The 121,896-nt window shown below is 42.3% G+C and overlaps 4 protein-coding genes and 1 long non-coding RNA gene across 5 annotated transcripts; 3 read left to right on the plus strand and 2 right to left on the minus strand.

Annotated features, from left to right (window-relative positions):
• Positions 1 to 28,299: 28,299 nt before the first annotated feature.
• LOC140659506 (solute carrier family 2, facilitated glucose transporter member 11-like) lies at positions 28,300 to 44,663 on the minus strand. Its single transcript, XM_072879248.1, is given in 14 exon segments — positions 28,300 to 29,048; positions 29,376 to 29,397; positions 30,935 to 31,031; positions 31,961 to 32,036; positions 33,150 to 33,251; positions 33,328 to 33,352; positions 33,354 to 33,424; positions 34,475 to 34,662; positions 35,273 to 35,423; positions 35,569 to 35,699; positions 40,331 to 40,455; positions 41,057 to 41,223; positions 43,025 to 43,120; positions 44,640 to 44,663. Coding segments are annotated over 14 exon segments (1,482 nt in total). The 3' UTR covers positions 28,300 to 28,841.
• Positions 44,664 to 44,892: 229 nt separating this feature from the next.
• Positions 44,893 to 54,594, minus strand: LOC140659508 (uncharacterized). The gene is made up of 4 exons (XR_012045150.1): positions 54,127 to 54,594; positions 51,222 to 51,373; positions 48,017 to 48,128; positions 44,893 to 44,921 (listed from the first exon to the last, which is right to left on the minus strand). It is a non-coding gene; the product is annotated as an uncharacterized lncRNA (long non-coding RNA).
• Positions 54,595 to 66,535: 11,941 nt separating this feature from the next.
• Positions 66,536 to 80,770, plus strand: LOC140659505 (protein-glutamine gamma-glutamyltransferase E-like). The gene is made up of 13 exons (XM_072879247.1): positions 66,536 to 66,606; positions 68,518 to 68,685; positions 68,992 to 69,234; positions 69,804 to 69,922; positions 70,429 to 70,557; positions 72,004 to 72,181; positions 72,348 to 72,483; positions 73,378 to 73,481; positions 74,262 to 74,507; positions 75,988 to 76,293; positions 78,051 to 78,208; positions 78,420 to 78,553; positions 80,498 to 80,770. The coding sequence occupies exons 1-13, from the start codon at positions 66,597 to 66,599 to the stop codon at positions 80,643 to 80,645; spliced, it is 2,079 nt and encodes a 692-aa protein (XP_072735348.1). The 5' UTR covers positions 66,536 to 66,596; the 3' UTR covers positions 80,646 to 80,770.
• Positions 80,771 to 86,238: 5,468 nt separating this feature from the next.
• On the plus strand, positions 86,239 to 100,025 carry LOC140659632 (protein-glutamine gamma-glutamyltransferase 6-like; the record flags this gene model as incomplete). The annotated part of the gene is made up of 12 exons (XM_072879499.1): positions 86,239 to 86,419; positions 86,621 to 86,860; positions 91,259 to 91,377; positions 92,166 to 92,294; positions 92,455 to 92,635; positions 92,881 to 93,016; positions 94,611 to 94,714; positions 94,812 to 95,054; positions 96,493 to 96,810; positions 97,777 to 97,940; positions 98,707 to 98,831; positions 99,875 to 100,025. Coding segments are annotated over 12 exons (2,091 nt in total), but the record flags the coding sequence as incomplete, so codon positions are not given.
• A 5,437-nt stretch (positions 100,026 to 105,462) lies between these two features.
• On the plus strand, positions 105,463 to 120,531 carry LOC140659633 (protein-glutamine gamma-glutamyltransferase 6-like). Its single transcript, XM_072879500.1, has 12 exons — positions 105,463 to 105,691; positions 106,537 to 106,776; positions 107,295 to 107,413; positions 108,615 to 108,743; positions 109,994 to 110,171; positions 111,005 to 111,140; positions 112,197 to 112,300; positions 114,857 to 115,099; positions 115,775 to 116,119; positions 117,129 to 117,286; positions 119,004 to 119,137; positions 120,378 to 120,531. Exons 1-12 carry the CDS (start codon positions 105,463 to 105,465, stop codon positions 120,529 to 120,531), a joined length of 2,169 nt encoding a protein of 722 aa, XP_072735601.1.
• Positions 120,532 to 121,896: the final 1,365 nt, after the last annotated feature.

Genomic DNA, 121,896 nt, shown 5'->3' on the forward strand with positions numbered 1-121,896 from the left:
TCACCCAGATGCAAAGTCCTATCTTAACAATTCCAGAGGCCTTCTTCCTATTTAGGAATACCATCTGCAGTCCAACTACAGTCAGCCATTAGAGGAAATAAATCAAACATTAAGCCCTACACATACAAGCCTAAACACCTTTAAGACTCCTTCTGCTCAACTGGCACTTTAGCTGCCTCTCCCAGGCACCTCCAGCTCATCCCCTTGGCACCTGCAAAACACTACAGAAGTCACGGTCCTCACCTGCTGCTCCATCCCCAATGGCTGTACAACCTTTGCTTCAACAGGCTAGACATATCAACAGATTAGCCAGAGCGATTCTTATTGCTATTCCACCTAGCCCAGTCCTGACTCTATACCCCCGAGCAGGGCAGCTCCAAGCCAAACACACACATGCAGACCAACACTACACAGAACACTACAAACAAGGTGCCTCAAACATGAGAGAACACTCTCAGCAAGAAAAATGACACCCAGACGGAAGATGCTGTTGGGCAAGACAGCCTGCGGGGCTCTGACGGTGATGTGAGGAGGCTCTATGGCACCCCCAGAAAAAGAAAAAAAGAGTAGAACATCATGGCCCGTGACAAGATGTTACTCTCAAAACTGAGAGGATGTCTGCGCAAGAAGCTTGGATTCGAGACCTAAGAAGCGAGGATGTGGGGAAGAAATCCCAGTCCCCTAAAATAGATGCCTAGAGCAGACCTTCTCATGCAGCCAGGAATGCCGCTGTGGAAGAGGACCATCCAGAAACTTCTGATATGTGAGACAGAAGCACCCAATTAATGCTATGCCGATGAATACAGGCATTGGAGACCATAGGTATTGCACTACAGGCACACGCCGTCCTCCTTGAGCGCAAAAGAGGGTATTGTGACCTGAGGAATGTCCAAGACACACAAGACAGACCACACAACAACAGGCACAGGCTGGAACTGCCCTGCCCGGAGCATGCTAGCATCATGCTGAAGAGTAACCTGCTCCCTTTACCTGCCCAAAGGGGACTCTTCCTGGACAGCCCTCTCCCCTACACTATCTTTACCACCCCTTCATGCAACTGCCAACCTTGTCCCCTCCCTAGCACCGGTGCCTCAACTTAGCTTTCAGAGGTTCAACTTAGCTTTCAGAGGGCCGGGAGTCTGAATCCATCCTTGACAAAAAAAAGCCATATTGGCTAGCAGATATTTTCCTGCAGTTGCCAGGCATCATGCACGGCACCTAAAAAAACAGAGGTACAAAGTGACTGCTGGGCCTTGAAGCGGTCGCCCGCTCACAGACCTACCCCTCAAAAATAACCGCCGCTATGGTTTGGTGTTCATCGCTCGCCTTGCCTGACAAGCTGAGGTGCTGACATCCTGCTCTGCATGTTGTTTTGTGGGTCGCTTTACGCCTTCCAAACAGAGCATTAGCTAGTCACATAGGCACTAACAGTGGCGCATTCCTTCCATCATCGTGTGCCAACCTACCTTCTCCTTGCGCTCCGCTCGCCTCCTCTCTTCGGTGTTTGGCTCCCTACTGTGCGTCTGCAGCAAGACTAAAACAAAGTCAACCGGACGCTGGCAAATACCGTAACAAACAGCGAGCCTACCCCATTCTAGCCCCTTTGCTCCGCTAACCTTGTCGATCCGTGCTTTGTGCTCTGCTCTGGCATACTGAGTCAGCAACATCAGCAAGTTCAAGAAAAGACAAACAGTAACGCCCAGAAGTGGTATACACCCTTCCCTCTTCTTTCCCTTAGCTTAACAGTCGCATCCCAGACACATCCTTTCCCCCAGCAGTCTAACACAGCTCTGCTCACCTCCTGTGCTCTACCTCGGGGTCACTGGCCACAGCAGGAGCCCACTTGTATAGTCGGTCCATCTCCGATGACTCAGGAACCGTAATCTTCAATGCCTGGCTGGCCTAAGAAAAGCAATCGAGCGTGAAGCGACCGAGACTGCCTGACAGATGAAGCCACGAGGATGAGAGGTCCACCGTGAAAGCGGCTTGAGACCCTTGAGCCCAGTTACCTACAAAGCCCCTTAGGGAATTAGAGGCAGGCGGCCGACGGAAAAACCACCATGGTGTGACATGGTGACTCAAAGATCTAAAATGGACACCTTACAACTACAGAAACTGGGGCTAAAAACACAATAGCTGAACAGGAACAAGAGAACCTATCTGCCATGACCGATACTAGACCAGACCTCATTGGACACTTCAGGAAAAAGGCAAAAATGGAATTATAGGAAAAGCTTGTGTGCCCAGGACTGAGCTAAAAAAAACCAGTCCTGGCTGGAGATTCTTACAAGCACGAAGAATACACATCCTCTTCTCCAGGAAATTCCAGGGAAGACAATGATACAAGAAATCTGGAAGTAAGTGCCTAGTCAATGCCTCTAAATAATGACTGTGACATCCACATGGACGGTGAAGGGATGGATGGAAAAATTCAGTCAGGGAACGAAGTAAGGAAAAGGCACGGCGGAGCAGAGACCTCCAACTTCTGGAGGATGTATTTTAATGTACCTCATGCTTTCCGAGATGAGGTTCAGTCCTGCATGTTGTGATGCAGAGGCCTAGACAGTTTACGCTGCCTCTCTTGTGACTTTGGCATACCTCCCATCAGCTGTGGGGAGACTAAAATACAGACCTCATTGATACCCAAATCCAAGTGCAAAACCCATCTCAGAAAGGCTGATGAACCCACCTCCCTTTCCCAACCTTCCCCTGGTCCCAAAACTTTAGAAACCCCCTTTTCTTCTCCTGAACTATCAGAGAAAGATCCCACTCTTTCCCGACAGCTCCTGCACTGTATTCGCACCCCTGAAGCCCCTGTATCGGCCGCTCCTCGGGAGCTGCTCTTCCAAGCTGAGCCCTGTGAGCACCTCCCATCTTCTGTCTTCCCACAGGCTCCAGGCTCTGCTACAGGCCCACAAAATAAGTGAGGTCCTGATGTTTATAATCTATGAGGGGCCTGCCACAAGCCGCAAAAGTTCAAGAGACAACATGGTACTCTGTGGGCAATTGGGAAAGGCAGTGAGCCGGTCCATACCCTCAAACACACTATGCCTTATGTCCCCATTGCTTTCTTGAGAAATGCTAAAATATACAGATGCATACAAGATGCTTGCCTTAACACCTGCTAGATCATCTCACCATCAGTCCTATAAGGAGGTGATATCAACAACTTGCACAATATACAGCCAAACTGGGGAAAAAAACCAAGACTCCATCTTCAATAAAGTCAGGAATGCCAGAAAAATACAATGCTCTTAGAACAAGGGAAAAACGCCAAAACATACTCTTAAACTATCTTGACACCCCTGAACATGCAATATAAAATTACTCATCTGAAAAAAAAAACCTGCATATAAATGTACTTTCTGTTATACATGCTGATAAAACCTTGAGCAGACCTGAGGCCCTTAACTCAGACACCTCCACATCTCTCAATATCAAAACACAACTACCCAAATAGCTTAGCTCAAAAGCTGCCTCAAAACCAGCAATCAACTGAAGGAATAGCAGAGCACACACAACTAGGAAGCACAGGAACACAATGAGCTCCCTGATGAGAGGCTGTGGCTCATATACCCCAAGGCCCTGCCCACCACCCTTCCCGCCTCCCTGGGAACAGGGAGGGGCAAACCACCAGAAAGCATAAAGGCGGCCACAGGAGCTGCAGGGAGTTTTTTCATCTGCCTTAAGTTTACAGCATGCAAAATACTGGACAGAAAAAGCAACCCTTACTGGAGATGACGACGATCCCTGCTCCTTTACTACAACTGCATTTATTGTATTGATGACACAACAGGGTAAAAAAGTAAACTTAATTTTTCTGGGGTGTAGATAGAAAAAGATAGATGTCATGCTAAGCTACGTAGGAAAGTAGCTTGTTACATGCAATATCAATATTACTATCCAAAATTATATGCTTTAGTTCCCAATAGAAAATAACAAAATGCTATAGGGTTATGCTTCATTTCTAGCGAGACCGCACGTGCTTCCTAACTTCTACGAGAACTACGTTGTGGACAGGACTGAATGACAAAGCAGATCTAGATCCTGTAAGAATCCTTTCTCAAAAATATCTCTGGTTGCAAAGTAAACTATTTACTGTAAATCGCTAACAATTCAGAGGCACCTCGACGGTCTCTCCGACTGACTCCGTTAACAGAACTACGTGAGTCCCAAAGGACAGAAAACACGAAAAAAACATGGAAATACAAGAAATGTATGAGAGGCTGTATGAAGCAGCCTAATTAACACCTAAGTAGCTAGAAGAAAAATAAATTGCAAAGCACAACAGAAAGCACCACGGGAGATGCGTCCATCAAAACAGATGAAGGCTATCGCCTTCTCTGAAAAACTCGAGAGGAGATCTGTGCTGACAATAGACATCTTTGGGGTGCCAGATACCAAACAGAAGCTTACTATAAGGCAGAAAACAGACAGACCGCTGTGGAGCGCAAAGATGGCTTAGCCAAAGGTTCTGACAGAACGAGAGGCATCGTCACAAGGATTAGAGAGATCCCGAAGGGGCCGGAGAGACTGTGCTGGTTTTGGCTGGGATAGAGTTAATTTTCTTTATAGTAGCCAGTATGGGGCTACATTTTGGATATGTGCTGAACACAGTGTGAATACTAGAGAGATGTTTTAGTTGTTGCAAAGTAGCGCTTATGCTAAATCGACTACTTTTCAGCTTCCCATGCTCAGCCAGGTGCACAAGAAGTTGGCCGGGGCGGGGGGCACGATGGACAGAAACACGACACAGCTGGGACAGCTGACCCCAACTGACTAAAGGGCTATTCCATACCATATGATGTCATGCTCAGCATATAAAGGTGGGGGAAGAAGGAGGAAGGGGGGACGTGTTCCGAGTTATGGCATTTTGTCTTCCCAAGTAACCGTTACGCATAATGGAGCCCTGCTTTCCTGGAGATGGCTGAACACCTGCCTGTCGATGGGAACGAGTGAATGAATTCCTTGGTTTGCTTTGCTTGCGTGCGTGGTTCTTGCTTTACCTGTTAAACCGTCTTTATCCTGACCCATGAGTTTTCTCACTTTTACTCTTCCGATTCTCTCCCCCCTCCCACCAGGGGGGAGCGAGCATGTGGCTGAGTGGTGCTTAGTTGCTGGCTGGGGTTAAACCGTGATGGTCCTTTTCGGTGCCCAACGTGGGTCTCGAAGGGTTTGAAATAACAATAGGTTTGATTGCCATGTGCTAGATCAAAGTTATAGCTGTTATTGCTGTTTAGCGATTAATTGGCAGGCTTCTGTGCTTACCATGGGGTGTGCTTGCCTTACTGTATATGACAGTCTAGTGCTTGTTAGTGGCTGCTTTTTGCTTTCACAGCTTGTTGTACTGCTGATCATATGACTCTGCTGTGCCTGGGAACACTTGGATAACAGCAACGGCGGCGTGCCTGCGTTATCCCACGACTGTGAGGTCATTTACCCGGTGCCAATATACGCACAGGGCAGAGGTATTTTATTTCATGTCTGCGCAGAGATGGGTGCTAGGCGGTAGCTCCACAAAGCTAGCGCAAAGTTCGGTCACGCAGGTACGGTATTTACACGGTCTAGTTATACGTAGGCATAAATAATTACACAAAGCAGTTTTCTATTGGTCTACATTCCTCTTATTTCAACTTAAAGCTACAGTGCTACTTTAATATGCTGCGCACGCTCAGAGGTGAGGGGTCTCTGGCTTGAGGGGTGTGACTTTTAGTATTATAATGAGGATAGGTTTGCGTGAGGGTGCTTCTTATCACGCTTCTACTAGTAGGTTCAGATAGTTCCCAAAACATCTTAATTAGCTTTCATATTTCTCCAGGATGTGCTTTACTCCCAAGGACAGTAATGCTTGTTTAGACGTTCCCCTTTCCAGTCTGAATCCCCCTTACCGGCTTTACGTAAGCCCTGGCCTTCCACCGCCTCCTGTTAGACTACAATTCCCCCGTTTGTGACTATGAGACTTTTATTCATAGTCCCCCTATGTCTCATTAATAGTTCTCATTAATAGTATATTATTTCCTGTAGTAACTTGTACAATTAGTCGTGTAATACATTTTAAGGCACGCTGACAACAATACAGATGAATATCACGACGATTACAATTATAATCATTGTTTGAAGTAAACTTGCCAACCGTGCGGTTAGGGAGAACCCAAAACTTTGTAACATTTTGCTTAAAGGCCTGAATATCTCTACTTGATTTTGCGACTTATTTTTTTTATCTATTTCTTGAGCTAAATGTTCAGTTATATTGGGGATATGGATGCAACGATCTTTGTTTTTCAGTTTTAGGTACCGACATACCCTGTGTTCCTGTAGTAACATTAAATCTAAGGTTAGCCTATTCTGCAATGTCATTTTTGAAGTTTCCTGTCACGGAGTACTTTAAGTCTTGTAATCCTACTCTAGTTGCATTTGCTAACCACATTCTATTCTGAAAGGAGGTAATTTGGAGACCGAAGATAGCTTCGGTTTAAACCTAAAGCTAAAATTCCCCGCTCGAGGGGATCGGCTGTAGCTTTAGGTAGTGGTAAACAGGCCATTATACCGCTGATGTTACAGATTCTTCCAAAGAAATGGACAAGTTTTAAGACTAGATATCTGTTACAAAAAGTAAATGCTAGGTTAATCGATGTCAGAGATAAAATTTTTATGGGACCGTGCTCAATGAATAACACTTTCTGAGAGTGTCCTAGGAGTTATTTTAATAGTACTTTTCTAAAAGAAAAACCTTGATATGATTCATCGACAGTCCCTAGTTAGTCAGAGTTTCAGTTCTCCAGTTGGCATAGAGATCCACTTGTCCTGGTCTGGTGCCGCCTTTACTCTGTTGCCGTGAAAAGCTGAAATCGGGACTCGATAGTCAGGATGACTATTAAGCAGGTATTCTTTATTGCAGCGCTGGGGATCGCTCCGCCAGGTTAGCGCAACACCTCGGTTCATATACAGAAAGATCATACATAGTCATCAGATTTCCTGAAAAGGGCAGTTTTATGGTGATGAGTTCCCGGAGTTCATTTACATAGTCCGAGCATGCGCAGTAAAATTAGGGTTAGGGTCTCTTCACCCTCCCGGTGGTCTTCCGTAGTCTTCCCCACATTGTCCGCTAGTTGAACTTTGGGCTTCCTTTGTCCATAGATAGTCACTGAGTTAGCTCATCGGTCCTTCGGCCTCAGAATGTTACGAGGGGGTCGATTTAAACTAGTTCTTTGGTGCTTCTCTTCGGCACAAAGGTCCTGAGTTCCTGTTATCGGTGATTTAATTAGGAAGCCTAACGAGCTTGCTCAAGGACTGTTTAGACGTATCGGGTAAGAAGTTACAGGAAATGTCCTACCATCAACTCTGCTCAGCAGGTAACTAAAACTATCTTTGCAAAAGGGAAGAGAACAAAAGAGAACAAGGATGCGAGTGAAACTTAAAAAAAAAAAAAAAATGCGAGTCTAGGTATCACAGTACGGTCTTAGTCAGGGATTTAACCCTTTCAACTCTGGTATAATGAAGCCGGGAGTCAATCCCATTCACCTTTACTGCCGTGTATGTTTTCAATAGCACCGTATAAGGTTCTTTCCGCTTTTCTTTCAAGGGCTCGTCTTTCCAAGTTCGCACGTAGACCGTGTCTCCTGGTTGGAATGGGTGTATCGGAGTGTCCAAGGGAACGGGAGTCTCCTGGTTTAGGTACCTACGCAGGGAGGATAAATTCTGCGAGAGAGAAATCAAATATTCTTTAATTACAGCCTGTCCCTTGACATGCATATGGTCTCCTTTTGCGGTTAAATGATCGATGGGATACGGTTCCCATACGAGATCTCAAATGGACTAACAGTTTCCCTAACTCTGGGTGTAATTCCTACTCTCATTAATGCTATGGCTCGAATATCTACCCATTTCATTTGAGTTTCCTCAATGACACACTTTAGAAATCTGTCTTTTTAGAGTTCGATTCATTCTTTCTACTTTGCCACTGGACCGTGGCCTCCAAGGGGTATGCAAATCCCCTTTGATGTTTAGAAATCTAAAAACTCCCTGCGCTATTTCCGCAATAAAGCGGGGTCTGTTATAGGAGAATATACCTTCTGGAACGCTGAATCTGGGGATAGTTTCTCTCGATAAAATTTTAATCGCTTCCTTAGATTTGTTAGTACGACAGGGGAAACCTTCGGGCCAAACAGAAAAGGTGTCTACCGTTACCGATAAATATTTATACAGATTACACCTCGGCAATTCCGTAAAATCTATTTGCCGGTATTCCCCGGGAGTTAATCCTCGTTTTACCATTCCTCCCGTGATTTTCTTTGCAATTTTTGGGTTATTGGCACGACAGATGGCATGCTTTTTAACTATTATATCTGCTAGGCTTTGCATTCTTGGCCCAATGACGTGTCTTTTGGCAATGAGTACTAATGCATCTGCTCCTGAGTGTGTTTCTCGGTGCAGTTTCTCGAGTAGAATTTCCATCATCTTTTCAGAAATTAATAATTGCTTCAGTGGTGTCACCCACCAACCCTGATCGCTTTTGGAACAATCTAATTGCTCTGCCAATTGATTTTGCTTCTCGGTATATTGTGGGGGCGGATAATTCCAAAGGGGTACTGGAATTAAAGCCCCTTCAAATTTTGATTTCTGTAATGCTGCTTCTTTTGCTAACGGGTCTGCTTTTCAATTTCCCTTCGTGATTTCATTGTTTCCCTTCTGATGTGCTTTACGATGCATTATAGCAACCTCCTTCGGTTGAAGGACTGCCTGTAAGAGCTTCGTTATTTCTGTTCCATATTCGATCGGAGTCCCGTGTGAACTTAATAGTCCACTTTCTTTCCAAATTGTCCCACCTGGGTGCACTGCTCCGCATGCATACTTAGAATCTGTGTAAATATTGACTCGCTTTCCCTGACTAAGCTCCGAAGCTCGTGTTAGCGCAACCGATTCTGCCTTTTGAGCAGATGTATTACTAGGCAAAGATTTAGCTTCTAAGGCCCGAGAATGTGTTACCGCTGCATATCCAGCTTTCCGTCTTCCTTCCAACATAAAACCGCTTCCATCGGTAAATAACTCCGGTTCTGCATTTGGTAGGGGTTTGTCTCGCAGATCAGGCCTACTACAATACGCTTGTTTGATGGTTGTTAAGCAGTCACGATGCAATTCACCGGATTTGGAAATCGGGAGCAGAGCTGTAGGATTTAGAGCAGAGGTCGGGGAGATTACAACATCATCTTGTTCCAGCAGCGCAGCTTGATATTTAGCTAACCTGCGTGGGGAGATCCGCTAATGCCCTTTATTTTCAAGGAAAGAAGACACTGCGTGAGGTACAAATACAGTAATCGGTTGGCCTAACGTCAACTTCTGAGATTCTTCAACTAAGGTTGCGGTAGCTGCTACTGCCTTCAAACAAGCAGGCCAACCTTTACTGACTTCATCTAATTGCTTTGAAAAGTATCCCACCGGTCTTTTCCAGCTCCCCAACCTTTGTGTCAAAACTCCTAATGCCGCTCGCTGTCGTTCATGGACATATAATTGGAAGGGTTTCCTCAAATTTGGGAGTCCCAAAACAGAAGCCTCCGTGAGTTTCCCTTTAATTTCATCAAAACTCTTCCTACGTTCAGGTGTCCATTCGAGAACCCCCTCGGGTCCTTTCGCAGCAGCATACAGTGGTTTGGCAATTAGTCCAAAATCGGGAATCCGTAAGCGACGCCATCCGGCCATCCCCAGAAATCCTCTTAATTGCTTCTCTGATGTCGGTACAGCAATTCTACAAATGGCCTCTTTTCTCTCCGTACTTAATTCTCTCTGTCCTTTGGCGATTTCAAACCCCATATATTGCACCTTTTTGTTTCCCCCCAATCTGAGCCTTTTTTTTAGAAACCGGATACCCTGCAAAGCCCAGAAAGTTAAGCAAACTGGTGGTGGCTTCCAGACATGCCTTCTAACTGTCAGAACCAATTAGCAAATCATCAACATATTGCAACAATGTTACAGCATTGTGATCATTTTGCCATAGTTCCAATTCTGTGGCCGGTACCTTACCAAACGAGGTAGGGACGTTCTTGAATCCCTGGGGAAGGACAGTGCAGCAGAGTTGCGTCTTTCGTCCTGGAGTTGCATTCTCCCATTCAAAGGCGAAGATGGTCTGGCTCTGCTCATCCACAGGTATACAGAAGGCGGCATCCTTTAAATCTAACACTGCAAAATAAGTATTACTGTTAGGGATTGTAGTAAGAAGGGTATATGGATTTAGAACCGCAGGGTGGACGTCTACTGTCCTTGCGTTAATTTCTCCTTAAGTCCTGTACCGGTCTATATTGAGAAGAATGGGGCTTCTTTACAGGTAGGACAGGAGTATTAAATTCCGATTGACGCTCCCGTAACAATCCATGTTCTAAAAAGGAGCTTATTATAGGTTCAATCCTTTTCGGGCCTCCGGCTTAACGGGGTATTGTTTCTTTCTTATCAGTTGAGCTTCTGGTTTCAGTTCGGTCTTTACCAGGGTCACATTCTTTGCTCGTCCGGGTATCTCCGATGCCCACGCCAGGGGTATGACCGCATTCAGTATGTCCTCTGAAATATTCATTTTTTCATTAGGATCTTTCTCGATAAACAAACATATCTGGGCTTTCCAGGCAGTCTCTGAAGGAATATGCAACTGAACAGAGTCTTCAGGAAAAGTTAGCTGTGCATTCAGTTTACAAGTAAATCCCACCCAAGCAAAGGTAGGGGGCATTCTGGCATAGAAAGGAATTAATGAGTTAATTTAGTGTTTCCAATGGAACATTCCATAGGGTGTAAAAACAGCCTTAAAGTCTTTTTCCCTGTTGCACCAACAATGCTTATTTTAGCTCTACTTAACGGTCCCCTACAACTAGTTATTACAGCATGTGTGGCTCCACTATCAATTAAAAATAAAACATCTATTATTTAATTCCCCAGCTTGACTGGAACCAGAGGATCATCTGGGGAAACTTTAATAGATTCCTCCGGTCCCCTTCAGTCCAACCCAATCTCTGTCATGACTCCAACCCCTTCTTCTGTCTCTCTTTCCCGAGATTACTCAGACGGCGTGGACAATCTTTTTTCCAACGGCCCTCTTGCTTACGATTTGCACGCCGATTCATTCCCAGGGGAATGTCGTAACAATTTCTACTATTATGTCTACAGCCCCTTCCTCGCCCACAAAATTCACCTCGTGTATTTTCTCTCCCTTTTTCTTGTGTTTCTGTCAAGGCAGCCAACAAAGAAGCTTGCAGCTTTACTCGTCCCCGCTTCTCCTTCTCTTCTGTTTCCTCCCGATTATTACGTACCTTATATGTGATTGAGAAGAACCCTGAGACTGTCATGCTATCCTCGCCCTCTACCTTTTGTAATTTCCTTCTTTTATCTGCTGCCACTTGACCAATAAACAGTGTGTTAAATAACTGTAAATTGCTATCATCTTCCGGATCGAGATCTGTCCATTTTCGAGCTACTTCACACAATCTCTCGTAGAAGGTTGACAGGGTTTCCTTATCCCCCTGCCTTACTTCATATAGTTTAGATAAATTCTTAGGCTTTTGCACTCCATGTTGAATCCCATACAAAAGTAACTTTTGATATTCCTTTACCCTCTGTAATCCCTCACACTTGTGTTTGGATCCCACTCTGGATCCTCTTTTGGGAGGTACATATTGGTATTAGGCACCCCCACGCACACACATTGTTAGATCAGTCCCTCTCTAGCCTTCTCTAAAATCGTTCTCCTCTCCTCTCCTCAGTGGTAAATATTCTAGGAGAGCCTGTACATCTCCCCAGTTAGGATTATGAGTCATGATTAACAGTATTATACATTCCTTCTGGCTTGTTTCGATAGGATCCGACTGCCTGTTTCCAGTTTAATAAATCAGAAGCAGTAAAAGGTACGTGTACGTATACCGCTGTTCCTTCAGGCCCTACAGCCTGTCTGAGGGGAGCTTGAGCTACCGGTTTCTGTCCCCTTGTTCTTTTAGAGATAGCACTCACAACTCCATTATTGCTTGAGCTATCAGTTTCAGGCTGTTTTGGGGGAGCTACCAACAGCTGAATATCCTCTTCCAAATTTTCCGATTCAATACAACGAGGTTTTCCCTTTTTCTCTTTTAATGCATATATTCCAATCCAATGTTTAGCATCGACTAAACTACATTTCTTCCTAATAACCCAATTGCGTCTTAACAAAAAAATCACATATCCACATCAGGCATTTCATCCCATTTTTTAGTTCTCTGACAAAACAACATTAATTCCAATATAGTGTTATATTTCAAGGATCCACTCTCAGGCCATTTTTCACCATCTTCCAATCGATATTGTGGCCACTGCTGATTACAATATCATTTTAGCTGATTTTTAGTCATGGGATCTCCCCCAGATTTATTGCAATGCTTCAGGATGCACCCTAGAGGGGAGCAAAGGGGTGCCTCCTGGGAAGCAGCAGCACCCATATCGGTACCAAAAAACCCAGCATTTCTACACAAACCAGAACGAGAGATGTATCCCTTTGTTGAACAGGACAGCGTGTAGAAACAAACAGAACTATGCTACTGCCGTGTATCTTTCCTGGTTCATCTTATGCAGAGCCCAGAACAGAACAGATGGTGCCTGCTTCCCGACAGATCTTGCCCCTACCCCCCTTTTCTCCTATCCCCCAAAAATACCTCTTTTCAGTAACATTGCACCATTGTGTCACTTACCGCCCGATCGCAAGAGAGGAGCTGAAGGAGTCCCCGATCGACAGGTCGGTGCGTGCTGGAGTCCACTCAGGCCTCTTCTCCCTGTTGGATGTGGCAAGACAAACTGGGCGAGGCTGTCGGCTCGGTCCCATCTGGGGTGCCAAAACTGTTATCCCACAAGCGTGAGGTCATTTACCCGGTGTGCGGGATGCCAATATACCCACAGGGCAGAGGTATTTTATTTCATGTCTGCGCAGAGATGGGTGCTAGGTGGTAGCTCCACAAAGCTAGCACAAAGTTCAGTCATACAGATACAGTATTTATACAGTCTAGTTGTGCTTAGGCATAAGTAATTACACAAAGCAGTTTTCTATTGGTCTACATTTCTCTTATTTCAACTTAAAGCTACAGTGCTACTTTCATATTCTGCGCACGCTGAGCGGTGAGGGGTCTCTGCTTGGGCTGGGGTCTCCACCTCGAGGGGTGTGACTTTCAGTATTATAATGAGGAGAGTTTGCCTGGGGGTGCTTCTTATCACACTTCTACTAGTAGTTTCAGATGGCTCCCAAAACATCTTAATTAGCTTTAAATATTTCTCCAGGGTGTGCTTTACTCCCAAGGACAGTAATGCTTGTTTAGATGTTCCCCTTTCCAGCCTGAATCCCCCTTATCAGCTTTATGTAAGCCCTGGCCTTCCACCAGCTCCTGTTAGACTACACCTGGGCTGGCAGATGGCCAGGGCATGGCTGCTGTTTCTGTGCTGCTGTACTGGACAGGCTGGAACTCCAGTATGAACTCAAGTCAAAGGGGCTGTAACCTGTGGATGAGTCCACGTGGGAGCAGGACACCCCAAAGTGTCTGTGGCCACGGACAAGCTGATGCCAGAGCAGGTACCTCTTAACACATCTGTGGCTGTGGTTATGTCTGTGCTGCAGCAGGTACCTCTGAAGGGTTACTGGCCCAAGGATAAGTGCACACTGGAAAAAGGTACTCCTCAAAGAATCTATAGCTGTAGATAAGTCCATGCTGCAGCAGGTACACCTTGAAGCATCGGTGGCTGTGCATGAAGTCATGCTGGAGCACCTGAAAGCGTGTGGCCATGGATAGACCCATGACAGAGCAGGTACACCCCTGGAGGGACTGCAGTTGTGGGTAAGGGCATGCTGGAACAGGTTTACTTCTGAAGGGACTGTGGCTGTGGGCGAGGCCGTGCTGGAGCATGTATATATCTGAAGGCATGGTGGCCCATGGAGAAGGCCATGCTGGAACAGGGGCACCTCAAAGCAACTGTGGCTGTGCATAAGTCTATGCTGCAGCAGGTAGAGCCCTGGAGAGACTGGCTCATAGATGAGGCTCCACTTGGAGCAGGTACACCCCTAAGGGACCACAGTCTGTGGATAAGTCCAAGCCGGAGCAGGGGCAAGGGGAGGAGTTCATTGCAATGTTAAACCCAATGGTCTGGTCAAAAGGGACCAGGGGTGGAGAAAGTAACGGAAATACCTTTAAATTGTTGGAAGCCAGGATTAGAGTTGCATGTTATGGGAATGACTACAGCAGGAACAACCTTAACCAATGCTGGACAAGCCTTACAGGAAGCAGTGCAAGTGCAGCAGTGATCCAGCCTGAGCTGTCTTATGATGTATATGAGCTTGGAACACTGATCACGCAACTGACATGTGACTATGGGATGGCTTTTCCGAGACTCTTTTAGCAAGGAACAAAGAAAGCTGTGGGTACAAGGAGCCTCGCACATAGCTTTCCTATCGCATGTAATTTGACTATGAGCCAACCACTTTATCTATAAAAATGACAGCCTAAGGGAGCCTTCTTTGAGCTCTCCCTGCTAGGTAGCATAGCACCTGGGATGGTGATATGGGGTGATCCAGATGACTGTGAAAAAGAACATGCTAACCCACTACCCCTTCTGGACTCCTCTGAATATAAGACTAGGCCCATTACTAAAGCAGAATACTCTGAAGGACCTCAAGGAGGTGGTCAGTGATATAGTATGCAAAGCACTCCATGGGATGCATTACAACTGGCAAAATTACTAGAGAAATACAGCAGAAAGCCATGTGAAAGTGAGTATTTGTGGTGTGTCTGCCTCAGCAGTGGTGACCGAATAATGTTGAGTGGAGATGAAGCAAACTGTTATTGGGGTCCAGGAATTTTCTTAAACCTAGGACCAGACCCAACAGATGAAGCCCATTCTATCACCAGTAGGGTAGCCTGCTGGGCTGGGGGAATAGATGCCTTGGATTGAGGTGAACCTTCTGTAAGTCCCATCCATTCCATAAGTGAACTCTCCACTGCCATCACCAAAGCCACCTGCATATGCATAAATGTGGAGAGTCCAGTGATACCCTGATATCTGCTACTGTAGATTATAACAGGCTAAAGCCACTACTTAGGGGAGCCCCTAATTTTAGAATTAGGCAATTCTTAAACATTATTTAATTGCAAAATGGCATCAGGTTAGAAGAGACACAGGGCAAAATGAGGAACTTGATGGTGATGATCCCCACAGACAACTCCCTACAGGGGCAGAATGAATGCATGGTATTGTAAGTCATAGCCATGAAATGGGGTGGGATGATCTGTCGACCGAGAAATCGGACCCAAGATCCCAAACAGGAGACCATCAAGTGCAGCCAGTAAAACAAACACCCCCGCAGGGAACAGGAACTAAACCAAGGGAAAATACACCTAAAGACCCACGAGCAGAGTCTCAGGAGTAGATAAATGAACTGTGGAGGAGAGCATTGGCACTGGGCATTCCCAGAGCTGCAATTAAGGGACAGCCTACTAGCATTATCCTGAATCTAATTCAAGCATTTCAGAAACACAGTGATGGGGAAAGGACAGAATGTACTCCAAATGCTCCGGCACCATTGCCAGCTCCAAGAAAGAGCAACAACTCTTTCAGCCCCCTTAAAGAGGAATTACAAAGCTTGAGATCAAAAAACAAATAATGCCAGGAGAACAATTGGGCCGGTCTATCCGGCGAGTGGAAGCCTAGCCATGGCTAAATGAAGGAGGCCCTTATATTTTAATTCCAGTTGGCCCTCAGTGACAACTGGTAACATTTCTAATAGATAGAGGAGCAGAAATTTCAATACTAACACTACAGAATGCCAAGAAGCTGGGCGTGTGACCCAGACAGCAGAGTTATTCTAACTGGAGTGAACAGAGCGAGTGTTACTTGCCAAGCCGTGAAAGTTAATTTATGGCTCCCAGCCGAGAAGTGCATGTTGTCTACTTGCTTTGCAATCAAAGATCACAGTGAAAATGTTTTGTGTTTCAACGTTTTGAACAGCTGAACCTGGCACTTGCCTGACAGCAGTGTATGGTGCTTCAGTTCTGTCCTGGTTTCAGCTGAGATTGAGTTAATTTTCTTTAGAGTGGCTGGTAAATACCAACCCTAACCCTGATAGAAATCAGGATGGTGTTGTGTGCTCTGCACAGCCCGTGCACTCCCCGCTTCCAAGGTTACTAGTGTACTGCAATACCCGATTTCTGCTGCGGCACGAAACGGGATTTCTGAAGTAATAGCAGACTTGGGAAAATGGCAAATTATTTCCAGAACCCACTCCCCACACAGTTCACCAGTCTGGCCAGTCCAAAAGCCAAATGGGAGATAGCATCTGACAATTGATTATCTGCACCTAAATGCTAACACAGCTCCACTAGCGGCTGCAGTACCTAATATTGCAACTTTAACAGCCACGCTACAAGTGGCCGCACACCCATGGACAGCAGTGCTAGATGTGAAAGATAGGTTCTTTATGGTCCCCTTGCAGGAGGAGGATAAAGAGAAATCTGCTTTTACTTGGAAAGGCATACAAGACACTTTTAACAGACTCCTACAGGGATATAACCATTCACCCACAACTGCTCATGCTGCACTCGCTGAATTCTACAGACAGTCTCACTGCCTCAAGACATGAAACTGTACCAATATATATAATGATATCCTAATCAGAGGGATCTCCGCTGAAAAGGTGAGGGAAGCAGCAGCAGCAGCATGGCAAATGCTACATAAAGCAGAAGGTGAAATCCCACTAGAAAAATGTCAGGGACTGAGTAGAGAAGTAAACGTTTTAGGTACTTGATGGATTGTAGGTAGTGCAGCAATCCCACCAGACACTCTAAGTAAAATAGAACCGTTACAGGTGCCCCAATCTAGGAAACTTCTCCACCACAAGGAATTGCACAGAAACCCACCACCAGAAAAGGGTACGCCTACCTCATGGGAGCAGCAAATGAAATGCAATTGACTGAAGGACATACACAAATTTCCAAATTACAAATACCTGTGAACACTGACCCGCTAGCACTAAGAGCCATGTAAACCCTCACCAATTCTAAATGCGCCTCCCCTCACTGAGAAAACACCAACCAAAGGCACTTGGTTTACCCATGCCTCAGCAAAGAGGGTAAACGGCAAATGGCGGTACTAAAGCCGCAGCATTAGAAATTACCACTGGCAAACAAGTAATAGAAGGTGGTGAAGGTAGTGCACAAGTGGGAGAACTAAGGACAGTTGCTCTAGCAGCACAAAACAGAGCAAAAGTTATCTTATGTCGACTCCTATGCCATGTGGGCAGGTGCCACACAATGGCTTTGTCAATGGGAAGCCCTAAATTGGGAAGTAAATAGCTCCCCAGTTTGGAGAACTGAAGACTGGCAATTACTATTAGATATAGCCAAACAGGCACCCTTTAAACTAGGATGGGTGAAAGGCCACGTAAACAATGACCAACCAGCCACAAAACGGATCACCAACAAGTAGAAGTATTAGCCAGAATCAGGGGAACAAAAACAGGAGACACACGAGATCCCGAATGGTACCGACTGGGGGAATGGTTACATCAAAAGTTAGGCCCCACAGGCTGAGAAGCACTTTATTTTGCAGCCCAAAGCTGAGGTTGGCCTCTAAACTGGAAAACACGTGAAGCCATCCTTATAGAATGCCCCCAATGTAAATGGAAGTTGCAAGCAGATCACCCCGCTACAACACCACCCCTACACATTAATGAGGGAAAAACCCTCTGGTCAACATGGCAAATTGATTACATTACATCCTATTGTAGTTTTGTTAGTTTTAACCTTATTATGTTTATTGCTTAGAATCATTCTGTGTATCAAAGCTTGGCAGAAAATGAAACAAATCACATCAATCCAGGAGGTAAAACACATACAATCAATTGATTCTGTACATAAAAGAGTATTTAACTCACATTACTTAGGACACAAACTGAACAGCTTATCAAATAATTGGACTCTTACCACTGATCTGCAATACACCACATATTTATGATATAGAGGCAAGAGGTAACCCTGCTACCCCTCTATGAGTCGATAAAGCGGATTGACTGTAGTCACGGGGTGGAGTGTGATGAATGCGCTCGACCTCTTAACCAAACTAGCAATAGTTTGGTACAGGCTCCAAAGGAGGTAAAGGCCTGAGCTGTGGCCGGTTCCGATCTGTTCCCTGAGAACCCACAAAGAAGCCGAGTGGCACAGTGAGCATCGATACATGTGAGCTTGGAACACCGATCACGTGACTGACACGTGAATAGCAGATGGCTTTTCACAGACTCATTTATCAAGGAACAAAGAAAGTTGTGGGTACAAGGAGCCTCATGCATAGCTTTCCTATCGCATGCAAGTTGACTACGAGCCAACCACTTTATCTATAACAATGACAGCCTAAGGGAGCCTTCTATGAGCTCTCCTGGTCATAGACTGACCCGGGTAACAGATGCAGACTCAGGAAGGGTTCTGAGGGGAAGAGGGGTGCAAAGTGCCCTGCCAGTCTAAAACAGGGCTCTGGGGCATAGGAGATGTCTCACGAGACCTTGGTAAAGGGAGCAGAGGAGTCCCGAGGGGGGCCGAGACACCCAAGAAGCCTCAGAGATAACAATGAGGAACTCTGAAGGGGATTTCAACCAAGTACAGATGTCATCAGGAGGCCAAGCACTGAACGAAGGCATCCTAGATGGCAAAGGATAAGATAAGAGCGCTCTGAAGTGCACAAAACAAATAAACCAAAAAGTCAAAATGGAGCCAAAGTGCTACAAGAGTGTTGTGGAGTACAAGAAAGGACTCAAATGACATTATTACAGACAGTAGAGGAATGAGGAGGCAGCAGGGTAAGAAAAGAAGGCTTGGAGACCCAGTGAGGGCCTTGGAGTCTCAGGAGGGCATCTAGGCAAACTAGAGATGACTGAGCGAGAGAGGAACCGAACAGAGACACCCTCGATGGCAGACAGAAAGGTAAAGGAGTGCTGCGTGGCAAAGACAGACCAGCCTTGGGGCAAATCTCTGGATGATATTCTTAAATGATGGGTGAAATTCTGAATTATATGCTTAAATTGCTTACTTAGACAAAACCAAAACAATATTCCCAAGCAATAGCAATAGATGTAAGTTAACTACCCAAGGATGTTCAAGATACTGAAAAGTTACTGTAACAAAGGAGGAAACATTGTAGAAGGTAATGAAGGTGCCATTTTGTATTTCCTCCATAAAAAACCCTCTCAGAAGAAGTATAATTGCTAATTGTCTCCATGAGGTGGTACCCGACATACAGTAATGGTTTCAGTATGAAAATTAGATGCCAAAGTAAACTCAAGGTCACTGTTTTAATAAAAAACCTCCCAGGCAAAACATCACTAGTCACTGCAGAGCACAGGAAACTGCAAAAACCAACACAGATCTTTAACATGTACAGCAAAAAAATGAGCACAGTGCAGATCAGATAAACCAATATCGAGAACAGATGAATCCATATCGTGACCCGCAACTATTAACAGATCTAAATTCCTTAATACGCTCTGGTTAATCTGTTATTATCTCAAAACATTCGTGCCCCACATTGGGCGCCGAAAAGGACTGTTGTGGCTTAGCCCCAGTCGGCAGTTAAGTACCACACAGCCGCTCGCTCACCCTCCCGCCCCAGTGGGATCGGGGAGAGAATCGGAAGAGCAAAAATAAGAAAACTCATGGGTTGAGATAAGAACAGTTTAACAATTGGAACAAAATAATAATAATAAATTGTAAAGAGAAGGAAAACAACAAGAGAGCAAGAGAGGAACAAAACCAAGGAAAAAAAACAAGATTAAAATAAGATACATCTTCCTCCTGCCATTGAAGATTTATAACTACTCGCTTCCCCACAAATACCCACCTGTCTCAATTTAATTGTCCATCCAGAGGCGACACCAAGCAGGCCACAGCCTGAGGCTCAACTGTCCTGCTTAGCCTAGATCTATTACTTCAACTGCAAGAAGTAGTCAAAACACCCACCAACACACAAAAATTAGTTACTGCCAGATGACTCGAATCTAGGCAGAGACTGATATGCCAAAAGAGGTACGGGTAGCAAATGACTGTGGCTGGTGTAACCACATACTCTTCCTTTATGGACAAATAACTCCCAAATGCCTCCACAAACTGCAGCACGGAGAACCCCTCGGGAGGCAGCACGCTCGTGTGAGAGCGCCTACGTATATGGCACAGGAGACCGGGCTGCCGGTAGTTGCTTGCATGCAGAACGCTCCTCTTAGATAACACTGCACTATAAAGTCTTAAGACAAAACTGCGTAGGAGTTACAGGAGACCTGAGTGCAGACAGATACTGAATATGACAGGACAGGTGCCCAAAGTCTAATGGAGACCCCTCAGACCCAAATGCTGGATGAGAGATGCTTCTTGCCAAAATACGAGCTCAATAAGGAAAAGCCAAAGGCAATGCAGACCGAGCTATTAAAATCTCAGTGCAGAAGTATTCATTACTTCAGACGGCAGGATGGTCCTGCCAGGTCGGTCAAGCCAAGCACCGGGTTCAAATGCCAGCCCAGTGGTGTCCATGATAGCTCTCACAGCCTCCCAAGTAATAGACAGCTCCCCTGTCCGGGACCATGTTTTGCATGTCCCAGGCCCTCCCCACACCCATGTTGAAAATCAAACAGAACAAATAAGGACTCTGCTTCATCGCCTCAGCCTCCAAAAGAAGCTTCCTTCCTCTGCTGACGGTCGACACGGATATCCTCGTGCTGTTCCTTGAATGCAGGCTGGCCTTGGGTGCCTGTACTGACAAAGGAAGAAAAAAAGATCATGCTCTTGTAACATGCTCCATCATCCTCTTGTTCTTCAAGAAATCAAAAGAAAGCTACCATCCCCATTGCTACATAACAAATTTGTGCAGGAGACAGCTGAGCCCATCCCCAGAAATGGAAAACTCTGCTATCACCCTGCTTTGCCTTTTGGCAACAGCGCCCACCATCGGTGTGCCCCAAACCCCTTTGTGAGTCACCAGGAAAATCAGATACAATTAGTTCAAAACACCTGGCAAAAGAAGATATGATCTTAACACACATGTACCCCACCTTATCCCAAAACTACTCAGATAGCTGGCTTCCTCCTGTGCAAAACTCACATCTTCAACAAATGCACAAAACAGAACAACACGACACCAAATAGAACAAAATCCTGACCCTCTGACACACTCTGAAAGGGATTAGTGCACCCACATCATAGATACTCACACTGTGGGCCCACACAGGGCAAAGGCGATGGCCTGGAGCGGGCAGGGTAAGAAAAGAAGGCTTAGAGACACAGTGAGGTCCTTGGAGTCTCAGAAGGGCATCTAGGCAAACTAGAGATGACTGAGTGAGAGAGGAACCAGAGACACCCTCGATGGCAGAGAGAAAGATAAAGGCGCACCGAGTAGCAAAGACAGATGGGAGGCTCTGACAGAGCAAAGAAGATGGAAAGGGAGATAATGTGCTACAGGGTGCTGTGGAGAACGAGGAAGGTCTCAGGAGGCATCGTGACCATGAGGAGAGGGATGTTGAGGGGGGCTGATGGACAAAAAAAGGCTTGGGACAACAAGGAGGAACTCGAGTGATCATCTGAACAGAGTACAGATGGTCTCAGGTGGCCAGGCAGTGAACACAGGAATCCTAGATAGCATAGAGGAACAAATGAGTGCTCTACAGCTCAAATTGCTACAAGATGGATGTGGAGCACAAGCAAGGTCTCGGGAGGCATCGTGACTGGGCGAAAAAAGGTCCTGAGGGAGCCAGAGAGGCAGAAAAAGGACTGGGGACATGACGATTAAATCCAGAGGGGATCTGAATCAAGTAAACATGTCAGAGGGCCAGGGAACAAAGAGAGGCACAGCTAGAGGGAAGAGAGGACCGAATGTCTGGGCTGCATCACAGCTATGGACTCAGGAAGCCTTCTGAGGGAAGAAGAGGTGTGCAAGGTCCGCTACAAAACTAGAAGTGTGCCAAGGGCAACCTTGAAGGCATCGATAGGCATCGTGACACCATCAGAGGGGTCCCAAAAGGGCCAGAGAGACCAAAGGCGGCTCAGGGACACAAGGAGGAAGTCTGGAGGGGATGTGAACAGAATAGATATGGCCTCAGGAGGCCAGGGACCAAATAGAGGCACCCTAGATGGCAGACAGGATGATAAGAGCGCTCCAGTCACAAACTAACCAGAGGATGGGGTTTGGAGGTAACGAGAGAGGATCAAAGTCCACTACGGAGCAAAAACAGGTCTGTGGGACACAAAGAAGGTCTTGGGAGGCACAACGACTGGCAGCAGAGGCGTCACAAGAGAGACCCCTAAAAGGGAGGTAAAGTGCTACCAAAATGCTGTGGAGCACAAGGAAAGGCTCCAGAGGCATCCAAGATGGCACAGAAAAGAACAAGAACACTCTTTTTTAGGAACAGAGATCTTAGGAGAGGTGCAATTGCAACAAAGTGAGTCCAAAGGGGGCTTACAGAGCTAAAAACGTGCTGCTCGGAAGGCATCGTGACAGTAGCAGAGGGCTTCTGAGAGGGACAGACAAAAGAAGGCTTGAGGACACGATGAAAAAGTCCAGAGGGGATTTGAACAGACTACAGATGTCCTCAGGGGACCAGGGACTGAACAGAGGTATCCTGGCTAGCATAGAGGACAACATGAGTGTTCTGGAGATGAAAGATGTCATCGGGAATGGTTCTCGGGAGCAAGGAGGGTGCAAATTGCTCTACAGAGCCACAGAGGGCTGTGGGGCACGAGGACGGCCTCAGTAGGCACGGTGACGGCAGAAGGGTGCTGAGAGTGAGAGAGAGACACAGAAGGCGGCTCTGGCACACAATGCAAAACTCAAGAGGGTGTCCCAGCAATGTCCTCAGGGGATGAGCGACCAAACAGAGACATCCTAGATGGCAGTGAATAAGTTAAGAGAGCTGTGGGGCACAACGAAAGCCTGAGGAGGGGTTCTGTCCGAATAAGAGACACACAAAGAAGGCTGCAGAACTCAAAGGGTGCCATGGGGCACGAGGACAGTCTCAGGAGGCATCATGACAGGAACGAGGGGGCTCCGGGGGGTGGGGGAAATGTGGACAAACAGACAAAGGATTGCTGACACCATGAGGTACTCAGGAGGGGATCTGAACAGAGTAGAGATGTCCTCAGGGAACCGGGGACCAAACAGAGGCATCCGACATGGCGGAGGGAAGGCAAGAGTGCTCTGAGGGAAAACAAAAGCCCGAGGAAGCGTTGTCTCTGAATAAGAAAGATACAAAGCATGCTGCAGAACTAAAGGATGGCCATGGACCACAAGGGCACTCGCAGGAAGCATTGCGACAGAAACAGAGGGGTGCCGAGGTGGCCAGAGACACAGAAGGCGGCTTGAGGGCACAAAGGTACTGGGGAGGGGATTTGAACAGAGTACGGAGGTCACGAGGGAGACACTGACCCACTGGAGGCAAGCGAGATGGAGGAGAGGACAAAAAGACTGCTCTGAGGAAGAGGGAGGACACGTTCTTACAGAGCAAGAGGGGTACAAATTACACTTCAGAAATAACAGCATGCCAAGGAGACCCTCTAATGCCTCGGGATGAATGGAGAGAAGAGAAAAAAATAAAAAAGACAGAAAGAAAATTTAAGAAGCAACAGGGTATGTGACAATAAAGAAAGAATTAAAAAAACAGGGATAGACAGCTCGATAAAAGTAGACATAGAAAGAAAATTTAAAAAGCAAAAGGGTACAAGGCAAAGGAGAAAAAATTTAAAAATAGGGATAGAAAACCAGATAAAAGTAGACATAGAAAAAATTAAATACAAAGGCATTAAAGGAGGAAAAAATAAAATATAGGGACAGCAAACTAAATAAAGACACAGAAACAAAACGTAAAAAGCAACAGGGTACAGCACAGACTAGAATGAAATAAAAAATAAAGACAGTGAACTGGATACAAGTAGATATAGAAAAAATTCAAAAGCAACATGACACAGGAAAGTCAGGAAATAGTCAAAAAATAGGGTTAGACATCCAGGTAAAAGTAGACAAACAAATTTTAAAAGTCACAATGTACAGTACAGATAGGAAAAAAGTAAATAATAGAGACAGAAAAAATACATAAAGTGAACATAGAAACACAAATTCAAAAGTTTTTTCAATTCAAAAGACACTAAGAGAAGAAAAAAACTAAAAAATAGCAAAAACCTAAATAGATGGAGACATAGAAAGAAAATTTTAAAAGCAACTGGGTACAGGACAGATTAGAACACATTAAAAAATAAGGACAGCAAACTGGATAAAAATAGACAAAGAAAGAAAATTTAAAAGCAACAGGGTACAGGACAGACAGGAAACAATTAAACAGGGAGAGACATCTTGACAAAAGTAGACATAGAACAAAAATTTTAAAAGCAACAGGATACAGGAAAAAATAAAAAAGAGACAGAAAACAAGATAAAAGTACACCTAGACACAAAATTTAAAAAAGAAAATAATTATGAGAGTAAAAATTGAAAAATAGGGACAGTTAACTAGAAAAAAGTAGACAGGGTGCAGAGCAGAGGGAGTCACTGAAAAGAGAGACACGTCACTGCGTAGAGGGAGACCTAGAAATGCCATTTTCCCCAGCAATGCAGAAGAAAGGCAGTGTGGGAAGAGTGAAATAATAGCAGGTGGGGAGCTGGAAAGGGAGAGGCACAGAAAGGAAACATAGAAGGTGACGGTGCAGAGGGCAGTGCTAGCAGAAGGGCAAAAAGCTTTGGGGAGCCAAACAGCCTCAAAGGGAGACAGAGGCAGGTACAGGCAAGAAGACAGGCAGAGGTCTGGAGAAGCACGGCAGAGAGAGGCCCGGATGCACGCGAGGGACGTGTGACTCACTGCAGCTCCTGGCACAGCCGGGAGACCTTCAGCGCCCCGAGGCTCCTCTCTCAGCCTCTGCCCCTTCCTCCTCCACAGTGCCAGCTGCCTCACCCACCCAGGTGCCTCAATGCTCCTCTCCCAAGAGACTTCCCAGAGACACGGTGACTTACATATACAGCCAATGGGGACACCGACCTCCTGGCACCACATGCTGGTGGTGTGCTCTGCCAGGGATGGCTGGGAGGGATCCTTCCTGGCTCTGGGGACCAGCCATTTCTCACTGGAGCCAGCTCCCATAGACAGGCATGTCTAGGCAGCCCCCTCCCTATATAGAGCCCCTCAGCACAAGAGCCTCAGCCCATCCCCACCTGCAGCCCTTTTTAAACCCTTGGCCCAGCCCCATCCTCACATCATGGGTCCTACCTGGGTTGCCCCAGCCTGCAGCTGAAGCTGATTGAGAACAGGGGGCCATCACCCCAGCCCCACGGCACATCACCTCCCGCCCTGGACCTAACCAGAGCCAATTTCCACCAGTCCAGCAGCTGAAAACGCATCCAGGAGCGCAAGGGAGGCAGAAAAAGTTTGTTCCTTCATGTGCATCAGAAACTCTGGCAGTGAGTTGGCTGCAAGGCTCAATGCTCAAAGGCAGCTGAACAGAGGGAAAAGAGGGGAGAGAAAAGCAGGAGGAAGAAAGGACGGAGGGAGGTAGAGAAGAGGTATGGGACAGAGCCAGAGAAAAGGATACTGGGAACAAGAGAGGGACAGGGAAACGCACAAGGGTATCAAGAGAGAGAGAGGAATAGAGTGCAGCGAGGAGGAGGATGGGGAGATGGAGTAGGAAGGGGGCAGGAGGATTGCCACTGGCAACCTGGGGCTGCCGTGCAAAATGCCACTGGCAGGCGGGCGCCGGCAGGGGAGATGCTGTCGGCAAGCGGGCGCCAGCGTGGGAGATGCTGTCGGCAAGCGGGCGCCAGCGTGGGAGATGCTGTCGGCAAGCGGGTGACAGTGTGGGAGATGCTAAGAATTAATTTCCTTTTCTGTAAAGTCATATTGTAACTTTTACTCCTTACTCTTGTACCTTAATTTAGGATTCCTACTTTTGGTAGGTTAAGAGCTTTCCTCCCCTTAATGCCCTTAATGCGTAATGTCTTTTGCATTTATGTTGATTAGTTACGGTACTGCTTCTGTGCTCTTATTACTTACACTGTGCTGAGGCCCCCTTTATTAGATGTGCAGTTTCGTAATTAGTGCTAACAACTAGGTAGCAGATATGTCACAGATATCCTTTAGTCATAATTGTGATCAGGACAGTAAATCTCACATCAGGTCTTTTAGTCATTTATCTTGCAGTCATGTGTGACGCACATATGCCAAGCTGTGCTAAGCCTTCCTTAATACACGTCAACTAGATCAGATCTGGTTTTTGTGTCTAGCTGACAGCAGTTCACTGATCCAGTTTTTAAGTGTTTATATCTGCCTCAGCTGGAGTCAGTATTTGAGACATATCTTACCTATCAGCTGTCATCTCTGGAAGAAAATGTATACGTACTGTTCCTGAAACTTCTGAATGACTGTCCTCTTTGTCTCTGTCACCTCCCATGTGTATTTGAACCATACCTTTTTGCTGTGTTGTCCCTTGACCAGACTGTTGCCAGAATACAGCTCTTGCTCCATTGAGCGCAGGCGAAGGTTGACCTGTGCTCCAAATAGCTGTTCCGCTTTGTTGTCACATTAACGTTCCATAGGGCATCCGCTGGCTTCCTGCTGAGGATCTTATGGGGAAGGCTTTCCTAATAACATCTAATGAATAACTGAGATCAGAGAAGTAGCTCACTAGAGAAAAGGAAAGGAACGTTTGTGGAGGCCAGAAGTTTTATTACAAGGCAATGTGCCATTTTTATTATGTTTCACATTTCCAAATAAAAATAAGTAGCACTTAAGATGAACGATTGAATGCATAGTTTGAATAGCCTTAGTAAACATGCCAGTCAAAGCAATATCAGAGATAAAAACACTTATTTTACTGTGCAAGTCTAGAGTTTAGATTTTAATTTGTATAGTGTGCTCCACTGCGAGCCTTAGCTTTTTTCATGTTCTTGCTAATAGTATTGCTTTGCTACTAGGACTGCGTGAGCCTCTCATTAATAGAGGGAAACATGCAGAAAATTAGACACTTTCTAAAGAAAAGAAAAGTCCCGTGAGTTTGCACATTTCAAAAAGAGTTTCTGATTAAATTAATCCCTGTGGTACTTTACAAGATCACGCTATCCTATAAGGCTCACAAGCTCTTTTTACCTTTAACTATGTATAGCAGGAAGAAGAATTAGGAACTCAGTATCAGATTGCCTTGAAGATCATGCACAGTTTAAAAGCCTGCAGTACGCGAACTCAAGCACAGGTGTCGATTATAGATCAGTGTAGAAAACTATATTGCATCCATTCCTACAACCTAGATCATTGGGAATGGTATATCACACTAAATCTGGAAGTTAGAAAACTTGCATAGGATATGTTTTAACATATTGTCTCACTTTGTTTCCTTATCTTTGTGCATACTACACGCTTGTAAAAATTGGCAAAACTCCTATGAGAGACTGTAAATTAAACCATAAATTATTGTTGGAAATGCTTAAATGAATGCCTTAGAAGTTCCTTATGTTAGAATTACATTTCCCACTTTTACTGTAAATGAGTCAGACAAAATATTCAAGGCATAAAATATTTACAGTCATCTCTACAGCTGTCAATCAGTATCGGTATTGTTCACTTGCAGTGAACAATAACCAAAGAGGCTGTACTGATTGCACATCCCTGACATATGAAGATATGTGATCACTTCTTAGTCACGACAGAGAAATACAGTCTAGGCAGGAGCCCTGCATGTGTCCAAGAGCTGGAGGACATGACTGAGCTTTTGCTGACAGTGTGCTGCACATACAGCAAGGTACTGTACAGATGATTTTAGGAGAAACTGTAAAGCAACAGGTATTCTGTTACAGCCAGGAGTTCCAGTCTGGAGCAGTTCTTCTGGGGTAAACTGGGTCCAGGTAGCCAAAAGTCACACAAAGGAAAGTAGCAGCTAAATTGCGGTGGGATTCATAGCCCATGTGATGTCCGAGGGAACTCTGATCCTGGAAAAGTAGCTACAGACTCGAGATGATGATGGTGATGGGCAAGATAGCACAGAGTATCTAAAAGTACTCTAGGTGCTTGTGTTTTACGGTGACTGGATTCCACCCATGAGTCCTTTAGCTGTATTTCCACCGAAAGACACTATTCCTTGAGAATAGTTGTATACGAATTGTTTCCCCATACTTTATCATGAACAAGTCTGAGCTTAGAATCAAATGGCTGAATTTTTTAGCAAAAAATTACATTTAAGTCAAACCAAGGAGGGCTGCTGACGTGGAAAACTTCAATCCGAAAGGGCTGAAGTCCGTCACACTAGATACAACAGAAGGACAACATGGCGTTATGCATGGGAACCCAGCAAGGTTTGATTATTTGGGTGAGTCTAGAGAAACAACGAATTTCTCTCCTATTCCACTTTTTTCTTTAATCTGTTATGGATTGAACACTAGCCAGAGATAGCAAGCCAAGAACTTCACTATTCCTTATTTCAGGGTTGTAAAAACACACTCAGAAATCACAGAGAGAGGATCACAGGTGTTCCCTTTTCTCTGTCGTCAGCAGAGTGTTTATAAATTCTACATATAGTTTCAGTTTGTATTAGTTGCTCTGTTATAGAAGAGACTTACACATCAGCAAGTTAGCCAAAATGCTCATGATTCACATGAGTCTATCCAATTATAATCAGCCATCATCCCTTTTCTAAGCTGCCCAGAGTGGAGTGCTTGGGAAAGGTGCCGGTTTGGCAAAATGGGAACCTTGTAAGTGACAGATATGAAAGCTGACAGTCCATTTGTACTGACTTGCTAGTCAGAAAAAGACAAATGTCTTTTTTTCCTTCCTTTTAAGAAAGCCTGACCCCCCCTAACGGCGGCGGGTCAAAGCCTGGTGCAGAAGGTGTAATCCTCTGTGATAGGATTTGGAGTTCCTGGAACATGCTTCTTTTTAAAGCTTAGCTTACTGAATTCTTCTGTGATTTCCACGATTGACTTCCCTTTTGTTTCTGGAAGGAACAGGTGGATAATTATCCCGGAAGTGAAAAGTACCCCCGTGAAGATGAGGAAGCAGAGGTGCTTGAGTCTTTCCTGCAGGGAAGAGCAAAGTGAGAAAGAGAGCAAGATGACGGTATCTTTTCTTTTGTTACTTCCTTGGCACAGTTTTTGTATTAGGGTCCCAAAGTACTTTGAATTTGATAAGGAGTTCTTTGCATTTTGACCTTTCACAAATATTTCAGTCTAAATAAGTATCTTGGGCAAATCAGGGCCCTTCAGCTGCAAAAGTGGACTTGGGAGAGCAGGTGCCAAGGCCGTTCTAGACTGACATGGCATTGTCATCTCCCGCTGCTCTTCTTCCTGCTCCCGTGGCCGACTCGAGCTTGGTGCCCTTGGAGTGTCCCAGGGAAAGTCACTCACCACAATGAATGGGAAAGTGTGACTGTGTGCTTCCCCTGCCCCCGACCTTTATCTCCTGCAACCCTGCTTAGGTGATAATCACCAGTGGTGTTTGTAATGGATGCATCTGGCCACGATGGCTGCTGCATCGGCTCAAAGCGGATTCAGGAGACAGATAACAACACAATAGCCTAGGGCTATTGTGCAATGCGCCCACCGAAGAAACTAAAACCTGTGGTCGGCATGCAAATATGACTGAGTCAATCATCTTATCCCCCATAAATAGCGAGCAGCCCGAGAGCCCTTTGAGCTCTCCTGCACGGCAGCAGGCTGCACGCCAGGATCTCCCCTTGAGCAGGGACGCCTCTCAAGGTTACTCCTCGAGGTTGAGAGATTCCTTGCCGCAACAGATCCTCGGTAAGTGACTAATAGCATGCTAAACTTTGAAATCTTAGCTAAGTGATGTAAAGGATTGATTGCGCGCACATATAATCCTTTAGACATAAACCGTTGACCGAGGCTGGGACTAGGACTGGATCCAGCCGCACCTAGACTCCTCTCTGAGAAGGAGTTTAGAAAGCAAGGGGATCTTTTTCCGAACCTCATGACTCAACGGGAGGGTCTCCCTGACAGTTTTTGTCTGACCCTGTGTGACGGTGTGCTTCCCCTGCCCCCGACCTTTATCTCCTGTAACCCTGCTTAGGTGATAACCACCAGCGGTGATTGTAATGGATGCATCTGGTCACGATGGCTGCATCAGCTCAAAGTGAATTCAGGAGACAGATAACAACACAATAGCCTAGGGCTATTGTGCAACGCGCCCACCGAAGAAATTAAAACCTGTGGTCGGCATGCAAATATGACTATGGGTCAATCATCTTATCCCCATAAATAGTGAGCAGCCCAAGAGCCCTTTGAGCTCTCCTGCACGGCAGCGGGCTGCACGCCAAGATCTCCCCTTGAGCAGGGACGCCTCTCAAGGTTACTCCTCGAGGTTGAGAGATTCCTTGCCGCAACAGATCCTTGGTAAGTGACTAATAGCATGCTAAACTTTGAAATCTTAGCTAAGTGATATAAAGGATTGATTGCGCATATATAATCCTTTAGATATAAACCGTTGACCAAGTCTGGGACTAGGACTGGATCTAGCCGCACCTAGACTCCTCTCTGAGAAGGAGTTTAGAAAGCAAGGGGATCCTTCCGAACCTCATGACTCAACGGGAGGGTCTCCCTGACAGTTTTGTCTGACCCTGTCCTCTATGCAGTAAATAATCAAGTGTGCCTCGCCATCGAATCTTGTTAAAACACTGTCGCATTGAACTTTGTTAACTCCCTATTCTGTATCAATAAACTATATTTTTACTTCTCTCTTACGAGTGAAGTGCACGCTCACTCCATCCGCGACACCCTGTCCTCTATGCAGTAAATAATCAAGTGTACCTCGCCATCGAATCTTGTTAAAACACTGTCGCGTTGAACTTTGTTAACTCCCTATTCTGTATCAATAAACTATATTTTTACTTCTCTAACGAGTGAAGTGCACGCTCGCTCCATCCGCGACAGAAAGTCGTTCTGATCACAAGACGCCCAGCCAGTTGAGAACTGCGCTGATCACAAAGGGGGGTGGTCTGCATGAGAGCTTGAAAATTTCAATCCTAATGGAAACTGTGGCACCAGCTGAAAGAAAAGAAGAGGAAGAATTATTCCTTGTTGATGCGTTTGATTCGAACATTTGGATTGAGCGTTACCATTACACAGTCAGCAAATAGATGCTACCATCGTGGACTAGCATTCAGAAGACTTGAGTATGCCGCTGTTTTTTAGAAAAGAAAATGTTTGTGGCATCTTATAAACTGCTAGACATCAGCTTATTAAAATGGTACATTATTCAAATACATTTATTGGGGAGATTCAGGAATTAAGTAGTGAGAAAGTCTGACATCTCATGAAAGAAAATGTGTAAGGGTGGAATAACAATTATTATTGCTAACAAAAATTCCCAGCGTGATACTGCTAGATCACCAATGAGTGATCTTCCCGGCTTCACTTCCTCAGCATTTCAGTTATGTTTTGAAGTCACAGGACTTCAACAGCTTTGAGTTAGGAAAATAATTCAGCCCTGCCATATGGGAAGGCAAATATTTTAAAAATTAATAGGCTTTAAAAAAAAAAATTAAAGGAGCAGGTCGTAGATGCTAGGAAAAGAATTACTCCAAAGTCGGTCTTCTGCACTGCTGTCTATGTGGGATAAGATGTAACATTATACAACACTGAATTTAAAAGAACTCCTGCTTTTCTTTTTCTTTCTTTTTTCTTAGTATTTTAAAAAAAAAAATCTTTTACCCATCTGCTTTTGCTCTCTTTTTGCCATATTTTTCCAGTGAGTACTTCTTGCTCTCTTCTTTTCCTCTCATTAGCAAAACCCAAACCTGTTGGCATTGAAGTTTCTGGCCAATGATTGGACCCACAATGTTTAAATGACTACAAGAGTAAGTTAAATGAATTTACTTATGCTAAATGTTATGCAATTTATGCAGTATTTTCCTAGCCATATTAATAAGCTCACATGACTCGATTCCTTTATTTCTTTTGAATGAAGTACTCGCCTGGCCCAACTCCAAAGACAACTGCAAACAAGATAATGAGATGAAGACTGCAGTATGGCATCCAGAAATACCGGTCCTGGGAAAAAAAAAACCATAACAAACTTCTGGGTGAAATCTGTTGACAACCATAGGTGAGAAATGCTGCTTGTTTTCCAACACTGTCACCTCAAGAAAAAATATACAGTGTGGGGGAACTGGCAGAGAAATGTGTGTGCTTTTTCCTGCGGATGGAACAGTGAGGTTTTTGTTAGGTGAGCAGAGAAGCAGGTTTGCTAGCAGCTGTCAAGCTGGGAAGCCTTCAATCAAAGGAAGTCTGAATAGCACTTTTCCACCCTGTCCTCCTTTCTTCTTGACCCCACAGTGCTTCCCCCAACCCTTAGAGACATGGGAAAGCCAAATCATATCTTTCTTTCATCACTTTTGTTAAGTGATAGGTTCGATAACTGGTACTGAGAAGAAGCTTTCCTGGATCTTAGTCAAGAAGATACGAGGCTCGATGCTTTAGGAAAAAAGATTTGTGTCTCCTATGTTTGAGTTCCTTCATGAATGCAGCAAAACTGGGAGTCTGCTGCCACCTTGCTTCAAGGCTAATTTTACAGTAGTACCTATAGAGTAGCTCTTGGATGAATACTGGTAACCCAGGAGACTTGCTTCTGAAGAAGCTACAGCAATGAGACAGTGTTATAGAGGTGAAGTGGTCTCCAGTCTGTGAACAGATACGTGCATTCCCAGTATCTTTGGCATCAAAGTTAAATTTCAAATTAACTGCTGCAAAGAGTCTGGTTTTTTATTGTTACTTGTTAAAAACGGCATGAATAGAAAGGGCCCTTTTCCTAGGACCATCTTTTGATCTAGGCTGCTGGCCAGTGTTTCATCCTGCAGTCTGATGAAATCAGGAACCAGTGCTAGTCTCCCAGTGTTTTCTGTGCTCCTTGCTGAGCTCATGGGATTATGCTGAAAGGAAGGCAGGAGTACAAGAGAGCACTTGCTGAGAAAGGGTTTAATCCTATGTATAGACAAGCTTGAGCTTCAGGATATTCCCCTCCCAGAGGGTAAGCTGTTAACACAGAAGTTATTTTGGCACGTCTAAGCCTCACTTTCCTTTCTCAGTAGCATGATCCTGCCTGTGGGCAGAGATTAGAAATAAAATAGATAACGGAAAGATCTGCTATGAGAAGAGTTTCCTTACCTGTAGGGAGAGAGTCACGGCGATACCAGCTAGCAGTGAACCCATGATCCGATACCCTCCTCTTAGGAGCACTTTCCTGCCCAGTCGCTCAATGATGGAGCTCTGAAGGACAGAAATCATACTGGTATCAGTGCCAGAAGAGCAAACTGTGACCCATTCTCGTAGTAATGTGACTTACACAGACTACAGTAGCTATGAGTTCAGAGGGTCATATAGGAGATCATTCTTTCATCAAGGCCGGCTGCCTGGAGGACTTCAAAAGTATAAAAATAAATCTAGAAAAAAAACCATAATTGATTTCTTACCCATACCTGTGTGACACTGCCCTGGATAGGAGCTGCTAACCAAGGAGCATGCAGCTCAGCTTTGGAGTGAGCTAGAATTCTGCACTCTTTTTGGTAGTATTCACTTTATTGGCAGACAAAAACATTATAAAATGTTATTAATTAATTAATTTGGTAAAAGATAAAATGCTGGGATAAAAGGACCTCCAGCTGCTGCAATGTAATTAAGTTTGCAGAGTCCTGATTTAGGTGCTTTCAGAGGCAGCCAGGTATATCGTCTCTTCCGGAGCCCATCCAAAAACATGATTGTAGGATATTCTCAGGAAAGAAGAGCATGGGTTATGGAGTCATGAGGGGTGAAACAAGCATCTTTTCAAGTATCTCTGTTACTGTTTAGAGATATGCTGAGATGGTAAAGATTCCAGTTTAAGCTGTGTTAGACGCAGCTGTGTATTTCTTTTACAGATGTTGCTGCATCATGATGTTAGAGGTAGAAGAATCATACAGGCAATTTCAAAGCTGTGGCTTTAAAATGATCCCAGAAAAATGCTGCTGTGGAGGAAGAGGGGGAGGACTGTGGTAGCTGCCAGAATAGTGAGCATGCTCGTTGATTAGCTTGAAAGGTACAGCGAGCATACTGCCATCCCAATATCTTAGGATGATAAGAGCCGGTGGGCAAATAGTAGCAGTTGAAGGGAGCAGTAACATAAAACTACGCTGCAGATTTTGCCAATATAGGGTGAGCTCATTTCTAAGAGTGGGTTCTGGGGCCTTGTAACAGCTTCCACAGATGTCTGTTAAATAAGCCTAACTACCAAGGAAGGTAACTCCAGCAAGGACCAAGAACTGGGCAAAAGGATGTCACATGAAGAGCCTGGCCAATCTTTGTAGACTGCTGCTGCTGCCCTGTAGGAGGACTGGCAGACAGCAAGCTGTGGCCTGAGAAGCCTGAGAAAAATGGAGAGAACTCCTGGGAGCCATGATGTCTCCTTTAAGGTTGTCAGTAAGTGGTTTGAGGCTTAAGGGGGAAATACACTCAACTGCATTGATGCCACACAGCTGAACTGTGGCGGTCAGAATACCTGTCATGTACAGCTGCCAACGGAAATCTTGTTCTTTTATTAGCTCCAGGACACTCAAGATCTTGGTGTTTTTCATTGTTGCCTTCTCTTTCATGATGTCATCAATCTCTGCTTGGTGATGGCCTTCACCCCAAAGCTGCCTTACGGCTGCGGAGGACAAGGAGAGTGAGACCTGCAATGTTAATTTGTCTCTGTTGTTTGTCGCCTAAGGATTTGGTTGAGTAGGTGATGCACGTGTCTGGCAGCACCGCACGCATGGGATGGGGCTGTGGTGTGAGGCAGAGATGTCCTATAGGGTGTTCCAGAGCCCTGGTCCCCTCCGGCACAGAGGGACCTGCTCTGACAGAGGGGCCTAGTGGTGTGCACAATGACTCTCTCCCTGCCCATGGGTCCTACTTTTCTCCCTTCCTCCTTCTCTCAGGGTATGAGCAGGGTACACAGCCAGCAACCAGAGCTAAGGGGTGCCCTGTGGAGACCTGCAGTGCAAACAGCCATTTATCATTTATCATCAGACTGACAGCGCAGGCGGTGTCAGCTGAATGTGAAAGGTTTTGTAATACAGAACTGTAGAGAGAAGTAGTTTCATGTTCTATGTGGGGACTACAGCAAAAATATACTTAGTAGGTATCCACAGTGTCATCTTGGAAATGAGCAGGGAGAAACTTTGTCCTGTTTATTTTTTTCCATATGGGGAGAGCAAACATCACAAAACAATTGAAAGTCAAGTGAGGAACAGGAACCTGGAGCCTTCAATTACCTCTTTTGCAGCCTTCCCGGTCTCCTTTATGCATGAGGAGATATGGTGGGGACTCAGAGAAGAAGGGCAGAGTGACCAGCTGGACCAGTGCTGGAAGTCCACAGGAGGCCATCAGCATGGGCCACAGGGACTGGCTGCCCAGCAGCTCCCTGGCAGGGATAAAACATGTGTGTAGAATAGAAGTTCATTGCATTGGTTTTGAGGAAAGAAAGGAATGGATGGAAAAGCAGAGGAAGAAGCAAAATGTAGAGGGGGGCCAGAAATTTATTGGGTCGGAAATCAATTGTATTATTCCTTTGTCCTGAAATTTGCCCTACAGCTTTTCCCAGCTTTTCCCGAAAGAAAGAGGAGGTAGAGTTTGCAAATCCACGTAGCTTTCTAGCGGAAATTTCTCCAACGTATTGATGATGTAGAGGAACACAAAGACCTTGAGGTGAAGAGAGAATTATGGGAGAGAAGAAAGAAGGCATTCATAACCATTGGAAATAAAATTGAATGTAAATACTTAAGCATTACAGAATATAACCGCCTCATACCCCAAATTGTTTCTCATACCTCAACCCACATATGAGATTCTTCAGTACTAGATTTTCTAACCCTTTCTACAAAAGTGTTTGGTCCTCTTTTCATAGTGCAGTTTCCTGATCTTAAGAAATGTACAGTTTTCCCTTTGGGGTATAGGTGTAGCCTCATCATAGTATCTCTTTTGAGCCTTAGCATATTTTAAGGGACACAGAGTATGCAAGTGCTGAATAACTAAACACCCAGCAGTAATATTTAATATGCTTGTAGTTAACCCACATAATCTCAACCTTTTCTGATATAGTGCTATAGAAGAGCTGTGTGGTAGATCCATAGCAGATTAAAATATACAGTGCTATAGTCAATGTTGATTTGTGCATGATTTAGGGGGAGACACAAGTATTTCTTTTCCACTGTCCAGCAATATTTTTTATTATTTCAGGCAGAGTTGATGTTTCCAGCTATATGTGAAGCACTTAATAACTCAGACATGCTGAAAACTAGTCTGGGAACAAGAGCTTTTTTCTGATATGGTGGTCACGGCCCCTTTTATCTGTTTTGAAAGCAACATGTTCTTCTCCTGGCTTTCTGTGATAGCAAAGCAATGCAGATAGGCAATCTCTTTAACAAAAATTAGGTCTTTGCATGAGGCATGGTACAGGTTCTAGACCATAGCAGGGCCCCTGTGGGTGAGTAGTTCTCAAAATACGACTGTAATTTGTCAATACAACTGTATGTCAGAGAAGCAACGTACAAAATCTGGCTACCTGAAAAATAGACATTAATTTCTAACGAAATAAGTTAAAATAGGCATCCCTGCGAATATCCAAACTGACTGGGAAAGCAACTTCTTGTGTAGAAGACAAATACAAGGCATATCGATACCAGCATAGGATGTTTTTGCTGCATGTGGTTTACCTGCCAGGAGTGATTTTGCTTGATTATGTCCAGCTCTTTGTACTAGCCCCAAGGACTTACTGCTTTGAAGCAGGTTGAATGCCCTTGTAGAACATTCCTGAAATACATTCAGAGTCAAAATTACAGAATCACAGAATCGTATAGGTTGAAAAAGACCTTTATTAAGATCATCGAGTCCAACCGTAAACCTAACACTACCAAGTCCACCACTACACCATGTCCCTAAGCACTTCATCTACACGTCTTTTAAATACCTCCAGGGATGGGGACTCAACCACTTCCCTGGGCAGCCTGTTCCAATGCTTGATAACCCTTTCAGTGAAGTAAAATTTCCTAATATCCAGTCTAAACCTCCCCTGGTGCAACTTGAGGCCATTTCCTCTTGTCCTATCACTTGTTACCTGGGAGAAGAGACCGACCCCCACCTCACTACAACCTCCTTTCGGGTAGCTGTAGAGAGCGATAAGGTCTCCCCTCAGCCTCCTTTTCTCCAGGCTAAACAACCCCAGTTCCCTCAGCCGCTCCTCATAAGACTTCTGCTCTAGACCCTTCGCCAGCTTTGTTGCCCTTCTCTGGACACGCTCCAGCACCTCAATGTCTCTCTTGTAGTGGGGGGCCCAAAACTGCACACAGTATTCGAGGTGTGGCCTCACCAGTGCCAAGTAGAGGGGCACGATCGCTTCCCTACTCCTGCTGGCCACACTATTTTTGATACAAGCCAGGATGCCGTTGGCTTTCTTGGTCACCTGGGCACACCGCTGGCTCATATTCAGGCGGCTGTCAACCAACACGCCCAGGTCCTTTTCTGCCTGGCAGCTTTCCAGCCGCTCTTCCCCAAGCCTGTAGCATTGCATGGGGTTGCTGTGGCCCAAGTGCAGGACCTCGCACTTGGCCTTGTTAAACCTCATACAATTGACCTTGGCCCATCGATCCAGCCTGTCCAGGTCCCTCTGCAGAGCCTTCCTACCCTCAAGCAGATCAATACTCCCGCATAACTTGGTGCCATCTGCAAACTTACTGAGGGTGCACTAGATCCCTTCATCCAGATCATTGATAAAGATATTAAACAGAACTGGCCCCAACACAGAGCCCTGGGGAACACCGCTTGTGACCGGCCGCCAACTGGAGTAAACTCCATTCACCACCACTCTTTGGGCCCGGCCATCCAGCCAGTTCTTTACCCAGCGAAGAGTACACCCATCCAAGCCATGAGCAGACAGTTTCTCCGGGAGAATGCTGTGGGAAAGCGTGTCAAAGGCTTTACTGAAGTCTAGATAGACAACATCCACAGCCTTTCCCTCATCTACTAGGCGGGTCACCTTGTCGTAGAAGGAGATCAGATTGGTCAAGCAGGACCTGCCTTTCCTGAACCCATGCTGGCTGGGCTTGATCCCTTGGTTATTCTCTATGTGCTGTTTGATAGCACTCAGGATGATCTGCTCCATCAGCTTCCCCGGTACCGAGGTCAGGCTGACAGGCCTGTAGTTCCCCGGGTCCTCCTTCCGACCCTTCTTGAAGATGGGCGTCACGTTAGCTAATCTCCAGTCAGCAGGGACCTCCCCAGTTAGCCAGGACTGCTGGTAAACAATGGAAAGGGGCTTAGTGAGCACTTCTGCCAGTTCCTTCAGTACTCTCGGGTGGATCTCATCAGGCCCCATAGACTTGTGAGTGTCTAAGTGGTGCAGCAGGTCACTAACCATTTCCCCCTGGATTATGGGGGCTCCATTCTGGTCCTCGTCCCTATCTTCCAACTCCGGGGGCTGGGTACCCAGAGAACAATTGGCCCTGCTACTAAAGACTGAGGCAAAGAAGGCATTAAGTACCTCAGCCTTTTCCTCATCCTTGGTCACTGTGTTCCCTCCCCCGTCTACTAGGGGCTGGAGATTCTCCTTAGCTCTCCTTTTGCTGCTAATGTATTTGAAGAAGTATTTTTTGTTGTCTTTTACAGCAGCAGCCAGATTGAGCTCTAGCTCAGCTTTGGCCCTTCTAATTTTCTCCCTGCACAGCCTTGCTACACCTTTGTAGTCCTCCTGAGTTGCCTGCCCCTTCTTCCAGAGGTCGTAGACTCTCCTCTTTTTCCTGAGGTCGAGCCAGAGCTCTCTAGTCAGCCAGGCCGGTCTTCTTCTGCGCCGGCTCATCTTTCGGCACCTGGGGACAGCCCGCTCTTGTGCCTTTAGGACTTCCTCCTTAAAGAATGCCCAGCCTTCCTGGACTCCTTTGCCCATTAGGGCTCCCTCCCAGGGGACTCTCTCGACCAGTCTCCTAAACAGGCCGAAGTCCACCCTCCGGAAGTCTAAGGTGGCAGTTTTGCTGACCCCCCTCGCCGCTTCTCCACGTATCAAGAACTCTATCGTTTCGTGATCACTCTGCCCAAGATGACCTCCAACCATCACATGGCTCACAAGTCCTTCTCTGTTCGTGAACAAGAGGTCCAGCGGGGCACCTTCCCTAGTTGGCTCACTCACCAGCTGTGTCAGGAAGTTCTCTGCCACACACTCCAGGAACCTCCTAGACTGTTTCCTCTCTGCTGTATTGTATTTCCAGCAGACATCCGGTAGGTTGAAGTCCCCCACAAGAACAAGGGCTAGCGATCGTGAGGCTTCTCCCAGCTGCTTATAGAATAGTCCATCAGTCTCCTCATCCTGGTTGGGTGGTCTGTAACAGACTCCCACCGCAATATCTGCCTTGTTGGCCTTCCCCCTGATTCTTACCCATAGACACTCCACCCTATCATCACCATCATCGAGCTCTAAACTATCCAGACACTCCCTGACGTATAGGGCTACCCCACCACCTCTCCTGCCTCGCCTATCCCTCCTGAAGAGTTTATAGCCATCCATCGCCGCACTCCAGTTGTGCGAGTCATCCCACCACGTTTCCGTGATGACAACCATATCATAGTTTTCCTGATGTACAATGGCTTCCAACTCCTCCTGCTTGTTGCCCATGCTGCGTGCATTGGTGTAGAGGCACTTCAGCTGGGCTGCTGTCCGTGTCTCCTTCATAGAGGAACACCCCTTGTGTGCTTTGAGGCGTTTCACTGGCATTTCCCTCTTGGCTCCTATTGCCTCAGCATCCCCTAGCTCAACTCTGTTTGACTTCGGCTGTGCCCCAGCGTACCCCAGAGACGCAGGCCGAGTGCCCTCGCTGGCACCCATTCCCTCCAACCGTGGCACATCGTCCCTCAGCTTCCCTCGGGCAAGCCTGATATTATCCCCGTCCCCCGTCCCCCAATTAAATGGCCATGAACAGCCTGGTTCTCTGGAGCCTTATGAGAATACTAGCTTTAAACCATATAACATATAATTTCCAGTACTGTTAACCAAAATTAAGATAGTATTATACATATTTTTCCATCAGAAAACAACCTTGTTTCACATTGTATCAAAACATTCCTGACAGCTCTGAATATTTATGCATTTGGCAAAGCTGAATTTCATTTGGTATCAGCGAAATTAGTAGTAATGATGTTCTTTATTGCTGGGTGTTATAGAAGATCTTTTGACAAGGGATGACTGACTATAATATTTTATTTTCTTAGTGGAGGGTTATTATTTACTTTGAATAAAGATGTAAAATTTTGAGGGAGCCTGCTGACCTGGGGGAGAAGTCACTTACCTGCACTTATTCCACACATGAAGCGTCCAATTAGAATCGTCTCAAAGGACTGGGCTATTTTACTGCCTCCCATGGTGGATGCTGCCGCTACCATGAGCAGATTGTTGCACAAGAGACATTTCTTTCTGTAAGTGCGAGAAAGTGAAAAGAATTTTTGTAAATCAGAAGGGAAATGGCACTTAAGCTCCCGGCATGTAGGATGTCTTGGGTGAAATTGTCTTGCTCGCTTTGTGAAATTATACATATGCGGTCCAGGGCAAAATGAGCCCTTCCACACTCTTGGCACTGGATACTCTGGACTCGCAGTCTGCCTCGGCACATGGCTAGACCTGCAAGTTTGGGAACACTTCTGGGTTTTGTAGCAAAGAGAAGTCTTAAAGCTTTTCTGCATTTGAAAATCCATCATGAAACACATTAGTGTAGCACTTAGGAGCATCTCAGTGCTGATACATTTTGAGTAGCACCTTCAAGAAACCCATTCTGTCTTCAGCTGAGGGGGCTTCCTTTCCTCCTTACTGAGACTAACCCAACCTGAGTAACTGCATCTGGTGTGACAGGCTAGCTGCACAGTTGACTAGACTGCCACAGGACAAGGGCAAAATCTGTTGATAGCACTGCTAAGCTGGCGGTATTACAGCCATGACTAAGCCTAAAAGTCTGTCTCACATTTAAAACCTCAACTGTCATTTCCTTAACCTAAGATTCAGTTGACAAATTGTCTTTAACCATACATGCTTGACAGTCAGGTATGTACTTCCTGAAGAACCCAAGAGACCTCCTATACCAAAGATGGACATGGTGATAGACCATAGGAACAAGAGGTTATCCTGATGGATGGGGTAGCCGTATTGCTCCAGCCAAGTTTCATTAATGAAAGCCTTAACATGCTGAGGCTGAAAAAAGAATTTTCATTAACAATAACTGTGACTCCAGTGTATGTATTTTATTACATTTAGAACATAATTTTGTTGCTTCAGCTAAAGTCACTATTTCATAAAGACTCTAAAAGTGTGTATTAGCTAATAGACATAGTATTATAGGGTATGGTGTGTTCATTTTGCCATTAAAAGGAGCTAATTCTTTGGGTTTTTGTCCTTGAAATCTGAGGAACTGAGGCATGGACTTGCAGTGAAGAATAGTGTCAAATGAGACCACTGAAGTAGGCACATCTGCTGTAGTTTTATAGGGGAGGCAGATGCCACCCTAGTCAGTGTGCATCTTCAGAGGAACAGTTCTATAAACAACAACTTGCAGATCTCTCTCTTTTCTTCTATTTTCAACACTTTGACATGTTCTGCTTTACATGATAGCATAGTAACGGGAAAGAATTGTGAGAGGAGAATACTGTGATCAAACCCTTGCTGACTGCCAGAGAGGAGCATCCTCAAGCAGGAATGTAGGCTCAGTGCCACCATTAACCAGTGTGCCATGTGCATCTTTACCTACCTGAGACATTGTTGTGTTAAGAGTTACTGTCGCATACAAATAGGAGTCTGAGGAGTGGCTGGGGGGGGGGGAACCCTCCCGTTGAGTCACGAGGTTCAGACAGGACCCCCTTGCTTTCTAAACTCCTTCTCAGAGAGGAGTCTAGGTGTGGCTAGGTCCAGTCTTAGTCTCAGACTTGGTCAACAGTTTATTTTCTAAGGACTGTGTGTATAGTCACTTATTAGTTCAGGGCTTTCGTTAAGGCGACAGCATCAATTTTTTACACCCCCGAGTCTGGTCGTGTTGAAGGAACTGTCACGGCCAGAGCAGTGAAGAGTGCAGTATATTAGAGCAACAGACACACAGATTCTTTGGATTACCGGTGATAAATTCACTGTCTGCAAAGCACATACAAATGCCAAGAATATGAGTATGAATAACACGGCCGGACACAAACAAGTATATAACACGGCCGGACAAGAATATAAGTAACACGGCCGGACACAAATGCGTTAACAGAATAAGAAAGCGACTCTATAGAGATTTCTAAGTTTTCCGCGGAGGCACTTGATATAACCAAGTGTTCGACTCTTACCCAAAGGCGTCCCGATGGGGGGGAAGAGAGGCTCAGCCCGTCGACTGATCCCAAACGTCAGAGTGGTACGCGATGGTGTCTTCCCTAACATTCTCTTTCTCTTAAACCATTTTATACTATCTTTCACCTTTTGGGTGGAGCTTGAGTGACTCTAGTCATACATACCTTTGTTTAGGATTGGTGTAAAGTTTTCTCGCTTCGCTTTTAAAGGTATAAGCTAGAAAAATTCAGTGCGCAAGCTCAGTGAGGGGTAGTCTCACCTTGGAGGCGGGTAGCTTTTGGGATGGAGGTGTGTTTTGGTATTATAATGATGTTATAATGAGCAAAGTTCACCAAAAGGACAGCATTTTGTCAAAAACGTGGCAGGCTGTTGGCCCAGGGTAGTAAATATGCAGCTTATCAGTTCCATGACACCTTTAAGTTCCCCTATTATTGCAGAGCCTGGCCGCGGCATCTCCACACCGCTCCACCCTCCGGGCAGCGCCTCTTAGAGTCAGCACACCAAGTTCCCCTGGCGTTACCAACATCTAAGGTTGCAGGCCTAGGGAACTCCCATGGAATGGATTCCTTACGTGTCAGCCGCATTCCACCTGGGGAGCTTCTTCAATGCTGTGCCTTACCTAAAAGTGTGAATATAAGTTCTAATTTTTAAGTCACCTCAGCCATTATCCCACAGACATGTAGGTGATTGTACAAATTTGAAAGCCAATTTGGAATGTTCCACCAATCCCCAGGACCGCAGTAATTTGAAAGAGCCCCTGGTACTGTACCTGCAGAGGTAGAACAACATCTTCTTAAGCTTGTAGCAACATCAGGCTGTTCCTGGAATGTGTCTTTCATTCTCTAGAAATGTCTCATTTGTCCAAGGGATTTGCAGATAGGCATGTTCCCTCTGCTTGCCCTGGTGTGAAGTGTACATCCTCCTGTGATTTCCCTACATCCAACTCAAGGAAATGCAGCCTTTAGCTATGGAAACCATTACATGTCCCTCCGCTTCTCGACAATTACTCAACAGAGTAACAAGCTGAAGGTCATTCCACACTCCAGGGCTAAAACATGTGAGAGTGGTTTTGGGGAGGGAGGTCTTACTTTGCTATCTGGACAGTGGCCAGACTACCTGCAGCTCACCTCTGCCCACAGTAGTGACCAGGCCCTCTGTACCCAGACCTTTCCTATCTTATCTGAGAGAGCAGCTGCTGTGCAGGACCTTAAATAGTGGGCAGTGAGACCTCAACTCCAGTTTGGTGGCAAAGCTTCCTGAAATCACCAACAGCAGCTAAAAATTTAAAAAAGAACACTGAAATGGGGAAAAAAGACAGACTGGTGTTGCTTGTAGCATGTTTTTCCACTCAGATTCCTATCACTATGGCAGCCCTTGGAAATCCATGGTTTTCTACCTAGATGGAGAGGACGGAACAGCAGGGAAAGGTTTTGGGACAGAAGTGTCCTTCTGGTCAAGATGTGCTGTAGGAGGAAAGTGTCATTTCTAGTTCTTTACCGTCTTCAGTTACTATTATTACCTCTATTACCATCATCGGTTCTGAACTCTTGCCCCACCTGCCTGTCTCAAGCAGCGCGGTCATCTTAATCTCTTGGGAGCTTTCAGAACAGGCATCCCACTTTGATTTTTTTTCCGATTTTTTTTCTGGATGATTACAGATCTGAAAATACACAACCAGCACTGCGCTTAGGTTTACTCTGCAGCAGCCTTTGCAGCAGGACATAGTGAATATGCCGCGAATGAATGAAAAATCAACAGCCTTTCCTGGATGAGAGGTTAGGCTGAGAGCTCTTTCTCAAAGAGGCTTTGTCCTAATTGGAGGTGCCTCACTGATGTGTGAGGGTTCAAGACTCAGCCATAGCCTGCATATAAATGCTGTAGGCTCCCACAAACATCCCTGTCAAGATGCCACAGCTGCCAACATCCAGTCCTGTTCCCTGCCTTTCAAAACCTCTGCCTGCCATCTCTTGCACTAAATAATTAGTGATATATTTAACAAAACTCTCTTTTCAGCAGGTAAGCAAAGCAAATGATGTTTGAAGGTAAGCAAATATTTTCCAGTAAATGAAAACATTTAAGAAACACTAACGTATCGATAAAAATATGAAAAAGATGGATGGCAGAGCATATGAAGTGCAAACATCTGTAATACCTCAAAATGGTGGGCAGAACCACTTCCAAGATGCTTTTAGTGAATAGGAGCCTTGTTGGTTTTTTGGTTTGTTTTCTTTGAAACACTGCTAGCATACAAAAATGTCACAGAAGTAAATACCCCACCAAGTACTTACCAGATGTGATAGGAAGCCAGTCATCTCTGGCTAGGGGCTGATTGTCCAGTGTGTGATGTGTCTTTGTCATCACAGGCTTCTGTGTCTCTGTCTCCTGCCTGCTGGCATGGCATTGGGCATTTGGCTTCAGGGACCGGAGTTAAATTTTTACTATTTCATCCTCACTCACTTATATTTACTTCGGCTGGCCAAAGTTAACACTGCTGGATTAAATATTTCAGGAAATAATTGCATCTAGTCCAGTCCGTAGGTGGAAAGTTTCAAAGCAGAGGAAGTTTGCACCTGGGGGGAAGCGAGGGCTTTGGAAAGGGAAAGGAGAACAGTTCAGGCAAAAAAATCTAAACTGTTTTCCAGGAACAGTAAAATACTTTACTTCTATGATACAGACTGAAGAGTACCTCTGCCATAATCTACACAAAGCAAAAAGCAGCTGGTATGAGGTTTATGTACTGTTATTTATGATTAAGTAAAGTATGTGGTGTTCTGTTTCAGATTCATTGGTATAGTAAATATCATTTATTAGATTAAAAATAGGCAAATGTCAAAGCCTAATTCTGCTGTTCTGGCTTTATGTATCAGTTAGACTGTACTGAGGAAGGGTATTCCTTGCCTGGTGTTTCTGGAGGTGTTTGTTGGCCAGGAGTGGTGAAAAGGCAGTAGGAGATATTGTGCCCTGGCAGAGGCTTTTGGCATAGAGCATCTGGTCCTGAAGGCTCTGCTTGAAACAGCCAGTAACTGTAAGGACCCACTTACTCATGAGAGTAATCAAAGGTAAAAATTCCCCGATAAGTTAGGATGGGACAACTGGGATCTTAATCCCTCAGGTTTCAGCTTTGACACAGAACAACTCCAAGATCAGTGTTGCAGCCATTGAAAAGGTTCCCAGAGGCTCCTCTCTTGTGAGGTGAAGCCCGAACTGTAGCTCTACATGTCTTCTGCTAGAGACAGCACTTGGAAGAAAGAGGTTTGCCTGGGGCTTTCATGTGTGGTTGATGCCCTGTGCTGTTCCTGCTTTCAAAGTCTTCTGCTTGCTCTTATTCATGCCAGGTGAATTTCCTCCACCCCTAAGGCTTGGGGTGGGGGCAGATGGGGCAATGGAGTTATACTCAAGCCCTCAGTAAATGCCCAAGCTCATCCTCGGGACTTGTACTTTCAGTTCATAAAACACAGAATGCAATTATTTACAGAGGGGTTTACTACAAATACTGTGAGTCTAAAGAAATGAGAAAAAATACATGTTAATAATAAAACCTTGGTTACTTGTGTAATTCCAACTATTGCCTATATAACTGCATAGCAAATGCTGTTTTTTCTGGCTTGCAATAGCATTTAGAATGATTTGGCATTTTTTTAAGCATTTTCTCTTGAACACCAACAATTGTAACATTTTGATTGTACAAAAGTGCAAGTTGCATAGCTATTAACCATTTATTGTTTCAAAATGTTAATGTTTCCTTTTTATTACATAATTTTTCTCAAATTGTATCGAAGTGTAGGGGGAGTTATGTCATAAGGATTCCTACCACCCTTGAAAATAATTACTGAGGATCTCAAAGAGCAACAAATTCAACCAGCTCACAGTGAAATTTCTCTTCTGCAGAGCTGCAGAGCCAAGGGCCCGAGTGGCCAAGCGGCCGAGCTGCAGGGCCGAGCGGCCGAGCTGCAGGGCCGAGCGGCCGAACTGCAGGGCCGAGCAGCCGAGCTGCAGGGCCGAGAGGCCGAGCTGCAATGCTGAGGCTGAGCGGCCGGGCTGCAGGGCCGAGGCCAAGCTGCAGGGCCGAGCGGCCGAGCTGCAGGGCCGAGGCCGAGCAGCTGAGCTGCAGGGCTGAGCGGCCGAGCTGCAGGGCCGAGCGGCCGAACTGCAGGGCCGAGCGGCCGAGCTGCAGGGCCGAGAGGCCGAGCTGCAATGCCGAGGCTGAGCGGCCGGGCTGCAGGGCCGAGGCTGAGCTGCAGGGCCGAGAGGCCGAGCGGCCGAGCTGCAGGGCCAAGGCCGAGCACGCGAGCGGCCGAACTGCAGGGCCAAGCGGCTGAGCTGCAGGGCCGAGGCCAAGCTGCAGGGCCAGGCGGCCGAGCTGCTGGGCCGAGCGGCCGTTCGATGTAGCGTGTCACGCTCGATGTATCGTGTCACTGAACAGCTGTCAGCCCCACCCTGCTCCACCCTGGCTTTTCCGTCTAGGTACAGGATTTGGATATGATGTTTGAGAGGAAACCTGGGGTTGCATTGGTTGAGTTTTACCAAAATTTCTCTCTTAATTTCACAATTCAGACACTTCTCTCTCTCACATCCTCTTCTGTAGCTCTAGTCACTTGACTACCATCCACCTAAGATAATAACGGTGTCTTGTAGCTCTTACAATATATGCTTCATAGATGAATAAAGACACACACTGAAATAAATACATGTATGATACTCTTTGTTACATATACGAACACATAACATGGCATTATACGTTGGTGATCTTGTAACCTGATGACTATTTAAGAACGATCCTTCCTCACTGGGAGAAACAGGGTTTCTCTTGTTTGGACATAGAGACAGCTTTAAGTTCAACCCATTTCTTCAGCCAGCTTACATTTTTCTGATCTCTTCAACTTCAGCCATGGCAATTAATCTAAAAAGTAAGCATTATATCTTTCCCTTTTCACATATGCAAATACGGTTTAAAAAAACACTGAAACAACCAAAGCAAAGATAAACCAGATACAGTTAATGATATCCACAGAGTAGGAAAGGCTCACTTAGTCCTCAGTGCAGGCCTTGGGAGACAGAAATAGCAAACAATTGTTATGAGTAGTTATCCTAGCTAGCCAGGTGGGAACACCACCTTCTGTAGGATTTCTTGGTGATACCAAGGGTCTGCTAAACTGCATTTTTTGTTCCTCTTTTCATCCAATTCAGTTGCCATAATTCAGAAAAACCTGCTCAGCTGTTTTTCTCTCTTTGTCAGCATTTGCTATTATCAATTCCATTGCTATAATAAACTTTGCATTGTAAATGAGATGTTTATACCTATATTTATGTTCTTTTTCTCTTTACCGTGTTCTTTTTCTTTTTTGTGTTTCTTAAAGGAAAGGTCTTAATACACCACTTGCCATCCCACATTACAGGATAAACTTCTTGGAAACATCAGGTATAGCAGTTAAGCTTTGACTACTAGACAACTAGGAGCACCCCCTAATATTTACCCGCACAATCTTCTATTAATGTTACCTTTACTCTGATTCAATATTACTCTGCTGTTCAGCATTCTCTCTCAAACGCTCTCTCAAACACTCACATGCTTAAGCCACAATTGTCTCATTCAAGTACATGAAAGAGCGACAGCACTTAATTTGCTTCCCTCTGTTTCAATCTCACTACCTTTTTCATACCTCACCTAGATTGCTCCTATATATGGATGCCTGCCTCAGAGAAAATGACTGAAAGGAATGACTGAATCACTAGGTGGAGCTACTTTTCTTCGGCTTGCTCTCCTTTGGAGGATTAACCTGCAAAACAAACCAAAAAGACTAATGAGGCCATGATTTTCAGAGCAGTTCACCAAAGCTTTAAGAGTGCTTGATGGAACCACTTCTCTTGACACTACTTAAAGGTACATTTATCTATTACTTAGGACCTGTTTCTTCTTTAGATTGGTTTTTATACTTTACATAAGCTCCATAGTCTTCTGTGCCACATAGCCAGACAGTTCTAGTCCCTCCAGCCTTTACAACCCTTTTGGTAATTAAAGGTGGTAATTCATAGCATCCATTGTGCTATGAGCTGGCGTAACACATTTCTCCTGAAGCTGCATCCCAAATCCGCATTGTTTCCTGCTGCACGTTTGGGGGTTCCCATAGCCTTCAGTTGGCTCCTTTGCTTTTCCTGACCCTTTTACTTTTTCATCTCAATGTTTTCCTTAAGCGTTGTGCACAGCACTGTTATCCCAGACTGGCCATATTAGAAAGTCTTCCTGCACATACAGAGGGTTAAGAAAGATGTCTAAGCAAAAAAGGAGGAAAAAAATGTGGTAGTCATCTACATGCCCGACCATCAACAGTCTCCACCAAAAGATGCTGTAAATTCCTTTTCCTCTAAAAGGCTACTGAGCAAAGGAAGAGCGAAAGGTTCCACCTGATACTTATTCAAACTGCTTTTACAAACTAATCTGTTATTAATAAAAATCAAGATGCTATTAACAAGAGCAGATAACTTCTTACTTACACAACACATAGTGTCAGTGGAAACTCTGGGACAAGATCTGGAGGACCTGTGGCAGGATTGGGAGTGTTTTGGGTCTACGGGATTGCTGCAGTCCCATTGCAGGTGACATGGTGGATCCCTGTGTGGCATGAAGCTGGCAGGAGCCATGTCAGCCTCCAGTGGTGCTGGTGCCAAGCAGGCTGCGGGGCTGCCCAGCTGGGACTCAAGTGTTTCCCCTTATTGATTCTAGTGACACCTGTATTAACTGAGAATAAAATGTATTCAAGGGCTAGCTTGCTGCTGTTGGCACAGGGTTTGGGGGTGGTTTTGGCATTGACTGGGGCTTTGGCATTGACTGGGGCTTGCTTCCGAAGTTGGTGATGATGCAAGGGCAGAGTCTGGAAGCATTTTGGGGTCTTTGAGGGTGCTGGGGCGGGGTTTGGGGATCACTGAGGGTTTGGGGGTGGAATACATAGGTGGTTTAAGGTCTTGTGGGGAAATGGTTTGCGGGGGGGGGGGGGGGGGGGCTCTGCTGGGCCCTTAGTCGGGGAAGGAAGGTGCTGGCATGGTGTCAGAATGGGGGTCCCAGTAAGGAGCAGAGCCCAGCTGGAGCCTTCCGCCTCTGCCTCCAGGCAGCAGTGGCCCCAACAGGCAGGAGACCTCCCCACCCGCGTTGCCTGCAGCCACCTGAAGGGCCGCACTTACCTCACAGGGACCCCTGGGCCCTTGGCACCAGCCAGCCTGGCCCTCACCTGCCACTGGGAGGAGGAACCTGCCCCACCTCAGCACCATGCTGCTCCCAGGCACCGCGCACATGGCGGCCGTGAACGCAGCGATGGTGCAGGAGAGCGAGGGGACAACGCAGACCCCAGAAGGCCTCTCCAGCACATACATCCCCACATGCTCATGTGCAGTACTGCCGCAGCCGCCCACGCCGCTGCCCCTGGTGATCAGTGGCCACCTCACGCACGCACACCGGAGCATGCTGCTCACACGTGGGATGACACGCAGCAACATTTGCACCGCCGCAGCTTGGTCTGTCCCAGAGATATGAGCGGGTAGCAGTGGGAACGGGCAGATGCAGTGTCGTTGTGTGAGCACTGCGGAGCAGCAGCAACCAGGGACAGACTGTGCTGACGGCCTGTGAGCCCCAGGAATGGGCGGCAAGAACAGCCATTAGCCAGCACTCCGGTGACCTGCACCAATCGGCAGCTGCGTGAGCCTGCGAGATGCAGCGCGCGTGTGCGAGCCGCCGGCTGCAGTACTGTAGAGTAATCGAGGGAGGGCACCAGTGAGCACGGAAGGAAGCAGTGCGCATGTCTCAGACAGCTGGCTGTAACACTGGAGTCTAACGACGAGAGGGCAGCGCCGTGCATGGCAGGATGTATTGCGCATGCATAAACCTGCTGGCTGCAGTACTGCCTTGGACTCAGGGGAGTGCAGTAGGGAGGATCCCCTTTCAAACGCAGGGTTGTTTGCACTACTGGGTCGAAATCAACAGGGGGCAGCAGGGAGCACAGCGGGCTGCAGCGCGCATGCGTGGCGCAACTGGCTGCAGTACTATAGGACGTTCAAGAGAGGGCAGCAGTAAGCATGATAGGCTGCTGTGTCTATCTGCATGTGCCGGGCACATGCAGTACTGGACCGTAATCGAGAGGTGGCAGCAGTGTAGCACGGTCGGCCGCACTGCGCCAGCACGAGACCTCTGCATGTAACATGGCGTGATCTTGCCATTGGCCTGCGCGGAACCGCTCACCGATTGGCCCCTGAGAGACAGGGTGGGGAGAGGGCCAGGCTGAGGGGAACTGCGAGGAGTCCCCATTCCCCGCCCTGGCCTTCGGTGTGGCGAAGGGCTTTGGGAGTCCCCCGTGTCCCGGCGTGACCCCGAGCTATCCTGTCTGTCACTCGCAGGTGCCAGCCCCGAGGCAGGGTCTGGGGTGATCGAGGGCCGGTGGGAGTTTTGGGGCAAGGTTTGGGGATTGTTGGGTGGCCGCTGGCAGCTTTGGGGACCCTAAGTCAGGCTTTGGTGTGTTTTAGGATTGATGGGAGCTTTGAGGCAGGGTTTGGATAGTGTGTGGGGACAACTGGAAGCTTCGGGGCAGGCCTGGATGAGTTTGAGGGTTGGTGGAAGTTTCAAGTTACAGCTGAAAGCTCCGAGGGCCTTTGTGCAGGTGTTTGTTTGCATTCTCCTGACTGCTCTTGCCTTGTGATAGCTTGTAAAGGTCTGCAGATATTAGCCTTAGTTCTTCGTGGTGGCTGTGCGGTCATTCCCTAATGTTGTAAGTTTAATGCAATTTATAAACACATATATACTATTACTGTAGGGTGTTAAAACCAGACTAAAAATTTCTGCAACTGCAATAAACCTGTGCAAGTCAGATGAAATCATCTGTACTCACCAGTGCCTATTGGTCAAGCAAGGCTAGCAACTGCTCCTAAGCAGTATTGTACCATTTATCTCAACTCCTCAGTCTCAACTTGGACTCTCTGTTACGGTATTATAAGTTTGTCAGGCAGCGCTTGTTGATGGAGGTGTAGCAAATCCATCACCCTACAGAAACATAAAGAAAGCAAAAATCAATGTTCTGCAGAAAACCATGAAAAAATAAAGTTAGTATGTAAGCGTATAGGCCAATCTAATATGCACAAGCAAGGTAAATGAGAATATACAGGCCACATGTACACCTCCCACTCACCCCCGTTTAGGGGCAGAATAGGATGATATTTGGGCTTCCTGTAGGAGAGAAAGAGGGACAGTTAGGTTAGACTAAGAAGCCTTTAGAGGTTGATTTTTCTAGAACTTTGTGTCCACATTTTGGATACAACTGTGCTCTGCCCGCCGTTCAATTAATGCACAAGTGAGATGATCCACTTCTTATAAGGCCCACACAGTAATCCCTATGTGTTAATATTAGTGCCCGCTGTGCCACTTGGGTGGATGGTACTCTGCTGCCTACTCATTTCCCTGAAATTAGGTACTTCAGGAGGATCTAAGCAGAGTGGATTGCAAACAGGCTATCGAGGGCAAAAGACTGCTATAGTCCAGACTGCTGCTAAACAGTCTCTCTCAGAGTGGGTGAAGTTTTGATCCAATCCCAAAGTAATGCAATTCCAGTGCTATTGGTACTCACTTTCACTCACTTCTGCTTTGTAACAGTGCCGCTCCCATAGTATCAGTGAATGTGAAAATCCTTATTGGAAAAGGCTTTCCTTGTCTCAGGAATTTTAAGGCGGGAGTTTTTACAACTGCTTATTTAAATTCAGTGAAAGCAGCAGCATATTCCTTGTTCAAGCTCCATTCCAATCCTTTCCAGTAATTTTCATTGCGGTCTGCTGATACCAGCAAAGTTACCTTGCGCTCCTGTGAAAAACTAAATTCTCCTAAAGCTGCTTTAAATTAGAGTTGAGAAGAAGAAGCTTTTATTCCACATGAAGCTTTAATCTTTCTTCTATCTATCTGCCTTCCCGTTTCCCCAGTTACAATTCCTGGGGTAGCGCTAATTGAGCCTTACTGAAATTCATCTCTCAACTTTATAATTTAGATAGTTCTCCCACTTCCTCTTCCGTAGCCTCAGTCATTTGACAGCCATCTACCTAGGATAATAACTTGGTGCCTTGTAGCTTTTAAAAGATAATGCTTCATCACACACAAATATATGTGTATGTATCATACTTCATGTTACATATACAGACTTTGCAGTACATGTTGTTGAGCTATTCTCCTAATCACCAGGAGAAACGTGGTTTCTCTTGTTTCGAGATGGAGGCAGCTTTCACTTGGATCTATTTGATTTTATTACTTTAGTTTGTTATATTTGTCTGGTATCTTCAACTTCAGCCATGACAATCTGAAAACTAAGCATGATATCTTTCTGTTCTAACACATGCATGTAAGATTGCAAACAGAACCATCCGAAGCAAAGCTAAGCAAGATACAGTGAACAATAGCAACAGGGTGCAAGCGGGAGACAGAAATAACAAACAATTGTTATCAATAGTTATCTTAGTTAACCAGGCTAGAACACTTCCTTCTGTAGGAGCTTCTGGTGATATCAGGGGTCTGCTAAACCCATTCATGGGTCTTCTGTCTGTTATCTTTTAACATTTGCTGTCATTGGCTCCATCTCTATAACAAACAAATAAACTTAACATTTCAACTGAGATGCTGTTAAATTTATGCATGTTCTTTTTTCTTTAGCAAGGTGGTGGGGTTTTTTCTGTTTTGTTTTGTTACCCTCAAAGGAAAGGTCCTAATACATCACTCGCCATCAAGCACTACAGGGTTAAAATTTTGGAAGCATTAAATACATCAGTTAACCTTTGGTTATTGTCTAATACTTATACTCTTATGCTCTTATACTCTTATACTCACCTGCAACATCTTCCATAAAACATTGTTTTTATTCTGATTCAATATTATTCTACTATTTGGTATTCTCTCACGAACCCTTATATAAACATGCTTAACCCCTAGTTCTCTCAGTCTTTAACTACCTGCAAGATGGATGACATTTAATGAGCTTCCAGGAACCGTAGGCCATTATTCAACCAAAGCCAGATCCGTAGGTGAAAGAACAGTGTAGACCCTCTCAAACAAAACTACCGGTACCTAAATTCAGGAACTCCTCTTACAAAAGCCTGTATAGCACTGTTGTTATTATTGGCTAACGCTCAATGGAGCAATAGCATATGAAATAGCACTGATATATTTGCAGTCATTCCAGAGGGTTCATCTCACTGTCCTCCTTCCAGAAATGTTCATAGCACTGAGTTTGGTGACTAAAAAGTCACCAAAAAAAAAAGTACCCTTCATGCCTTAACAAGCGAGTGAGCTAGTTTACACTGATGGACTTTCATTGGTAATGAATGCTATTCTGTCAGAATGACCATCACAAAAGTCCCTCCAAATGTAATTTCAGTGTGACAGGTACAGTACTTGGCCCAGGATCCTCTCTATAGCTTGTCACCTGTTTGAGACACTGTACTTCCCTTGTCTAGTTCATTTGTCTGACCTGATGTGCTTCTGTATTGCAGAGATTTGTAATAGAAACATTAAGGTTGAAATTAATAAATTACATGCAGAAACATATGTACGAAAGTGCCAGAAGAAATGCCAAGAAAAGAATGGACAAAAGAACGGCGTGACTTGACAGCACCAACAGGTCACTGAGATCGCAGTCAGAGTCTTGAAACACACAGACTGGGAAAACAAAGGATAGTCTAAAACTAAAGATAGACTACTCACAAAACAGGAGACAAAGGGACAGGCAGTCAATCAACAACATTGCTTAATGACTCACGGACCTGACTCTCTGAAGAGTACAAAAGGCACTTCCAAAATGATCACATGATCACCCAGCAAAAAGAACCCAGGAAACATGATGATGACTCCAAATCTGGCGTCCTTTGTCCTCTGTTTCACCACAAATAATCCCGGTTGGACTACGCATACACATGCATCTTGGTCCTTGTTAAAATGTGGGTATGGAAAACAAGTATGAAAACCTGACTGAATGAAATCTATAGGAGAATGAGCGTGAGCGACTGAAATCAGTTTTGTTTAAAATAAAATCACCTCCCCCTTCTATACAGTCCCACATTTAGCTTTGCTGTTCATTTTACATCAGTAGCCGCTCCCAGTTGATTATTTAAAAATTTCAATAAAACCTAATAGCGTGTGCTTCCAGAAGAATGCCAAAGAAGAGAGCAAGCTATTTAGGGAAGCGAGGACACAGCAAGCTTGAAATAGCTTGCCTTTTTGAGGCAATACATTCTTCCCCCTTTTGCCCAAAGGAAGAGACTTGGCATACTTACAATTTCTGCTATTACACCAATAACTTCTTATTTCACGGTTCACAAAGAAGAAATAACTGTTAAAACAAGTTGTTTTCTCAAAACTAGCCCTGAGTATGAAATTACAGGAAATGTCCTAAACGTTTTTGTACAGTGACACATGCACAACTGTGCTAATATGAGCAACCTGAACAGAGGGAGGGCCAAGAAAATGAATATTTCTGTTTACCTGAAAACGTGAGGCTTAGAAACCAGATTTCAGATGCAAAACATAAATTGCAGGTTAAAAAGCCCTGCAGATTTCATGGCTTCTCAGAATGCTGCGGAGTATTTTAAATTGAATGGAAAGAAAAAAGCCAGAATCATTTGTAGAATCATTTGCAATAGTCAATGTTGTTATTGTTAATACCAACAGCATTAGTTTAAAAATTGTGGGATATTTGGTACCAGTGACCTGTTCTTTCCCTGTGTAGCCACCGAGTCATGCCAATGGTTATTCTGCTAAACACAAAGGATAAATTACTGCAGTATCATTTATGACGAGGTTATTTGCTCAAAAAATTTCCAAAGGGAAACATTATTCCAATATTTTTATCATAAAAGAGGTGATTAAATAGGGCAAAAGGGCTGACTGTAATAAACTGGGATGGGATTTAGGATATCAGATTACTTACAGTGTCAAGTCATGGCACCTATCTTGCCGGTTTCCCCAGCCATAAAATAGGGATACTATTCACGACAGATACTAGCTTTAAAAAAAATAGTTCAAGGTAAGCTGATAGAATTACAGGTGGTCTACTACGAAATTATTATGCTTCCAGGGAGACAAAATGGACAGTAACAAAGCCATAAAATCAGCAAATAAGAACATGTTGCTTACCTATGTACCTTCCCCTCTTCCGCAGTTAAAAGTGGCTTCAGGCTTTCAAAAGTAAATCCTGTCCAAAATAGTACGTTTCTGCTGTTGAACCTGTTTTATGGTTACAAATGACAGCAGCCACCGTTCTTTTACAATGGAAAGCACTTGCCTTCTTGTACAGCTAGAGAAGTTTGATTTGCCTCATCCATAAAAAGAAACAAACAAGGCAGCTTCTTTAATGTTTTAATGCTTCTTTAAATCTGCAGTGAGACTCACTTAACTCTCTAAAATGCAAATATAGGCTGATGTGTTGCCTTGGAAATAATCCTCAGAAAGTCCCTTGGTTTGATTGTTGTGTTTCTTGCCCACCGATCTCTCCCCAAATCTTGTTCGCCCTCTTTGCTCCAGTCAGACTCATAGATTCAGTCTAGTTTGGAAACTAAATGGATTGTACTTTATTTTAGCCATACTCATGCATTGCAAACTCAGCGGATGCTTTATTGCTGGAGGAACTCAAAACAAGCACAGGATGGCCTCAAAGCTAAATAAGATAACACACTGATGGCCAGAAATGTCTTCAGTCTGATGTGAAACAGAAAAGTCATGTGGCCGTGAGTAAAGACGAGCTACAGAGGCAGCACTTGTGTACAGTGCTAGATTCTGCAGAACAGGTTTGGTTAGTTTAGGTTAATGCTATGTCAGTGACTGGGGATAAAACCTTCTCAAAACCGTAATACGACGTTTGTAGCCCAGTATACTGTGGGCATGACCTGTTCCTTGGTACTCATAGATGCCAAAGAATTCTCTTTCAGGGACAGCATCAGACACAATTATCCACTACGGAATATACAATGAACTCCTTACAGCCCTTCTAAACCCCTAAGTGCCTGTCTGACTGCCTCTGCTGCAAGAAAATAGAATAAGGAAAGGGACGGAGATGCACGATAGAGCTGTGGGGAGCGCCCAGGAGAAAAGGGACTGCTGGTGTGACAGGAGGTATGGATGGTAACCACTGCTTCCGGGAGAGGCATCCCCTACTCCCACAGTAGTTGCCACCCCTGACAGCAGGGTGTATCCTGCTCGGCAGCAGTAACAACTGTTGGGACTTTACAGCACTCTGACGCAAAAAATGAAGGCATCTTGCTGACTCCCCAGCAGCCTCTGTCCTTGGCAGTTTCCTACTTTGCTGACTGTTAGAGCTGGACTTGAAGTCCAGCTCTCACCGGTCCACTGCCAAAGGAGCTGGCAAATTGTGGAATGTTACCTAAAACATCTTAGTTATGCACAGCCACAGTGTATAACGCTACATGATTTCCTGCTAAAAGGAGAAAATGTCTAGCTATGAGTCAAAGGATTTGTGGACAGAGGTGCAAGCACTTAGTTCCAGGTGAAGTACTGCTTTAAGTTCTTAGGACAAATTCAGCATTCCCAAAATACCAATGCTATTCTAGTGGTACTGTTGCTGTAGCCGTAATGGTCACAGGTTACACAACAAACAAGATTTGCAGGGGGAAATAGTCACTTATTAGGCCAGCAGATGCAACTGGAAAACATGGAAAAGCTATGGGCACGTGAGATTTCTTATACTAGGTCTTGCTAATTCTATTTTAGAGAGCATGTTGAATTTCAGTACAGGAATTGAAATACAGTATTTATATATATGCTGATGATGTACTTCTTTACTCACCATCTCCTCACTTTTCTTGCTTGATTTGGTCTTTGATTCTCTTAAAGCTTCCATTTCCTTGGTCCCAGATCTTTTCTCTCTCTCTCATACTCATCCCTGCCAGCCATTCCCAGGCCAGGGATTCCCCCAATACCTCCTCCAGATGATATTTCCTCAGTTCTACTCTTCTTTCACTTTAATGAGTACCAAACCATCATTCTGGTTCAGTTTTCTCCATCGTTGACTCACCCCTAGTTTCCTTCATTTCTGTGATCTTTTTTCCTCTTGTAGGGGAATATTTCTTCCATGAAAAAAATATCAGAATGTGTGGTTTTCCTCTTTCCCTTAGCTGTAGTCCTGCCTAACTTTCCGTCTTTAATTTCTCTGTTTCTCTTTTGTCTCAAATGTATGAATTTTTCATCTTCCTCTCCACTTCCTGCTGTGCTCCATCCCAATTCTTAATTCTGCTCCTTAGTCTTTCACACTTGTTTGGCTTCTCTCTAATAACAATAATCTCTTCCGTCTCAAAGAATTGATTCTGCTTGCCTTTCCATCTATTGCACCATTTTCCTTGCCGTTATAAGCTCACTGAGCGTGCTATTTACAAGCCCCTTGCCAGTTCATTTCATACACTCCAATCCTATCCTTTCTTATTATGGATTCCAACCATCAGATTGTTGCGCAGCCTCTCTTTGCAAGATTTCCAATATGCCCATTTTTATCCATCTACACAGCTAAACATCTTGTCCAGGGTCTTGTCATTTTATATCTCATTATGACACCATTCCTTTGTATAGGATGAACAAATACAGTCTTGTGGGCTGAGCTGAGCAAATGCTTAACTAACAAAAAGAAACAAAAATTGCATTAATAAAAAATAGATCAGGAAATACTAAAAATCATTGTCACCATTTTATTGATAGTGTATTCTCCCTGCTGCATCATGTTCAATTCTTTTTCCTTTATATCAAAAAGCATACAGAAGAAATGGAACGAGTTTCAGAAAGGCATGACATAATCAAACTAAGATATCAGCGTGAAAAGAGACTGAAAAGTCTGAAATTATGTAATTTGGAGGGTTGTAATATCGTATCGTAAGACATTATATTATAGAGGAATACAAAGCACTGAACAATAAAGTGAAGCAAAGCCATGGATACCTTTTAACCCCAACAATCTAAGAACTAGTGGATCTTAAATGAAGAAAGGAAATGTTTAGAACATTATTTACACAACTCATAATTAGCGTGTGAAACTCATTGCTCTAAGGTACAAAAAAACCAATGAACTTTAATAGATTCTAAAAAGGAGGCAGCTTTTCTCTGCATAAGAAAAAGATGTAGTTATTTTCAGGTCACTTATGTAAATTCCTTCTTTATGTAAATTCCTTCTTTCAGGGAACAAGTACCCAAGTGACTGAAGGTAGGACAGATTTTCCCTTCACAAGATAATCGAGCTGTGGGGCTTCCTGGTGATTCTTGTGAACTGGCTTATACTGGCAGAAACAGGAATCTCAACTGATGCAATACTGGGCAGATACAGTGCTAACATTCCTCTATTTCTATGTGAAACATTCTATTACTTCTTTGAAATGAGCAGTTCTTAAGACGAACACGACATGCAAGAAGGCTCGTGTCTCGTATTAGTCAGGAACTTGGTAACCTTTCACCATAGGACACAACACGAAGTGCATTCACTGTGGGTAAGTCAGTCACAGCAATAAAGCAATAGCAAAGCAAATGAGACTGAATCAACACTGGACGCAGAATACTTAGTTTCCCTGCTAAGGCCCTCTCTACATCATACAGTTCGGTGTGAAGTACCAAGAGTACGCAACTGGGGGAAAAAGTGTCGCTGTCACAGCTTTGACATCAAAATAAATTCCACAAGGACAACTCAACTACACACATATATATTATCCTTGACAAATGTGCATTCAGTCCATTCTTAATCTCCACGGAAAAAATGATTAACATTTTTACAACCTACCTAGAGGGTCTAGCTGAGTACTTTTCTTCAGTGCCAACATTTTTATTCTATGCTTCACTTCAGTGTCTTTAGTCAAAGACTAAAGTTTTTAAGAGCACGACTCTCCAATTGGCCTCCTCTTTCTATAACCACTTTTCACCTTTTTCAAAAATCATCATCATATCTCTGCAGTTGCCTCTGTTTTAGACTGATCCAACTTGATCGTTCTAATTTTTTTAAGCTCTCCATTCTCTGTATTCTTGACATTATCCAGCTGAGGTTAGTTAGCCCAGGGCTAACCTAGTACTTCAGCTGAAGTCTTACTAACAGCAGAAAGAGCATATTTAACAAACGTCAGAGCTCCAAGGCAGCTTTTAATGGCGCTTCAGTCACTATGCCCTTCCAGTCTGACAGTGACCCATTGAAACAATGCAGCATTTGTTTTTTTACAATAAGTTATGCAGTTACCTAATATAAATCTTGTGTAACCAGTGTTTCCAACGTGTGCTTATGAAAATACCATGTGGGATCTTGTTGCAAATCAGTCGGTATGTATGATAGCTGCCACTTCTTACTTGTCCTCTGGTGTATTGATCTGTCAAAGAAAAAAAATGAGATGGGCTTGACTGACTTCTTGGCAACTCCATGCTAGCTGTTAATCATCTTCTAGATGCTAACAAGTTTCTCTATTTCAGTATTTTCCAGGAATTTACATCAAACTAGTTGATGTCAACTATAATTTCTCAGCTCTTTCTCATGCTTCTTGCCCCATTTTATACATAGATATTGTGCTTGCCCATTTCTCATCTTACGAAATTTCCACCCTTCAAGTTCTTCAGGGTAAGCACTAACATTCCTGAGATTGCTTCAGGCTCTTCTCCTCATTGTAGATAAGTGAGATGAAGTAATAATAAAATGAGGCAAAATACCGTATTCAAATCTGTATAAGTGTAAGGAAATTTAAGTTCCTGTACAAGGGGGGAGAGAGAGAGAGAGATCCATGATCAAATTGCTAGAGGACTGAAACAAAAAATGAAGAATTACCCTGAAAAAAATAAATACTGTGAGGCCATGCTAACGAATTCATTTTCTTTGCATCTATAAAATGTCCTATATGTGCAGATCAAATTATTTTAACATTTATTGTTGTGTCTTTATAGTCAGAAACTAGATGGGTAACCACCATAGAAGCACAAATTATAGTTGTAATTTGTACCTGCTACAAAATGAGCGTTTTATGAGGATGAAGTTTCTCTTTGTGCAGGGAGAGTTACCACTTGAGATCCACTCCTCAGAGCTATTCAGCATTCAGTGGTTTGTCAAGTTAATAGTAGCTTACATTACATTTACAGCATTAATACCATTAGTATAATTCACAGAGACTCTAAGGAGGGGCTGACACAAAGGCGTTACTGTGGTGATCCCCGAAAAAGGACTGATGAGGTAAATGAAAAGTTTTGGGTTTCTTTCCAGACTTATGAGTACACTCATAGGGAGGGAACCCTATGAATTTTATTATGAATGTATACTTTTATTGCATGAATACTCATCTGTGCATTGTACTGGGAAAAGATATTAATTCATACTGACTCAAAAAATATCCCTTCCCAAGTGACACATCATTGTATGTGAAATTCTGGATTCCAGGTATGCAATTAAATGCTCTACTTTTCTAAGCATCTCAGTCAACCCTCTGGATAAATAGCCTGAATTGCATAAGTGCAATGTGTTAAAACCCATGAGCTAATATATGGTCACTAGGAAGTTTACATGCCCACTGGTATGACTTACCTGCCTCACCCACCTAATGTGAATTATAATTGGTTTGAACATAAGGAGAGGCCTAAAGTTTTCTCTATAAATGCTGCCACACAACCAGAGCTTCAAGTCTTATCATATAGGCCTACAGTTGCTCACAGAAATACAAAGTCCAAGGCACAGAGGAGGAAGGAAGCATGGCTGGTAAGTAAAAAAAGAAAAAAAAAAGAAAAAGGGAAAGAAAAAAGTCTCTTTGTGCATAAGGAGCAGACAACTGAATAATGTACCATATGTTAGCTTTCTCTGTGGGGTTATGTTTTGTAAAAGGCTCTGAATTGTTAGCATACACTACATTTTGAGATTATGAATAGGTTGTTTCAGCATTTTTCTTTCATGAATTTTCCAAAAGACACGAACAAGGAGAAGAAGATAATCAATCCATTACCATACTGGAGTTAAATATTATAAAACTGCAAATAGAGCAGAAGAAGGTATGGGAAACTGCAAACTATCTTTTAGCATGAAACTTAATGAATCAGAGAGTAGTTCAGGTATGAATGAATCTTGTGTTAATGGGAATATTTGTGCCAAGAATAGACTACAGGCTAGATTCCTTCCTGTGGATTCAGAGTCAGCAAACTGCAATGCCATTTTAACTATTTGTTAAAATTAGCGTGAAAGGCAAAGGAACTTTAAAATACAGACAAAGTAAGCAGATGTCCAGCAGTGAGGTCTTAGGAGGAAAGACATTAAATCAATACACTTTAGTAAGGTTGGCCATGTTCTCGCTTAGGCCTGACTTGCTGGGACCTCTGTAAAAATGTGTCATGAGGACTGCGTGCAGATGACGCCACTTTAGCCCTTCTAGGCATAGAGCTCATGCTGTGCTGGCTTTACGTGACATAAGCTTGAAGAGCTCAGGAAATTAATAAAAACGACCATCCACAGAGCAGAGGCTTAAGTGCAGAAATGACAGGCATTGTTTTCCCCTCATGGAGGTTAAAAGAGGCACGGTTACCCCATCCTCACAGTTTTAGGAGAACAGATTGCATGAACTCTTAGGGCACAAGTCCTCGTCCATATACTACTATTTGAAATGATTCATGTTTTTGACCTGATCTACTTGTGCTAGCATCCCTCAACAGCGTCTGCTGTTTGCCTGGCCTGATGGTGCTTAGTTAATGACTGTCTCAATGCATCTGCTAAGTGTAATACCATCTAAATGCTAGGAGCAGAACATAGGCTGGGAGGGAATCAGGTGCATACAATGGGCATAAGGCAATTGATTCCTTCATAAATCTCCACCACTGAGCAGAGCTTAATTAAATGGCAAAACACAATTTGATAGGTCAAGCTGAAAGATTGGACTGAGTAGAAAAATCCTTCTTTTTAACAAAAGAACTATACAGTAAAGTGGACAGTAAAAACCTTCATCTACAGCAATGGTGAAAAAACCACAAACCAATGGTTTCTGCATTGTAACACTTCCTCTTAAGCAACGATTTGCCAATAACTTAGCCAAGACATTTTAGCAAGGTGATCCCTAAAAACTTCCTCTTTAAGTGTCTTACACCAGTCTATCCTTCTTAACCACAATTTTCTCATCTCACAAAATGCAAGAGGCAATAGCAGCTTTTAACGAACAAACTGGTATTTGCTGATGATGGTCAGCTCTTGCTTGTGAAATACCCAGGGCCCAAGAAATACCCAAGCCCAAGTTCAGTTGGAGATGTCAAAAGTGCCTGGGGATGCTCCTCACAGTGCCACAGACAATTTTAATGTAAAAAACTGTGAGGGTCTGCGTGCAGGTGTGTGTGCACGTAACTGTTTTCACTCCTTCTCTCTCCCTTGACAGCCGCCCCGCCGACACGCACATCCTGCAAATACACACACTTTTTTCACAGAAAGTTTTTATGCATCCGTGGGCCAATCTCTAATGGATCTACTTTAACAGAATCCAGAAGGTGGTGTGTAAAGAAAAGGGAAGAGCACCTAAAAAGATCCTATAAATTTGATAGTGTGATTTTTTTTTTAAGCGTCTTGATAGTCTGCAGCACACTATTGCTATTAAGGATTCAGCAATTTGTTTCACAGTCTCACACTCAAAATAATTATGTCAGCTTCTGTCTGTGACTTTTAAGCTTCAGTGTCATTACAATTAAGGTGTGAGTCACACCTGCAAGCATCTTATTTGTGTGTTAGAATTAAGAGCACTTCCCCGCAGAAAGGGACAACATGTTGGATTCTTAGAAGAAATGAGCAGAGCGACGTAGTGATGGGAGCCCACAAAATGGTATTCTTTGCTGATGAGTGTGCAGCAGTAGCTGGAAGTTAAAACTTCCAAATAATGTCTTTACTCCATTCCAATGAAAGAGATGTGTGCATAATTGGAAGAGGGAGGGAAATACCTTTAAATATAATAGGCTATAAATAACAGGTTGTGTGTGACTATGTGGGAGCTGTCTGGGGAGCCTAGCATAGGTTCATCCCAGTCTGTGCACTGTCAGTTTGGCTTATTCCTGTGTACTGATTCCATGGTAGTTTTTGAAGTTCACATATTAGTACATGTCACTACTATGTCACTGTCAGTCTCCCTTCTGGAATGAACCATCTCATCTGGAATGAGGCGAGGACCCAAGAGAAGATCTGAGCCCAGCTAACAGGGGAGCGTATGTTACACAGACAATATGGGAGCTGAGTGTGCCAAGTTCAGCTACCTTCAAAGCCTGGCTATTGGAGAACTTCAGGAACAATCAGGAACTTCAGGAAGGTTTCAGGCTGCAGCAGGCTGCAGGCTTCCATTCAAAATGCCCCTGCTATTTGGGGCATTGTGAATGGAAGAGGAAGACAGAAAATGAGTATGTCTTGGACAACATATAAGGCCCAGAAGAGATCTCAGCCAAATGCTTTTCCATATGGACTTGACCAATCTACATCAGGGGGTTCTAGTCCTGAAGAGTGCTGATTCAAGTCAGTCCATACCACTGTTCTAGGGGCCCAGGTCTAGTGTGGTTCACAAGTACAGTATAACTGTAGAAAACCAGGTGACTTCCTGTATCTAGGATAGCAGGAGTGGGTTTTGCTGATGAAATTCCTTGCTTAATTATCCAACGAGAGAATGCGAGGGGAGACAGAATAGCCCAAACTTCTCAAGGTACTGAGGCGGTCCCCAGTGAGTCACGGCCATATGGTTGTAGCATGGTGCTTTAGGGGTATATAAGGAAGAGCTGTGCTCAGAAAGAATAAAGGAGCAGATAGGCTGTTCTAGGGACTGATTTCCCATCCTGAAACAAAGGCACAATTAATAATAGGTGACATTTAATAGAATTCAAGTGTCACTGTGGATTCATACCGAGTTGGTGGAGAAGCGAATGACAATGCAAAGGAAAGTAGTACTGAGGGGAATTAGTCTATTACAAAAGATGTCCTTCACTGTTCAGTGCTGAACTCTTCCTCGTATATATTAATTTCTTTAACACAGTTACTGGAGTGAGGGAAGAAATCTGGGTATCACTGGGAAAGGATGTCCTGAATTATAGGACTGAACCAGTTTGCAAAAGATGATTCTGATATAGCTTATTCTGGGTACATAAAAAAAAATACTAAGATGGCTTAGAGCTTTCATTTGCTGAGGTCCAAAAGAATCTTCTCTTGCTATCCACCAGAGTTTCAAGCACCTACCTGTGCAATCCTTACATTTACAGCCACCGTGCAAGCTCTGCAAATACTACTTGGCTTACAGGAAGCTGCCTGGGTCAGATGCATTCTGCTTGACTAGTGTTCTGACTAGTGTTAATATTTCTCATTAATTCAGCCCTCATTCTCAACCTTCACCCATAATCTTTAATCCAAAGGTCCAGTATGTATCATTCATCTGTTTTACAAAGGACACCAGAGGCCTGCAAGGCAACTTAGCCAGAGCTGGGAATAAACACGAGAAGCTGATGCAATAGACACAACTTGTTCTCTTTGCCATACTGTCTTCCAGAATAAATGGACTGTATCTGTTTTTTGGAACATGCTGTTCGTAACTATACTATCATGCCATCGAATATCAATAACAGTTATGCCATTGACGTATAGGACAATGATATCCAGCACACTACTGCTGTCACACACAAAAAGGTGAAACGCGTGACCAAATAAGCATCGGCAGCTACTTGGTGAATAATCACTGTCTTTTTTTTTTTTCTTTCAACAGTAACTAATCTTTCTATCAAAGAGAAATGGTTTGCTATGTATCCAAGGGTAGGCTGAAATCTTAAAGCATATTTATTCTGAAAATTGTTAGTGTGTCATTTAAGAGAATTTGAAAGTAGGGGTAGGAGAGCGTAGCTTAGCATCTGAAACCTCTGAAGTTTGGACTTAACATTTTAAAATCAAATTCTAAGAAATTTTAAATTTAAGAATTAAAGCCTTATAATTTTAAAATCACAGTTGGGCTTTGCATGTGATAAAACTATGGTCCCTCTTAAGGTTAAATATTATTAATGAACAGAGATTCAAAGCAGCAGTCTGAATTATACCCAGTTAAAAACTGTTTCTTCTAATAACACCTTTTTACAGGAAATATGAATAAAATATGTCTGTATATGAAATGGGTTGAGCAAATTCCAATTCTAGAATTTCCAAACATGATCCAAACCTGAAAACAGAACAATTTGGGCTGCTGAATACTGAGCCCAGACAATTAAAACTCTGCATTTGGGAAGGCATATAGCTGTGGCCAGTCCAGCATAATGGATATCATTCAGAGGCATCCTTAAGACTGTGCACCGAGTACATTAAATTTTACAAGTTGTTTCATAAAAGTATCAGGATTAGTCTCTCTCTTTCTTAACAGAAAGTGGAGCCACCTGCAAAGCATAAGCAAAAATCACTCGTCTTGAAATTAAGCGAAAGATATTTGTGCAGAAATTGGCATTGCCAGTTGCATGTTCAGAGATACCCTATCAAAAAAATAGTAGCGTACCAGCTGAAAACAATGATAGCTATTTTATCACAAGTTGCAAATGTACTTAACCTATCATCTCTGTAGAGTGTCATGCAAATATGACATGGAGTGCTTGTCTATTTAATAATGTTAAGCAGTAATTATGTGATAAATGAAAAATTGGTTCTTTAAATTTGGCCTGATTAAATTTGGGGCAGAGGCAATAGCTTGCTCATTGTTTTGCAATTACTACAGTGCAGCAGAAAAGAAAAAGCAGCTCCAGGAAAACAATGGATTCAGTGAACTAATTTAAAGAAAAAGTCACTGTAAATATTGCTCATTAAGTATTCCAAATTAAAAGCAATGTGATGCAAGAAGGAGTTATGCTATTCCTATAATTTTATCGTTATAACAGCAAGAAAAGCAACTAAATGCTGAAATTCTTACAAATTTAAATACATTAAGAAACTCTTAACAAGTGGCCAGACTGTTAGGGATAAATATTGTCCGAGCTTCAGATGTTAAGTTGCAAGGAAATGAGATCAGGATATAGGGACTTAGAGAGCGAAAAATGAATGAAAAAATGAATCCTCAAGCCCTGTTGGTCAGATAAAGGCTGGGGAGCAAAGGCGGCTATTCAAGCTCCACCCCCACAGGAAATTTTGCAAACAGGAAACTTTACACCTAGACTTTTAAAGAAGTGAAAGGCACCAGCCATTCCTTGAGTCAACAGAAGTAGAGGAGGCCATTCAGAGGAAAGCTCCAGAAGCTGCTTATACAGGACATATCGATCAGATATGGGCCAAGGTGAGCAAGGGGGAAGCCCCTTCTGTGGTGCTCTGTTTGTTATTTTCTTACATCCATACCTCTTATTCAGTTCTGTAATGGACACTGAAAGATCACTACTTCTCTAAGGAGTTTTGATCCAAGAAAAAAAAAGGAAGAGAAAATTCTTCCATCAAGAGTTAGGAGAAGGATTTTCACAGGAATTGCATTTTTTCACTTATTGTGCACATGGGAAAAGCAAGCTTATCAGAATGAGATTTGGGAGAACAGGTATATTATCTGATGCAAAAATGTTGTATTTTGCAAATAGGAAGGAAGGGAAAGCCTGCAGCTATTTGAAGTTGTCAGACAAAAGCAAGTGAGAGACTGACAAATCTGACATAAGAGAAAGAAGCAAAGCAGACCTTGAAGAAGGTATCATTGCAAAGACTGAGGGAGGCTGCAATGAGCAGAGAAGGTTGAACCCCGAAGTTAAGGCAGAGAGGATACAAAAATTTAGGGGATAGGGGGGGTGTTTGTTGCGGGGGGGGGGGTGCTTACATGCTAATATTTATGCATATGGAAATTACCAGTTTAATAGTTATTACAAAAGGTCCCATGTTGCTTTTCCAACCTTGCCAGATAACTCCTGCCTTTCTAAACACAAATCTCCCCCACCCCTCAGCTTGTTCTACAATAGATGTGCTTCATTGCTAAGTTTCTGAAGACTTTTTTTAAAGTAGTTTTTTTTAGGTTCCTGAAAAATCAAAGTATGTGCTGCTCATCTCGATACTGTAAAAAAACGTGTTCCCCCCCGCATTTGAACTGTGACTACATTGCTAACACTACTAATGTAGTTATTTCAAGGCTTGCCTAAACTTGGTAAACTTAAGATCATGCTGTAAAAAAGCCTTTGCACTAATAAATCTGGTTGAATACGGGATAATGATTTTTTACTCAATAATGGCACAGGGTAGCTGTGTTCCACTACTAAGGACCACACTCCTACTCTTTCCTATTCTCCCTCTGTGCGAGAGAGAGGGGGGTTGGAGAATAATAAAAATATTTTTAAAAAGCACACAGTGCCCTTAGGAAAAAAAAAATCTCTTTTTCTTCTGTACTTCTGCACTTCATTTCAACCATCAAGCTGTCTTCTACTGGAGGACCCTCCATAGGCTCTGATGATGTTAGAGCCAAACCAATCTCAGATGCTTATTCTTTGGCCTCTGATTGAAGCCATAGTTCACATGCAAGAGCTTTCTGCAACATATTATTTCACATACATTTTTTTAGTAGTGTTCTCTCTCCAATTCTGCCATCTCTCCCACTGCCAAATGACAGCCCAGTGTCCATCAACATATTCTTGTTAGGTGCTCCCAACAGATAGCAGCTGTCAGTTATACCAGAGGTACATGACACGTAAATGGGGCTAGAGATCGCATGTCATGGTTTAAAATGCAGAAGTGTTTCTCAGCTCAATCAGGTTTCTTTACTTCTTATTCAGAGGCAGCAAGGCTGTGCTTAACATATATAACACCATGTCTTGGAATGGATGACACCTTGAAAGAATTAGCTGAGTTCAGCCAGATTCTTTATCCAAGTAACTCACAAGTATTCAATTCTCTCAGCGTTCTCTCCTCTTAGATGCCTTTCTGATTTTCCTTTAGTACCGGATATACTACTCCTTCTATATTTAATTATGCAGATAATCTCTAACAGTCTAAGCAAGGTGGAGTCTCTCTCTCTCTCTCAAAAAAAAAAAAAAAAAAAAAGCTCCAAATATATTATTTGTGGTTTTGGTGGAAACCTCACGTGGGTACTAGATACCTGTAGAAAAGTAACATGCAATTCTTAAGAGCGTCTCTGTGCTTCTTCCTCCTTGTGAAGTGTGTCTGTGCTCCTTCCTCCTTGGATGTACCCTCAGGTTTTCTTGCTCTTCTCACTTTTTCGTAGCTGCAATGCAGCCAAGTACCAACTGGCACCTGAAAGAAAATGCAAGAGATCACCACACAAGTAAATTTTCCAGCAAAGAGTTGATTGTGAGGAGAGGACAGGCCTTCATTGTCACGTTCAATGGAACAGAACAGCCTGAGCAAAACTTTACATTCATCGCAGAAACAGGTATGGCTCCCAACTTCTTTCAGAGAAAGAGTAATGCTGCCTCGTGACATTCTTTTCGCCCGATATGCACTATAGGGCAGCAAGATAATACCTTGGAGCCAACATGCTGGTTCACATAACCAAGGAACTGTTTGAGGTGTTTGTTGTATTACTCCCATCTCAGCTAGCAGTGACATCTACTTCCAGTTTCCAACATATGGCACAAATTCATCTGAGGGGAGGGTTACATCCCTGCTGAGTTTGTTGATGGCTAAATCTCTATTTCAGTAAGCTGGGGAAAAAAATGTTTTTTATTTTCCTTAAAAGGTCCAAAACCCTCAAAGCTGGCTAAGACCCAGGCCACATTTGGTATCTCCAGCACAGTGAGCAAGGAGAGCTGGAGTGCAGTTCTACAGTCTACCAGTTCCAACTCTGTGAGCATCTCCATTTCCACCCCACCTAATGCTGTCATTGGACGTTACAAGCTGAGTGTTCAAAATACTTCAAGTGGCAGCTCCTCTCCAGCAAGCCTTGGCACTTTTGTTTTGCTCTTTAACCCTTGGTCTTCAGGTATGAACATGTCGAATTTCCCCTGAAAGAATTAAGTGGCTTGTAGCTTAATTAATATTTGCAGCTTCTCCATTTGATCTATACTTCTTTAATACGGGGGCTGAACATTCACCACATAACATACCAGTGAGAAAAGAAGAAGGTTTAACAGTTTCTTAGGACCTTCTGGTACATAAAATCAGCTCTGTATCATGTACTTACTGGAGAGCTCTTTGCTCTAAAACATTAAGTTCTGCTTGAGCAGATTATATTCTGCTTTTGCCAGAGCTTCCCTACTTCTGCATGAGTTTAGAAGGATGTGTCTGGTCTCTGTAGAACCAAGAAGAGTCATATCTACCAGCCGCCATCTTCTCCTAGATTTGACAGTGTCATACCTCTGTCTTCACTCAGACACCCCCTACCCCTTTCTCTAATTATAGGAAATCCTGAGTTTCACGATCTGTTTTTAGCAGCAAGAACAGCAAAGGGTGAACATCTCCAAGCATTTTTATTGATGGAGACCAAGGCTCCTGAGGTTTTGTTTTATTTTGCCTGCTGTGGTTGTACATACCTCTGGTTTGGCTTTTCAGGTGATGATGTGTTCATGCCTAACAAGGCTGAGTGTGAGGAATACGTGCTAGAAGAGTTTGGCATCATTTTTGCGGGCAATAAGAATCGCATCAGCAGCTTTGGATGGAACTTTGGCCAGGTAAATGCAGCACTGAAACACCAGACAGTGTTTCGTGCTCTGGTTTTCACATGAACTGGGTGACCAGGGCTTGTTTGCTTTTTCCAGTTCATTGCAGTCATACACCTCTGAAGAGGAGGAGTCTGGTATTGAAATCAGAACTTGTGCCAAGCCCTGTTATACTGATTAATATGAGGATTTGTAATTGACTAGTCAGTGATATGACCTAGGACTCTGAGGTGCAGCCAGCAGAAACCTTAGTATCTGCTGGGTAGTAAAGTACTGTAGCAATGCTGAGAGGCAAAGTCCTAGACTTAAGTCCACAGATTCCAAATTTTGAAAAGCTCTTTGAGTTCTAATCTTCACAGTTCGTTGAGGCCGCATTTTTATATCATAATTCCTGGCTGAGCTGCAGCACTTCATTCGGTGATTAGAAAAAACATTAAACACACATATAGCTCTACTTACCCTGATTTTTAGTAGAGTACTCTGTGTTTGCAAAACACTAACTTATTTCTATAACATAGTTTCAAGGAGATATTCTCAATATTTGCCTTTCGATGCTGGATCGAAGCTTAAACTATCGTCAAGATCCTGCCACAGATGTATCTCACCGAAATGACCCCAAATATCTGGGCCGCGTTCTCAGTGCAATGGTAAGCAACACGGGCAAAAAGTCCAAACTGTTCTTTTAAAGTAGTTAGTGAAAGTAAGTATGAAGACACTTCTCAGAAAATTTTAGGCCACTGTTTGTATGCACCAGAAATGTGGGCCAGAGAAACACCTAGGTAGTTGTCTGATCTGAGTCTGCTAGATTTATCTCATCTGTGGTATTTCTGATGCTTATCACTTTGATATCCGGTCATCAAACCAAAAGTATAAGACATGGGGTGGTACGTTGAGGGAGCAGTCCCTTGGAGGTCTTTAGTTCAACCTCCCGTTTGAAGTGGAACTACAGTGGTACTAGATCAGCTCAGCCATGGATTTGTCAGGCTGCCTTGAAAATCTCCAAGGAGGGAGGTTTCATGGCCTCTCTGGGTGACCGGTCCAGAGTTGCACTACCCTCTTAGTGAGGAATTTTTCTCTTATGTCAAATATGATTTTCCCAAGCTACAACTTTCTGCTGTTGCATCTTGTTATATAACCTAACAGAACAGAGAAAAGTTGGACTCTGACAATTTACTGTGTTCCATTCAAGTAGTTGTAAGCTGCTATTACATTCCCCTTATCGCCTTCTTAACCAGACTGAACTAGCCCAGTGCTCTCAACTTCCCCTTGTAGATTGTGTGCTCCAGGGACCCTGACCATCTTGGTAGCCCTCCATCCTGGGCCCTCTTCAGTGTCTCAACATCCCCTTGAACTGAGGGACCCGAAACTGGAGACAGGATTCCTGGCACAGCCTTGCCAGTTTCCCTCAATCTCCTGGTCACACTTTTCCCAATGTAGCCTAGCGTGGGCTTTCTCTTTATGATGAGAGAGCACTGTTGGCTCAACTTCATTCTGGCATTTGCTGTAACTCCCAGGCCCCTTTCAGATGGGCTGCCATTCTGCCAGCTGCTTCCCAGCCTGTACCAATGCATGGGGTTATTCTACCCCAAGTTCTGAAATCTACACCTTTTCTTCCTGAACTTCGTGAGGTTTCTATTGACACAGTACCCAAGATTTTCACGGTGACTGTGCCCCATTTGTTGTGTCAGCCACTTCCTCTAATTTAATGTAAATTTGCTGAGGGCTCAGTACATTGTGATCCAGGCACATTCTGAAAGCTTAGCTGCACGATATGCTTTGATGATGCCATTCAATCATACAGTGGTAAAGTTGCTACCTCATGTCAGGAATGTCCACTGAAAACTGGTGTTTGCCTTCTTGCCTGGTGCTACTGTACTTGGCAAGATTAAACACTCTCCGTTTCTTGAGAGGACACATATTTCATTTCCCTGAAAAGATAAGGCCTTCTTCCTGATGGCCAGCTCCATGAAGCAGTGACTTTTGTCCATTAAAATGTCATTCAAGGCTCTTCTCCTGCCCGCTCCCCTACCACTAGTACATCTGTTGCAAACTCTTAATTTATCTCATCATAAATTTAGTGAATATTTTTACAGGTCAACGCCAATGATGACCAAGGGGTGCTGCTAGGAAACTGGAGTGGAAATTATGCGGGTGGAAAAAGTCCAAGCAGCTGGACTGGAAGCAGTGAAATCCTGCAAAACTGGAAGAAATCGGGATTCAAGCCTGTTAGATATGGACAATGTTGGGTTTTTGCAGCGGTATTGACTACAGGTATGCTTTATGTCATGCACATAACTGACACTGTACAGATTCTGTTAAAAGAGGTGCTAATAATACTTCCTACATGAGAAGGTCTTTCAAGACATTAGTATGTTATATGCAACTTCATATTCCAGAAATACTGCTTTTTGACTATGGTTGTCTGTTCGCTCTTTAGTGCTTAGATGTCTGGGGATTCCCACTCGTACAATTACAAACTTCAGCTCTGCCCACGATGCAGATGGAAATCTGCGTGTGGATGAGTTTTATGATGCTTCTGGAAATCATTTGGACAGGACAGCTGACAGCATATGGTATGGCTCTACGATATTTAATAGTAGGACCTATCAATGCCTATAGAGTCTTCAGGTGCAGAGTAGATTCTAGTGACAAATGCTTTGTTACCGTCTTTAAAATTGCCTTAAAAACAACTACCCGCACACAGGAACAATAAAAAAATACTACAAAATAATGCTACAAAACTTGGTGTTTTCACTCTTTCTCAGTTAAACAGAGAACTGTGACATGAATTACAACAGCTAATTGAAGCCAGAGCAGGCAAAGTTACAGTTATGATGCCACAGATGACTGAAAACTTATGATATTACAGTGGAAATACCACACAGTGGGACTTGACTTAGTTTGGAACTAGTCTTCAAAAACAGTTCACGTTAAACTGTAAAAGTTCAACAGAACCAGCTTCCCTGCCTTTTTTTTGCAGTGACATCATTTGCAGTGAAAATAATTTATTTATTGCCACTATTAAGCATCAAATGCAATTCAAACAAGCTTGCATTCAACAAAGAACAGGTGCAGTCCCTCACTTTTTGCCTTGTTAGTAAACAAGGTTGTTTTGGACCCATTCTAAATATAAATGATAAATATAACTGTAGCATTGTGCTATAGAGAAAACAGCCGAAACTAAGGAAGTGCACGTGCTCAGAACTTTTGGAGAAAAACAGGCTCAAGACATTTTGTATAATTGTACAAATTTGCTTTCTGCCCTTGAACATTTCTGTCTGTTCCACAATGCAATTTTCAGCTCCTATCTAGTTAATATAGTCAGGATCAGAGTGGAAGTGGTCAGTCTCAGATAAGAACCTATGCAAATTAAGGCATTTAATACATTTAGGATGGCTGATTAATGGATGTGAACAGGAATTTAGAAACACATACCAGTAGCTTACTTTGTTCATTCTTGTACATAGGAATTTCCATGTCTGGAATGAAAGCTGGTTTTCCCGCAGTGACTTGGGCCCTTCATACAGTGGATGGCAAGTTCTGGATGCAACTCCTCAAGAAGAAAGTGGAGGTACACAGATTTTATTTCAGGAATACTGTTGAGAAATTTTGAAGTCAGTCACTTTGAGAGAAGGAAAAAAAAATGTAAAACAATTGTAAAAGTAATTTCTCATCCTGCTCAGAAATAGAGTGGCAGAAGAGAACACTTTATCAAATTAGAAAATTTTCTAACTGATTTTTCTAATCAGTACTTAATGGGGACTTATAAGAAAGATGGGGACAGACTTTTTATCGAGGCCTGTAGTGACAGGACAACGGGTAACAGTTTTAAACTGAAAGAGTGTGGATTTAGATTAGATATAAGGAAGAAATTTTTTATGATGAGGGTGGTGAGACACTGGAACATGTTGTCCAGAGAGGCTGCGGATGCCCCATCCCTGGAAACATTCAAGATCAGGTTGGACGGGACTTTGAGCAACCTGATCTAGCAAAAGATGGCAGGGGGATTGGACTAGATGATCTTTAAACTTTGCATTAGAAAAGCCTCAGATCATCACTGGATGCCAAGAAAGAAACTAGACTTCTAGGAGCAGCAATTTCCTTTCTTTCCAATGTAGGTATCCAGAGCTATTGAAAATCAAGGGATAATATAAAATAAATGAGATTTGTGTTCAGATTAAACACAAAATACATTGATGATTGGTCTGGTATGAGGGTCTATGTGGATGAAAGGGCTAGAACGGGACAACAGCACTGGTCAATTCAGGACTCATTGATAAGTATCTGTCTAGTAATCTGCTTACTGTCAAAGAGTTTATTAGGTCTAAATTATTTTTTCTTGATGCCATAGGAATTTATCAGTGTGGTCCTGCCTCACGGAACGCCATCAAAGAAGGAGATGTAGATCTGGACTACGACTGCCCATTTGTATTTGCAGAAGTGAATGCAGACTGTATGTACTGGAATTATGACCCTGCAACTGGAAAGAAAACATTGATATTCTCTAAGCCTACTGTAATTGGCCAGTTCATCAGCACAAAGGCAGTTGGTAGAGATGATCGTGTAGATGTCACCAATGATTATAAATATGAAGAAGGTAAATAAAAACACCGGTTTTTCTGGTTACATAGCTGGTTCATTCCCAAACGTATATAAACTTTAGGCTAGGAGTCTCTTAGTGGGAATTTTGGGCATCTGTAAGGTAGGAGCAAAATTTATACTCGTTTTACTCAGTTCTAACAGAAAAGGGAAGAAAAGGTAAAGAATAAAAAATACTGCCTCGCCCTTTCTGATATGGAGCTGCTTTGTGGGACCTAAATAAGGCAAGTCCAAATATCTCTGAGTAAAGCATTCACTGTTCCACCTGCCTATTGCTAATGTGTACTGACTGCCCCTGCTTTGTGAGAATTAGTCTGCAGCCCAGTTATCTGACAGCAGGATGAAAGGCCTATTACAGAAACCAAGCTAAATCAGCACTTAGGCTCAGGAAAAACAACTCTTTCAAACGGTCAAACAGCATGTAAACTTGTCAGACCTTTGGGTTTGATAGTGCGGAAAAAAACTACAATCATGAACTGAATTTGCAAGTGCAAAGAATGAACACTGCTATTGGAAATATGTATCAGAAGGGCGAAAAGCATGATAAAGCAGAGCCCAAATAACTAGCTTCCATTGTGTACTGGCTCTGGCTGGGATGGAGTTAACTTTCTTCATAGCTACCCCGCTAAAAGCATTGATAACACACCAATGTTTTGGCTGTTGCTGAACTGTACGTGCAGAGTGTCAAGGCTTTCTCTCTCCCTGCCCTTCCCTCCCTGCCACAGTGAGTAGGCTGTGGGTGGGCGAGAGGCTGGAAGGGGACCCAGCCAGGACAGCTGACCCAAACTGACCAAAGGTATATTCCATGCCATATGACTTAATGCTCAGCAATAAAAGCTCAACAAAAGGTGGAGGAAATGAGGGGCGCATTTGTGGTTATGGCATTTGTATTCCCAAGCAACCGTTATGTGTGTTGAGACCCACTTTCCAGGAAGTGGCTGGACATCTGCCTGCTGATGTGGAGTAGTGAATGTATTCCTCTTTTTGCTTTGCTTGTGTGCAGTTTTTGCTTTCCCTGTTAAACTGTCATTATCTTGATCCATGAGTCTTTTCGCCTTCCTTCTGTTTTCTCCCCATCCTGCAGGAATGGGGGGTGAGTGAGAGGCTGGGTGGATGTTTGGCTGCTAGCCAGAGTCAACCCACCACATGGTGCCGTCAGCCTCCCCTTATATTAGGGGCCTTTTCTGTATTAGCAAATAAGAATTTACATTTCTAAATACTACAACCATAAAAAGGGATAGAAATGGGAAGAGTGTGAAACTTTGGACTTAAGATTTTGTGGTACAAAAAAATGCTATTAGAGGGGCAGTGACATTACTGACTGCAGCACCAGAAAATTAGGTGTGGCTGTGGAAAACAGAGGCTCTGTTCATCTGTAAGTATAGACACTACGTTCTGCTAGCTTCTCTCTAGCAGTCATGTAAAATAAGAGATGCATGTTAACTGTTGAGGATAATTTTCATGGTTCTCTCTGACAGGCTCTACAAAAGAAAGAGATATTTTTAAAAAAGCCCGTAAGAAGCTGGGACTTGAGGATAAATTTGATCCTACAGCACCAACACCACAGGAAATCAGTCAAAAGCCTGACATCTCAGGGAAGTTCAAGGTGGCTGGTCATTTAGAAGTTGGCAAAGATCTCAGTCTAATTCTGGTTCTCGCAAACTTACAGTCTGATGCTAAGACTGTTGATGTAAATATGACTGCTTGGAGCACTGTGTACACTAGAAGACCAGTTCGTGAGATCTGGAAGGACTCCATATCTGTCACTCTGTCTCCTAAGGAAGGTAATTTTTCAAATAACTTTTAATCATAATGGTATAATTGTTTTATCAGTAAATGGGTATTAGAAGCTGGTCAACCTGGGGGAAAAAGCTCTAACGCTGCAATCTTAAATTTCTATGCAGAAAAGGCTGAAAAAAAATTACATTGCACTTATAAACATATTAAAAAGCCATGTTTCACACCATCATTTCCTTAAGTACTATTCACATTTTGGAAAATGTATCTCAGGTGTGAAAAAATGATGGTGAGTAAATATGAAGTTTCATTTAACAAAATTTGCATTAAAAAGATAAGGACAACATAAAAGCATACAAATCAACTCCAACTAAATGTGTTCTGGTCAATTACAAGGGGCCTTACTGACAGGTAACAGGACATGGCTAACAGCAGAAACAAGAAACCTGATCCATTAGCACATTAGAATGGAATTAAAGTGTGAGAAGCAGAAATAGCTGAAATAGCCCGCTAAGCTCCACAGAAGAGGAAGTTTGTATCGAAGAATTGTTGAGGAGTAAAGGACCTCAGATTTTTTAAAATTTTTTTTTCAGATGGAGTTTGATAACCTTATGGAAGAAATTCTCTACCTAAATATGAGCATTGTTGGAAAGATGAAATTAAGTTACCGTTCGGAGCTTGGGATAATAGATAGATCAGCATCTCTAAAGTGAACTGAAAGATCATTGATTCACAGCTGATACTATATTGTATTAATCTTAGGCTTTGAGTCACTAGTGAGAAGCAGACATAATATTTCATTTCTTTAATATGTAATTTGACTTCTGGAGTTGGGATCTATCAGCTTCCGTTAAAGCATTAGGAATTGGACCCTTGGTGAAGACAGAGTTTATATGCCTAATGGCATTATGGTCATGCAGGCACCTTGTGATGTCTTGTGCTCACACAGGCTGTGTTAAACCAGTGGCTGAATTTATAGTCAGCAGGGAGGTTTTTCCCCAGATCTGATGGCAGGGACCATTTAAAGAGATTTTTTGCCCTTTTCTGGAGGTATGCTGTGTTTGCTAAGATTTGTAGTTAACAAATCTGTTGCTACTGGAGGAATCTAGGAAATTCACATTGCCCCCATTTTCTTGCTTACTTTTGTGGGACTTTGTATTGGTGACTTGTCATCTTTTCTTGTGTTTTTCATCTGCTGTATACTGCTGGAAAGTACTTTGTGGCTCACAGTGTGTGCATGCAGCATAGCTATTCTACAGTTCTTCTGAACTTGATGTTTATTGTAAGAATGGCCAAAAATGTGGAATTGCCTGGATTCAGAGACAGAGGAGATCCCTTCCCATCCAGTATTGCTTGATTTGAATTACAGCATGGAAACTACTGTAAAAACACATGATAATAAAAAGCAGATAGGGCTAGGAAAGATAAAAGAAATGTAAAGATGTCATTCAGCTAGTCTCAGCATATCGTGGGCAAATAGGACTGATGAGGCCTATCAGAGCACGTCCCATAACAAATGGAGTGGCACTGGTAAGCTCCTTGAACTCCAGCTGTCTTATCTTTCAGAGCAATTGGGAGGAAAACAAGCCGGGCAATATGGTAGTAGGGAATGGAGGAGGGATAACATTGAAGAAATCACTCTCTCTATAGCAAACCGATAGATTTCCACGAATTGAGTTTGGCAGTGATGCCTGAAGACCTTCCTACTCTCAGACACAGCATAAAAGGAAAATATTAATATTAGGTATGAAACTCTGTGGGCTTATAAAAGTGTATGTCAATTCCTTTTTTTTTTTTCTTCCAGAGAAACAATTTCCCATTAAGATACCATATACTGAATATCAACAGCAGTTAACTACAGACAACACGATCCAGGTAACAGCTTTATGTCATGTAGAAAGTGGGATTCAAGTGCTAGTGCAAAGAGACATCACCCTGGACAATCCTGCCATCGACATACAGGTAAATTGCTGTCCCTTTGCTCTAACTGCAGTGGCAGAGAAAGGGGAAAATGAGCTCTTATAAGCACTTTCTTCCCCAAAAGAGATGTGCTGCTCACATTCTGCCATGGGCCATCATAGCGTCTGATAATATCTCCTCTTCTGATGCCTGAGAAGGCTTGGATAGAAAAGAATACTGAGAACCTGGCTTTTCAAGCATTTTCTTCGCACAGGTACTCGGTGAAGCAAAAGTGAATAAAGAAGTGGATGTGGAAGTGATATTTACCAATCCTATTGATGTGGAAGTGATGGACTGTGTGCTGCGGGTAGAAGGCAATGACCTGCTTAGAGAAATCCTTGAGATAGAGTAAGTATGAGAAATGCCTCCTTCCTGCTGTTAAAGATACATGAGCGAGAACATAGGCATGGATGACTTGGAACCGAACGGCGGGATGAGACAGCATTTTCTTCTTGCCATAACTTGGGAGACCGGTCAATGTAACGTATCGTAATGAAGCACGCAGCTTTGAACCAGCTCTTCATCTAAGCTAGGCTTTGGCTCCGTAGTTTGGGAGGTCAAAAAATTGCTGTCATAATTGGAAAGAACTTGTTTTCCTGCCTATCTAGCAGGACCCCACATTTGCAGCAAAAAATACGTGCTCACCTATGCACTAAATTTTGCTGAGGGTGGCTGTGCTGCTATAGGCCAGACAGGTTGAACCTTCTTGTTCTGATCATAGGGCCAACAATAGGATACATTACTGTTTCTGTCCATACTACACCCAAATTATAGCATATATTAACCAGGATGGGTTTTTTTCACTTTATTAAATGGACTGCAGGTGCCAGTCTGGGTGTTCAGCCTTCTAAACAATTTGCGTTTACATCAAACAGATGATAGATATACATGTAAAAAGCAGATGCACCAGTGTCCCAGCCTTGGGAACAAAAATGAACATAGAGTTTAGACACAGGTTGCGATCTCAAAGGGTGGTACCTCTGAAAAGTACAACCCCAAGTATCCTCCATGCATAGCTATTCCAGACACAATAAATCACAGCTGAGGAGGATAGCTTTTAAAGAACAGACTAAACCATGACCAGCAGCTACTCCTTAGATGATTGAATTTACTTTACTAAGGCCTAGAACTTCAACACAGCTGAAATCCGTGAGGCAGGCAGGAAGAGAATAGGAAAAATGGTGAATATTACAATAAAAGTTTGGGTTGGGTTGGGTTGGGTTGGCTTGGGTTTTTAACTAAAAAGTTTTTTCCAAAACAAGAACTGCAGGCACACTGATTTTCAAGCTCTGCTTTCAGAACTCTACAAAATAATTATATTAGGAGATTAATAAACAGAGCCAAGAAACTATTAGATGGTGTTGAGATGGTGAATCAGAAGACTGGAATAAAATAGGTTCCTTTTACTATAGATCCCAGGTTCCTATTTTTATGCTTTGATGATTTTGTGTCTTGCCTTGTTCTTTTTCCTTCAGTATTTCACAGCTGAAACAGAAAGGTTAAATTTTCAGACTGTCCCCCACTTTGTACATTGCACACAAATTTTGACATCTGCTAGCAAATGCAGTTATTTCTAAAAAATACCTGGGATATGGGAGTGTGCTCTTTAACTGAATACACACACATACAGACAAACACAAACAAACAAACATACACAGCAACGTAACATTGCCATTTGCGCTTGAGCAACTAGGAATGGTCTATCCCGTAATTTATAAATGCTCCCAAGGGCATTTAGCAACCTCATATTGTCTATCACATACAACTTTATCCTCAGGCAAGACAAGACAATATGACAGGGTAAGGCTGTTTGGGAAAACCATAAACATGAGTTTCCAAGAATTACAGAATATACTGGTTTAAAACATTTTCACTTCTGTTCAGAATTTCCTGCTGTGTAAACACTGAGGTTTTCTTGGTGCTATAATCTGTTCTAATTCAGGAGTTTGTATTAACATTTCTCATGGTCTCAGATTATTCTTTTTTAATAATTCAATTATGTGTTTTACACCGTCTGTTCTGCATGAAGTTTTATCTCCTATGATACTAGTATGTCCCCCTCGTGTTCTTATCTGAGTCACTGCATAATGTATTTGTAAGAGACCTTAATGCATGGGTTTGAGTATTTAAATACATATCAGACAGACAAGTCCTGTATGTCTTTTCGTGGCCATCCTACACTGAACTGATAGGAAGCGTTACTTAAGATGGGAGATGGTTAGTGAAGAAACTCAAGCATGACGCATAAGCCTGTTTTCAGCTTATATTTTTCCCTTTGTTTCCTATTTTTAGTGTACCACCACTGAAAGCCAGTGAGAAATCCAGTACAAAGTTTAAACTCATCCCTTTTGAGACGGGTCCCAAACATCTACTTGTTAATTTCTCCTGTGATAAATTTGCAGATATCAAGACCTTTAAGATGGTAAATGTGACTGACTAACGTGAAGATATATAATGAATGGTCTATGTGTGTATAAACTGAACAAAATGTCATAAGAAATCTTGCATAAGAAAACAATGAGAAAATTAGCAAAACAAAATCCTCGCTTCCTGTGATAAGGGCTTGCCAACATCATGTCATTAAAATTTTACATTGTAATTTTAAATAAACTGAGGAATACTGGATTCTTCATTTACTGTTGTGAGTGTCCATGTTATTAAAAAGTCCATGTTATTAAAAAGTCTCTTACGTTCTATTCAGAGACTGTTTGGCTTTTGCCTGGTTTTCTTTGGAAATCATTCTTTCTGGCTCCAGATATCTCTGCACAAATATTTGTAAACTCATTTTTACACATTCAAAGCCTTATACAGTGGACTTTCAAAGCGGTGTTTCTCCTTGCTGCAACTGTGATACTAGAAAGTAGCCAGGATGAGTTGCACAATTTATGTATGTCATTTAGCTTGGTCTTTTTTGCTGCAAAATCTGTCCTGACATTGTTCCTTTTTTGGTAAATCACAGTGACTAAATGATGCATAGGAAATGTTCAAAAGGAATTTGGGTGGTATCCAATTTGAGAGCCATTTGACAAACACATTGAGATAATTGCCCAGCTCAACATACATGATATTTTTGCATGCTGATATTTTGCACTTGCTGAAAGTCTTCTTTGGGGTAGAGGGGGTAATCTTAAATCTAAGGGTATTTTAACTTGAGAAGAGTTAGGAATTCTTCACTATAGATTGTGTGTCAGGAAGTCATCTTTCAGAGTTCAAGGTTAGTAAAGCTTACTTAAACCCTTCATGGGAGGATAGGTACGGGCCAAAAGCTGGGTTCCAGGAGCAAGTGAACTAGGTGTAGCCCAGTGAGTGACTTGGTTTATGGCCAATAATTGTACAACAGTAAGTCAATCTCTTGACTGAAAATTGTCTGTGGAGATAAAGTGAATGGAAAGTCGATCTACTGCTCTATTGCACTTTGGACTGCTGGGCCAGGAAGCCAGTAAAATCTTAACAAGTGCCTGGAGCCAGCTCTGTGCTCCCACTTCCACCACACAGCACAGGGTACCCGTGACTTGCCATAGGGACTCCTCACTGTTACACGAGCAGCCCAAGCTCAGATTGGCTATAAACTCCTTTTGTGCTTGTAGCCTGCAAAACTGCTTTAGGAGGGCACTTGCAGCCACCTAGTTTTCCACTGCCAGTCACATGATGTCAGTACGAGACCGTACTGGATATATAATGAGATGAGCTAGAGAGAGGGTGTACAAGTAGCCCACGGTGGTATCCTCTCTTTTTCTCCTGATGTTCCTCAAGGCTTGCCAGAACCAAGAGCTCTCATCATGTAGACCAAACAGTAGAAGTTCAAGCTCAAGCATAGCCTTGGATTTAAAATGTGGTTATACACTTAATGACTTCTTTTTACATGTCTTGTATGCGTGAAAACAACCAGACTATGCTAAAGTCAAGTGAATTGCACTAGCAGAAGTAAGAGAGGCTTGTAAATTGAACCGCTAGGGGAATTAAAAGGAAGGCAACACCCTTCCCCTGCAACACTTCACATGCACATGAAGTTAATATGTCTAATTAAATGTGTGCCTACTTCAATACAGACTCACAGAAGGGATTCTGCAACTTTTTTTGTGGAAGTTATACTGATCTCCTCTTTCTAGTAAAGAGTAGCAACAAGTGTAAGGTGCAATATGGTTACCCTGAGGATATGATAGTGCAAACTTGAACAATAGACAAAATTATTAAGGAGATGAATGAAATAAAAGAGTATGTTTTTCTCTGAAAGTTAGCAAACTGCACTGCAATTTCACGGCTCTGAAACAAGGGAAAAGGAAGAACAAAATATTTTGAACCATTTTGGATGATGGGTGGGTGGAATTGAGCTAGGAAAAACACCTGCAACATTGTTACATCATTAGTCACTTAGGAACCATGACTGCTGCATTCCAAAAGGATTACAAAAGCAGCTGCTCATGCCTTGCTGTGGTGAAGGTGTGGACTGGCAAGTGCCACTTTGGGATATGGGCCACTCTGAGAGAGGAGTTCTGGTGGCTTGGTGAACACTGCTGTGGGTGTGTCATAAAGAGGTAAAGGAGGTGGTTGCAGCTGAGACAGAAAAAGTGTTCTGAGATTTAATTACTTATGTGAGTAGCAAGGAAGAAGAAAGGAAATAGTCATACTCCAGCGGGAGCAATGTGTAATGTCTGAAGCAATCACTATAAGTACTGAATGCCTGAACTTAAGAACTGGTCGATGCGGTTTGTCACTACGGCTGTGTGTGAAGATCAGGTAACATCAGAGGCTTGTGGCTCTTATGGTTTCCAAGGAATATGAATTAAGGAAAAGAGAAAAGGACCAACTAAAGTAGCTCTGAACAGCAATCAAATCCATTTGAGGTGATTCCCGGAGCAAGTTTCAGCAGCCTGAACATCCTGGAAACTTTCAAGAGGAGGAAGGACATCTGAATTGTAATGTAAGTGGAGATACACCATACCAGATATACTGCTGCCGAGTGTGAAAAGTTTTAGCATTTTTCTTTCAGGATAGGACTAGCTTGAATGTCATGTAAGTACGTACTCTTTTAGTCTTCACAGTATCAAAACAAAGTTTCTCAAAAAGGTGCAAGATGACAATTTTTTTGTAAAATCAACCTTAGAAACAGCTGTTGGAGCTTAATTTCTGCTTCTTTTTCAGGCTTTTTTCTTTCTTTGTAACTTAAAATTCAGACTAATTTATTTTTTAAGTCTTTACTGAGTACTAAAATGTGATCAGTGGAGCTGCAGAATCTTACATAGATCCCCATGATAATGTCGCTTTATTACTTGTACACTTTTAAGTGAGGGTACAAAAATAAAAATAAATATATTCACAGTTGTGAAGATAGACAGGCTTAGAGTTTGCACAGATAAAAACTACTCATGGTAAATAGTTTCAGGGTTCTCTTTGAAATAAAACTTTTGCTGAAATAGTAGTATGGAGCTGGCTAACATAACAGGAAAACAGACTTTTTTTTTCTGGTGGGAGTTTATCATTTCACGTAAGTCGAGGGCGTTGGAGATGATTTGAGACCCAAAAAAACCCTCTAAAACCACACAGCTGTTGAACAAAATGAGAAGTGACATCAACCAATCTGGAAGTTAAGTAGTCAGGAAATGCTCCTTTTTCCTTCGTATGGCTTTTACATCCCACCACACTCTCCATTTCCTCATCCTTAAAGACAACTTATTCATGGCACACCTATTATCCTTTGTAGGAAGTTCTTCTTGTCTTGGGGTTCAAGAGAACGCATTTCCTCTGAGTAAATAATTTTGGTATCTCCTCCCATAATTACACCCACGTTGAGTAGGAACATTGGCATTAGACATACATATATTATAGGAACTAGTTAATTCGTTTGACAAGTCTACAGGTATTAATAACAACTGCTAAGTACCTCTCCCTTCTCTCAAATTTCAGCTGACAACACAAAAAGATTGCTGGGTTTTTTCTTTTTATGATTAATGTGCCTTGGACATCCTTGAAGAACAAAGTAGAAGTTGTATGCGATTCTTATAAGCTGAGGGAATGGCAGGTGAGTTCTGTGTGTCATTTGCTTCCCTTCAGCAGGTACTTTATTCAGGACTGTTTCCTTAAGAAATTTACATGCCCTGTAGGTATCTGCTCAGATTTCTTATCTATCTGAAGGAAATTTTATATTGTAATTTGTTCTTGCACTTCATTGTCAAAGTTTTATTGTTGTTATTATTAAGACCCGTTTAAGAATAATTTTTGAGCTCAGCAGAGGATGTTTTGAGGGAAAAAATAGAAAAGAAATTCCCATTACTTAAAAAGGCACCATGCAGAACTCTATCTAAGTCCTTTATTTTTTAAATGCTATTTCAGAGATGTGTTATGTTTTGTATTAACGAAATTAGTGTAATCCATCCTAATGGAGCTGTGAGCATGGAGCCTATAGATGGGAATTCAAAGATGCATTAAAACCCTACCAAAGGAAAACAGTAATGACAATACCTCTGCTTTTTACAGTTTAAAATGGAGATGATTATTGCACTGGGCAATTGCAAAGCAGGGTTTTCTCTTGTTTAATGATGAAACAAAAATTTTCAAATCAGTTTTTTAAATGTTGCTTTGCAGAAAAAGCAGCAGCCTACAGCAGTTCACTGTTGTCCCAGATAGTCATGCTAAAGATTCTCTTTTTCAGCCCATCAATGCTTACTTACACTACTTCTTTATGGTCTTAGACTACAAAGAAAAAAAATTATTCTTCCTCAAATTTAATTATGGCACTTTTTTTGCATAAGTTAGATTCTACTGTTACTTCTTCTTCAAAGATCATATGTAAATTGTAGTTTAATATGCAGCTATATTGTTTCAGATCTGACTTAGTATTTCATTTCTATGCTATATGGTATGAGAGAGACTTGGAAGCTTGTTTGAAGATCCCTACCATAATAGTGCATGGTGCCATAGGCCTTAACCCATCCTTACCGTCCCACTCTTTTTGTTGTTGTTGTTATAGTTTTCTTTTGAATTCCCTTTAAAATGGTGGCAGTCGTGTCTCTGCATCCTGTCCCGTCCCGTCCCCCACCCCAGCCTCATTGCATTTATGATACTAGCATTAATAGAAGTGATTTGGAAGAATCTTCACCAAGGTACTTGTCCTGAGCATTTGCCAAAACTTGCAACACAATGCTCCAGGTGTACTCTGTGGAGTCTCATAGGGCAGATACAAACATAGCGGATAGTGCCTCTCAGAGGTCCTGAAGACAGTGTAACCGCTCAAGTTTGAGCGTGGCAATAAAACATGAAGTATAGAAGAGAAAACAATGTTGCAAGGAAGATCATATACATACTCGCTTGCCAAAAATATAGTTTAGCATTTAAGGTGGCAAGAGCCACTTTATGGGTTTTAAACCACAGACCATAATAACAGTATGTGTGCAGGAGGACACTTGATATCGGAGAACTCCAACCACGCTGTAAGTCATCAGAAGTCCTCTAGGACATGAAGGTAGTGCCTACTAGAACAGGAATCCCAGTGGTCCAGTTGTCACTTTGGACAGAGCTAAAGTCAGTCAGACGGAGCTTTTGACAAAGAAATCGAACTTAAGTCCTCAAATACCTCTTGTTCATTCATCTAAGACAGATGGCCTCTCACTACGCATCTTTCCCTACTCTAGGCCAAATGGCATCAGGATGTAAGCAGGAGAAGTAAGATGTCCTAATAGCCATTTCTGGGATCCTAAAAATATGTATGTTGAAAATGTAGAGGGGCTACAGGCCACTTTATTTGGTGCTGACAATGAAATGACACTGATTTGCCCCTGTAAATTTTTTAAGTTCAGTGATACAACAGCATCCAGCACTGTGTAGGAAGTATATAAGTCCTCGGTGTATGACAGCCCTGTAACAAAACCCAAGAAAAAATTTCTGTTATTGACCGCAGTATTTAATGGAGTGTCTGCTTTTTAGTTGTCCTTCATTCGGTAAAATATAACTGCTCTTAGCAACCTCATTGTGCTACTTACCAGCAAATGACTTCTTTCCCTGCTGGCTGCTTCTTCGTGTCTTGTCTTTTCTTCTGTTTTACAGATCTGACACCAACACATATCAGCTGGCAGCCATCAGTAAATGCAGGCACACACCATACTGACAGATATGCCAACACTGAGTTGACTGTGAGGCGAGGACAAGCCTTCACTATTACCCTGTACTTCAACAGACCAAAGCAGACTGGGGAGAGCCTAGCATTTGTCACTGAAATAGGTAACACTCCCTTAGCTTAATCCATGTTCTCACAGAACTGTAATCTTTATCCCTTGTAGTTCTCCCCTCGTTCTATTTAGAGATGCAATTTTTCTTCATGTATTTTTAACACTTCCCCCCCCAATGTGCTTATTTCAAGTGTGAGGTTAATATGGAAACCACACTCTGGAATGGAAACCAATTACCCCTTCTCTCTGGCAGGACCATCCCCCTCAGAATCACATCATACAAAGGCTGTATTTAACCTCTCTGAGGTGGGGGCAAGTGGCTGGAGTGCTGTCCAAGGACCAAGCGAGTCCGGCTATATGAACTTTACAATATCCAGCCCAGCCAATGCTGTCATTGGACGATACAATCTCAGCCTCCAGGTAGCCTCAGGGAACAAGATCTTCTCCAGATTCCTGGGGCAGTTTGTGTTACTCTTCAATCCTTGGTGCCCAGGTAGGTACCAATGCCTTTGCTCTTGAACGTAACTGACCTATCTGCTTTCATATCTACACAGTGAACTTGCTCCCTCAAGCTGTCTCTCTCTGGGTTGCCAGCAATCTCAGCTGGCAGCAATCTCTGGTGGCAGCAATCTCAGCTATCTGTTCAGAGATCTGGTTTTACTACATTAAAAAGCTGCTGCCGCACCCCCTCCACCCTTTTATCCTAATGAAATGTGCTATGTGGGGTGATACCAATAGACTCTTTCTTCAGGACTGAGCAAATCACTTTTTTCCGTAGACAAGGGCTGACAGACTTTCATAAGTGCATGTACTTCTCAGAACTTGAAGCAAGCATACAGTAACATCCTTGACTTGCACCTAAATCAAAGCAAGACTGCTCTTGTAGATGTTAAGTGCAAAGACAATAGCTCAACTAACATTATGAACACTGACAGAGGGATAGTGTGAAGAAGATTGGCATTTCCCATGTCTTTCATCGTGGGTTGAAAAGGGACATCTCTTGCTGCTCCATTTTTTTATTTCTGCAGCCTCAGCATGTTGCACAAGAAATGCAAATTCCTGAACTCAGATTTTGCAAATATGGAGTAGTCTAGAAACCTAGATTAGCCTTAAAATATACCACTCTGGAGTTAAGGGAGCTCTTAGCCAGCCAAGTGACTAAATGGCTTATAAAAGAAGAGAAAAGTAACCCCAATCATCCACTATTTTCTTCTGTGACCATATGTTAGTCAAGGGCCACTAAGAAATATGTCAAGAGCCAAGATGAAAAAAGCTGCTAATTAGCTCAGCATGTCTTAAAGACAGAAATAATTACAGAATTATGTTAAGGAAACTCAGACCATCTCTGCATAGACGGTCCTGAGGGAAAAACCTTCCCAGAACCCCGTGAAAGATCACTTGTGGTGTAACTTCTAATTGATGGAAACCACACCACTGGGACTGAAATATTTGACAGCTCCTGAACTGGAACACTAGAGTAGCGGTGGTACTCATGAGACCAGATAAATTGTGCTCAGATGAAAACTGAGAAAAAAGAAGCTGTGCCATTCCAGTTTAAAACTAATGATTTTGCAGAAGAGCCCTCCAGATTCATCAGACAATGCAATGACCACTGCCGAACAAAAGGGAGTATCCTTAAAGTAGGATGCTGCTGAATAAGCTTCTGCAGAACGGAATAGCTCCCCGATCCTGACAAACAGGAACAGATTCTGTTTGAGGGTATGTTACCACTATAGAAAGTGTCATAGCAGAAGGGAAATAGAAAATTTATTTTCTCAGCAAAGGATAAATGGCAGATCTGGTCTGTAGATATGGTTCACATGGGTGGTTATTCATTAAGATGGAAAAGACATTAATTAATTCATAAACTGTAATATCAGTAAAGAACTACTTACAAGGAAACAGTCAGGACTAGAGATGAAAGGAAAAGCACTGGGTTGGAGAAGAGCTACTAGTGGATCCTTAAGTGTCATCTGAAAAAACACTCTGATCAAATGATTCATTACTGACTTTGATATGCTGACATTAAGCAGCATTGTCCATACACAGATGGGCTGGGATACCACACAGGAATAACTGGCTGACCTTAGAGACTGGAGTAATTCAGAAGGGATAAGATATAATAATACAAAATAAAAGACCATACATTTAGGGAGAAATAACAATAATTTCAATGGCAGACTTACCAGCTGGAAATCATGAAGAATGTGAAAGTACTTCTTAATCAAAGAATGAGAACCAAAGTGAAATGGCCCTGAAAAAGGTAAATGCAATATTAAACTGTATAAGAGGAAACAGTTACTCAGATTTAAATATTAATGCCGTTGTACAACGTGATGAGATCTTGTTTAGAATTTTCTTTCAGTTAATCTTTCCTGAACAGGAATTATGAATTAGAACATGTTCAGTGAAGGGTTACTAGGATAACTGAAAGGGATAACATGAAAAAGGTTACTAGGATAACATGAAAAGCCTTTTGGAGAAGAGAAAATTTCTGGTTTAGCAAGCCAAAAGCAATTAGTTTCACAGGTTGTATATCTGAAATAAATACCGAATTTGGACACAGAAAATACTAGTCTTACCATAATGGTAACAAACCCATAAGCTTATTAATTCACTAACATATTTGTTTCAAACCTGTGGATAAAACAAAAGTGATGTTTTAACATTATTAAAGTCTCTTAAGGACATTTAAAGAGAAATCTAAGACACTTGCAAGCCAGCTTCTGATAATGATGCATTATGTCCTAATGCGATTGAAGGAATGTACAGTTAACTACTAGAATAAAGAGTGCTAATCATGAATTGAATGAATGATCATACACTGCTTATCTATAGCTCACAAGTGAACGCATCAGTTGTAAAACTTTAGAGGATAAAAGGATATGTACGTTTGAGAATTTTGTAGAATGTATCATTTTCCCTAGATGTCTGATACTTGCTACTTGTTTCTGTGGCAAAGAATATATGAGGAAATTACTAGAAGTATATCTATGTTAGAAAGCGTGCTTACATATTGATTAAAAACTATCAATAGAAATTTACATCCTGCTTGTTTCTCATTATGTCAGGATAAGCTTTAACTTCAGAATAAGAGGACGGAATATATAATAAATTTGTATTTTTGTATTAAGGAATTAATTTAATAAAAGACTAGGTCTATAGTGGTCTGTGTTTCTGTAAGTGTCAAAAAAGAGGACCATTGTGGATGATTGTGGTTTTTTTCTCCTTGTATGCTGAGACTAACAGGAGAAGGGGTTGTTACTATTTAGTCATACTTGACAGGAAAAGATTTGTTGTGGTGTGTTGTGGGGGTGTTTTCCTCCTTTTAAACTAATGTTAATTTTGCTCTGAGTTGTTGGTAAGAATAGTGTTATTATAAAAAAAAGTCTAAGTGTACTTATTCAAAGAACTGGCTCTAGAACACTATAACAGAGAGCATATAAACCTTAGAAAAAAGATGCTCTCCAGGTGATTATAGAAGGACATTTAGATTTCTCAGAATCATAAACTCATAGGGCTAGAAGGATCTTAGGAAGTTATCTAGTCCCACACCCTGCTCTAAGGCAGGTTCAGTTTAGCACTTAAGTCATTCCTGACAGATCTTGAATTCCTTCTTAATGATCAGCCATTAGGGAAGCTCCAGTACCTCCCCTGGCAATTCACTCCAGTAAAACACTAGCCTTTCCATTACAGTTTTTTCCTATTAACTAACCAAATCTTTTTTGCTTTGATTTCAGCATATAACTTCTCATCCTACATACGATAGACACCAAGAACAGATTTCCTCCCCCCCTGCCCCTTCACAAAAATTTCTGGAATTGATTACCATGCTTGCCCCATTCCTCACCCCTGTTTTTTTCTACCTTAAATAATTCTGAGTTAATTCATAAGTTATATTTTCTTCATAAGTTATATTTTCAGGATTGCTGAGCATTGTCAGTGGTCCTCTCACTCTTTCCAACTGGTCCACACCTTGAAGTGCAGCACCTGGAAATGCACACAGTTCTCCAGGCCCATGCTGTCCCAAAAGCTTTTTAAAAAAAATATATATATAAAAAGTGTGGACAGCCACCACAAAAATAGACTTATATCATGTGAAAAATAAATTACACAATTTTTTATTTGCAGGGAGGGAAGGATGAGAAGTTCCTATAGGAAGGTAAAGAAGTTGACTCAATAAGAAAAGCTGATATTTATATGTATTTCCTGAAATCCTGAAGCTTTCAGAAAATAATTTTAAACATTATGAAATTAAACACAGAGCTAAGTAGATATTGCTACCAAAAGAGTGATCAAAACAACCTAAGCACCTGTGGGAAGCCAAAGCTTTCATAGCAGCTACATACTGTGCTATATACTAGGGAAACCAATGAGTAACAATGAAATGAAAGTCAATGGTTGAGCAAGCTATCCTAATAACATTCCTGAGAGCACTGTGGATCAGGCAAGTAGAGATCTTAATTTAGGAATCTTAAAACAAGATGAACACGACTGGAAAACAGAGAAAAATGTCATCCGTGTGATTCTTTGCAAATGTCTATTCTACTTCTAACTACCCTGATAAGGCAGAAAAATCCAGTGAGCTAGCCTGGATTTTTCTCCATAACTTCCTCACAAAAATACAACGTACAGATAGGGGACATTTAGATAATACACAAAGGCTATACTAAAATTAGGGAAAAAAGTTAAAGTAATGTAACATGGATCCCCACACCCTGGCTGTATACAATAGCAGGCATTTTCACTGAACTGTACATATTCAGGGAGCTATAACAATAAATTTTCCAAATAGTAGTTTTTCCCTTGCTAAATCAAGATACAAATATTTTTGAAAGGTTGCTAGTATTCTCAGCTTTAAGTGTAAAAGCATGTCCAACTTGGTTTTCAGGTGATGATGTCTACATGGCTAACGAAAATGAGAGACAAGAATATGTTCTAAATGAAAATGGAATAATCTTTGTGGGCAATGCAAAGTACATTGAAGCAAGAGGATGGTACTATGGACAGGTAAGCCATAAGAAACTCATTTGGGCTCTTATTCTGTCTCCAATAGCATTTTCTCTTATCATTATTTACCCCTCTGATAGGTATGCCTATTTATATGAAAACTGAACAAACCAACCTGGCTAGCCTTACTTGTGGTTTGCTCACTGTGTGCCTAACAGGACTTTGGTGTGAGAGATGGCTTAGCACAGTACTTCAGCTAGGACTGACTTCTACATGTGCTTGAAGCTCATGGTACAAGTGTGGACCTCATCTGAGACCAAAGGATCCACAGTACAAGTGACAATATACATGTGTGGCTCCAACACACCCACTATTTTTGTAATGCAGTTACAATGGGACAGAACTGCCATTGACATAGAATCATAGAATGGTTTGGGTTGGAAAGGACCTTTAAAGATCATTTAGTCTGACCTCCCTGCAATGAGCAGGGTCATCTTCAACTAGATCAGGTTGCTCAAAGCCCCATCCAACTGGACCTTGAATGTTTCCAGGGATATAACTCAAGAGAATCAGTTATCTGCAGTCAGAATAAGCTTGGCAGGTTTACTTTTACTGCAGTCATCTCTTCTGATGGCAGAAGGCATCCTGCCAGATTTTTGCTTTATTTTAGTTAGCCCTGTCTTCAGCCACTATTGCAGTGGGAACTGCACACTACTGTCTTTGTGCCTCACTGTCCCTATCACCTTTGGGCTGAAATATCTTAGAAAGGAGGAACTGCAGTAAAATCTCCTCTAATTCTGTTTGTGAGAATATCTATTTTCTTAAAAATTTATCTTATCTGATCACAGTTTCAAGATGACATTCTAAACATCTGCCTCACCATGCTTGATCTGAGCTTGTACTATCGTCAGGACCCAGCCATTGATGTATCCCGAAGAGGAGATCCTAAATATGTGGGCCGAGTAATCAGTTCTATGGTAAGAAATGGACAACTTAATCTGAATTCCACATGCTTAAGCAGAAAGCATTAGTTATACCACTGAGACAGCCACCTGCGCCTCAAGCAATATAATTAACTGGATATGGTGCGTTACACACAATTGATTTTGTGCATTCTGTCCATTGGCCTATTTTTAGATCAATGGAAATGATAATGATAATGGAGTTCTCCTGGGAAAGTGGCAGGGAAGCTTCCATTCACATGAGAATCCATCCAGATGGGATGGCAGTGTGGTAATCCTCCAGAAATGGCGTCAGGACAACTACAAGCCTGTTCAGTACGGCCAGTGCTGGGTTTTTGCAGGCGTGATGTGTACAGGTAAGCTTTAAGAATAGAGGACTGTGGTGAAATGAGGCATTTGTGATGTCTGGTTTTATCAAAACTACGAAGCAATTAATTCTACAAGAGGAACAGTGCTCTGAAGACTGCAAATGCTGAAGAATCACAAAATATTTAGACACTTAACTTTGTTTCTCAGATATTTGTAAACAATGAACTAAAGCTGTGTCTGTGTTTTGTTTGTGTGTGGGTTTTGGTTGTTTTTTTTTTTAAATATATTTCAGTTCTGAGGTGCTTGGGGATTCCAACTCGTTTGGTTTCAAACTTTAACTCTGCCCATGATGTGGATAGAAACCTGAGTATTGATAAGTACTATAACAGCTCTGGAAAGAGTCTTAATATCGGCAAGGATTCCACATGGTAAATATAATTTTTTGCATCTCACCAATAATTAGAGAGAGGCTTTATGAGACTTAAACATGAACACTAGTAGTACAAAAGCAACTGAGTGGACAAAATTTAATACAAATATCTAAATTAATACACTAGACATCCATTTGGAAAGAAAACATACTTCATGGTTTTGAGATAACAGTTACTTCAAACAACCATCCAGCCCAATTTTTTGCAGTCCCTGTTGCAACTTTCTTTAGAAGGTGTGTTTTCATTGACAACGTACCAGTTCCCAAGGCTCTTTTTAATTATTGACACCTAACCAGTCTCTTCCTGATAACGCAGCTGTGTACCGTCCATGCTCTTAACTGGTTTACTGCTGCCGTAACTTTCTGACATCACACATCCAAAGCCTGTTTCTCAGCTTCGCCTGTCATCCTCCCCAGGTAGATGGGAGCCTCCCCAAGAAGTTTTCCAGCGCTCCTGTAGCTAGACCTTCCCTTTGTGGGAGCTGAAAAAGAGAGAACAATCCCAACACTCTCCAGACTTGATTATTGGACATTGTAGTCCAGTGCTGTAAACTGCAAGTGATCCATGATCATCAATCAAACCCCAAAATTTGAGTAGCCAAAGAAACATGATATTCTTTAAATAATACCATTTTATACTTTAGTTGCCCTCCAGTTTTAAAATCTTTACTCTGCAGCCACTTCACTTTTCAGAAAGTGAACTAACTAGGCCCAAGGGTATATCATATAGCTCAAAGCCTGTGCACGCTAGGCTTCGCCAAAAGTATCTTTACTTAGTCTGCTTCCTTTCACTGAGTCTGTGTGGTTGAAGGATATGGGAAGTCTTTCATCTCTTAACTGCCTAAAAAGTATTTGCCTCTGAACAAAATTCAGCCAACAAATCTTTTCTGGGTCTTCCTGTGACCTCCATTTTACCAATCTTTCATGCTATCCTTTCCTTCTGGAATTCGTGGAACTCATTACCACTGGATGCCGTTGAAAACAAAGCTATAAAGAGTTTTTGAACAGGACAAAAGAGATTCATAGAGCATAAGATGACTTAACGACCTTTAAACACAGTAGTCTCAATGTAATTACTAATTCAGAAAGTCCCTAATTCTCTGACTGCAAGAAATCATAGAGCATATCAGGGGAAGGGTCATTCTATTCACATGCGTTTCTTATCTCTTTTCTAAACATCTGCTGCTGCACACTACTATAGATGGACTATTGGACTTTATGAGCATTTTACCTGACCCAGTATAGCTATTCTAAGTTTCTATTTAAACAAAGCATTTCCCACATTTGAAGGTTACTGAAGTCAAGCACCAAGTGTTGCCTATATTCAAGGCTTAAATCTTTCGCTTGCAGTTCATATAGCTCCCAAAGCAAACTGCTGACATCTATATTCTCTCCCGTCCTGTCCTAAGGTCTACACCTCAAAAGCAGGCAGTAAATCTATCCTTTGAAAGAGGTAGTGAGTTGCTGTAATGAGACAGTTTATGTCACATCTTAAAGAATCTTTAAAAAATGAAATTCCCTACTCCTTTCAAATTGGAAGTTTGTATGACTCTATATTGCTATGCTTTCTAGACATTGTTCTTTGTCTCCAGGGATTATCACGTCTGGAACGAAAGCTGGTTCATTCGCCCAGACCTTGGAACATCATACAATGGATGGCAGGTTTTAGATGCAACTCCACAAGAACAAAGCAAAGGTAACAGTATAAGTTCTTAGCATGACTTAACATTCCTTCTCCAAACTGAGCGTGACTAATCAAGTTTGACTTTTTTTTTTTTTTTGTCATGTTTTAGGATTATTTCAGTGTGGCCCTGCATCTGTCATAGCCATCAAAGAAGGTGATGTACACTTGGATTATGACACCTTATTTGTGTATACGGAGGTGAATGCTGATTGCAACAGATGGATTGTATACAATGATGGAACTAAGAAAAGAGTTTATTGTGATACTGAAATAATTGGCAGGTTTATCAGCACCAAAGCTGTGGGCAGCAATTCCCGTGTGGATGTCACCTATAATTACAAATATCCAGAAGGTAAAGGAATTATCACAAATTACCTACTTGTTATCACAACTATTTCCTACTGAATCCTTGGTGCTAGGAAGCTAGGATGGGTAACCTGTTTTGTTTGAGCATCTCTCCCCTTCCTTCAGAAAATATTTCTGCCAGTGTTCTCGGACTACTTGCTTACTACAATAGGTATTATATTTCTGGTTTTGTGTATTTAGTAGTTTCCTTATTAAGACATAATACAAAATATAATTTAGTCCCTTACACAGTAGTACAAAATGTAATATATACACAAAACAGGGCTATAAAAGACGTTTTACTACCCAAGGCAGACAAACACTCAAGCTGTCATACCAAAAAGTCTTAAAACTGAGTCCATCATGCATCACAAACTGTGCACAGGTCTGTAGTATGGGAAGTTACAGATTAATAAGTACTAGTTTTCCGGCATATCTGGCAGAGGGAGTGGGGCAACAAGCAAACCACTAATCCAAAGCCTTAAACTCCAGTCCTCTAACACTAGACATCCATCTCCCATATGACCTCGTGCTCAGTCTCTCTCAGCAAATAAGTTTATTTCTTGCTGTGTCCGTTACAATTCCTCTTCTTTCCTTTTGAAGACCCCATTGCATCCCACTCCCAAGAGGAGTGACTCACTCGGTCTCCCTTTCTGACTGTATAAATTCACTGAGTTACTCTCTTGCGCTCCTGCTCTGGCATCCAGCCATCAGCTACCCAGCCATTCAGTTGTTCTGTGTTTACACTCCTGGTGGACTCAGTCTCCACATTATTGGATTCTGGAAACAAAACTACTAGGAAACAGTAAAGGGACTAAATGCCATTCATCTGTACTTAGGAAAACAAAGCAGCAAAGGTTAAGAACTGCACAGCCATATGTTTGCAGGAATACTTTTATCTTCCCTCAAAAACTTGGTACCTATGTCTTTCCATCTTTTTTTAAATTTAGGGTTACAGATGTCATATAATAGTTTGCTTAATGTTTGTGGCTCAAAGTCTTTTAAAAAAAAAAAAGGGGGGGGGGGGAAGATGTATTTCACTTTTTTAAAGTTTGCCATTCAGACTCAGTGGCCATTTTTCAATACTTCACTCCTCAAGGTTTTAGTGCAACCATATTTAATACAGAGGCTGATTATCATCAGATTAGCAAAGTAACATCACACTACTACGTGTTCTGACCAAAGAAAAAGAAATCTTGCATCCTAAACAAATACAAATGCATCATATCTCATTTTAGTGACTTATTCACCTTATTACAGTATGTTTATTACTTTCCTGTGAAAAACCTGAACAGAGACCTAATAAAAATATGGGGAACTTTTAGGTATTGTGTATTTCTGGGTGATGCAGAGCTGACACCCTATATCATTCTGAAAGCCTTTACACAGAGAAGGTGCAATGACAACAAAAGTATGAATTTTACTTGGTTCTCTCCTTTGACCAGGTTCTTCTGAGGAAAGACGAGTTTATAAAAAGGCCTTGGCCAAGATATTTGGATCAAACATTACAGAAAGACATGCAGAATCTCCAGATGAAAGATCTTCAGAGACAATTAGAAACCCTGGGATCTCTGGGAAATTCAAGCTGGCTGAGCCTCCAGTGTTTGGCAAAGACGTTACCCTAATCTTAATTCTCAATAACCTATCTTTTGACCACAAGACTGTGAAGGTGGACCTGAGTGCATCAACCATCCTGTACACGAGGAGAGCAGTGGCAGAGATCCTGAAGGCAACCACTTCTGTGGATCTTGGTTCTAAAAAAGGTAACTTTTAATATCCCTAAGGAGCCAATATAGCCCTCTTCTTAGCCACATGAAGGCAACTGGAAGGAAGAAACATCAATATCATATCTATATCAGCCTTGTAGTGCATCTACTTGTTTCATCTCTTAATAGCATTGTTTATGACTACATTTTACAAGATGTTTTTTTGCCCCTGAAAACTTTCACTAGTTCAACCAGGAATTGAAGGTCTCATGAAATGTTATATAGAAGGCTACATTTATATTATAGCTCCAGAAGCAACACTATATATGTGTGTGTATATATGTGCATGTGTGTCTGTGGTGATTATTACATGTATAGGAACACATCTTACTCTTTTAAGAAATAACAAAAACCTGATGTATGCTTTCTGGCACTCAACAGGCAACACTTTAATAGAAATTAACTAGGACAACCGTTAAAAGTTACAGTGAAACTCTGTCTCTCTTTTGAAGAGTCAAGACTATTAAAACTACTATAGAGATCTTTTTCATCCCCACGGGCTACAAAGATAAACATTTTTTCAATAGACAGCAGAAAAGTTGTAGGACTACAATAAGCAGCTGCCCAGGTCACTTGAAGAGGATCTCTGTGAAACTTGACCCAAACGTTCTTCTTGACTGAGGTAAAACAAATAGGACGTAAGGAGGGAATAGATAAAAATGGTTATACCTCTAATTATAGGAAATACGAAGGGATAGGAATCCAGTGAAATGCAGATGAGCAGATTCCCCAGTTTCAGGACAAAATCCTCCATTCAAAACTGTAAGGGTCAAATGAGTTAAAGTAGAAAGGGATCACCAGAAGAGGGAAATACACAACCAGTCTCACAAGGAAGAAATATAAACAGACTCCAGCTCTCTTATCTTCTGTTCTCTTCAATAATTTCAAAACCCCTCACAATAACTCTTTTCTTTAGCATTCTTTGAGAATGTAATGGTTCCTAAATATATGTCTGAATTCCAGAGAAACATATCCGGTTAAAGATCCCTTATTCTTATTACGGAAAATATCTCACTACTGACAAAAGGATCCAAGTTACTGCCTTGTGTGAAGTCCTGCACATGCATGGGGTAAAGTTGCTGGTGGAGAAGACAATCATTTTAGAGGACACAAACATTATCATTAAGGTAAACAATTCTCTCCCTGATGTCCTGAGCAGAGAGAAAGAACTAAAGAGTCTTTCTGGAGCTCAGATCTTTAGATGAGAATTTGGGGATAAATGCATTAACTTAGGCTGCAATTTCAGATGTTGCTCCTGCTTAAATTGAGAAAGTAAGCACGCGAGAGACCAGTTTTGCATCTTTGCCTGAATCTGCCCCCTGTTCTTCAGAAAAAGCTCTGTTACCTTCTTTCTTTCCCAGTCACGTGCCACTGCTTTATGTTCACAGAACTTGTTTTCATTTCGTCTGTATTCTAATTATTAGCAAGTGCTTGTGTGGCCTTTAAGCAACTTTGCCTACTCCCAAAATACAGACTTAAACCCTTAATACTAATCTATGTTAGGGCCAGCCTATATTGTTTTAACACTTTCATTCTAATCAATGATGTGCCAAAAAAAAAAAAAAAGCCACTCAGCAACCCAAAGATCAGACGGGTTTAATGAGATGTGTCTGTATAGTCAGGGCTCTATTTCACTGAAATTGTGCGCAAAATATTGCATACAGCTTGACAGCACTATTTAGCTAATCCAAATCCAGCTTCAAGTATTAGGAAAGGCATACCACCTGTCAGTTAAATTTCACTGCTCCTACCAATAGCTCATTCATCCTCAAATATGAGAGATGTTCTGCATACAGTTTGACTGAAGTCTGACTCCAGAAAAGTGTAAAACAGTGAATGTGTTTCTGTAAAACAGAAAAGTGAAACAGTCAGAAATGTGTCTTTGTCATTTAGATTCCTCGGCGGGTTGTAGTGAACAAAGCTGTTAATCTAGAGATCTCATATGCCAATCCACTCCCTGAACCTGTGAACCACTGTGTACTACTAGTGACTTTGATGAATCAACAGGTCAAGATACAGTAAGTGAAAGCTGTAGCCTTTACTCAGTGCTTCTAACACGACCAATAACATGTCTAGTTTCTCAATAAGAAAAAAATCATGGTTGAATTGTCTTTTCCATATTTTCTATTTATGAAAATAAAAATGCCACCAAATATATATTGAGATATTATGATTTCTCAATCATGTATTTTTTTCCACATAGAAACTTCTTTAACAACTAAAAACTGCTAACTTTTTTCCTTCCTGGGAAAGCAAGTGGACATGTCAAATTCTTTTGTCTCTCGGATATTTCTTCTACAGCTTGGCTTTGTGTTTCTATTTTTATATACAGTACCCTAATACTACAAAAATAAGTCTGAGCTAAAGCAAACAAATAAGACACTGCCATAGCTCCCCTCGTTTCAGCTCAAACAAGAAGTTGCTCTGTTCTCCTTGAAAGTAGGAGAAAATCGTGCCTTTTCAAAACATAAGAGCAAAATGTTCTATTACTCTTTTCTTTTCCTCTGGCCTCTGCTGCTTTATGGATTAACTCAGTGTTGAGTAGTTCATATTTCCTAAAGCTTGTTTTATTATGAAACAGCCTGACTTGCTGTGCCTTTGGAAATATTTGGACATAATCCATAAAAATATGGAAAACGTTATTGCAGTGAAAGACTAAGCCAATTTAGGCCAAAAGGAGACACAAAACAAAGCACCCTGGCCATTAGAAAAATCATATTATTGCCAAAATGGATATGAACCAAGCAGGTATCGGACAGAGCGCTGACCTTTGACATCAGAGTTTTCCTATTCTGAGTTTGTGTTGACCCAGCCCTAAGATGTAGGGATGATGTACCACTTCCTCATTTCCATCAGTCTATTCAAGAGTAAATGAAGATGGTACTATCTTTTCTCCTCTCTTAGTCTACACCAAGCCTCAAACCCTAAGTAATTCTCAAAAACCAAGGCTGGGTCTCAAGTAACTGTTAGTGTGCTAGTTATCATGCAGTTCTTCTTCCTGGGAATCTCAAGGAAAGACAATGCAAATCTGAATTAATTTATTTTTAATTTTCTTTTTCAGTCTGGCACGACTGGCAGCGAGGGAGAGATCAAAAATTTATTTTGAATTCACACCTCGCAGGACTGGGCCCTTACAGCTGCAAGTAGACTTCTCTTGTGACAAATTTTCACATGTTAAGGGATTTGTAACCATTGCAGTAGCACCTGCATAATTAATACGATGGAATCAATCTCCTATTTCAGCATTAACACGGCAAGACATTCTCTTCTGTATAGGGACAGTGATGACAGCAAGAAACTTTCCACAAAAATTGGTGACCTCTTACATTGCAATAGAATCAAGTCTCCTGTTTTCACAGTGCTTAATTATTTAGTCTCTAATTAATTCCTTCTTTTTGTCCTCTTGTCTAGAAAAATGAAGCCTTGTCCTTGTAGAAATAGTTTTCACTGTTTTATCAAATCTCATCATGTTAAGCTCCTGGTTCTGACTCTTCCATCAAATAATTAATACAGTCTCTCTGTGACCACATTCTAAGTGTCAGCAATAAATAAAAACTATTCATATAACTGTATTCTTCTGTAATGAATTGTACATTCTGTGAAAATATTATGAGAAATCACAAGACTGAGCAAAGTTCTTTTTCCTCTGTTTCACAAGCTTCTTAGCTAAAAAAAGTAGAACATTTTCCTCCATTGTTCATTTAATGTCTGTATTTTGTGACACCTATAACTCTGTGAATGGGGAGGAAAAGAGCCTATGAAGGCTGGAAAAAGTAATGTTTGGGGTCCATGACAACACTGTTTCTGTAGCCTGTGGGCATAGGCCTGTCACAGAGTGGACAATGCATGTATGTATTCAAATCAGTAAATTCAAATTAGTTCCCATGTAACAAGAGTCCCAAGCACCATGAAGCAGGGGGCGAGTCTTGCATTAATACGGAAGCCCAGCAACACAAGGTAACTATCACTTTTTGCCCACTAGCATAAGGTCACTGGAGACAAGGAACACATTTGTCTTCAAACATTCCCAACGTAACTCATTCGCAGGCAGCCCCTACTCCACACCTCTGTCACAGTGTTTGCATACAGATGCCTCTTTTGTGGGTTCCCGATCCTAACATTGCTGGGTACTGGCTCTCGCCTGAAATGCACTTTCAAGTAGTCTTAAGGATTCTCTATTACTGCAGGCAATGTAGCCTCTCCGGGGACTGCTATGAAAGCTAATGACTGACAGGGCACAGTAACTACCTGGCCCCACTTCAGAAGTAGGGTGTGATGCAATAATGGTGTACAAACAGCTCTGCCAAGCCTGAAAATGTGGATTTGTTGTCTGACTTACAAAATGTTTAAAGCAGAATTAATAAGGCCAACATTCTGAACCACAGAGATGTCAGGAGTTCAATATGGACTTCTTTCGTCTGACAGGTGATAATATTTTGGAGTCTGACACATCCAGACATGATCACAAATTCTTATGGAAAAAATTAAACAAGAAACTGTAACAAAACTTTAGATTCCTTTTTCAAAAATAAATGTAAGCTGCAGGTAATTAATTTGCCTTTTTGGTTGCCAGCAATCTTGATATGAATGTGGAAACAAAACAGAAAACAGCAACAGACAAAAAAAGACACAAGGTAGAACTGTAGAGGTGAGGAACGTGAGGGATCGCCCCTTCTCCCCTTACACCCCTTACTCCTCAGTCACAGTCCATTGAAAGTTCAGAACAGTGTGCAACCTCCTCTCGGGACAAATTGGCAGGGCATATTTCTAGATAAGTTGTGACACAGGATGAGGGAGGAGGGAGCATGAGGGAGCTTCAAGAGTGGAGAAAAGATTGGCTGTAATTAGAGTGGGCAGGGCTCCCATTAGAAGAACAGCTCTGTAGCTTCCTCCAGCGCCCAAGTCAAGACACCATGCCAAATAGCTACAGAGAAACTACGTACATGTATTATGAATGCCAAACTATAAAGAAAAATTACTAAAAGCAGAGGCAGCCATGAAACGCTCCTCTGTACTTAATAGAAATCCTTGACGCACAGGTGACTGCCTAACAATGCTTTCTCAGTGGAATGTATTGCTTCTTATGTAAGAAATGCATATTATAGGTAATCATGTCAGGAACAGATAATGAGAACGTCACAACTCTGTATGCTTCCAAGAAAGAATGAATTATATGCAGTTATGTGAAAGATCTCCAGGCAGACCTGCCTTAAAAAAAAAAAAAAAAAAAAGTAGTTTATGCTATGCAAAGTCATGATGCTACCGAGTGACAATAACACTAATATATTACAAATCTATTTAGATCACTCCATGTCCCATACATCCATGTTGTACGATATGTATATTTGTCTATAGCTGCTCTCTCTACATACAGTCTCCAAAAACCTAAACTGACACAAACCAAACCATCTAAAATTAAGTTTCTTCCATCTACTTACGATTGTATTTCCTTCATTAGATCCAATTTGGGATGTTTTCCTCTCTTACTAGTTAAGACACCAGGATACTGTTTATCATCTTTCCTCAGCCATTCACCAGTTTTAAATATGCATAATTAGATTCAAGATTGTGCAATTAAAGCAGTCGTAAGTAGATGCTCACGTAAGACATTACTACAAAACAGTAACTAGCAACCACCGGTCACACCCAGCTTGTATAAACTCTGGCTTACGTAGTGAAGTGAGGAGTCCTAAGCCTTTTTCTACTCATGCTGGTGGAAGTGGATTCAGAATGTTCTTGCATGCTTTTGTATCCATAACCTGAACTACGCACAAGTGTGGAAAAGAAGAAAGAAACCTTATGGCGGGTAAGTTAAAAACAGCCTGATTGCTCCAGACATCGCTCTTCCAATATAGATGGGTGACATTTGCTGATGAAACAGGATAAATTACATCTAGCTGTTCTCTCGGCAATTTAGCCTTTTTTAGGTTAAATGCATTTATGGGTTATTCTACTAGAGCTTATTTTCTTTGTTGTTTTTTTTTTTAATATCACGGGTCTTGAACATATTCTTTTTTCCTGTAACACAGAAAAATAGAGTAAGAAAATATTTTTCTATCATATCCATTAACTACTCTATACAGTGCTTTTGGAGCCACCTAATCAACACTGTCGGCTAGTGATTTGGGCCTCAAACTGCCACATAGAAGTCCCAGGCTCTGATTCCTCTCTGATATCCAATTGATGTCCGGCCTTCGGACAGGTCACCTGATGGCCTCTGGACTCCCATGTTGACCTCCCTACAGAGTGGCTATGTTAGCCCGTGTGCTGCTTTGCCAAAGTGCAATCCCGGTATCTATGTATTATATCGCACTGGAAAGATCTCTAGTTAGAAAGATGTGTCATATAATACACACACACGCACGCACAGAGTCTATCTACAATTTAGCCTAAGGATTTTTTTCTGTTATAGCTTCAGGTTTCTGTCAGAGGCAACAAGAACCCTGTGTGCATAATGATCAGCATTTTCGGCAGTGATCACCGATTCTGCAGACTTTTGCTTATGAGCGTGGTCCCAGTGTCTATCCATTAGAGGACAAACGCTTACCCAAACAAAGTTTTAGAAGTTTGTCCAATTGTACATTGACAGGATTATTGAAAATATTTTTTTCCAATAGAGAGATACTGAAAGCAGGAAAAGAAATGGTGAGATTTAAATTGAAACTGTGAAGATCAAAACAAGGACAAATTTGAAGTACACAAGGACAAAAAATTGGTATCAGGCTTTATTCTGCTCTTGCCCCATACAGAAACGATTTTTTCTGATCTCCTGCACATATTCACCAGAAACGCCTGTGTAACCGTGGTCTTTGCAAGGCAAACCAAACTATTAATGCAGTAAATTCTTAGAACTAACCAATGCTAGCCACTGCCGCCTTTATCTTTCCTACTTCTCCAGGTGTCCCCTTTTACTCTGCTGTACATCTTGTCTTTGCCTGTGACATTCCACTCTGAAAATCCTAGCAGTACTGTTTAGGTCCTCAAATGTCAGATTCCCACTAGTATCAAACCCATGGCTCAGTTGCTATTAAATCCTATATGTGCTACATTTTTATTTGCAGACATGCACAATGCTCTTAGTTATCTGCATCAGTGCACAACTAATGACACGGATGCTCCCCGCCCCGAAGAGCCTGGACATTTAACTTGCACAGCTCAGGATACACAGTGGTAGGATACACCTGGATAAAGTGTTGCAAGGCTAACGTCTTTTCAAACTCTGAGCCCAAGTGCCCTTCAGAAACACATTCTAATTCACTCTTAAATTAGAGGACTTGATGTGAGGAGTGCTGTTTTCTGTAGGTCCTTTTCAATTAAACGTATTTAAGTCAGGAAAATAAAGTGATGATGCAAGCAAGAAACTTTCTAGATATTTGACATCACGTGACTCAAACATCACACTCCTATCAATGGAATTCTTTTACTCCAGGTGACATATCTGAAATAAGACCCTTCACTTTTAACTGAAAATACTCAAACATGTTTATGCTCACAGACTACAGGAAAGCAACTTGCTCCAGGCCCTTACTGCAGCCTCGGAACTGCATGTGCACATTCATGTTTCTTCCAAAAAGCTGAAAAATTAGTATAATTATGACTACATCAAGACTTCACAGAATATAATTCTGTGCTGCAAACACAGCAGAAAACTCAAATCTCGCCCTCTCTATTTCTATAGTAGCACCCTATGGATTCTCTCAGATATGAACCTCATTCCAAGGGAATCAAGGTGGTGCTAAACCAAGTCCTATATCTTAGTTCAGTGAAATGATGGCAGTGTTGCTTACAGCACCATTAGTCTGCAAAGGTTGACATGCTCTAGTCGTGGCAGGAAATTTTCTTCAAGTGAAATTCCTCTGGAATATCATACCGGAGAAGGTCACTTCTCAAACACATGTGTTCGTAGAGTGATATGTATTTTTTCTGGTTTGTTTTTGTTTGTTTGTTGGGATTTTGTTGTTGTTTTAATTGATCGAGGAACAAGAAAGGTTGAAAGCTTTTGTAATCTGTGCTTCAGCATCCCATTTTCAATAGTGGGCAACCTATCATGATACAACAGAGCAACCCGTAGCACTGCCTCGAGATAAGCCACTCCTAATCCTACCATCTCTCCTCTGCTGGTTACCTTTTTCCAACAGAGTGTGAAATAACACTCAGCTTCAAGCAACAAGACTGTAAATTAACGGAGAGACAAAATACGTGAGAAGATAACGTGCAAATTCAGCAATGAAGATACTAGCCTTCTATTCATCATCTGTCACACAGTGTTTCCAGGATCGGGCATGCACTTGCTCATGAGAGTTTTAATACTTCTTTCTGTACATCTGTAAAGCATTCTGGGAACTAGGGATCTCCACCAAAAAAGAGCAGGAACATGATGGAATACAACCATCTCTTCAAACTTTAATGAAGTCTTATCTAAATACAATAGAGTTTTGATTTTTTTTTTTAAATCAAAGATGATTTATCTGAATGGGTGTTTCTTCTGTCTCTGAAAGATGCCTGCAGAAAAGATATTTTAGCTGTTCCTCTAAGTTGTTGTTTATTTTGCAATTTTTAATGACAGTGGATTTTTCTGTTTTCCTAGAGCATATAACTCCAGCTACATATTATATTTTATAAAATTACTACATTAGACAAGCTGAAAAGATGTATAAGTTTGAAGGAACAATGTTTTTAATTAACTTGCCTCGTGTCTTTCTAGCTCTGAAAATAGCAACTGTCAATTGGCAATCCAAACTAAATAAAGCTGCACACCATACCTCTGATTACAGCAGCACAGAAGCAATCTTGAGGAGAGGACAGGCCTTCAGCATCACTCTGAACCTCCAAACAACGGTGCAACCTGGGGACAACTTCACCTTTATTGCAAGCACAGGTAATTTCCCCATGGCACTCACCTCACATCCAAGTCACTCCAGCTCCAAAACGCTAGTGCCTTACAGCTCTATGGGGTCCATTCCTGAATTATTAGGCTTTGTCCTGTATCATTCAGGATTCATTGTCCTTTTACCCTTAGGAGGTCCCATTTTAAAGTTCAATCTGCACCTTAGGGCAATAGACAGTTAAGGTAACAAGTAACAGAAAGGTAGGGGCCATCCTCAATCTAAAAACAAGCCTATATCTCTGCTCCTAAGGACCTACCTGCAATACTGCAAGTTGTCTTCATTCTGTGGTCCCTGAACATTTTGCAACTCTACCTCCCACAGACCATCATCCCCCATTTGTCTCCTCTCCTGACTCTCTGCTTCACCTGTTTAAAGTCACCTTGATTAACTTAATGTGTTCTCTATTACTAGAACAGTCTACATGACCCCATTCATAAGACTCCTATCTGTATCTTCCCAAAAAGCTTCTCCAAAAAATTCTCCAGGCAGCTGCTAACTCTTCATTAAATGTGTATTAAAATGTATCATCGCCCATCCTGCCTACATATTTTTGAACTGTCAGGTTTTCAGGACAACAGGCTTTGCCTCCTCACTTGTCTAGAATGATTATGGGTGTACTCACCTTTACTGGGTCATGCACGTAACACAGAGGGCTGCATAGTATGATTCTATGGATTGGAGTGCAGCTAGTTTACATTGAATAAGCATTTGATCTGATAAGCCACAATCTTTCCATGTAGTCATTAAAAAAAAAGTGGAATTGAGATCATCACTGACCGCAGGTTTGTCACCCACAGCTGTCATTCAGAATTGCTGTCCCTGTTCCCTCTGGCAGGACCATCTCCAGCAGAATCACAGCAGACCAAGGCCATATTTAACCTTTCTGAGGAGGGTGCCAGTGGCTGGAGTGCAACCCAAGAGCCCAGTGAGCCTGGCTGCATGAACTTCACAATATTCAGCCCAGCCAATGCTGTCATTGGACGATACAAACTCAAACTCCAGATCGTTTCTGGGAACAAGGTCTCTTCAACACTCCTGGGCCAGTTTGTGCTACTCTTCAATCCCTGGTGTCCAAGTATGTTTTGATGTATCATGTCCTTCAAATAACTCATTGTCTCAGTCAGGAAATCTGGGTGTCACAGTAAAGCATGTACCTGACAGTCACAGCTACAGAAAGATTTGTTTTTGCTCAACATCAAGGATCAAGTTTTTGCCCTTTCTTCAGTGCTGCAATGAATCAAAGATCCAGCCTCTTGCTTGTAGAATAAGAAATCAGAGGCAGGAAATATTCCAAATATTTATTCTATAATTTTTTTCCCTCTGATACTTGTCTTCAGTTGTAAACCAAGCAATATCTACCAGTAAGACACATACTGAGATTAGTGAAGGGACAGGAGAATAGTCAGTTGCCCTCAAAGGAACTTCATGCTTATTTTATTCACTCTCTAAATTATTACAGAGGTTTAGCAAGGGAGTCCTAAGCCTGAATGCACAGGCAGCCTGACCTGGTCCCTAGAACTCCCGTTGAAGTGTGATTTTCAGTTACAGCAAAACAACTTTCTTTTCAGCCAACATGTCTCATTCTGCTTCTAGATGATGATGTCTATATGGCTAATGAAAAGGAGCGATGGGAGTATGTTCTGAATGATAGCGGAATCATATTCCAGGGACTGGAAAAATATATTCACCAAGAAGCTTGGAACTATGGACAGGTAAACAGCATCATCTATTCCAGAACTTTGAAAATAAGAACAGTGGGTAAATAGGCTCTTGAGGAGAGAGAATCATTGTCTCATAGTATAAGAGTTCAGTATTCCTCTCTCACTTACGATTTTCTTGCAGATATATGTCTCACTTACTTATTAATACATCACAGCAGCCTCAGGATCGTTTCCCCTGTCGGGCATGTGCTAATACAGAAATAAAAGAAACAAAGCACAATTTTAGTTTTCTTTTGCCTATTACACAGACTGGCGAAATTCTACTTGTTTCTTGACCCTTGTAAAGGGCAAAGCAAGCCATTCCGGTATTAACCTCCAGGTATTGTAAGGCTAGTACATCTAAATATTTACACAGTTGGTTCAGTAATGGGGCAGAAGACACTAAAAGGATATCCCAAACCTACTCAACTGAAACAACTCAAGTTGGAATTTTTGAAAATCAGTTTGGCCTTCTAAGCATAACTGCTAGAAATAGTCATAACTACAGCCCATCTGTAGTCACATAGCTATCCTGCAACTTGTTGGGCCAGTCAAAACCATTCCTGACCGCTTCACACCTTCCCACTGCACCACCAGTTGCACAGACAGCATTTCTATTAATCCTCCTGATCACTGTGGCTACTTTTACACTAATAAATGAAACAAGGCCCGATCTGCTTTCTGTCTCAGAGGTCAAGTGGCATCCTTGCCTGACCACACCCATACAGCATAGCACTTCGGCATTCTCTGGGCCCAACACAGTGTCTCTGCGACCCTAATCCACAAGAATTATTTTTGTGGGCTTCTTCCAGTTCAGATCATCTGACGTAGGTGAAGGCAGCCCATCAGAGTGAAGCTTTCATAACAGAAGGGTACCTGTAGGGGCATGACAGGATGTGGGAGGGTGCTAAGCCTGCTGAGCCAGACCTGGAGTGGTCTTGTCTGTTCCCCCAGGCCACGTAATGTCTTCATGAATGCTAGTAGCTATGGCTCCAAACCCATGCTCATAAGCATGCTGTCTTTAAAATACTATGGAGAGTCAGCAGCCTAGTGCTTATGCTTTCTTCTTGGCCCTATTTTCTTTAACAGTACAGAAAATGCCTATATTACCAACATCATCCTATTGTGCTAGGAGAAGGAAAATAGGTGGGGAGTTTGTCCTTGGGTTTATTTATGAAATTAGCCTTTAATTTATTGCTTGTTTTGATTTCAGTTTGAAGAGGATATCCTTGATATCTCTCTGACTATACTGGATCGAAGCCTGAACCACCGCCAAGATCCAGCTATTGACGTATCTAACCGAAACAACCCTATCTATGTGAGCAGGGTTATCAGTGCTATGGTAAAGTGATAAATTAGTTACAGCTGTACAATGCACCTACTAACAAAAACCCCAATACTTCATTGTGAATGCCTCAATGATTTATAGGATTAGCTAACTTTTCTGAAAAAAATAGCTACAGAAGAGATTAAATGGAGATTTATTGTCAAGAAAAAATACCCAAAAAGTTTAATTTACCTTCTTCCCAAAAGTTTGCTGATAACTGAAGGAATGTTTCCAAGAACTTCTGGGGAACATTGAATCTCAGATGTATTTTCCTCCTAACAGATTTTTCAGTCCATTAGTTTTTTTCACTGATTTGGAAAGCCTGTGTCTGTTCTGAAATAATTTGCTAAGTTTTTCAAACACCAAGAGAAGCATGAAATATTTTGGAAAATCAGTTTTGTATGGCTGCATTTAATGTATTTAGTGTTCTTCACTTAAGGGGGATTCGTTCAGTGAGGCCTGTATGCATTTTCTTCAACAAGTAGTTATATCTTATCCACACACACTCCCATCCTCACAAACATAAATGCACAACTAGGCAACTGAAAAGCTTTCAGTTTTATAAATAATACATGCCTTACCACATTCTTTATCTGAGATTCCTCCTTTATAGCTGTGATCCTTTTCACCCTTTTAGACAGCACTCACTCTAGGCAATTTCAACTTCAACAGGAAGCAGATAACTCTACTTAGATGTACAGAATTAGTAAATACTTAAGAAAAAAAAAAATTAAAAAGAACTTACTGTTTTCTGTACAAGCATACATGACACTTAAACAGGCCTCTAAAATGGATGTGCACAAATATATGCAAGCACATCTAACAAGTTTGATAAAGATATATGTACTATGTGCACATTTGCAACAAATGCATATTCAGAGAAAATATGTACTTCTTGAGGCTTCCATATAAATCACTTGAGAATGTGAACCAATACTGAATACACAGTGTAACAGTATAATGACATACAAGGAGGTGAAATTAATCAATGAAACAGAGAAAATTGAAATAGGCTGGCAGTCAGTACATTTGGGAACATTTGTACTGAAAAGCAAGGCAGTTTTGAATCATCATACTCTACAATCTGATCTGGGTTTGATCCCATTGTTGCACTTAAGCAGACAAAAGTCTACCTAAGATTCAAATACTATGTCCCACCACTCAGCCGGTGAGAACAGTGGTACAAACAGGGTCATTTCTGCCTACTTCCCTCTCTCCCTTTTTCTGTAAATACTTTAATTCTCTCATGAGAAGGACTCTTTCAGGTTAACAGCAATGACGAAAAAGGAGTAGTGGAAGGGAAGTGGAATGGAAAGTACTGCTCAGGAACCAACCCCTTGCAGTGGAGTGGAAGTGTGACCATCCTTCGAAAGTGGTACAGGGGGAGATACAAACCTGTCCGGTATGGCCAGTGCTGGGTCTTCGCAGGAGTAATGTGCACAGGTATACATGAAGGGATGAAGAATGCTATCAGAAAGGAAGCTTACTAGGATTTCCTTAGTTCTAATTTTGTGACATTATTGTTGAAGCTGTTTCAGCTTTGACAGAGAGAGCGAAGAATCTATGCTCTCCATGCATGAAGGGTTATTTTCTTCTATTTTAAACAGCCATAGGTTGTAATACTGCACCCCAGTTTTGTAAGTCATCAAACAAAATGCAAAGCAGTTTGCCAGGCTGGGCTGGTGAAAACAGCAAGGTCTCCTGTTTCTAAGCTAGGATTCAAAGAAAACCCATGCTCTTTTAAGTCTCCTCACAATGCCAGTTTTCTACTGTTGTGGTGACACAAAAACAAATCACAATTCTGAGGACCTGTAAAGGGAGCTGCAAGTCAGGAAAAGGATTTAATCCTAGCAGTTTCCATTCAGAGCTGCTCTGAGAGACGAGTCACTTCAGGGAAAATATAAAGGAAAAATAATGCAATCGAGAGATACGTCTCAGAGAGGGAGAGGAAAAAGAAACAGGTAACGGAGAAACAAACACAGGGAGAAAATGGGGGAGAGAATAGGATTAAGAATGAAAGATAAAAATAAATGGGTGAATCTAATTCTTATTAAAAAGAACATGGCAGCTAAGAATGTCATCTGAGTGGAACTGTCTTCTAAGCAATTGTGCACAATGACTGTGACTTGCATTGTAGCTGAGACGGAAGTTTCTGAGGGTTTGTTTCCCCGCTGAAAACATATACACTAGACCGCTCTGCCAAGAAAAACAGAAAAATACTTTCTAAACGTCTGTAAAATAGGTTTACAGCACTTTCATGGTATTCTATATTGCAGTTCTGAGATCCTTGGGAATACCTACTCGTGTTATTACAAACTTCAACTCTGCCCATGACAGTAACATAAATCTGAGTATTGATAAGTACATTGACATTTCCGGAAAGACCCTGCACTTGACTGAAGACAGTGTGTGGTAAATATAATTTTTTTCTTAATATTTCTTCCATTATATTCTCCTCTAATTAAAAGACCTAGAATCACGCTCCTGAAAAACATCCCCAATCATCTCATGCTCCCAGTGATATAAAACCCCATACCAAAGAACCGACAGAGCAGAGTGTTCAGAAATGCAATACGTAGTCAGTTTCATCACTCTGAAGAATTAACAGAGGAGATACTTTGTACCATTGCTATTCAACATATAATTTGAAAATATAACTGCTAATTTTGTCTCTACTATATGAAAGTTTAAATTTTTCCAAAAAAAGTTGAAGAGTGATTAACCTCTTGGCCAAATATTATATCAGCTTGTCCCTCAATTCCTAGAGCAGAGCACTCTCAGAAGCCCATAAGTTTTAGACTCAGCTCCTGTGCTACACGTTGATTGTCTCAGTCTTTCGTGATGACCATTATACATCCCTTGCACAATACCAAGAGGTTACTAAAGAAAAGGTGATATGTTTAATGCAGCTGAGAAAAATTCCATCCCATCCCTTAGGAAGAACATGCTGTTTCTTTCACCTCAGAGAAGCTGTTAAAAATCATGCTTTTGACAAACAAGTGCACAGAAACTATCACACTGCAAATGTGTGTTGTACTGCATGCATCAATGTTTCAGTCACCAAGCACCCTATGCCATGTGGACTGAATGGGGGGACAAGGGTGACATGAAGTAGAAAGCAACTGTGAATTAAGTACTGACAGAGAGCAATGTGCGCAGGAGACTTTTGGCTGTACGGCATGTTGTTCTGGAATGACCAGAATTGACTACTTGACTCTGCAATGAATTATTTTCCTTTTAACATTTTTTTCATAACATCCCAACATTTCTCAGAGATCTGAACAGAAAAAGCTGGCAAAGAAGGGGAAAGAGGTACTCAAGAAAGGAGTCAGTAGCTGGTCTCTCCACAGAGGAGTTTTCATTCACTCAACTAGGGTTATTTCTTGCATTGCACCAGAAATGTATCAAATCTTTCAATATAAAATCAATTGTATGAATCAGGCGTTCCCTCTTCTACCTCCTTTACAGGAATTTCCATGTGTGGAATGAATGCTGGTTCATTAGAAGAGATCTTGGCTCTTTTTATGATGGATGGCAGGTTCTGGATGCAACACCCCAGGAAAGAAGCAAAGGTAACACTGTGGTAAATATAAAAAGCTGTAGATACTGTTACTCCTAAAGATTGCTACTGAAATTTCAGGACAACTCTCTTCTATCTACTCCCTGTAGATGTAGCATTAATTCAGGTGCACAAGAAAAGCAATACCCACTTCAATCTCCAGTAGGTTTTCTTTCAGCCTCTGGATTGCCTACTAGCATGCAAATTCTTACTTTTTTTGATCCCCTGCCTCCACAAAAGCCAGCACATCTTAAGTTCACTTATCTGACCCTTGCTTTTCTTAGCTCCTAACATTACACAGATTCATAAAATGACATAGAATAGCTACGGTTGGAAGAGACCTTTAGAGTTTGTTTACTCCCTGCTCGGCACAGGGTCAATTAGAACAGGTTTCTCAGGACCATGTGCAGTTGGGTTTTGAATATTTTATAGGATGGAGACTCCACAAGCTCTCTGGGCAAACTGTTGCAGAGTTTGACCACCCTCATAGAAAAAGTTTTTTTCTTATGTTTAAATGGAATTTTCTATGTTTTAATTTGTGCCCACTGCCACTTGTCCTTTCACTGGATACCACTGAGGAGAGACTGATTCTGTCCTCTTTACACCCTCCCATCAGGTATTTATACACATTTATAAGATTCCCCCGAGCCTTCCATTCTCCAGGTTGAACAGTCCCAGTTCTCATCCCTTAATCATTGTTGTGACCCTTTGCAGGACTCGCTCCCATATGTCCACATCTTGTACAAGGAGCCCAGAACTGGACACAGCACTCCAGATGTGGTGTCACCAGTGTTGAGTAGAAGGAAAGGTTCATGTCCCTTGACCTGCAGGCAATGGTCTTCCTGATGCAGCCCTGGATGTTGTTGGCCCTCTTTGCTGCAAGGCCACATTGCTGGCATTAGACACATTTGCTGGCTTGCACTGGACAGATTTAGCAGCAAAGCAAATTAAAACCCCTTTTAGTAAGATGCTAAGTAAAGATTTTAGAGCTTATAGTCACAGGGTTGAACCAAAGAGTTTACAACAGAAAATAAAATATGCCCCATGAATCTACCCTATATTTTACAGGACACATTGGAATGGGTAGGAAGATATTTCATATGATGTCCCCATGGCACGCAACAACATGGAATATATTTACAAAGCTACATGAAAGAAGCTCCAAAATGTTCTCTGGTTCTGAAACCAAGTGACATAGAATGGCTTTTATTCACAGCACTGAACTCCCCCTCCCAGGCCAAAATAATAGCACAGCCTGCTGGGAACAAACCCTGGTCTGTCCCCTTCCCTGAATTCTTCACAGCCACTGTCTGAAAGATCACAAGGGGGGGGGGGGGGAAAAACACACTAAGAAGCTTGCTAGCTAGTAAACAGTGTGGATGACCAACGGCCAGCTCTTGGGTTCACACTTTGGCTCTGGTTTTATTTACTAATACAGACACATCTTCATTGATCTAGTTTGGTGACCTCCATCAAAAGATTCATTTATTTGTCCATTTAAAACCCACCAAACTCCAGATAAACTGCCTCTCATTCCCCACTACTAAGTTTACCAAATTTAGCTTCCTGGTTCTTCTCAATGCATATACAGCATTGATGACTCACATCTCATAAGTCTGATTGTACTTCTGACTCGGCTTCCATCCTCTCCTCTCCTTTCACTAGACAGCTTAGCATACGGCCTTGCAAGCTGTGGAGGGTTAGAACATTTCACATAGCACACATCATAAGAAGCATTAGCTCTCCCTACACCTTATTAGCCTTACAACCTCCTCTGTGCTCCTACCTTTTGATAGAAAATTGTTGTGGTTTAACCCCAGCCAGCAACTAAGCACCACTCAGCCACACGCTCACTCCCCGCCCCTGTGGGACGGGGGAGAGAATCGGAAGAGTAAAAGTGAGAAAACTCATGGGTTGAGATAAAGACGGTTTATTAGGTAAAGCAGAAGCCGTGCACGCAAGCAAAGCAAAACAAGGAATTCAGTCACCACCTCCCATTGGCAGGTGGGTGCTCACCATCTCCAGGAAAGCAGGGCTCCACCACGCGTAACGGTTACTTGGGAAGAAAAACGCCATCACTCCGAATGTCCTCCCCTTCCTTCTTCTTCCCCAGCTTTATATGCTGAGCATGACGTCATATGGTGCAGAATAGCCTTTTGGTCAGTTGGGGTCAGCTGTCCCGGCTGTGTCCCCTCCCAACTCCTTGTGCACCCCCAGCCTACTCGCTGGTGGGGTGGGGTGAGAAGCAGAAAAGGCCTTGATACTGTGCAAGCACTGCTCAGCAGCAACTAAAACATCTCTGTATTATCAACACTGTTTTCAACACAAATCTAAAACATAGCCCCGTACTAGCTACTGTGAAGAAAATTAACTCAATCCCAGCCAAAACCAGCACAAAAATGCATGTGGAACCTCTGGACATGCTGTTACCATAATGCACAGATGTAGAAACAATGCACTTTATCCAAACATGTCTTTGGAGTGACTACCTCCCCTCTTGCTGTCAGCATGAGGATTTGTGTTCTTTTGCAATAGGCAGTCATTTAACTTCTCCCTCTCTCTAATATAGGCATATATCAGTGTGGTCCTGCCTCCACCAAAGCCATTAAGGAAGGTGATGTGAACCTGGACTATGACAGCTCATTTGTGTTTGCAGCAGTGAATGCTGACTACGTTACTTGGATTCACTATAGCAACAAAAGAAAAGAGAGAATTTATTCTGATACTAGGAAGATTGGAAAATTTATCAGTACCAAAGCAGTGGGCACCAACTCCCGTGTGGATGTCACCGCTAATTACAAATATGCAGAAGGTAAATTCTTTATTACAGTTGTCTTGCCACTGATGGTCAGAAGTGAAAAGAATTTAGGCCCTCATTGGATCGAGCACTGACTTAATTTCTTTACTTCTTCTGGAGCAAAGTAATTGTGAATTTTCAAAGTCTTAGGGCTCGTTGTCAGCTGATAGTGATTCAATATGGCCTTTGTGACCCTTGATGAAATACCAATGTATTCAACACAAAGTCAAAGCTACTTCTGTAAAACATTCTGTCCCAGCTGTTCTGATCAGCTGGTGAGAATATTTCTGTTATGACATGCAGCAATAGCCATTCTGGAGAGTTGTTTGGGGAGAGTTTCTGCAAAAGGATTTTTTCACCCTTCTTAATTTCAGAGGAGAGGGTAATTGCCCCAGCTTAGGCAGAACTGAGCTCTCCCAGGAGTTATCTTTCTACTGCTCACAGCTTCTAAGAGCCAGCTAAATAGCCAGCTAAAGCTGACAGGCAGGTTTTACCTTCCAGCCTTCATGGCCATGTATATTCATTTGCTTTTTTGTCAAAATTAGCATTTAGGTTAGACCTCACTTTCTCCTCTTGTGTATCTTTGCCCTCCTCAGCTTTCCTAAACTGTATTTACTGAGAGCAATTATGGCTCCATTGCACTATATCCAGCATGCATGAGATCTCTGACCATGTTATCTTTCAAAGCAGGATCCTTGAGAGAAAGGCAGGTGTATAAAAAAGCACTGAAGCTGCTTGGTGTGAGAAGCACTGGAAAAAGAACCAAAATTACAAGACCTAGAAGACGATCTTCAGTAGCATGGAGACAAAATACGACACAGCCTGCACAAAAACCCAGTATCTCAGGGAAGCTGATCCTTGATGCACCTCCTGTAATTGGCCAGGATATCCTCCTTACCTTGGCACTCAGGAACTTGATCTCAGATTTCAAGACCATAAAGGTTAAACTGAGGTCTTCAGCCATTCTCTACACAGGAAGACCAAAGGCAGAGATTTTGCAGTTGTCCAGGTCTATTAAACTTGGATCTGAAGAAGGTAATTTTAATTTTATTACAGCTTAGGACAAGACATAGCTTTGGTTTGTGGACAAATCACATAGAAATAATGAATGGCTCAACAAGTGCATGACCTGCAAACGGTTGGAGGTTAAGTCTATTCAGGGGAAAAGAGACATATATATTTGCCCTGTCTTAAGCATTTGCTTTTGGGCACTGTCAGAAAGGATACTGAGCTGGGTGACCTTTTGTCTGACCCAGCACAGCCACTATTAGTTCTACACGATGACCTTTTTTGGTAAGAGAGAACAACTAAGAGACATACACCGGAGACTGCTCAGCTACCAGCTCCCCATAAGCAAAGTATAAAGACAGATTAAAGGGGGAAACATAAGCCTACATCTCTTGCAGCAGTAGGACAGTAACTACACACTGCAGCAAGAGCTACACTACCTGCAGATAGTGGCCTTTGCCCTGCTTTTATAGGGACAGTGCTGAAAAATGCGACGTGTAGCACAGATGAATATAACTACCCTCTCAAGCTAATACACAACACATTATAACTCTTTCCACCATTCCAGCAGTAGATGAACATTTTTTCTCAATGTACCAAGATCCATTGCTTTCCTCACTGGCACAGAGACTCTGACTGTGCACCCTCTTTAAAGGCAGAGGCTGAACAGCTGCATCAGCAGGGGCATTTACCAACCAACCCACCTTTTCACTTCTGCCTCCTTTGCAAGGAAGGAGCATTAAATGCCCAGCTTCAGATAAATGAAAAAAAAAAAAACCAGGAGGGGTTGCCACATATATCCATCCTCAGAACTGTCCAGCTACTGAACTGTACCTGATCATTTAACATGTGATGCGAATGTAAGTAGAAGTCACCTATGAGCATCATGCCTGTCTGTTGGCTGCCAACACCCACAAATGGACAGCCCCAGGGTGATAGCATCTTTGCTCCTTAAAATACAGATCTATTACAGATAGCTGGTACTTAGACACAGAAAAAAGAAGAGGGGGAAATTCTGTTTCTATTTCCATTCCAGTGAAAGAGATTTCATTCAAGATCTCCTATTCCCAGTACAAAAACTCTCTGATGGATGACAGGAAGATCCTAGTGACTGCTGTGTGTGAAACCAAACAGGGAGCCTCGCTGCTAGTGGAAAAGGATATTGTACTTCAGGATTCTTTTCTCACCATCAAGGTAAAAGCTAGTCCCCCTTGTCTCCCTAGAGAGACGTGTTGAGAAGAAGCAACTATAATCCTTACTCCAGCTACTCCTCATGGGAAGGAGTGAGGAAGAGAAATCATGCCTGAGGGTGATTTGATCTTGTTGCCCTAGTAATAGGCCATGTGACACAAGTGAAATGAAATACACTCAGGAAAAGCAAACCTTTCCAAGGCATAGCTGTGCTATGGTATCCTTGCCATGTTGTGCTTGTTGACATGGCACTGATAAAGTTCTCAGTGTTATGAGGGTTACAAGGTAAGATTATCTCCAGTGAGACAGACAAGACAGACAGAAACAGAGAGAGACGGAGAGATCTAGTCCATACCTAGGCCTCCACTTTTGTCAGGGAAGTCTGATCATTCTCTTCCAGTTTATTTAGGAAGCCTGATTTTTACCAAAGACCTCTTCGCTGACTAGCTGATAATGCCTGGAACTGTGAGGGTCATTATTACTAATACTCAAGGAAGTTCTTTCACCTATCAGGAAAAGTGGCACTTTTCACCTTCTGTAACATCTTCCAAATGATTAATGATTAGAACCGGAGGCTTTTTTTTCCACTTAAGACTGACTTCTGACAAATGTTGTACAATGGGTAAAAAGCAATTCTTAGTCTACAGGAAAGACCATGCACTATGTGTGCCTGGGGACAGGCCTGGGTTTGCATGGCCCATCACATGCACATAAACTAGCTTAACTTGTTTTGGACAGTTCAGCACATTCACATGCTGTATCAGACATGGGATCAAATGCTATCTGCCTACTGTACTGTAAACAACATAGAGGGAGTATGATAATTCGCAGAGTCTTTCAGAGCCTCCAGACTAGATTAGCTATCCCAAACCACTCTGTCAGTAGCATACAGGAAAAGCAAGGTGACACACAGGAATAAAAAGTTTGGATTTTTGTAGGTCTGGCGATTTCTGAATACCAAGTTCTAGTGAGACTTTGTAAAAAGCCTTCTGTGCTGTATCATGCAAATAATAGAGTCAGCTTATATAAGGCAGGCACCTGAATGAAATTACTTCAATTCCATGAATAAGTTTCAAGAAGAGTTTATGTTTCTGTGGATTGAAACTTCTGTATAAACATAGTCAATAATAGAGAAATGCAATTGGGGTGCTGGACTTCTCCATTATGTTAATTAATATTACATTATCTACAAAGATAACCAGATACATCAATTCCACTCTATCTCAGTCAAAATAAGGTAATGAATACGCTTATCTGCTACTTGGCATTCTACTTTTTTTTGCCTGAGATGCCACAATTCACCTCTGTCTCACACCTCCAATGTTTTCTAATCCTAAACCTTTCATTTAGCCTAAATAAAGCTAATTTGATTTAAGCTGCCTACAGTAGTTAGCCATATATACCAAGTTAATATTTGTATTCTCATTCCATTCTCATTCTGATAAGTACCATATACTGTGTTATAATAACACCATACACTGACCAAGTTAAAAAGCTGGGACTAAATGGTAGATTCTACAGTAGTTTGTTCTTTCTCAGCCACAACGGATGGCTGATTCAAGCCTGATGCCCAAAAATATGTACATGTATTAATTCCTGGCTCCTTCCTCTCCAGGAGATCCTAAGAGGGTAAGTGGTTTGCAATGGGAATGAAAAGAGAAAACCATGAGAAAGAAGTGAGACTAATGCCGTGGCTGAGCAGAATGTTTTCTCTCTGTAGGTCCTTGGTCCAACGGTGGTACGCAAGGCTGTTAATGTGCAGGTCACCTTTACCAACCCACTGTCTGAAGTGGTGACAGACTGTGTGCTGAGAGCAGAAGGTAGTGGCCTGCTCAAAGAACAACTCAGAATCAAGTACGTAAATGCTATCGGGCTAATAACGTGTTCACTTTGGTGGGAAATCTGGAATAAAAGTGGGGTTTTTTAAAAAGATTCTGTCAAGCTCATGACTTTTGTTCGCAACAACCTTGGACAAAATACCATCATGTCAGTACTCTCCATATACTACCTGGAGTTTTTTACACCTCCTTTGCCAAGCTTTGAATTACAGAATGCTCAGGGAGTGGAGAGATGGCCTGCTTTTAACGACAGTATGTAACTCAGAGTGCTGTAGTTAGTGACTGAATTATATAAAGGGCAAAAATTTTAAAACTTTCTTCTCTTTGTGGTTTGCAAAAGGAAAACCAAACAATCCTTGAAGGATAAGAGAGAAAGTGATGATATCTTTTCTCCGTGAGATATTAAATTACTAAAGAGCTAGGACATATACTGTAATGAAATGTCTTTTAAAAGTGTCCACTGATATAATACCAGTAAGAAATTGTTCTCCCATCTCCTCCATGGTTATTGTTTTAAAAACATTTTTTAAAGTCTCCAAAATATTTATGCTGGGGGAGTTAGCACCAAGAAACTGTGAGAGGAAAACAAAAAAAGTTAGCAAAAGATGGATAATGATGTGAATCACTAAGGCTTCATTTACACTGAATACAAAATTCAGGTCTAGATCCTGACCTTGAACCTTAACTTGCCTTACCAGCATCTCTATTGCTCAGCTTCAGTACCTCCTTAGAACAGAGGCGCCCTTTCCCCCCACTCTCTCTATTTCCTGGTGCTACTATCAGTCTCCTTGTGTCAGACAGCCAAGAGTCATTTCTAACTATGGACATAAAATCAATAGGTAATTATATTTACCACACCAAAATACAGCATGAGCATATCTAAAGTACTATAAATGTTGTGAGTGTTGAGGGTAATACATACAGTTGGATCTGAGCTCTTCTAAAGAGAACCTTTCTGATCATTCCTCAGGTGCTCAATACGTTTTGCCCTCATGATACAAGCCCTAACTCTCTATCACAGGTTGAGAACTGCAACTATTCCACCACATCCATTACAGCCTGATTAGTTCTTCAAGGATAGTGTTGTGGGGGCTGTGAACATGGAAGGTTATGTCCACCTGTGCTAGGAGTATACAAACAAGCAGCCACTTACTCTGACTCTTCCTTTCCATACTGTCTTAGACTTGGGGACTCTGAAGAATACATAGCAAGAATTTTTTAGCTGCTTGAACTTACAAATGTATTCTGTCTTTCAGTGTGGCAAGAATGGCCCCCATGGAGAGCTCAACAGTCCAATTTGAAATCATTCCCTACAAGAGTGGCCCCAGGCAGCTTCAGGTGGACTTGGCTTGCATCCATTTTTCAGACATTAAGGGATTTGTGATGCTTGATGTGGCTCCTGCTCAGTGATATAACCTGAACATCAGTTCAGTTTTGTCTTTGTTTATGAGACTGGTGCAGTGTTCATACATTATTATGACTGGGAGCACAGAAATGCAGACTACTCAGCCAAAGTAAGGTGATGTAATATGAACGGAAATGAATAAAAAGGTACTACACACTACACTGTAAAGACAGTGTCATCTTTTTAATTTCCTAACCTTTCTTATGGACCTTCATGAATAGAATTACTAGTGGAAATCATTATGTAATAACTTGAAGGATAGGATCAAGTGTGATGGTTTTCAGCATTAGAGCCTGTAGCAATGATAGCAGCTAGATTTCCAAGGAACACCATTTAAAATCACTGGTTTCGTAAGCTTCATTGAATACAATTTAATTATATTCACTAGATGTAAGTTCTATTCAGTAATAGCCAAAGCACTACCCAAGCAGTGGACATAATTAAATTCTAGAATTAAATTTATCATTTCATCTAATTACTAGAAGGAAAATACAGCAATAAGATATGGCAGTGTTACAATAGAACTCTCTTCTAATGACTGGAAAAATGAGAAGCTATTCAATAAACAATACTCTTTAATTCACAGTTTCCCTATTCAGATCATGATTTAATCATGTGGTAAATTACAAATAATGAAATATTCAGCACAGAAATGACTGGGAGTAACAGTACAAAAGCAGATAAAAGAAACATGTCATTCACTAAGCAGTGGCAAACACTAGAGCATCTGAAATAATAACAGGCTGGAATAGCTGTTCCTGAAAACAGGAATGAAGCAGAACATCATTAAACAGTAAATAGGTGATCTGTCATCTGGACTAAGACACATTTATTTACACACATAGCTCTTCACATATGCACCACTGTCTCAAAATGCCCGGAGTTCTTGCGGGATGAACTAAATGAATGAATGAAACTGCTCCAAAGATAAAAGGATAAATCATTACCACAGGCAACCTGACTGAGACCAAAACCCATTACATTTCTATCACTGATATACTATAGTTAAGCACTATGCGAATTTTCATGTATACACATCTTACAAATTCTCCTCCTCATACAGCCTCAATTATTACTTACTTTAGTTGGCTCTACCAGGAAAAAAAGAAAAACATTTGGGTCTTGAGAGGGGGGAAAAGGTATTTAACACGGAAAACATACTGTAAGAGATGTCTTATAGCCCCTATACTATGGGTTCAACCCCAAACCTTGTTCAGCTGGCTACATCTCTGCAATCACCCTCTCCCAAAGAAGCTTCTGGATAGTAAATTTGGCATTTTAATGTAAAATTGTATTTTAATCAATTAACATTTTAACAGCAGCTTCCATGAAACTTCTTGTTGGATAGCACTGCATTCAGGTATGACAAA

Source organism: Ciconia boyciana, chromosome 14, assembly GCF_034638445.1.
Source record: "Ciconia boyciana chromosome 14, ASM3463844v1, whole genome shotgun sequence".
Classification (NCBI taxonomy): domain Eukaryota; kingdom Metazoa; phylum Chordata; class Aves; order Ciconiiformes; family Ciconiidae; genus Ciconia; species Ciconia boyciana.

Bases quoted from the DNA above. Each gene is read 5' to 3' on its own strand.
- LOC140659505 (XM_072879247.1), top strand. The intron at 69,923-70,428 runs GTAAATGCAGCA...TCTATAACATAG, and splicing joins TTGGATGGAACTTTGGCCAG to TTTCAAGGAGATATTCTCAA. The intron at 70,558-72,003 runs GTAAGCAACACG...ATATTTTTACAG, and splicing joins GCCGCGTTCTCAGTGCAATG to GTCAACGCCAATGATGACCA.
- LOC140659633 (XM_072879500.1), top strand. From the start codon at position 105,463: ATGTATAAGTTTGAAGGAACAATGTTTTTAATTAACTTGCCTCGTGTC. The intron at 106,777-107,294 runs GTATGTTTTGAT...TTCTGCTTCTAG, and splicing joins CTTCAATCCCTGGTGTCCAA to ATGATGATGTCTATATGGCT. The intron at 111,141-112,196 runs GTAAATATAATT...CCTCCTTTACAG, and splicing joins TTGACTGAAGACAGTGTGTG to GAATTTCCATGTGTGGAATG.